The sequence below is a fragment of the Oryctolagus cuniculus genome, chromosome 11 (genome assembly GCF_051225735.1).
Source record: "Oryctolagus cuniculus isolate XC-2025 breed Fujian yellow rabbit chromosome 11, ASM5122573v1, whole genome shotgun sequence".
In the NCBI taxonomy this organism is placed as follows: Eukaryota; Metazoa; Chordata; class Mammalia; order Lagomorpha; family Leporidae; genus Oryctolagus; species Oryctolagus cuniculus.
This window is the reverse complement of record NC_142877.1, coordinates 50,697,360-50,841,538: the sequence shown is the minus strand read 5'-3', so window position 1 is coordinate 50,841,538 and position 144,179 is coordinate 50,697,360. Positions and strand designations below refer to the sequence as shown.

The following is a 144,179-nucleotide window of genomic DNA, read 5'->3' as shown; positions in this document are numbered from 1 at the left end:
TATTTATCCAATTCTTTTTAAAATTAATTTGTTATTATTTATGTGAAAATGTTAAGCCGGCGCCGCGGCTCACTAGGCTAATCCTCCGCCTTGCGGCGCCAGCACACCGGGTTCTAGTCCCGTTTGGGGTGCCGGATTCTGTCCCAGTTGCCCCTCTTCCAGGCCAGCTCTCTGCTGTGGCCAGGGAGTGCAGTGGAGGATGGCCCAAGTACTTGGGCCCTGCACCCCATGGGAGACCAGGATAAGTACCTGGCTCCTGCCATCAGATCAGCACGGTGTGCCAGCCGCAGCACGCTGGCCATGGCAGCCATTGAAGGGTGAACCAATGGCAAAGGAAGACCTTTCTCTCTGTCTCTCTCTCTCTCTCACTGTCCACTCTGCCTGTCAAAAAATTTAAAAAAAAGAAAGTGTTACAGAGTCGGGGGCTGAGAGTTGGGAGAGAAAGAGATATCTTCCATCTGCTGGATGGGGCCTGGGCAGCCAGTACAAATCCAGGAGGCAGAAGGCAGGATCCAGCAGCTTCATTTGTCGCACATCTCCCAGCTGGGTTCAGGGACTCAAGTAGTGGTGGCTTTCCAGGTGAATTAAGAAGCTGGATTGAAAATGGAGGAGGAGAGACTAGAAATAGACTTCATATTAGTGGATCACGGAGTCACAGCTGAGCCCCTTAAGATTTTTTTGTTTTGTTTTTAAAGATTGTACTGTATTGGGGCCAATTGAGCTCTCTGCTATGGCCTAGGAAAGCAGTAGAAGATGGTCCAAGTCCTTGGCCCCTGCACCTATGTGGGAGACCTGGACAACACTCCTGGCTCCATAGCTTCAGATCGGCGGCCAGCTACAGAGTGAACCAGGGGATGGAACACTCTGTCTCTCTCTGCCTCTCTGGGTAACTCTGCCTTTCAAATAAATAAATAAATAAATAAATAAATTTCCTCCCTCCCTCCTTCCCTCCTTTCCTTCCTTTCTTTCTTTCTTCCTTCTCTCTCTTTCTTTCTCTCTCTCTCTCTTTCTTTCTTTATTTCTTTCCTTCTTTCTTTCTAATAAATAGATCTTATAAAAGAAAACTCCTGAAGAGAAGCTCTTTAAAAGAAAAAAAGAACAACACCATTTGGGACAGCAGCATCTCATATCAGAGTGTGGCCTCTTCCTCCTTCTTGCTAAGATGCCTTGACCTGGTTCAGTCTCAGCTACTGTGGGGCACTTGTTTGTTAAGATGGCTTGATTTAGAACACAGAATTACAGAGAGGAAAGGTAGAAAAGGAAGTAAGTGTGTGTGTGTGTGTGTGAGAGAGAGAGAGAGAGAGAGAGAAAGATAGATATTCTATCCACTGGTTCCTTGCTCTCCCATCTATGTCATCTCTCTCCCTTCATCTGTGTAAAAAATAGAAGGTGCTCCTAGGATCTATTCACGAGATACTGTATGTTACGCAGAGCAGCCAAGCAGAACTCAAAGTGGCACTCCTCCATGGGGTGTAGGCATCCCAAGTGTAACTCACCAGGGCATAATGAACCTCCCAACTGCCCCACTCTGATATTTCAATTCTATGAAATATCCATAGCATTTGCAGGATTCCAAGGATCACTACAATTGAGTGAGCAAGCAGCTCTCTTTCCCCATGGCAGGCCCAGATTACAACCCGCCACCCAGTGTTCAACTTCTGCACCTACTGACCTTCCTTTTCAATTCAAAATGGCTCTTGAGGGGTTGGTGCTGTGGTGCAGTAAGTTAATCCTCTGCCTGCGGCACCGGCATCCCATATGGGCATTGGTTCTAGTCCTGGCTGCCCCTTTTCCAGTCCAGCTCTCTGCTATGGCCTGGAAAAGCAGTAGAAGATGACCCAAGTCCTTGGGCCCCTTCACCCATGTGGGAGATCAGGATGAAGTGCCTGGCTTCTGGCTTCGGATTGGCGCAGCTCTGGCCATTGTGGTCAATTGGAGAGTGAACCAACGGAAGGAAGACTTTTCTCTCAGTATCTCCCTCTCACTGTCTGTAACTCTACTTCTCAAATAAATAAATGGAATCTTCAAAATGGCTCTCGATACCCCAGTACTAAAGACTCCATTTTGAGTCCAAATGCCTTCTCCATCTCCCCCTCCCCTCCCCCCACATTGATGATGGCAAAGTATAATCATGAGGAGGATATCCACGATACCAACCTCAATTAAAAAAAAATGTAGTCCCATTCGGGATTGTCATAGTAGTGCTGCACACCACCCTTGACATAGGCATCCCATAGGAGCAAGCAGCGGTTTGAGTCCTGGCTGTGCTCCATGAGATCCAGCCCCCTGCTAATGTGTGTGGGATGGAAATATAGTACACTATGGCCCAGTGCAAATGTAAATCTGTCTGAAAGATTCATGAGTGGGTGTGGGATATTTCTGATGCTCTGCCTTGCAATCAACAATCACTTTTTAAAGATTTTGTTTTCATTTATTGTTTATTCGAGTGGCAGAGTTACAGAGAGAAAAGAAGGTCTTCCATCTTCCGGCTCACTCCCCAAATGGCTGGGCAGATCTGAAACCAGGAACTTTTTCCCAGTCTCCCATGTGAATGCAGGAGCAAAAGTGCCCATAAAAGATGCCTGCCTGCCTGTGCCTTAGGGAAAGGCTCAGCCTACTACTTCTCCTCTGAAAGACACTTGTGCATGCTCTATCTTAAGCATACACACCCCAAGTCATAAAGAAAGATGTCAGTCTTCTACACTCTCAGATTTGCAGATATCATCAAAAGGTATACTGACTATAGCCTGATGCTCACCATCCTCTGTGAAATGCATGTAGAGACTGTACTAGCTGCTTCTGCATACTCTACACACAGAATGCACCAAGCGAGCCTTTATGGGACTTTGGGGAAATGCATCAGATAGTGCTTATAATTCCTGTTTTAGAGGCAACACCAATCCCTTTCAATGAAGAATTTGGCTTTCTGTTTCCCCAATTCCCACAAGGAACAGTAAAGCTTTGGTGTGTTCATCAGTAGATACTGCAATCCAGCACCTTATCAAGGCAAATGAATGCAATTCAAACATTTAAGACAAGTAAACATTAGACATTTAAATAGAGGTTTAGAAGGCTCTGCTTCTCCAATCAGAAAAGAAATGTAAATAAATGTAATAATAATAATGTAAAAGAAGCATAAATAAATCACCCATGGAGGCATGAGCTACTCACCAGTGTTATCGCTCTGATTTCCTTCATAATGGTGCAATTAGGGGACTCTTGGCTTTTTCTCTTGGATGTGTTCATTCACTGTCTCTGGACAAGCTGAGGTATTTCTATGGTGATATTTTATGTGATCTGAAGTTACAACAGTTGCAACATTTAAAACTCTATTTATTAGGAAAGAGTTGCAGAAAATGAGAGACAAAGAGAGAGAGAGAGATCTTCCATCCACTAGTTCACTCCACAAAAGGCCACAACAGCGAGGACTGGGCCAGGCCAATGTCAGGAGGCAGGATCTTTATTCAGGACTCCTATGTGGGTGGCAGGGGCCCAAACATTTGGCCCATCTTCCACTGCTTTTCCCAGTGTTTAACTGGGAGCTAGATCAGAAGCAGAGAAGTCAGTACAGGAATCTGTACCTATATGGCATGCCAGTGCTGCAGGCAGTGGCTTTCCTGCTACACCACAGTGCTGACCCCAGTGAAACACAGAAAAGAAGCAAACTATGATGAGCAATGTAAGGTACTGCTGCCACTTTTTGGGTAAGAATTCACAGTTTAAGTTTGACTTTTTAACCTATTGTTGACAGAGTACCTCCAGAGGTGCATGGGAAGTATGTGCTCTGCTCCCCACATACCCTGGATCAAGCAGCTCTGTACTTCATCTTGGGCTTTCTATGGGACCTTGCATATTCCTCATAGACCGTAATAGGCGTGGAACAGGAGACTGTGCCAGGAGCTAGCTTGTCCTTTTTTGCACCTATAATCATGTGTTGTTGTAAGGGGCTCTGAATAAAAACCCTTGCCTTTTATGTAATCTGAAGTTAAAACAGAAGCCCAGGCACCCAAACTTGCCATGTGTCTCCTAGCTGAAGGCTCAAAGGTCCTGGAATAGCTTTGGAGAACCTGTGAGGTATGCATGCTCTCAGTAGTGACTCTGGGGACTTCAAGCGACTTTCCTTTGGTCCCACATCATTTTCCCACTCTATATACTGATTGCACTAGGCAAGAACAAGCCTACCTGGTCTCACATAAACATGTAGCCAGCAGCCAAATTCAAGGGACAGTAACCTGCCTCCATTACAGTCTTTGCAGCACTCAAATCTGACTCTCACAGCACAATGGTTAAGCCAACACCCCTACCCACAAGGTTCTGTGAAGACTTTTTTCCACTGTGGAAGGCTGGTGAAGAGGTCAGTCCCTGTATGGCAGTTTCTTCACATTGGGCAGGATCAGGGCAAGACCATGCTGTCCTAGAACTCATCATCTAAGAAGGTGTTAGAGTAATAGTGGCAATAACTTCCTAGGTTTTCTGTTTCTCTCTTTTTTTGTTTTAAAGATTTGTTTATTTATTTGAAAGTCGGAGTTACACAGAGAGAGGAGGAGAGGCAGAGAGAGAGAGAGAGAGAGAGGTTTTCCATCTGCTAGTTCACTCCCCAATTGGCTGCAATGGCCAGAGCTGAGCCGATCCAAAGCCAGGAGCAAGGAGCTTCTTCCATGTCTCCCAAGTGGGTGCAGGAGCCCAAGGACTTGGGCCATCTTCTAATGCTTTCTCAGGCCATAGCAGAGAGCTGTATTGGAAGTGGAGCAGCTGGGCCTCAAACCAGCACCCATATGGGATGCCGGCATTGCAGACAGCAGCTTAACCTGTTACGCCACAGTGCTGGCCCCTCTGTCTCTCTCTTTTAAAGATTTATTTATTCATTTGTGGGGAATAGTTACAGACAGAGAGATGGAAAGACAGAGAAAGAGGTCTTCTATCAGCTAGTTCACTCCTGAAATTGGCCACAATGGCTCGAGCTGAGCCAATCCAAAGCCAGGAACCAGAAGCTCCTTCTGGGTACTACCACATGGGTGCAGAGGCCTAAGCATGTGGGCCATCTTCCGATGCTTTCCCAGGCCATTATCTCAGAAGTGGAACAGCCAAGACTTGAACCAGCACTCATATGGGATGCTCGCATTGCAGGCAGAGGCTTAACCTATTATGCAAAAGCACTGGCCCCTTCTGTTTGTCTCTTAAAAATTCACAGATTCGATGACCTACAGAATGTGGGAACAGATCTGAATGTGTGTATGTGTGTATGTTTGTGTGTGGTATAACTTCTTGGTTCTGTCTCTGTCCTCCCTGTGAGAAGTTTCAGGACTTACACAAGGAACTCCAATGTTGAATGACAGCAGGAGCCAACAATAGCTTCAAGAAAAGTGAGGCCTCATTTCCTCAGACTCTAGTGGCCAGAAAATATTCAAGGAGACTGGATGATGGTATCTGGGCGCAAGGTTTGGAATGACTCTGGTGTGGTAACCCATTCCTTTGGAAGCGACAGCAATCCCAGAGAGAGAGAGAAAGAGAGAAAGAGAGATAGAGAGATAGAGAGATAGAGATAGAGAGAAGAGAGAGAGAGAGAGAGAGAGAGAGAGAGAGAGAGAGAGAGAGAATCTTCTATCTTCTGGTTTACAAATGGTTGTAACAGCTGGGGCTAGACCGTAATGATTTCATCAAGGTGTCCTACATGAATGGGAGGGATCCAAGTACCTGCGTGATCTTCCACTGCCTCCCAGGGATATTAGCAGGGAGCTGGACCAGAGGTGGAACATCCAAGATTCAAACTGCTACTGATATGGGATGCCAGCATCACAGGTGAAGTCTTAACCTGCTGCACCATAACCCAGTCCCAGCATACTATGTCTTAAGTTGGGATAATAGCTAGTAGTTTCACTCCACTATTGGGTAAGGGAAGACCATGAGGAATTCGAGGGTTCCATAGTATCAGGGAGAGAGTATCATTTACACTCTATATGTGTGTGTCCTGTGTCCAGATTAAGTCCCCACATCTCAAGGGACACAGATTTCCCAATTCAATAAAATGTTGGACTGTAATGGCATCAGCAGGTGCTCAGCATGGACACTGCCTGAGATCCCTCTAGTCCAGTGGGATGTGTCAGGGAGAAGTAGGGCCTCCCTTATAGGCTTATGTGTTGACTCCATGTTAAGTATGTGGGCCTTGTGACCCTAAAAAGGCATGCATGTGAGGTTGGTAGCTCATCAGACTTCTCTTTCCCTCTCCAGTTTATAAAAACATTCTCTCTTTCTCTGTCTCTTAATCTTTTTGTAACTCTGCCTCTCAAATTAATTAATCTTCAAAAAAATTGGGGAGGGGGTGAGAGTGGCCTTATGGCATAGTAGGTTAAACTTCCACCTGCAGTGCCTTGGGGTACAGTTCAAGTATGGGCAACAATTCAAGTCCCAGATGCTCCACTTCTGATCCCTGCTAATGGCTTGGGAAAGTGGTGGAAGATAGCCCAAATACTTGGATATTTGCACCCATGTGGAAGACCTGGAAGAAGCTCATGGTTCTTGGCTTCAGAATGGCACAAGAATGGCCTAGGCCCTGGCCTAAAAACAAGTAGGAAACACAAACACACTGTCAACCACTCTACACGTTCCATTCCCCTCTGCCTGGCTAAGTTCATCTCTCTGCTTTTCTTTGCCCTGATCAAAAGGAGCAAGTGGTGCTAGCTACAGCTCTTTTAGGTGGCAGAGTTTGCTAAAATATTTTCTCAGGATTCCCAGGAAGTATAAAAGAATACAAATTTACCTATTTTTTTGTACTTGACTGTTTTGTGTGCTCCAATACATCACCATTAATTTTCCTTATATAGAGAGTTCTCTAAAGGTGGGCCCTGGCTGAATATTCCCTAGCAGAATTAGCCTGGAAAACAAATTACATTTTGTTACCCTAACCAACCCTGATTTCTATTTTACTCACACAACTATGACTAAAGAAAAAGCATTAGCCCTTTGCAGATCAGACATGTAATACATACTAACCTGCATGCTTCTTGGGCTTCTACAATAACTATACAGAAGACACCAGGGCATAAACACACATCACAAAGTGAGAAGGAACACTGTATCATGTTAACCCCAGTTCAGTCTGCTGTGTTAAATGTTATTACCTCCACACTCCCTTATAGCAGCTCTTGGGACAACTATAACACATATATGAACTGACATACTGGCAGTCACTAAAGGGATACTCTCCAACTATCTTTTTTTAATGGGACAGGAAATTAACAGGACCCTTTAAAATGTATTTGGTGAGGTTGGTGTTGTGTTGTAACACATTAAGACACCAATTGTGACCATGGCATCCCATATCAGAGTGCCAGTTGAAGTCCCAGCTTCCCTGTTTCTGATCCACCTCCCTTCTAATGCACCTGGGAAGACAGTAGAAGATGGTCCAAGTACACTGACTCCAATCACCTTTATAGGAAAGTAGGATGGAGTTCCCAGATGCTGGGTTTGTCCTGGTCCAGAACTTTCTGTTGTGGCCATTTGGGGAGTGAATAAGTGAAGGGAATATCTTTCCCTCACTCTCCCTGTCAGTCACTCTGTCTTTCAAATAAATAATTTTTAGTAAAAAATATATTTGGTGTTTTAACACAATTCCCAAACATATGGATTCCAATGTATTAGAAATGATGACTCTGAAAATCCAGCATATCATTAAATAGCTTTGGTACAAGTAAAGAGAGCCACTGTGATCAAACAAAATATCATTTTCTGATATATACAGCAGATCTTACTTATCCCTGAAAACTTCACAGGATACTTTTTATGCACATTGATATCTGTGACTTGGTGGTAGAATGAGATAACCCACTTGTGGAATCCATGGTGGTAATAGGCTCAATGGAAACAATTTTCAAAAAGATTTATTTACTGTGGGTTATATGGAAATCAAAATGGAAACAAAAAATTCCTTGATACTAGTGAAGATGAAAATACAACATATCAAAACCCATGGGATACAGCCAAAGCAGTGTTAAGAGGAAAGGTTATAGTGATAAATGACTACATAAAAATATTGGAGGAGCTGGTATTGTGGCATAGTGGGTGAAGCCACAGGCTGAAATGCCAACATGCCATACAGGTGCAGGTTTAGCTGTTCCACTTCCAATTTAGCTCCCTGGTAAGGACCAGGGGAAAGGAGTGGAAGATGGCCATGTACTTGGGACTCTGCTACCCACATGGGAGATCCATATGAAGCTCCTGAATCCTGGCTTTGGCTTGGCCCAGTCCTGGCCATTGCAGCCATCTGGGGAGTGAATCAGTAGATGGAAGATTTCTCTGTCTCTCCCTTTTCTCTGTAACTCTGACTTCCAAATAATAATAAAATAAATAAATAAATATTTGAAAAAATAGAAAAGCTATCAAATAAATAATCTAACAATGTATGTCAAGGACCTAGAAATAGAAAAACAAGGGTCCAGTAGTTGGTTAAGCTGCTGCCTGTGATGCTGGCATGCCATATGGGTACTGATTTGAGTTCTGGCCTCTTCACTTCTGATCCAGCTCCCTGCACATTAGCCTAGGAAATCATCAGAAGATGGCCCAAGTACTTGGTCCCCTGTACCCAAGTGGGAGATCCAGATGTAGCTCATGGCTCCTAGCTTGGCCTGGCCCAGCCCAAGCCATTGCAGCCACTTGGGGAGTGAATCAGTGGATGGAAGATCTCTCTCCTTCTCTCTATATATTTCTGTCCTCCAAATAAATAAACAAATCTTTTTAAAAAGTGAAAAAAAGAAAAAGAAGTCATCACAACTGATGACACAGAAATGCAAAGGATCTCATAAAAAACTACTATCAGAAATTATATGCAAATATATTGGAATACCCCAAAGAAAAAAATAAAGTCCTGGATAAATAAAACCCACCAAGAATAAATCAAGAAGGTACAGAAAATCTAAACAGATGCATAACTAGCAACAAGACTGAAGCAATAATTAAGTCTTTCAAGAAAGAAAAGTACAGGGGGCTGGCATTGGGCAACAGAGTGTTAAGTTGATGCCTGTGTTGCTAGTATCCCATATGGGACCTTGTGTCTCAGCTGCTCCACTTCTGACCCAGCACTCTACTAATCTGCCTAGGAAAGCTACAGAAAATGGCCTAAGTGCTTAGACCGCTGCCTCCCATGTGGGAGACCTGAATAAAACTCCTGTTTCCTGGCTTTAGCCTGGCCCATTCCTGGCTGTTTTGGCCATATGGAGAGTAAACCAATGAATGGAAAATATCTCTGTAATTCTGCATTTCAAGTAATGAAATAAATTTATTTTTAATATTTATTTATTCATTTATTTGAAAAGTAGAGTTACAGATAGGGAAAAATAGAGGCAGAGGGAGAGAGAGAGAGAGAGAGAGAGAGAGAGAGAGAGAGAGAGAGATTGAGATCTTCCATCTGCTGGTTCATTCTCCAAATAGCTGTAACAGCTGTGATGGACTGGGCCAAAGTCAGGTGCCAGGAGCTTCATCCAGAGCTTCCACATGGGTGCAGGTCACCAGGTACTTGGGTCATCCTCTGCTTTTTCCTAGGTGCATTAGCAGAGAGGTGGATTGGAAGTAGAGCAGCTGGGACTTGAATGGTGAACATATGGGATGCTGGCACTGCAGGTGGTGGCTTACCCTACTGTGTCACAGCTCTGGCCCCAATAAAATGAATCTTTAAAAAGAGAAAAATCTGGGACCTGAAAATTTTAGTACTGAATCCTACAAAACATTTGAAGAAGCACTATCTCAAACACTTTTCAAACTATCTCAAAATAATGAACAGGCTGGAACTCTGCCAAACTTTTTAATGAGGTCAGCATCATTGAGACACCAAAACCAGACACAACACAAAAATACATCTACTGATTAAAATCCTTAATAAACATGCAAAATTCTCAACCATACAATAGCAAACCAAATCCAACATTACATTAAAAACGTCATACATCATGATCAAGTAGGATTTTTTGCAGATGTAAGTGTGGTTCAACATTTGTGAAATAATAAATGAGATAAATCACATCAACAGAATAAAGACCAGAAACAACATGATCACCTAAATAAGCATAGAGAAAGAATTTGATAAGCTTTAACATTCCATTAATGATAAAAGTCCTCCACAAATTAGATATCTATGGATAATACCTCCAAATTATAAAGGCTTTATGTGACAAACCAACAGCCAATATCATACTGAATGGGGAAAATCTGAAAGCATTTTTTTTCATATCTGAAACAACACAAGGATGTGCATTTTGACTATTATTATTCAGTATAGTACTGAGGTATTAGGATAAGCAATTAGGAAGAAGAAAGAAAGAAAAAGCATCATCTCTCTCTGTATCTACCTCTCTGTTACTCTTTCAAATAAGTGACTAAATCTTTAAAACAAAAACAAAATAAAAAAAATACAATAAATAAGGGCCAGCAACATGGTGTACCATAAAGCCACTGTTCCATGTATGATCCAGTTTCATGGTGATGGCCTAGGAAAGCAGCAGAAAATGGTCCAAATATTTGAGTCCTTGTCACCATGTGGGGTACCCATATGAAGTTCCTGGCTCCTGACTTTGCTCTGGTCCAGTTCTGGACAATTCAGCTATCTTTGAAGTATATCAGCAGATGGAAGGTCTATCTCTACTTTTCCCTCTCTCTGTCTGACACTGACTTTTAAATAAATGAATAAATCTTTAACAAAAAAAATAAAGGAAGAAAAAACAAAGAGAGAAAGAAAGAAAGAAAGAAAGAAAGAAAGAAAGAAAGAAAGAAAGAAAGAAAGAAAGAAAGAAAGAAAGAGCAATAAAACTGGAAAGGATGAAGTAAAAATATCCATGTTTGCAGATGACATAATGCACATAGTAAAACCCAAACACTACATCAAAAAGCTGTTAGACCTGATAAACCAATTGAGTAAAGTGTTGTTACAAAATTGATGTACACAAGGTGGCATGTACCAATGCCATCTCACTAGTCCAAGTGATCAATTTCAGTTCACAGTTGATCATAATGAAAGGACTAAAAGTCAAAGGGAGCACATAAACAAGTCTAGTACCTGCTAATACTAACCGATAGAATAAATAAAGGGGAGAGTGATCCAACATGGGAAGCCAGATACACAGCAGACTCATAGAATGGCAGATGTCCTAAACAGCACTCTGGCCTCAGAATCAGCCCTAAAGGCATTCGGATCCGGCTGAAAAGCCCATGAGAGTATTTCAGGCATGGAAAGCCAAAGATACTCTGGCAAAAAAAAAAAAAAACCCAAATGAAAGATCTCTGTGAGTGAGATCCCAGTGGAAAGAACAGGTCTTCAAAGAAGGAGGTACCTTTCTCTGAAGGGAGGAGAGAACCTCCACTTTGACTATGACCTTGTCTAAACAAGATAAGAGTCAGAGAACTCAAAAGGCTTCCATAGCCTTGGAAACTCATGACAAGAGCCTAGGGTGATTACTGATGCCATAAACAGGAGTGTCAGTTTGTAAAGTCAACAACAGAAGTCACTGTGCACTTACTCCTCATGTAGGATCTCTGTCCTTAATGTGCTGTACATTGAGATTTAATGCTATAACTAGTACTCAAACAGTATATTTCACTTTGTGTTTCTATGTGGGTGCAAACTGTTGAAATCTTTACTTAATGTATACTAAACTGATCTTCTGTATATATAGAAAATCGAAAATGAATCTTGATATGAATGGAAGGGGAGAGAGAGCGGGAAAGGGGAGGGCTGTGGGTGGGAGGGTAGTCATCGGGGGGGAGGGGGAAGCCAATGTAGTCCATAAGCTGTACTTTGGAAATCTATATTCATTAAACAAAAGTTTAAAAAATGAAATAAAAAAATTGATGTACAAAGAACAATAGCATCTTCATAAACCAAAAATTAATTTGTCAAATGAGGATTCAAAAAAGAAATCCCGGCTGGCGCCGTGGCTCATTAGGCTAATCCTCCACCTTGCGGCGCTGGCACACGGGTTCTAGTCCCGTTTGGGGTGCCGGATTCTGTCCCAGTTGCCCCTCTTCCAGGCCAGCTCTCTGCTGTGGCCAGGGAGTGCAGTGGAGGATGGCCCAAGTACTTGGGCCCTGCACCCCATGGGAGACCAGGATAAGTACCTGGCTCCTGCCATCGGATCAGCGTGGTGCACCGGCCGCAGTGCACTGGCCACGGTGGCCATTGGAGGGTGAACCAACGGCAAAAGGAAGACCTTTCTCTCTGTCTCTCTCTCTCACTGTCCACTCTGCCTGTCAAAAAAAAAAAAAAAGAAATCCCATTCACAATAACCACCAAAAAAAAAACCAAAACCAAAAACAAAAACCTATACATTGGATACAGTGCTGTGGGGTAGCAGGTAAAGCTACTGCTGCAGTTCTGGTATCCCATATGAGTACCAGTTCAAATCTTGGCTGCTCCATTTCAATACAGCTCCCTGCTAATGTACCAGGGAAGATGGGAGGAAGCACCCAGCTCCTGGCTTCAGATCAGCGCAGTGCCAGCCGTGGCGGCCATTAGGGGAGTGAACCAATGGAAGGAAGACCTTTTTCTCTGTCTCTCTCTCACTGTCTATAACTCTTCCTGTCAAATAAAAAAAAATTGAACTAATGTACCAGGGAAAGCAGTGGAAGATGGTCCAAGTCCTTGAGCCCCTGCATCCATGTGACCCAGAAGAAATTCCTAGTTTTGGATTGGCCCAGCTCCGGATGTTGCAGCCATTTAGGAGGTGAACCAGCGGATGGAATCTCTCTCTCTTTCTCTGCAACTTGGCCTTTCAAATAAATACATCATTTTAGAAAGTAAAAAAAGGGGCCAGAGCCATGGCTCACTTGGATAATCCTCCGCCTATGGCTCTGGCACCCCGGGTTCTAGTCCTAGTTGGGGCACCGGGTACTAGTCCCAGTGCTCCTCTTCCAGTCCAGCTCTCTGCTGTGACCTGGGAGGGCAGTGGAGGATGGCCCAAGTGCTTGGGTCCCTGCACCTGCATGGGATCGAGAGGAAGCACCCGGCTCCTGGCTTCAGATTGGCATAGCAAGGGCCATAGCGGCCATTAGGGGAGTGAACTAACAGAAGAAAGACCTTTATCTCTGTCTCTCTCTCACTCTCTCTCTCTCTGTCTAACTCTGCCTGTCTAAAAAAATAAAAATAAATCAAATATGTAGGAATGACTTTAACTAAAGAAGTGAACAGTCTTTACAATGAAAATTATAAAATACCAATGAAAGAAATGATGTAGGACACAAAAATGGGAAGATATTCCTTGTTTTTGATGGATGAACTAATATATTTAAAACATCTATACTGCTTAAAGCAATCTATACTATCACAATGCAATCTCTATTAAACTACCATGACATTCTTCTTAAAAATTTATTTATTTGCTTGAAAGTCAGAGTTACAAAAAGAGAAGGAGAGAGAAAGAGAGAGAGAGAGAGAGAGAGAGAGAGAGAGAGAGAGATTTATCTGCTGGTTCACTTTCCAAATGGCTACAAGTGCCAAGACTCCATTCAGGTCTAATACATGGTTATCAGGCTTCCAAGCACTTGAGCCATCTTTTGCTGCATTCCCAGTTACATAGGCAGAGAGCTGAATCAGAAGCAGAGCAGCCAGGACTTAAATTCATACTCATATGTGTTACAAGAATCATAGGCAGCAGCTTAATGTTTTATACCACAATGCTGGCCCCACCAATGACATTCTTTACAGAATTAAGGATAAAAAACACATTCACATGGAATCACAAAAGATAAAAAGGTGCCAATGGATTCCTGAATAAGAAAATCAAATTGGAGGCATCATAATACTTGATTTGAAAGCATACTACAAAACTATAGCAGTTAAAACAACATAATATTGGCATAAAAACTGGCAGATATCAATGAAACAGAATAGAGAGCAGGGAAGTTAATCCATTTATATACAGTCAACATATTTTAACTAAAGTTCCAAAAACATACATTGGAGAAAGGAGAGTCTTTTCAGTAAATGGTGCTGGCAAAAATAAATTTATGTTTGTAGAATGGAATTAGGTCTCTACTTTTCATATGCAAAAACATCTCAAGATGCATCAAAGGACTAAATTTAACACCTGGGACAATGAAATTGGTAGGAGAAAATCTAAGGAAAGTACTTAAAGACATAGGCATAGATGATACATTCTTGGCTAATATCCCCAAATTGCAGGCAACAAAAGCAAACCTAGACAAATGAAATTATAGCAAACAAAAAAGCTTGCGCACAGCAAAAAATTAGTCAGTAGAATGAAGAAGCATCCAAAAAACAGATTTACAAGCTACTTATCTGTTAATGGATTAATATCCAGAATATATCAGCAACTCAAAAAACTCAACAACAAAAAAGAACCAATCCAGTTAAGAAATTAGCAAAAAACCTGAAATAGACTTTTCAAAAGATAAAATGCAAATTGGCCACAAATATATTAAAAATGCTCAATATCAAAAGCCATCAGAGAACTGTAAGTCAACACCACAATCAGATGCCTCACTGATACTTTACCCCTGTGGGAATGGCTATTATCCAAAACACAGAGGGCAAAAAATGCTGGCAAGAATGTGGAGAAAAGGGAACTCTTGTACATTGTTGTTGGGAATTTAAATTGGTAGAGCCACTGTGCAAACAAAAGGGAAATAATTCTTTAAGACTGAAGTCAGAATCCAGGAGTCCCACTGTGGGTTCATGGACCAAGTCATTTAGGTGGTCTGCTGCTTTCCCAGGTGAATTAACAGGGAGCTGGATTAGAAAAGCAGGAGCCAGGACTTGAACTGGCACCCATCTGGGTTGCTGGCATTGCAGACATCAGCTTAGCTTGCTGTGCCACAATGCTGGACACAGAATTTTTTTTTTTTTTGTCAAAATGATTTGCTTACTTACTTAAAAGGCAAAGGTACAAAAAGAGAGATCTTCCAACTGCTGGTTCACTCTAAAAATGGCTATAATGGCCCGGGCTGGGCCAGGCTTAACCCAGGAGCCAGGAGTTTTACCTTAATCTCCCATGTGGGTGGAAGAGGCCCAAGTACTTTGGCCATCTTCCATTGCTTTCCAAGGCACATTGGCAGGGAGTTAGATTGGAAGTGGGCAACTGGGACTCAAATTGGCACTTATATGTGATGCTGGCACTGCAGGTATCAAAGTAACCTGCTATGCCACAATGCTGGCCCCTAGAAATTCCCTAAAAAACAGAAAAAGCCCTACCTTATGATCCAGAGATCTCACTATTGGGTATATACCTAAAAGCAAGGAACTCAATGTATCAAAGAGCTACCTGCTACACTATGTTTATAGTAGCACTGTACACACTGGCCAAAATACAGAATCAACCAACATGCCTATCATCAGATGAGTGGATACAGAAAATGTGGTTTATATAAAATAGAAACATTATTTGGCTATAAAAAATGAAATTTTGTCATTTGCAGGAAAATGGTTAGAGCTGGAGAACACATATTGAGTGAAATAAGTCCAGCACAAAAAGACAAATAATAGGTGTTCTTCTTTATATTTGGGAGCTACAATTAAAAGAAAGGGTGGTAGTGCTGTGTTATAACGGGTTAAGTTACTACCATTGACAGCATTCCAAACGAGGTCTTGTTTGAGCCACAGCTGTTCTACTTCTGATCTAGCTGTATGCTAATGTGTCTGGGAAAGCTGTGGAAGATGGCCTGAGTGGTTGTGCCTTTTGTCACCTATGTAGGAGATTTGGGTGGGGTTCCAGGCTCCTAGGTTCAACCTGGCCCAGTCCTGGCCATTGCAGCCATTTGTGGAGTAACCAGCAGGTATCTTCTCCCTCACACTCTGGTACTCTGCTTTTCAAACAAATCAATGTTTAAATTTTTTAAAAATCATGTTTTATGTTCAAATTCTTGTGTTGGATTTTTGGTGCAACAGCTATGTTGCTACCACAGATGCCTGCATTCCCTATTGGAGTAATTGATTCAATTATCAACTACTCTGTTTCTGATCCAGATTTCTACTAACATACATCCTGAGAGGCAAGAGGTGATGGCATAAGTACGAATCCTTGACAACCATGTAGGAGACCTAGATCAAGTCTTTCTTTCTCTCTCTTTCTCTCAATCTGCCTTTCAAATGTTCTAAAAAAACATGAAAAGCTGAGGGGCTGGTGCCATGGCTCACTAGGTTAATCCTCTGGCACTGGCATCCTATATGGGTGCTGGTTCTAGTACCGGCTGCTCCTCTTCCAATCCTGCTCTCTGCTGTGGCCTGGAAAAGCAGTGGAAGATGGCCCAAGTGCTTGGGCCCTTGCTCCCATGGGAGACTAGGAAGAAGCACCTGGCTCCTGGCTTTGGATTGGCGTAACTCCGATCGTTGTGGCCGTTTGGGGAGTGAACCAATGAGTGGAAAACCTTTCTCTCTGTTTCTCCTTCTCACTGTAATTCTACCTCTCAAAAAATTTTTTGAAAAGCTGAACTTTTAGGCACTTTATAAAGTCATCATGGTGTGTCAACACAACACATATTTCTCCTAGTTCTAATGTGATTTATGTAGTGAGGTGTATATTTGTTTTTAGTTAGCTCTTTCAGTATTGTTTGAAGGCAAAGCAATGCTTTGATTTCCTAGATTTCTGCTGTTTGTAACATTAAAGCAACAATATTTTCTAGAACCCCTATTCCTACTAAGAATAGTAGAGGTGTCTTGATGTGAATTCCAGATGCAGGAGGTAAATCAGTCACATTTGTAGTTTCATGTATTGTGTTGAGAATTTTCTACATCATGGTTGTATGCATATTGTGCATAACTGTTCCTTATTGAAAGTTACATTGACAGGGCTGGCATTATGGCATAGCAGGTTGGGCCTCTGTGTTGCCGGCATCCCATATGGGTGCCAGTTCATGTCCCAGCTCCTAGTTTCAGAGCAGCCCAGTCTGGCCATTGCGGACATTTGGGGTATGAACCAGCAGTTGGAAGACCTCTCTCTGTATCTCCCTCTCTGTGCCTGTGGCTCTGCCTCTCAAATAAATAAATATACATTTTTAAAGTTATATAGACTCTTATTTGTGCTTGGATTTTATATTATTCTAAGGAGATTCATTAAAATGCATTCAAATAAGTCTATTTTTAATATTTGTGGTGGTAAAACAGTGATTCTATGCTGTCCACTGTGGCCACCTTGTACAGATTTTATTACTCCGGCATTCTCTTTCTGTTACGTATGGAGCTGGAGTACTCTTTAATAGGAAGCAAAGATGCATCATCTGCAATAAGTATTGGTATATTGCTGTGTAGTTTGATTTTATATGACATCTTATTAAATATCTGGTTCTCAACCTGGTGTGGTATAGTTGCTACTAGTGTGGGAGTTCCAAATGTGACAGTATGTGTAGTAGGTAGTATTACTATTGACCAAATAATAATTATGAAGGTTATGATTATTATGAGTTTATGGAGTACATTTAAAGCCATGGCTTGTTTGTAGTTTTAGCAGTCCTTGTATTATTATTTCTTAAAAATAAAGATTTATTTATTTACTTGAGAGTCTGAGTTACAGCCAGAGAGGGGGAGGTAGAGATCTTCAATCTCCTAGTTCACTCCTCAAATGGTCACAATAGCCAGTGTTGGGCCAGGTCAAAGCGAGTAGCCTGGAAATCTGTGTGGATCCCCCACACAAGTGGGTCTCACACATAGGTGGCAGGGGCTCAAGTGCTTGGGCTTCCCCAGGCACACTAGCAAGAAGTAGATCAAAAGTGGAACATCTAGGACTCAAACCAGTGCCCATATGGGATACTGGTGTCACAAGCTGTGGGGAGCAACTGGGAGCAACTCGGACTAGACTAAGTTACTGGAATTAAGACTTATTCTATGCATCTGCTCTCCCACAATATGGCGCTGGGAGAGGAGGAAACAGCTTCTACACAGCTGCCTTTCACCAACTTGACAAGCTGCAGGACCTGCTCCTGATTGGAGGAGAGCAGCGTACTCGGTGTGTGGGTAGCAGAGCTGGGATTGGTGGAAGAGGACTATAAAGGAGGAGAGAGACAACATGCACCAGGAACATTTGAGGGAACACCTGAGCAGCCCCCGAGAGAGCCGGCCGGCGGTGTGCCGCTCCCCCGCGGAAGTGGGGAAAGCGGCAGGGAGAACCGCCCTTCCACGGAGGTGGAAGGGACGGTAGCCAACCCGGGAAGAACCAGCAGTAAACCCGGGGAGGGCCTAGCAGACAAAAGAACAATGCAGGGTTTAGTGTCGTTCCTCCACGAAGACGGGGAGCGACATAATGGTGCCGTGACTCGGATAGGAAACCTAGGCAGGGTTTAGTGTCGTTCCTCCACGAAGAGGGGGAGCGACAACAAGCAGCTCCACAACACCAGTCTCAGGATTAATATCAACAAAAAAACTACTGTTATGTAGCAGAAAAAGGTTTCCAGGGTCCTGGTGTGACATAGTGGGTTAAGTTACCACTTTCATCACTAGCATCCCATACCAGAGTTCTGGGGTTCAAATCATGGCTGTTACACTTCCAATTCAGTTATTAATATACCTGGGAAATCAGTGGAAGATGACCAAAATACTTGGAGCTCTGCTACTTATGTGAAATCCCTGAATAAAATACCAGGCTTCCAGCTCTGGACTGGCTAATGCAGTCATTTGAAGAGTGAACCAGTGGATAGAAGATCTCTCTCTCCATCTCTTTCTCTCTTACTCCTTCTACCCCTTTCCCCCCAAGTTTCTCTCCTTCTCTCTTGGTTAATCTGCTGTCAAATAAACAGATCTTTTGAAAAAGATGGTTAGGACTAATATTTTGTCTTGAGTAATTGATATGACTGATGTGATGGGCAGACAGCTATATCCTACTACTATTAGCATCGCTAGCCAATGCTAGGCTTTTTAGCATAATTTGTTGTCATATCTCCCAAAGTTTGTCCAGGGAATATTTATGAGATTTTATGAAACTTGATAAGCTCTTTGCTTCTTTGGCACAATGTGTTGTCTACTCTGTCAATAACATCTTGCAAAGTGATGGATTTCTTCTTACTTTTTAAAAGATTAATTTATATATTTGAAAGAATTACAGAGAGGCAGAAGGAGAGAGAAAGAGAGGTCTTCCATCCATCCACTGGTTCACTCCCCAATTGGCCACAATAGGCAGAGCTGTGCTGATCTGAAGCCAGGAGCCAGGAGCTTCTGGGTCTCCCATGCGGGTGCAGGGGCCCAAGGATTTGGGCCATTCTCCACTGCTTTTGCAGGCCATAGCAGAGAGCTGGATGGGAAGTGGAGCAGCTGGGACTTGAACTGGCACCCATATGGAATGCTGGCACTGCAAATAGTGGCTTTACCTGCTATGCCACAGTGAAGGCCTTTTAGTGCTGTCTTAATTTTCTGAAGGTGGGGCCAATATTGTGATTTAGTATGTTAAGCTGCCATCTGCATTGACAGCATCCCATATTGGTGCTGGTTTGAGTCCCAGCTGCCTCACTTCTAATCCAGCTCCCTGGTAATGCACCTGGAGTGTAGTAGAGGATAACCCCAGTACTATGTACTCATATGGGAAACTCAGAAGAAACTCCTCACTTTAGCCTGGCCAAACCCCAGCCATTGTGGCCATTTGGGGAGTAAACTAGCAAATGGAAGATCTCTCTCTCTTTCTTCTTTTCAAATAAATAAAACAAATTTTAAAAAAAAGAAAAAAAGATCACTTGAAAGAGTATGTTTTTAAAAATCTTGTTTGTATCTCCCTTATGGTAATTGAGATACTCGTGGTGCTTCCTATTCCTTATCTTTTCACTTTAGTGTAATTGGAGGTAAGAAATAACTCCATGGATTGCTTATGTTTCTTTTATTTTTTCTTTTTTTTTATTTTTTGACAGGCAGAGTGGACAGTGAGAGAGAGACAGAGAGAAAGGTCTTCCTTTTGCCGTTGGTTCACCCTCCAATGGCTGCCACGGCTGGCGCGCTGCGGCCAGCGCACTGCGCTGATCCAAAGCCAGGAGCCAGGTGCTTATCCTTGTCTCCCATGGGGTGCAGGGCCCAAGTGCTTGTGCCATCCTCCACTGCACTCCCGGGCCACAGCAGAGAGCTGGCCTGGAAGAGGGGCAACCGGGACAGAATCCGGCATCCCGACCAGGACTAGAACCCGGTGTGCCAGCGCCGCAAGGCGGAGGATTAGCCTAGTGAGCAGCGGTGCCGGCCTCTTTTCCTTTTTAAAGATTTATTTTATTTATTCAAAAGATAGAGTTACAGAGAGAGAGAGAGAGAGAGAGAGATCTTCCATCTGCTGGTTCACTCCCCAGATGGCCACAATGGCCGGAGATGCGCCAATCTGAAGCCAGGAGCCAGGAGCTTCTGCTGGGTCTCCCACATGGGTGCAGGGGCCCAAGGACTTGGGCCATCTTCTACTGCTTTCCCAGGCCATAGCAGACAGCTGGATCAGAAGTGAAGCAGCCGGGTCTTGAATTGGCGCCCATATGGGATGCCGGTGTTTCAGGCCAGGGCGTTAACCCGTTGTGCCACAGCGCTGGCCCCTGCTTAAAGAACCTTCATCCCTAAGACTTCAGAGAGCCTAGGAATTAGGTAATAATTACCCAAATCCTTGATTGTGCTTTGCAAAAATATCTACTTTCTTCTACTGTTGGCGGTTGGCTATCTGCATATCAGGTGAGTCAACTCAGATTTGGAGGTTCTACAGCAACACCTCCAGCTAGTTTGGGATGTTGTTCAGCAACAGAATGGTTACCACAGAGGCACTACAATCCTAAGGGGGCTTCTCAACTGTGGTACGCTGGCCCTATATGCCACAGTCACTATTGGGAGCTGTTGTCTTGAACATTTGATTGTATTAGAGACAACCTTAAGTAGCTGTTGACCAGGTGTTGTTGGTCTAAGGTGCTTGTTGAGTGGAAGAAAGAAGGCTGAAATTTGACTTGAAATCTAGAAATGTCTTTGATGAGTACCAATCTTATGTAGGAAAATGCAAGGCAGTAGCCCCTGTGCTATTTTGGTTCAGCTGTAACTGAATATTGAGTATAAGAGATTTCTCCCATTTGGAGCTAGAGAGACCACTGCTTGAAAAATAATTGTGCAACTTGGCCAACTTGTCATGTAATTTGTTTTTTTTATAGGTCCAGCCAAAATAGCAATGGGTGATCAGAGCTCTAGTCTTAAGGACCCTAGGGTATATTTTGCAACATCAAGAAATTTCAGGTTAAGTCTATGGAAGAAAAAAGGTGATATTCTACTATAACACTGCTTTTATTCACTAATCCCCAGAACTGAATGGGAAATAGCCACTTAATACATCTCTGGGTTAATCCAAATTCCTGCCAGTTCAAAAATTTAAGTAATTCTTTAGTAGCTAATCTGCCTCAAACATTTTTTAGAGATAAATATTTTGAAAATTGTTAGCATACTTTTGTGCCTGTGTTTATTGGTCAGAAATTGTTATACTTATCCTTGTAAGTTATTTGATATCATGAAAGTGTAGTTTCAAAATAGGAACAAGTAATTCAGATGAAGGTATGGTATTTGTTGTATTCTGTGTATTAAGTACAATGAGGCAGCCCTCTGACAGGAAAAGAATCTGAAATTATAACTATGCTTGTCTAATATCTCAGTGTAATAAGACAACTAGATATACCTGCTATGTATAAATTAGGTAAAGAGAAATGAGATAGATATTTCTAAATGTAAACTGCTGTACTCTTAGCATCTTAAGTTTCATAGAAAAATTGTATTCATTAACATATTTTCATAAATTGTGTATGTATGACAAATAATTCAAGACTGCTTGAAATTGTGTATGTTCTTTATTTTAGAAAATTTTGTTAAATTGGTGATCTTTAAAGATCACATAATTCACATTTCAAAATGTGAATTAGCAAAGAAAGTAGATGAAGAAAGAAAAAGAAAATTATTAAGCATATAGAAATTCCACCCTGACTATGACCTTGTCTAAATATGATCAGAGTCGGTGAACTCAAAAGGCTTCCATAGCCTTGGAAACTCATGACAAGAGCCTAGGGTGATTACTGATGCCATAAACAAGAGTGTCAATGTGTTAAGTCAACAACAGGAGTCATTGTGCACTTACTCTTCATGTAGGATCTCTGTCCTTAATGTGCTGTACATTGTGATTTAATGCTATAACTAGTACTCAAACAGTATTTTTCACTTTGTGTTTCTGTGTGGGTGCAAACTGTTGAAATCTTTACTTAATATATGCTAAACTGATCTTCTGTATATAAAGAGAATTGAAAATGAATCTTGATGTGAATGGAAGGGGAGAGGGAGCGGGAAAGGGGAGGGTTGCGGGTGGGAGGGAAGTTATGGTGGGGGAAAGCCATTGTAATCCATAAGCTGTACTTTGGAAATCTATATTCATTAAATAAAAGTTAAAAAAAAAAGAAAGAAAAGAGAATATTTTGGATAAAGACAGGGAATTATTTATTTATAAGAGTTTTTGTCCTAAGGTAGAATGGCTAGATTATTGTAGATTGTAAGGGGAAAGATAAGGCAGTAGCCGGCGCCGTGGCTCAATAGGCTAATCCTCCACCTTGCGGCGCCGGCACACCGGGTTCTAGTCCCGGTTGGGGCGCCGGATTCTGTCCCGGTTGCCCCTCTTCCAGGCCAGCTCTCTGCTATGGCCAGGGAGTGCAGTGGAGGATGGCCCAAGTGCTTGGGCCCTGCACCCCATGGGAGACCAGGAAAAGCACCTGGATCCTGGCTCCTGCCATCGGATCAGCGTGGTGCGCCGGCTGCAGCGGCGGCCATTGGAGGGTGAACCAACGGCAAAAGGAAGACCTTTCTCTCTCTGTCTCTCTCACTGTCCACTCTGCCTGTCAAAAAAAAAAAAAAAAGGGGGGAAAGATAAGGCAAAAAAACAAACGTTTATGTAAGTTGCAGAAGGTGTGGGAAATTCACAAGAAGTTTAAAAGAAATAAATCTTGTAAGAAAATTTGCGTGTTATTAAATTAACTGAACTTTTATAAAAATGTTGTTTACAGAATTTTCTAAAAATTGAGCATTAATATCAAATGTATGCTGACATAAAATCAGAATCTTAACCTCTGTTAAAACAAGGGTTCTTTCTTAAATTAATTAATTTATTTGAAAGAGTTACAGAGAGAGGAGTGACAGAGAGAGAGACAGAGAGAGAGAGAGGTCGTCCCACTGGTTCACTCCCTAATTGGCCACAATGGCCAGAGTTGCGCCGATCTGAAGCCAGGAGCCAGGAGCCAGGAGTTTGCTCTGGGTCCCCCACACGGGTGCAGGGGCCCAAGGACTTGGGCCATCTTCTACTGCTTCCCCAGGCCATAGCAGAGAGCTGGATGGGAAGTAGAAAAGCCGGGACTAGAACTGGCGAGGGCCCCAATATACATATATTTAAAATACATATATTTAAAAACCCTTGTTTGGGGGCCAGCGCTGTAATGCAGTGGGTTAACGCCCTGGCCTGAAGCACTGGCATCCCATATGGGCATCGGTTCTAGTCCTGGGTGCTCTACTTCCCATCCAGCTCTCTGCTATGGCCTGGGGAAGCAGTGGAAGATGGCCCAAGTGCTTGGGCCCCACGTGGGAGTCCTGGAAGAAGCTTCTGGCTCCTGGCTTCAGATCGGCACAGCTCCGGCCATTGAGGCCAACTAGAGAGTGAACCATCAGATGGAAGACCTCTCTCTCTCTCTCTGCCTCTCCTCTCTCTCAGTAACTGTCTTTCAAATAAATAAATGTCTTAAAAAAGAAAACTAAAATATATATATTAATATATTAGTAAATATCTTAAAACACTCTTGATATTTAATTCTGAAATTTGTTTTAAAAACTGCAGCATCTTCTTTTAATAGTTTGTGTTTAATTGGTGACTGTCAATTTTCTGGTCAGCTCCCTTAGGATCTTTTCTTCTTCTTGGTTCTGACTCTGTTAATTATTCCAAGTGATGGTATGATTTTATGTGCTAATTATTCTATTTAATGTTTTTATTTCCCTTTTTGGTGACTGGCCAAAGAAACATCAACTTTTGGTTGGTTTACCTCCTATGTTTTGTACTGTCTATACTGTTCTGATTAGGAAGAGCTGAGTTTGAAAAAAAGTTAAGATTGTTTCTGAACATGTACTTATTTTGAAATATTCAATTGATTACTTTATAACTATGACTAAAGCTGATCTATATCTGGCTAAGTTACCCTAGCTAAATAGATATGTATTATTTTGTGATTTTAAGTGTTCCTATTTTAATCTGTTATTTGAATCTCTTCTGGTGTTTTTGACAAGTTTTCTTTTTTTTTTCTGACAGGCAGAGTGGATAGTGAGAGAGGGAGAGAGAGAGAGAAAGGTCTTCCTTTTGCCGTTGGTTCACCCTCCAATGGCTGCCACGGCTGGCGTGCTGTGGCCGGCGCACCACGCTGATCCGAAGCCAGGAGCCAGGTGCTTATCCTTGTCTCCCATGGGGTGCAGGGCCCAAGCACTTGGGCCATCCTCCACTGCCTTCCCGGGCCACAGCAGAGAGCTGGCCTGGAAGAGGGGCAACTGGGACAGAATCCGGCACCCTGACCGGGACGAGAACCCTGTGTGCCGGTGCTGCTAGGTGGACAATTAGCCTATTGAGCCACGGTGCCAGCTGACAAGTTTTCTGAGAATCAAAGTTCTAAGTTTTTGACTTTGAGATATCCAGTTGGGTCCTTGGATATATCCAAAGGATCTATCTTTCATCCTATTGAGGCAACAACTAATTAGGCTATATAAATTTTATGAAAAGTATTGTCAAGATATAAAATGATGCTGAAGTTTAAGTTGTGCTCTTGAGATATGTCTTATGAATTACATAAAAGTTATAAAAGTCTGATGGGCCTGATGTGATATTTTCAGTAGTGATAGTTATCTGGATGGAAAATAGGCCCAGAGGTCAAAAAGGATGGAAGTTTTGTAAAACCCTTCATTTGCTTTCTAAAATGCTATAGAGAATAAACTTAAGTGATAATCAGTTTTTTATATATATTTAAAGAGTATTTATTTGAAAAGCAGAGTTACAGGGTGGGAGGTGCTGTGCCATAGAAGGTAAAGCAGATACCTGAAGCACCAACACCCCATATAGGCATTGGTTCAACTGCTCCACTTCTGATCCAGTTCCTTGCTAATGCTCCTGGGAAAGTAATGGAAGATGGCCCAAGTCCTTGGGCCTCTGCATCCACATGGGAGACATGAAGCTCCTGGCTCCTGGCTCCTGAATTCAGGCTGGTCCAACCCTGGCTATTACAGCCATTTGAAAAGTGAAACTGTGGATGCAGGAATTCTCTCTTTGTCTGTCTGTCTGTCTGTCTGTCTCTCTCTCTCTCTCTGCTTCTGTCTCTCCTTCTCTGTGATTCTGACTTTCAAATAAATAAATAAATCTTTATTAAAAAAATCAGAGAGGGACAGAGAGAGAGTGAGGTCTTCCATCCACTGGTTCACTTCCCGAATGGCTGTAATAGCTAGCGTTGGGCCAATCTGAAGCCAGGAACCAGGAGCTTCCTACATGTCTACATGAACCATGAGGGTTCAGGGGCCCAAGAACTTGGGCCATGTTTTGCTGCTTTTCCAGGTGCACTAGCAGGGAGCTGGATAGAAAGTGGAGCAACCAGGACTCTAGTTGGCACCCATATGTAATGCTGGTATCACAGACTGTGGCTTTACCTGCTATACCACAATGGTGGCCCAGTTTTATAATTTTAAGTCTGACCATTTAAAGTCTTTTGTCATCTGCACTGTTGTATTCTCCAAAACAATTGCAGATTCAAAGAGAAGATATAACAAATGTTTAGACAAGTGGTTCCAGAACTCTGAGGAAAAAAAATCCACAAAAATGTTAATGGGGATCGAACAAGTATTAGTTACATGAGATTGAATGAATTAATGAGATTTGTGGATTTCTGTGCATTTTATTTAAAATGCCATTGGCTTTTTATTTTCCTGTTCTCTCTTCAGGGTTCAGGAAAATTTTCCTGTGATCTCTATCATTTTCAATGTTTTGGTATAGTTTTTTAACAGTTGAAAGTGTTTAATGCCTCTAAAATGCAAGACGTTTTCTGAAGATTTTTGGTGTTTTGTGCAATGTGATGGTTTTCATGAGTTCAGTAAGGGTCTGTTCTCACCGTAACAGGATTGAATTGGCATATCTAATGCTTGTGTGGCACCAGCATTATGCTGTTGTGGCACTGCAGAATGATGACTCATGCCTATAGAACAGATACAAGTAAGTATAACAATAAACTTCACGTGAAGTTAACATAAAGACCACTCCTTCTAAAATCTCTTTGTTGCTAAAATGGGTTTTTGACACTGACTCCTGGTCAACAGATTCATCCCTCCCAACATGGGAGACTAGATCAACAACCAGGTCAAATCCAACCTAGCAATGAGGGACAAATGGAACATGACTGATGAAAGCTGTGATTTTGGAAATAAATCTTGATCACAAGGAGGGAACAAAAATTAATATATGGTAACTGGTGCCAATTCTACATGAAAGTAGTTAAAACTGAGAGGTTATAAAGGAAGCGTTCTTATGCATGGCTACATGATAGCAACTGTCAAAAAAGACTTGCTAAGAACTAGACCCTCCAGAGAGGGCCTCCATTTCAAAAGAAAGATGATAAGTAGATATTATATTTTGTGTTCTCACACCTAATGTTAGAATCTATTTACAGTAACCACCATGAAATGCTGAACAAATTCTTTGACCTCTTTGTGCCAGAGAAGCAAGGATTAGAACTGGGGATAGTGACTCAAAATTTGGGAGAAATAAAACAACCTAACTACAAAATCTGGACACTGCCACCCAAAACTTGCTGAAGTTTCTGGGACTAACAGCCACCTGTCATGTACTTACAGAAAGCCTGTCCTTTATCAAAAGGAACTCATTTGATTGAGGGAGTTCTACAGCTGGCCCTATAAGATTCTAATCATTGGACACAAGAAGATATTTGCTTCTCGATAAAAAAAAGTTGGTTGGCCAGTACTGTTCAAAGGGGTTGTTTAGGGGAATTTCAGGTCCAGGGAGGGAAATTCCAGGTCTGGTGCAGAAGGTAAGTACCACTTACATGTAACCACCCCAGATCAAATGAAGCTCACCTGACCATCAAATTCCTTAAGGAGCATGGCATCACTGACCAATCAAAGGAAGGTCATGAGCACTACTGACCAACCAGGAACTTTGACTTGAACCAATCACACACAACTCAGTACCAATTTCAATCTATGAGAACTTTCACCCCTAACTCTTCAAGGAGCCCAGGAATTAAGCAACAACTACCTGACTTCTTGTTTTGTGCTTTGCAATAAATACCTACCTTCTACCACCTTGATGTCAGTGATTGGCTTTCTGCACATCATGTGGGTAGATACAGATTTGGGGGTTCTCAGGAACACTTCTGGCTACTTTGAAGTAACATTTGGCAATAGTCTCTGTTGTGTTTCTGGTAAGCTACTGTAACTTTTAAAAAAATTATTTGAAAGACAAAGTTACAGAGGGGGGGAGACACACACCTACACACACACACACACACACACACACACACACAGAGGGAGAGAGAGATCTTGCATCTGCTGGTTCACTCCCCAAATGGCTGCAAGGGTTTGGGGTGGGACAAGCCAAAGCCTAGAATCTTGGACTCTATCTAGGCCTTACACATAGGTGGAAGGCACCCCAGCGCCTAGGGTATCTTCCACTGCCTTCCTAAGCACATTAGCAGAGAGCTGGATTGGATATGAAGCAAATAGGACTAAAACTGGTGTCCACAGGGATGCTTGTGTTACAGGCTAAATTCACTGTATCACAATGCCAGATCCAGACCCTGTAACTTTGAAAAATGTTCAAGTGTTTTTTCAGTGTGTCTAGGATTTTCTGCTGTTCTTGTGTCCAGATAAATGCTTATTCTTTCCTAGTAATTTCAAATACAGTTTTAAGTATTGCTTTTAAGAACAGGATATGTTGCCTCCAATACCCAAGGGATCTTATGAATCTTTATGCTTCTTGTTTATTTTTAGGTGTCTTTAATTGTTGATAGTATATCTGTTACTGGTATGAACATTACTATTATGAGGGCCACTGTATACAGAGGAATTCACATTCTGTATTTAGACCTGCAGTTTCTCCTTTGTTTATAGTCGAGTCTGGAATGCCTAAGTGTGCCTAAGTGTGTATTAGTCTACCATATTCTCATTCTTTTTTTTCAAGTTTTTATTTATTTATTTATTTATTTGAGAGGCAGAGTTGCAGATAGACAGAGGGAGAGTCAGAGAGAAAGGTCTTCCATTCCCTGGTTCACTCCTCAAATGGCCGCATGGAGGGGGAGGGGGCAGAGCTGGGCGATCTGAAGCCAGGAGCCAGGAGCTTCTTCCAGGTCTCCCACACAGGTGCAGGAGCCCAAGCACTTGGGCCATCTTCTACTGTTTTCCCAGGTCATAACAGAGAGCTGTATCAGAAGAGGAGCAGCTGAGACATGAACCAGAACCCATATGGGATGCTGGCGCCACAGGCAGAGGCTTAGCCAACTGTGCCACCCCCACAATTCTCATTCTAAAGCATAATTGTAGTTGTTTCCCATTATGATGGCATGCATAAATATTGTTAATGATGTGTATTCTTACTGAACTCTGTGATGACAGTATAGGAGTGTGACACTATGAATAACTTTGTGGGGTGAATATTTAGTGCAACATTTAAGCTGCCACTTGGATTAATCACATTCTGGAAGACAGAATATAATGGCTCAAATTCTTGGGTCCTTGTCACGCACCTGGGAGATACAGATGGTGTTCTCAGCTCCTAGCTGTAGCATGGCCTAACCCTAGCTGTTCCAGGCATTTGGGGAGCGAATCAATAGATTGATCATTTTGTCTGTTCCTCTGTGTCTCCCTGCCTTTCAAATAAGATGAAACTAAATGATAACTTGAAATGAACAAACTATACTTTTGGCAATATTTTGAATTGATATTGCTTTCCTTTTCATGTAAATATAGTGTATTCCTGGCTTTCTGTGATTATTGATATTCCCAAAAACATGGATGATATTTGTCTTGTAATGGTATTTTCCACTGCAGTTTATGATTCAGTTGATAACTTCCTGTCTATCTGGCAATGTTCCTGGTAGTATCCAAGATAGTTCCCCACAACAGAGCACTTAAATGTGGTCACTGAACTACCTGATAATGCAGATGACTTGGTTTCTGATTATGAGCCCCATGCAATATAAATAACTTTGGATAGAAGTTGCCAGAATCACAGAAAGTTCTGCTATGTTGCTTCTTTCAATACTGGTGAGAACAAAGTGATCCGAGAGCACTGGACAATGTATGAAGCAGCAGGACTAGACCAGAACTTATGCACTTTCCCCACTACTGAGTCAAAATGCTTATATTTAAAACTTAACTGGAAGGAGATCAGGTATTGCAAATATATATATGTGTGTGTGTGTGTGTGTGTGTATGTGTGTGTATACACACATATATACATAATGAATACATCTTCCCTTCACTTCTCACATTTTAACTAATAAAAACTAACCAGGAGTCCAGCAGTGAATCAGAAATGTTCAAATAGATGAATAGTGCTTGCTTGAGAAATTTAAGGAACCAACTGCAGAGAAGTGGCCAGCATGGCAGAACTCAGATACGGGAAGAGTTTATGATCACTAGCTCTACTAGCCAAACTACTTTTTTTAATAGAAAACTTTTATTTAATAAATATAAATTTCAAAAGTACAACTTTTGGATTATAGCGGTTCTTCCCCCCATAACCACCCTCCTACCCACAAACCATCCCATTTCCTACTCCCTCTCCCATCCCATTCTTCATTAAGATTCATTTAATTATCTTTATATACAGAAGATAAACTCTATACTGAGCAAAGATTTCAACAGTTTGCACCCACACAGACGCACAAAGTATAAAGTACTATTTAAAAATTAGTTTTACCATTAGTTTTCATAGTACAACATATCAAAGACAGAGGTCCTACATGGGGAGCAAGTGTAATCCTGTTGTTGATTTAACAACTGACATTCATTTATGTCGTCAGTAATCACCTGTGGCTCTTGTCATGGGCTGCCAACTCTATGGAAGCCTCTTGAGTTCACAAACTCTGACCTTATTTAGACAAAGTCATAATCAAAGTGGAAGTTCTCTCCTCCCTTCAGAGAAAGGTAGCTCCTTCTTTGATGGCCCGATCTTTCCACTGGGATCTCACTCACAGAAGTCTTTCATTTAGGTCATTTTTTGCCACAATGTCTTGGCTTTCCATGCCTGAGATACTCTCATGGGCTTTTTAGCCAGATCTGAAAGCCTTAAGGGCTGATTCTGAGACCAGAGTGATAACAGCCAAACTTCATACCAAAGAAACCTCCACCAGGTAATATTGGCACCAGGGGCTGTCATGGTGTCTTAGTGAGCAAAGCCATCACCTGCAGCATCAGCATTCCATATGGGTACTGGTTCAACTGCTGGCTGCTCCACTTCCAACCCAGCTCCCTGCTAATGCACCTGGGAAGGCAGCAGAAGATGGTCCAAGTGCTTAGGCCCTTGTACCCATGTGGGAGACCTGGAAGAAGCTCCTGGCTTTGGCCTGGCATTGCCCTGGCCATTGAGGCCATTTAGGGAGTGAACCAGTGGTTGGAAGATTTTCTCTTTCTCTCTCTCTCTCTGAGTGAACCAGTGGGTGGAAGATCTCTGCCCCCTGTAACTCTTTCAAATAAATAAAAATAAAACTTAAAAAAATTATTAGCACCAGGTTGAAAATCAGAATCAGCCCTGGGAATATGCCTCACCATAAATTAGATCTATTTTCTTCCTAACTTCTCCCAACTATCCTTTATGCTTTAAAGTCCTGCTAATTTGCATCCTGGAAAGAGCATATTTGAGATAAAAGAAAAATGCCTTCCCTTAAGAATGCTAACTTCTTGAATAAACCTGTCTCTGCCTTAATTCTCTTCTCTGGTGTACTGACTGTCTAGTGGTAAGCATCTGGGACCTAATTTTGACTGGTAACATATGCACAGTCTTCATTTACATTTATTTATTTGACATGCAGACTGTTGAGGTGAAGGAGACTCCCCCAATGGCTGTAATGCTGGAACTGGGCCAGGATGAAACCAGTAGCCAGTGACTTCATTCAGTTTTGCGAGGTGGGTGGCAGAGGCCCAAGTACTTGGGCCATCATCTGTTGTTTTCCTAAGATGCATTAGCTGGAGCCAGATTGGAATTCGACCAGACTAGGTTCTAACTGGCATGCTGATATGGCGTGCCACCATCACAAGTGGTGGCTTAACTTGCTGTGACACAATGTCAGCCTCACAGTCTTGTTAAATAGAGTTATGAACAATCAAATTTTCTTCGTACATTACTGAAAATTATCAAAAATGTCTAGTTAAAAGGGATTTTTAGATGTGGGTTTTCGGTCTAGCAGTTTAGATGGAGCCTGGGATGCTCATATTCCATATCAGGGTGCCTGTGTTCAAGTATCATCTCTGTACTTGAATCCAGGTTTTTGCTAATTACACACTGTAGCAGTGAGCAGCTCAAGAAGCTGGATCCTGCCACTGGCATAGGAGAACTGGACTAAGTTATTGGCTTCTGTATTGGGGCCAGACCCAGGCATTGTAGCCATTGAGGAATAACAAGTAGATGAGAGAGATTGCTCTTTTTTACCCAAATAAAAGGCTTTCTTGACCAAATGCCAAAAATACATTCTGAAATAATGTGTTATCTACGGGATCAGTGCTGTGAAGTAGTAGGTTAAGCATCCACCACTGGTGCCAGCATTCCATATGGGCACCAGTTTGAGTCATTTTTTTTAAATATTTATTTATTCACTTTAAAGTCAGTTACACAGAGAGAGGAGAGGCAGAAAGAGAGAGAGGCCTACCATCTGATGGTTCACTCCCCAGTTGGCCACAACGGCCGGAGCTGCGCCAATCCGAAGCCAGGCGCCTCCTCCGGGTCTCCCACATGGTTGCAGGGGCCCAAGGACTTGGGCCTTCCTCTACTACTTTCCCAGGCCACAGCAGATAGCTGGATCGAAAGAGGAGCAGCTGGGCCTCGAACCGGTACTCATATGGGATGCCAGCACTTCAGGACAGGGCATTAACCCGCTGGGCCACAGCACTGGCCCCAGCTGCTTCACTCCCTGTCCACCTCCCTGCTGATGGCCTGGGAAAGCAGAAGATGGCCCAAGTGCTTGGGCCTGTGCACACACATGGGGGACTCAGAAGAAGCTCCTGGCTCCTGGCTCCTGGCTCCTGGCTCCTGGCTTCAAATTGGCCCAGCTGCAGCTATTGTGGCCATCTGGGGAGTGAACCAGTGGATGGAAGACTTTTCTCTCTGTATCTTCCTCTCTGTCTATAATTATGCATCTCAAGTAAATAAATAAATCTCTTAAAAAGTGATATCTACAATAAAAATCTACCTTTGTTATACAATAAAAATGTTAAAGATGTTATTGTCATATACTCTAAATCTTTACCATGAAGATTGTATAAAATATCGTATTTCCATAAGCAAATCCAACTGATCCATTCAGGATTTCTCTCACCAAGATAAACCTCAGCATATGTAAAACTGTACTATTATTTTAGTAGTAAACAATGGGCCAAGCATTTGGCCTAGTGGTTAAGATACCACATGGGACACCTGCATCTCATTCAAGTAGTTGAGTCTGAGTCCAGGCTCTGTTCCCAATTCCAGCTGACTGCTGATGAAGATTTTGTATCAAGTGGTTGGGTTCCTGCAACCCACAACAGGGAACCCAAGTTGAGTTCCTTGCTTAGCCTCAGTGATTGTTCGGGGAGTGTTTGGGGAGTAATCCAGCAGATGGGAGCTCTCTCTTATTTTGTCTCTGCCTCTCAAATAAATACAATTTCATTCATTTTACAAAACAGGAAGCTATATTGGCAGATTCTGTTACACTTGCTTTGTGAAATGGCAATTACATTGTTAGGTTGGAAGATAGAGATTACCAGATTTACGCTACAAAGTCCTGCCCATTCCCCAATAACTTTACAGGTGGTCTAAACATTTCTCCCAAAGAAGGAACTCCAAGAAAATCCTCTCTGCCTGGGCTACCCTAATAACATTGGATTGTAAAGCCTTAGGAGGAATTTTACCTATTTTGCACCCAGCAAAGATTTTATACAAAAGAAGAGATTGGAGGAAGGAGAAATGGTGGAAAGAACTGGGCCCTCTTCCGTTATAAACTCCAGTCTGAATGCATACTGGGCTCCCAGCTCTCAGCTCTTGGTTCTGTGCTGACATGTCTGCCTGGATTGTCAAGTATATTCTCTTCATTAAACTTTATAACCATGCTTTACCCCAGTCTAAATGACTGGGACTGTCTTTCAGAACTGCCTGGAGAGATGTCCACCCATCCTGATGCACACCTATCCCCATTAAACTTGCTTCCTGGAATTCCACTTTGCTCTGTCACACATCAGAAGTTTTACTGGTGCAAAGACAAGAACATCTGTCTCCTGTTACAACATCACCCCACAAGTGTTCTCTCTGTTACAGGATTTCCACCCCAACTACTTGCTACAGAGACCCTCTTCATTATGAAAGGATTTTCAACTCTGGAATTCCCTCTCATAATTTTCTTGGTCTCTCTGAGAATGGGACTTACAATTGACACCTCTGACCTTCTGAAATTTAGGATCTAGCTTGTCTTTTAGAAACCAAGGAGGACTGAATTGTCAATAATTTTCTTCCAATTCTGAAATCAGAGCATTTAATTATGTATTAGTTCTTTTGATTCCTCTCTTAACAGTTGTAGGTCTTATCTAAATCAATGCCCTAGGTCCTCTATTTTCCACCTCTCAAACAACACTCAGAATTTCTTTGTTTTAATTAACTAGCTAAATAACATCTCTGCTCCCAAGATTCACATATGACAGTGTAGAAACAACTGGGGGTTAAAAAAAACACATTAGTTTAAAAAATATGTTGGCTACTTGATCATAATTGTATACTCTCTGGTCTCAGTTTAGCACCTAAAATAATGAGAGTAACAAATTATAGTTAAAAGACAGAATATGTACATGGAATCCTCTGTAGTTAACATATTGTAGGGATCCAAAATAAATACTTTTAGCTGAATGAATTTGCTTTTGGTTAGACTATTATTTTTTTCACTGAGGCCTAAAGAATGAGTTTCTAGTAGCAGATTGGAAGTAACAAACAATGACCTGTGTAGAAGGCATTTTTCATAGGCTGGAGGGCTCTACATCTTTCCCATTATGCCCAGGTTACAGGCGACATGCAGCTGCTTTGCATTCTGGGATGATCACAGTCCAGTCTGGCCGGAGTCTCCATATCCATCAAGTCCCTTTGGTGACTAGGAATCTTCTTGAGCATATACCTTTTGAAAGGCACAGTGAAGTGGGGAAATTCAAATTAATTGAATATTATAGCATTTAATGAAAATGAGCTGCATTCAATGACTGAGGTCATAATCAGATTATTTTTCTACAGTAATGTCATTTCACCACTGTGGGTGGTGGGGCACATAAGTAGAAGATATATGTATGTCTATAATTAGACATCATGGCTTAACTCCCTAGGACAAGGATGTGTATTTCTTCAGAATCACTCCTGAAATCAATAGAAGTTCAAAATACACACTCTTAGGGAAAAGCAAAGCTTTGCAAATGAAGTCTTGCTATCTATATTCCCCTTAAAAGAAATACAAAGCTTGTGACTGTGACAAAATGAAAAGCACAAAGATGCTTCAAAGCATGTTCATTGGATTATGCTTAACATACCTTTAGATTTTGAAACAGAGGCCCTTGTTGGTCCTGATCCATTATATAAAGCATGGAATTTGAGTCTTGTACAACATTCTCTCTGGCTTTAATGATATTACCCTATTGTGGTCTCCAAAATGATATCTATGTTACAATAGCTGCAGAATCTAAGATTCCCCTTTAGTGTGTAACACTTTCAGTTTTCCATTACACATGTACAAATGATATCCTGACTTTATTAATTTTTGTGGCACATATTAGTATAAAGAACAATATATTTGAACAATATATGTAGGGATAGTTTGTCTTGAAGTGTGTAATTCCAATTGAATTAGAATGTAAAGGGCAGTGAACTGGTTCACAACCTAGTGCTTTGTGCATCTGTTGGCTAAGACTATATGGAAAACCTCCCTGGTAATAACATTTGCCTGAGAAGTCCTCTTCCAGATTCAGATTCGCTTAATCTGTGATGGGTGGAAATTTCTTTTACAAAACACAGCTCTTCAGAGGTTCTTTCTGGCTACAGCTTCTGAAAATAACCACCTCAAGATATGACAAAGAAATATATTTTGGAGTAGTGCATTTGGTTCTATAATCATATTTTTGTGATGCTGTGTTCTGAGCTACAGCTTCAGGAATGGAAAGCTTAAAGTGTACATCTCTGTTGATTCCAAACTTTGCAGCTGGAACACAGGTAGCAGGAGATAGTCTGGGCCCCTGAAGAGGAGACATACAATGGCAGCTCCAGTTGCCTAATAGCGGAGGGATTACAAAGAAAATTTCACCAGGAGACTTTTGTGAGAAATGACCATGTGTGTTTTCATAAAATCTTAGCAGAGGCTTAGTGCAGCCTTGATAGTAGGCCTCAGTAGCATGGAGGATAGAGGGTTACAAAGCCAAAATTGGTCAACTGCTGGGTTTGTTTTGCAGGCCACTTGTTATCCTTGTAACTTCCAGCAATTCTGTCATTTGTACACAGTACTCTTGTGTCTCATTTTTGAAATGAATCTGTAAAAACATGGATGAGAAATTTGTTAACTGTAAGATGTATATCAGAACTAAAAAATAAATCTTCTTATGAATATCATCTAATCCCCCACTACTCTCACAGTGCCTCAGGGTGTGAATCATGGAGTTAATAAAGAACCAGAATCTCTCATCACTGTCATTTGAATAAAGACCCAGTAGGTCTCGGTCACCTGGTAACAAGATTTATTTCCTCCCTTGGTGTCTTGCTTGGAAGTATCCTTTAGGGGGCCGGCGCTGTGGCACAGCAGGTTAACGCCCTGGCTTGAAGTGCCAGCATCTCATATGACCTCCGGTTCGAGACCTGGCTGCTCCACCTCCTATCCAGCTCTATGCTGTGGCCTGGGAAAGCAGTACAAGATGGCCCAGAAGAAGCTCCTGGCTCCTGGTATTGGGTCAGCACAGTGCCGGCCGTTGTGGCCAATTGGGGAGTGAACCATCAGATGGAAGACCTCTGTCTCTCCTCTCTGTGTAACTCTGTCTTTCAAATAAATCAATAAACCTTTTTTTTTTTAAAAGAAAGTATCCTTTAGAACATAAAAGAGGTTCCTTTTTTCTCGCTTTGCTTTCAGTAGTTCCTTGTCACTGACTTTTGACATCTTTGCTATAAGTTTTCTGTAGATCTTTTTGTATTTACTGTATTTGAACTGCATTGAATTCCAAATACTAGTGAAACTTCACTGATTATATGCCATTGGGTCTATTTCTAATGACTTTAAGTGGTGGGTTTTTAAATAACTTGGGGATATTTTCTAATAGTTTTCAGGTACAGATAGACCTCTTGAGCTCTTCACATTGCCATTCTGTAAGGACCCTCCAGGAATCATGATTTTAAAGATTGCATCCTGAGTGATGGGTGTGAACCCTCCTTGAGAGGATAAGAGAAGCAAAGAAAACAGCAGAATGCTGTGCATCCACAATCTTGAATACTAAGTGGCTAGACACAAATGAACCCAGACAGAGATCAGTGGAGAAAGCCAAGTATAGATGGTGAGAAATATTTTCAAGCCCAGTTGAAACAGCCTGGCTGCTTTTTCCATTGGGATCTTGAAGCATTTGGTAGTCCTGTGGAGCCCTTGATTATCATAATCATTTCCACTTATTCATACTTAGCTCTCCGCCTCACACTACAAGGGGCACACTGCATTTATTAGCACACTTTGGGGTTGATCTTTCTCTCATGATCTCTTCTTCCCAGGATGCTAGTCAGTAAATTTCTGTGGCTGCATTTCTGTGAACCACTATTTCTGTCATTTCACCTCAGCACATTCCCCGTTCCTTTCTGTGTGGTCCAGAGAGCTGGGGCAATAAGACTCACCAGATTCAACTATGTTATTCAACATTTCAAAAATAATATCCTTCTATCAATGACTACACAGAAAAGATATTTAATAAATACTGACATTTTTATGCTTAATTTAGAAGTAATTCATTGACTAGTTCTCAGAATCAATCTAAGTGCACTGGAAGTTGGAAATGTGGGATGTTGAGAACCATGGTTTCAACATCTTTCATGGATCCACTCCATGACAGGAGATGTCAGTAATCCCAAAACAATATATCACTCAGTCCCAAGCCTATTAATAGATTCAAAAGAAGCTTCAGTGAAAAATAAATAAACCCAGATACTAGCTACTCAATAAGGACAGATTTTTAATTAATAAAATAGCACTGTACTAGGAAATATGATGACATGAGCAAAAGTATATATATAAATGAGTTGGGATTTTGAAAGAAAATGAAAACTAAAAGATGATCCAGGGTCTTAGTAGAATCAGGAATATGAAAAATTAAAAGTATGAAGGGTGTTTTTCTATATGAAACCAACTTGTGTTAACCACCTGCTGTTTGTAGAAATGAGACTTCTGTGCTCCCACGAAGGCTAGGAGCTTCTACAAGTTTCAGTTTGCTCAGTTTAATGGGTGACACTGTAACTGGGTATAAAACAAGATAAGCCAACAATTTTTACTACTTAAATTTAAAGCTGAGAAGATAATAATTCAGAATTAGACTGCTGGCTTCCACTTACCCATGTCCTTAGGCACAAATTTCCTCGCTACTAATCTCAACTTCTTTTCCAGAGCAGGGAAACCTGGTCAGGTTAGATCTAACTCACCACCTGTGGGCATCCAGGACCACCATGATGAAACAAAAGAAATACATTTTCATTGATCTAATGACAAGCCATGGCACCTGCACCAGAGATTTGGAGCACTTTCATGATTTTTCCACATCAACACCTTTTCCTTGTAGCTCCTTTATAACTTCCCCAAACACTCTTATCCCAAGAGCAGTAGTCCTTGAGACTCTGAAATCTGTTATACTCTCATCTGTCAACAGATTAAATGTTCTCTTTCCTTATCCCATAGTCTGGTGCTTATCATTTTGACTGACACCAGGGACAAGGACTGATCTTCAACTAACAAATTTTGGTGACCATAGCAGGGCTGCTCCCACCCTTGCTGATGTGCCCTCCACTACTGGCTTAGCTGTTGGAGTGGTGAACGACACCATGAAAAGCATTGCAGCCTCTTGTAGAGGTTCCATCTTCTGGGGAAAACAGATAGTCTCAGTACCCACTGGAGTCAATTTTCACTACAGGGAAACTGTGTTTTCTCTCCCTGCTAGGATGTGGTGCTCAGATTCAGAACCTGTTTGGGAAAAGGAAATGGATTCCAAAAAGGCAACCTCAGACTGACCAGCTGGTTATTTGGGAAGTCTTCAGTGTGGACACTGCAGCATTCAATTTCACACTGTTTGGGGAGGGTTGTGAACCTTCCAGCCCATTGTAGGAAATCTGTGGCACTGTTAGTGAGACAATCATGGTTGATAGGAAATAGGAGCTAGAGAGTTCGTTCCTCTCTCTAGTTTGGTGAAAAGCTGTTTTCAGAACCTAGAAAAAATCTGATTCTGAGACTCCTGTGTCAAAAATTTGGCCAACTGCTATCCAGTAAGGATTGCCTTTTAGGATATGTTTCCAGGGCCCTTTTGATGTTTTTATTGTTGTGCTGTTCTATCTTTGCCAGTAGGAGGTGCCATTTTTACAGCAGCTGAGAGTTCCCTAGGGGGAATTATGACCAGTTGAGCAATTTAACCTATAGACCTTTGACTACAAAAACTGGCAGTACTGCATGGCCCATAAATGTGTTAGATTAAAAAAAGTATCCTCTGTAAAAGTCCCTGATGCAATTGGTAGTGGGGAACAGGAGCCTATAAGAATGATACAACAAGCTGTTACAAATTGCTTTGTTTTACTCTTTCATAAGATGCACTGTATATATGTTATCTGTGTTTATATATTATATGTTGTTTCTATATGGTTAACTAGGCTGGTAACTCCACTGAGTAAAACAAAATTGTTTGTGCCTCGATTTGTTGGCCAGCCAGGGTTGCATTTATGTCTGTTAGATGTTTAAGATCATAAAGGTATTGATTTGACCTGGGATCAGGTGGTGATGCTGTACTTCATATTAAATGTAATAATTCAACTTTTTGAGAGAAAAGTCTTCCATCCACTTATTCACTCCCAAAATGGCTGCAACAGTTGGGGCTGGGTCAATCTGAAGCCAAGAGTCAGGAGCTTCTTCCAGGTCTTCCACATGGGTTTAGGGGCCCAAGTACTTGGATGATATTCTACTGCTTTTCCTGGCCATAAGCAGAGAGCTGGATCAGAAGAGGAGCAGCTAGGACAATAACCAGTGCCCAAATGGGATGCTGGTGCTGCAGACTGAGGCTTAGCCTACTACTCCACAGTGCTTGACCATAATATAACTTTTAATGATGACTACATTCATTGAATATTTTAGCAACATTGTGCCACAAGGTCAGTCATTCATTTTGAGTGTTTTTCTTTTTTAGACAATAGTTTGAGTCACAAGATTTATTTGAAAGGCAGAGTTAAACACACACACACACACACACACAGAGTGAGGGGGGGTGAGAGAAAGAGAGAGAGAGAGATTGAGAGAGTCTATAAGTAGTGCAGTAATGGCTAGGATGGGGTCAGGCTGAAGCAGGAGACTTGAACTCCATCTGGGTCTTCCATAAGGGTGCAGAGGCCCAAAGCCTTGGGTCATCTTTCATTGCATTCTCAAGCCTATTAGCAGGGAAATAGATCAGAAGTGCAGAAGGGGCTAGAGCTTTGGTGTAGCAGGCAAAACCACGGCCTGTAGTGCCAGCATCCCAAATGGATGCCAGTTTGAGTCCCAGCTGCTCCACTTCTGATCCAGCTCTCTGCTGTATTCTGGGAAAGCAGTAGATGGCTCAAGTCCCTGGGCCCCCACACCTGACTGGGAGATCCAGAGAAAGCTCCTGGCTCCTGGCTTCGGATCAGCTCAGCTCCAGCTGTTGTGGCCATTTGGGGAGTAAATCAGTGGGTTGAAGACCTCTTTCTCTGTCTCTGCTTCTCTGTAGCTCTGCCTTTCAAATAAATAAATAATCTTAAAAAAGAAGAAGTGCAGCAGTCAGTACATGAAGCAGTGCCCATATAGGATGTCACCATTGCAGGCAGTGGCCCCAAGATATACTTTTTTTTTGACAGGCAGAGTGGACAGTGTGAGAGAGACAGAGAGAGAGAGACAGACAGAGAGACAGAGAGACAGAGAGAAAGGTCTTCCTTTTTCTGTTAACTTTTATTTAATGAATATAGATTTCCAAAGTACAGCTTATGGATTACAATGGCTTCCCCTCCCCATAACTTCCCTCACACCCGCAACCCTCCCCTTTCCCTCTCCCTCCCCCCTTCCATTCACATCAAGATTCATTTTCGATTCTCTTTATATACAGAAGATCAGTTTAGCATATATTAAGTAAAGATTTCAACAGTTTGCTTCCACACAGAAACACAAAGTGAAAAATACTGTTTGAGTATTAGTTATAGCATTAGATCACAATGTACAGCACACTAAGGACAGAGATCCTACATGAGGAGTAAGTGCACAGTGACTCCTGTTGTTGACTTAACAAATTGACACTCTTGTTTATGGCCTCAGTAATCACCCTAGGCTCTTGTCATGAGTTGCCAAGGCTATGGAAGCCCCCTGAGTTCACCAACTCGGATCATATTAGACAAGGTCGTAGTCAAAGTGGAAGTTCTCTCCTCCCTTCAGAGAAAGGTACCTCCTTCTTTGATGACCTGTTCTTTTCACTGGGATCTCACTTGAAGAGATCTTTCATTTAGTTGTTTGTGTTTGTTTGTTTTTTTTTTTTTTTTTTTTTTTTTTTTTTTTTTTGCCAGAGTGTCTTGGCTTTCCATGCCTGAAATACTCTCATGGGCTTTTCAGCCAGATCCACGTGCCTTAAGGGCTGATTCTGAGGCCAGAGTGCTGTTTAGGACATCTGCCATTCTATGGGTCTGCTGTGTATCTCACTTCCCATGTTGGATCATTCTCTCCAATGGCCACTGTGGCCAGCGTGCTGTGGCCGATGCACCACAATGATTTGAAGCCAGGAGCCAGGTGCTTCTCCTGGTCTCTCATGTGGGTGTAATGCTTGATATATTAGGAATATTTGAATAGGTAAAAACACACATAAATGGTATGCATCCCAGGGTTCATCCTTACTTTTTGGGTAGGGGCTATACACCAATGACTCCTCAGCACTCCAACTCAGAACTACTCTCAGTGGGTTTATACATTACACTGATGAGTAAACTTTCTTTAAATGCTCCACAAAGAAAAATTACTGAAACATGTAAATTGGACTTTCTAGAGATCAATAGTGATGATGCAGTAAAACTCCAAATCCAGTGAATTATTAGCAACTGTCTGTTGGATCTTATGCCTAATCATATGGGTTAAGGGAGCCACAGGAAGGCTGAGGATACTGCAGCTGACAATCCTGTCACTTGGAGATTCAGAAAAGGGAGCAACAGCATTGTGGGGAGCAACTCGGACTAGACTAAGTTACTGGAATTAAGACTTATTCTGTGCATCTGCTCTCCCACAATATGGCGCTGGGAGAGGAGTAAACAACTTTTACACAGCTGCCTCCAGTTAGACCAATAACCTGCAGGAGCTGATCCTGCTCCTGATTGGAGGAGAGCAGCGTACTCGGTGTGTGGGTAGCAGAGTTGGGATTGGTGGAAGAGGACTATAAAGGAGGAGAGAGACAACATGCACCAGGAACATCTAAGGGGAACATCCGGATAACATCTGAGCAGCCCCTGAGAGAGCTGGCTGGCGGTGTGCCGCTCCCCCGCGGAAGTGGGGAAAGTGGCAGGGGGAGCCGCCCTTCCACAGAGGTGGAAGGATCAGCAGCCAACCCGGGAAGGACCAGCAGCAAACCCGGGGAGGGCTGAGCAGACAAAAGAACAGCACAGGGTCCAGTGTTGTTCCTCCGCAAAGAGGGGGAGCGACATAATGGTGCCGTGACTCGGATATGAAGCCTAGGAGGGATAGTGGTGCTGTGACTCGGATAGGAAACTTAGGAGGGAAGAAGCGGGAAAAATTGGGAAAATACCGGAGAGAGAGACTTGGGAAGAGCCTAGGGAAAAGCCGGACAGAAAAAGTGCCGGAAGAAGTTAGGATTGAGGGCAAAGGTGAAGGCTGGAGGAAACATAGACTCAGATGCGGACTATGGCGGGGAAGCTAGGAGATTAAAAGCGAAAGTGAAAGCTAGAACAAACAGACTTGGATACGGACTGTGGGGAGAAGCCAGGAGAAATGAGAGGGGAATATTGTTGGAAGAAAAGTTAGGAAACATACTGGGTAGAGAAAAATATGTTAGGGAAAGTAAAGCCGCGGGGGCTGGCCGAAGTGGAGACATAAGCTAGGTTGGGATTCGTCAAGTCAGCCCGGGGAACAAAAGGCAAAAAAATAAAACCAGAAGTGGGGACGTAAGCTAGGTTGGAATCCGTCCCATCAGATTAGCCTGGGGAGCAAAAGACAGGAAGCCAAACTGAAAAGCAGAGACGTAAGCTAGGTTGAATTTCATCAGGTTAGCCCGGGGAGCTTAGACTGAAAACCGGTGGTGGAAACGTGAGCTAGGCTGTGTGATTCGCGGAAGCCACCGTGTGCAGAGAAAGCGCGCGGGGCACTAGCGGAGAGAGCGCACGGGGTGCGAGTAGATAGGGAGCGCAGGGCTGGCGCAAAGACCATGGAGCGTGCGCAAAGCCAGGAAGCCGCGCAGATGAGAGAAGCGCGGGCTGAAGCCGCGTAGAGCCGGGAAGCCGCCGCGGGGCGAGGCGCCGAGAAGCTGCCTCGGGGCGGGTGCCAGGAAGCCACGGGGATAAGAGAAACAGAAGTATAGAAGTCAAATGAGAGAAATAGGAATTCTGGCAGATAGAAGTAAAATAGGAGAGATAGGAATGCCCGGAGATAGAGAAATAGAGAAAAATAAGGCCTCCCCACAACATGGCAATGAGAGGGCTTGGATTCGGTCTGCCTGATTAGTAAGACGATAAGCACCTGCAGGTGGCTAGCAGAATATCCACTGCAGGTCACCGAAGACAGGCACGTTATCAACACCAATAAGTCTCCCCACAAGACGGCAATGAGAGAGCTTGGATTCGGTCTGCCTGATTAGTAAGGTGATAAGCACTTGCAGGCAGCTCGAGCAGAGCATGCACTGCAGGGCACTGAACACAGGCACGCATCAGCGCCTAAAAACCTCCTCACAACATGGCGAAGAGAGGACCCGGATTCGGTTTGCCTGATTGGTAGGGCTTGTAAGCACCTGTGGGCAACTCCAGCAAGCAGAGCAGAGTGTGTGCCATGGGGCACCGAAGACAGGCGCGTATCAACGCCAAAAAATAAAAGGAAAGAGGGAACTGTGGGGAGCAACTCGGACTAGACTAAGTTACTGGAATTAAGACTTATTCTGTGCATCTGCTCTCCCACAATATGGCGCTGGGAGAGTAGTAAACAACTTTTACACAGCTGCCTCCAGTTCGACCAATAACCTGCAGGAGCTGATCCTGCTCCTGATTGGAGGAGAGCAGCGTACTCGGCATGTGGGTAGCAGAGTTGGGATTGGTGGAAGAGGACTATAAAGGAGGAGAGAGACAACATGCACCAGGAACATCTAAGGGGAACATCTGGATAACATCTGAGCAGCCCCCAAGAGAGCCAGCCGGCGGTGTGCCACTCCCCCGTGGAAGTGGGGAAAGTGGCAGGGGGAGCCACCCTTCCACGGAGGTGGAAGGATCAGCAGCCAACCCGGGAAGGACCAGCAGCAAACCCGGGGAGGGCCAAGCAGACAAAAGAACAGCGCAGGGTCCAGTGTCATTCCTCTGCGAAGAGGGGGAGCGACACAGCATATTTCTGTAATTTGAGGTCCCAGCAGAGAAATCTTGTGATGTCTCCTCCCAGTAGCACAGAGCTGCTTTCCTCCTCTGGGGCCAGGCCCTTGGCTCAAGGCCTTTACAAAAGTGTATGTTCTTTTGCACCTCCAGCCAGTGCTAAAGGCTTCTATGACTCCTTACCAGGTGACAGCTGCTGTCATCACAGCACCCATTGTGACCTGGAGGATAGATAGGCTCTTGTGGCAACAGTGTTCCTGTTCAGAAATTGAATCTCAGAGAAAACAGGTTTTGGGGAGTTGTGACTAGGTTTCAGATATGAGGAACACTGTAAACATATTGAGGTACTGTAGTGTCTGACATATACAACACCCCTTGACAAATACTTACTGTTCCAAGGGCATTCCTAACACTTCTGGGAAAGGACACTGTTGTGACATCATGGGTTAAGCCACTTCCTGTGATGCCAGCTTCACATGTGGGTGCCAGTTTGAGTCTTGGCTGCTCCATTTCTAATCCACCGCAATATTAGGGTTCCTTGGAAATCATCAGAAGATGGCCCAAGGAATTGGGCCCCTGCCAGCCATGTGGGAGACCTTGATGAAGCTCCTGGCTTCTGGATTCAGTTTGGCCCTTCCCTGGATATTGCAAGCATTTGTGGAGTGAACCAATGGAAGGAAGGTCTCTCTCTTTTCTCTCTCTCTTTGTAACTCTGTGTTTCAAATAAATAAATTTTTAAAAAGAACTTAATAAACCTGCCAAATATTCTACACGCTGGGCACAGGACCAGCTCCCCCGTCATTGTAGTGATGTTATCACACCATTACATTTGCTGGTGGCTAGATGATTTCAAAGACACAACTAGGAAGATACTTGCAGATTTATTTTTTTAAAAATATTTACTTATTTATTTGAAAGGCAGAAGGACTGGCATTGTGGAGTGATGGGTAAAGCCATTGCCTGTGATGCTGACTTATGTTTATGTTCTGGCTGCTTCATTTCCAATCCAGCTTCCTGCTAATGGCCTGGGAAAAGCAACAGAGGATGGTCCAAGTGTTTGAGCCCCAGCCACTCATATGAAAGACTGGAAGAAGTTCTTGACTCATGGCTTCAGCCTGATCCAGCACTGGCCATTGCAGCAATCTGGAAGGAATGAACAAGCAGATGGAAGAGTTCTCCCTCTGTCTCTGTCTCTCTCTGTGTATGTGTAACTCTGACTTTCAAAAGAAAAAAATAAATTTTTTTTAAAAAAAGGAAGGTTGAGTGACAGAGAGAGAGAGAGATAGTTGAAAAAGAGAGATATTTCCTCTGAGTCTACTCCTCAAATGGTCACAATATCTGAGGCTGAGTAAGGACAAATCCAGGAGCCTGGAACTCCATTCATGTCTCTCATGTGGGAGTTTTGGCTAGTTTGAAAAGAATAGGAATTAGTTCTTTTTCAAATGCCTGGTAGAACTCAGCAATGAAGCTATCTGTTCCTGGGCTTTTTTGGTTGGGAGGATCTTTATTACTGATTCAATATCCATCTCAGTTATTGGTCTGTTTAGGTTTTCTGTGTCTTCATTACACAATTCTGGTAGATTGGCTGTGTCAGGAATCTACCCATTTCTTCAAGGTTTCCCAGTTTGTTGGTGTATAGCTCTTTATAGTAATTCCTAATGATTTTTATTTTTGTGGTATCAGTTGTTACAGTTATTTCTTCACCTCTGATTTTATTGATTTAGGTCTTCTCCCTCTTTTTGTTTATTGGGCCAATGTTGTATCAATTTTGTTTTGTTCTTTTTTTTTTTTTTTTCAAGAAACCAACTCTTCACATCACTGGTATTTTGTATTTTCTTGTTTTCAATTTTGTTTATTTCTTCTCTAGTTTTAATTAGTTCTTTCCTCCTACTAATTTTAACAAGCATTTTTCAAAAGAGGATATTCAATTGGCCAACAGACATAGGAAAAAATTCCCAGGATCACTAGCTATCAGGGACATGTGAATCAAACTACAATGAGGTTTCACCTCACCCATTTTGAATGGATCTCATACAGAAAAATATAAACAACAAATGTCAGTGAAGATGTGGAAAGATAGGTACCCTAATCCACTGTTGGGAATGAAAATTGGTCTAGCCACTATATAAGAGAATATGGAGATACTCCAGAAATCTCAATATAGATCTAACATTTGACCCAGCAATCTCACTCCTGGAAATCTACCCAAATGAATAATAATCAACATATGAAAGAGTGATCTGTACCCCTGTGTTCATTGCAGCTCAGTTCACAATAGCTAAGATTTAGAATCAACCCAAATGTCATATACTGAATACTGGATAAAGAAATTATGGAATATATAAGATATAGAATACTAGACAGTGTTAAAAAAATGAAATCCTGCCATTTGGAACAAAATGGATGCAACTGGAAACCATTATACCTAGTGAAATAAGCCAGTCCCCAAAAGACAAATACTGTATTTCTTTCTGTGGTAACTAATAGCATACCTAAAATATAATCTATAGGTGAGAAACTGGCACTTTGAGATTTGATGATTTTGAACAGCTACTATCTCAACTGTGGAAGGACAGTGTTTTTTCCCTTCATACAATTTGTGTAACTATTTAGTGTAAGGTGAATGCTATGAGTATGAATTTAACTGAAACTAGATCTTTGTAAAAACCAAGAATGAGAATAGGAGAGGGAGGAGGAAGAAGGGTAGGAGTGTGGACTAGTAGGAGCATAGGGTGTGAAGGATCACCATGTTCCTAAATTTGTATATTTGAAATGTATGAAGTTTGTATACCTTAAATAAAATTTAAATAAAAGAACGTGCAGCAGAAGCTACAACATGGATCAAGTGCCTGTATTCTTCAAGACACTGGAACCAGGTGGCTATGTCTAAAAAAAAAAAAAAAAAACAAGATTTATATCAGGCATCTGTTTAACTCATTCTGCTGTGTTTTTAATTCAGTAAATGACACTGGGTCCTAGAATATGCAATGTATTAAGCAGTAGAATGTTTGTGCATTTTTCCTTTTTCATCTGTTTATGTTTAAATTATCACACAGCTGGCATACCTCATTTGTGTGAATTTTGTGTGACACATACTAGTTGTAGTAAGTTTATTTTCCACTCTTAACCCCATCAGGGGAGAAAAATATCTGGAATTTAACTTTCACTGAAATTTAAGCAAACTTTATTAAGTGGATTGTGACAAGATTATAAATGATGCAAAAACATTTTAACATTTGGTCATCAACTTAAGAAAATGATTTTCTTATCCAAATATATTTACTTAGTTTTTAAAAAGGGATATATTCTGTTCTCATAAAGTCCTCAGAATTAAAGCATACTGAACAGGAAGAAAAAAACGGAATACAACTAAATGCTAAGGCAAAAAATCTTGCCAAAAGTAATGAAAACAGAGTATACACTACATATGAAATGTAAAAATTCATAGGGCCAGTAAGATGACAGTTTATTACCAGTTGTGTTAAATGTACCACATAAAGAATTGTTTTTCATATTAGAGCATTTCACTGGGATAGCAGTACATTCCATTTATGTATTTCACTTTAGCTGATGTGCCTCTTGGATTCTTACAACTACTACTTATCTCATTATCACAAACACTGGTGAGCCTCTTGAGTGACTGGGACCTTTCATTGTATTTGGTTATGTTTATACTTTTAGTTAGAAAAGGTGGTGTTGTTAAATTGGAATGACTGCATTTTTGTTTGGTTTCTAATATAGCTCACCTTTTATACTGCAAAGGCACTCTTTGATATGCATTGAATCAGAGGTTTTCAACAAGTTCTATAGTTGCTTGGTTCTTTTGAGATGTATGTACAGTAGAACCCTAACAAACATGTAAACCTTGAATAGAAACACATTTTTGGTGCATTTGAGAGCCTTATAATACTTTGCTTGAAAAAATGTGTATTTTTCTGCTAATTTAATTTGAAAGCTACTAATTTATATTGTCTTGATAGTTGAAATGGGTAGTTTCAGGTCCTCTGATGTAATTTCTGCTACTTCTTTTTCACCAGATTGTTTAAAATGTTATTTAAAAGTCTCAAGACTACAGCTTAAATCTCTTTGGTCATAGTCAGTGCTTGTCAGGATGTGATGATCTGATGGCATTAAGCCATGTTTCCTACAATTTATCACAATTAGAAAATGTAGCTTTTAGTTTGGCACTATTGTGCATAAAGTGTTAGCAATTTCTGCCTTTATTTAATAATTCTATATCCCATCAAAAGGTTAAAGTTATCAAAATAATGAATGTGAAGTTGTAATTTTTGCCTCCATTTCTTATAAAAAACATTGAATGGCATGTTATAGCAACTTCCACTTTATAGTTTCATGGTACTTACCATAAATGGAATTGATGTTAAATGTCATGATAGCTTTCTAATTTCTGATGTTTTGTTCTTTCACTATTGACAATTCAACTTCTTGCAGACTTGGTGGCAGACAGCCTTTAGGACTTGATTCCTTGAAAAGCAGCAGTTTTCCTTTATGTGTTTGCTTCAACAAAGACATCCTGATTTGTGCACATGCGCATAAGCACAGAACTGGCTCACTTAGAGAATGAGAGGCTTTGTGTACATGATTGACATTAAATTTTTTGCTGCTGTCAGGATTATTGTCATTTTAATCTAGAGATGAGGCTGTGAAAACCAGCAAGATTGATTTAATTAACAAGGAAAATCTTATTGCCAAGGAGTAAATAAAAAAATAAATGGAGATTTTGGTCACTTGATTAGAGATAATTATTTTATTGTGTTTATTTTCCTCCTATTAAGCTGTTGTTAATATTTAGTGGATTCTGTATAAAAATGATATTGGTAATTTTTAAAGATGATAGTTTAGAGTGAATTCACTTCCTGTGATGATAGCTTTAAAATTTTGAGCTTGCTCTGAGGAAATAGGCTTAGATCAGTTTGTTTCGTATAATTGTTTCTTAGTATGCTAATGGCAAGGGAAAGCAAGCTCATACTGAAAAGAAAGCAACTGATGAAGTAACAAGATTGATTATCATCTTTCTTTCTCTTATTTTCTATTTCATTAAAATCAATAGTGAGACTAGAAATGTGAAACAATTTCAGCTACTGTCAAGACCTTTTATTTGCAAAAGGAAACAAAGTAATGTCACCATTATTTAACTTGTAGGATGATGCTTTGAGTGATTCACTTTAAAAATCCCTAAAAGATAGTGTTCAAAGGGCTGAAATTTTCTAAATGAGGCTAAAGCAAATTTAATTGACAAGGAAAATGTGATTGCCAAGGACTAAATGGTTTACATTATGCTGTGATTTGAGGAGTTTATTTTTCTTTTTTTTTTTTAAGGGTCTTAGAGTGTTGAGTTATATGTATGATGTATCATAAAATAACAGTAGTATGGCATTCATCATAGTCTAATCTTACTTCATAGTGTCTATATTAACCTTTGGAGATCTTTCTAGTATTTCATTTAACCAATATGGAGAAAATCTTTATGTTGTAAGATGCAAAGAGGTGGTTGAAGAGGAAGATATGGGAGCCACTAACACATTGACAGGCCTGCTTTGTGCTGCACATGGGACTTTACAGGAGTTACTGTATCCAATGCTCACAAAAAATGGGAGGTTTCATGAGGCAGATGGGAGTGCTGTAGCATAGCAAGGAGATGGCATTTTTGACAGTGTCTTTTAGAAAAGACTACTTGGATCTAAGTTATTGCTTTGAAGACCTAGAGAGTTAGTTCTCAAGAAAATCAGACCTTGAGAGACTGACATGAAAGCTGAGAGGAAAAGGGGACATCAGAATACACATGTATAATTGTGTCTGGTTAGACATAGGTCAGAACTTGGAGATGGATTTAATTATACATTTAATATCAGACTAGATCAACATTTGTCACTTGTGTGGTTTTTGAGAACCTATTGTTTATTTGGGGGAAAAAGGCTCTTCTACTGCGATTTTTAAAAGATTTATTTATTTATTTGAAAGAGTTACACAGAGAGAGGAGAGGCAGAGACAGAGGCAGAGAGAGAGGTCTTCCATCCACTGGTTCACTCCCCAAATGGCCACAATGGCCGGAGCTGCACTGATCCGGTCAGGAGCCAGGAGCTTCCTCTGGGTCTCCCACATGTGTGCAGGGGCCCAAGGACTTGGGCCATCTTCTAATGCTTTCCCAGGCCATAGCAGAGAGCTGGACAGGAAGTGGAGTGGCTGGGTCTTGAACCAGCGCCCATATGGGATGCCAGCACTTCAGGCCATGGTGTTAACCCACTGCACCACAGTGCCGGCCCCTTCCACTGCTCTGTGGAGCTGTCAGCCTGTGGAGCTGAAACCAGCTCTGGAAGGTGCTTTAGCACCAAGTCTGGAGCTTTGCCCAGTGCCAGCTCAGGATAGAGTTGTCCTTCTCCTCCCTATAATGATATTTCTATAATTTTTATTCTTTCCTATTATTTGGTGTTTTATTTCTTCTTTTATTTATTACATTGAGTGAACTGCAATTTTGTAGTCATTTGAAATTTCGCAGTTGAGGGGCACTAAGTGCATTCTTGATCCTGGCACCCTGGAACACTGTGGGCTGCATAGTGTTTTCATCATGGAGCAGAGACTGGGCCCAGGATATAGGGAAAGATCAGGAATGGGCAAGTTCAATCCTTCAGCAACTACAGAGCTGGAGTGGCTTTGCACTTAAATCTGGGCCTCCTCCATGATAAGTCCAGCAGCAGCTTTAGAGCTGAGCCAGCTCTGAAAGATCCCAGAACAAGACCTGCACAGGCTGTAGAGGGGCAGCTACTCTATAGCAGTTGTCGCTCCAAGGCAGAGCCAGAGCCCAGGCACCTGCAATGCTTCTTATGGCACCATAATGGCTCATCTCCAATGCAAAATCAGGACACACTCTAAACTACACTTAACAGAACCTTTCAGAGTAAGGTAGCTCCATTCCCAGGGCTAGCAACACCTCCACGCTTAGGTCTGATCACAGTGGCAGAGCTCCACCCTGCTGTGACACCACATCCAGAGAGCACCAGTGTGAGCTTCAGAGCTCAAACTAGCTTCACTCCATGTCCTAACAGAAGCAATTCTGGTACCACTCCTGTGCTAGGACCAGACTCACAGTCAAAATCCATTATGGTGCCAGCTCCAGATAATGCCAGTACCAGTGCCCACACCAGAGACTTCCTGACACCTTTATTTAAGGGGATCCTTTATGGTGATTTTCTCTTTTCATGTTTTTAATGTAATCTATATTTTTATAACAATATAAAATAGTTTACATTCATAAAACTTGAAATCACACAATTCCTTGACATCAACTGCATTCATATACTGCAAACATCCCCACTGTCCAGTTCCAAACATTTTTTCCTATCTGCAATAGAAATCCTGTGCTCATAAAGCAGTCATTCCCCATTTCCCACTCCCTCAACTCCCTGAAAGCCATCATATGAGAGCTACATCTATTCACTTATCTGTCTTCAATTTTGCATACATGTCAGGGACCATGCAGCATGTGGCCTCTTAGTGGAAAACTACTGAGGCAGGGCTAGACAGCCCAGGCTGGAGAGTACTGATAACGCAACCTTGTGTGACCTTGTGCCTTAAGACCTTGTAACCTTTCCCCTACTTGCACAAGCATTGCAGCTACAAGATAAGCTCCCCCTCCTTCCCCCACCTGACGTCCTGCCCTCCTAAACACCCCTCCTTCCCCCGCCTGAAACCTTGCCTTTATGATATATAAGTGTGTGGTTGAAAAATAAAATTTGCAGCTTGATCAGGACCCTTGTCTTGCTGCCATCTTTGTGTCTCCTGTCCCTCCATTTCTCCTTCTAGGTGCTCGGCCCTAGTTGACATCCCTCGGGATGGGACACATACAAGTGGACTGGTGTAATCTGTGCTGATTTGCAAATAGCTTTTTTTCCTCATACCATCACATGTTCATGGTTCATCTCCATTGGAGCATGTATCAAATCCTTATTTTATATTGGCTGAATCACAATCCATTGTAGGAATTCACATGTCATTCACACATGCACTACTGATAAACATATATGCGTTTTTCCAACATCTTGCTAGATTCTGCAAGTTATATGTCTTGGAGGGTTTTCTTACCTATGCCCATTATGGATCTATCCTATACATTCTTGTCTTAGGAAGTCCTTGTGCATTTTGGAAAAAGGATAGATATGTCTGTCCTTTTACTATGATGAAGAAGTGTTCCCTCTTCGTAACACTCACATGCTTTGAAGAATTCATCAATGCTTGATATTCCATCATCTGTAGATGTTTGTATCCTCTTTTGGAATATTTTGTGAATAATGCTGCCATGAATATTGACAGATATCTGTTTAAACATCTGCATTTGAATCTTGGGGGGTATGAATAGAGGATGGAATACCAGGTGCAAGTGGTAACCCTGTGCTTGACTTTCTGAGAGCCAATACATTGCCTCCCCATGTGACTGCACCATATTGCTTCTCACCCCAAACAGTCCATAGCTTCCAATTTCTCATCATCTTTCCCCTGTGGTATTATGTTCTGTTTTTATTTTTCCAGATTAATAACTTGTTGTTGTCTGGTCTGCCTTCATGTCATACCAAGCACTCTGGATCACATCTTCACAGGATTCTTGGCCATTTCTTGGTCTTTCTTAGCGAAGTTTCTGCTCAGTTCCTTTGCCCACTTTTGGAAAGGTGGTTGCTGTTTTGATGCTATGTGCTAAGAGGTCTTTATATATTTTGAGTATAAGACTCTCATCAGATCTCTCAATTGCAAGTATTTTCTGCCATTCTTGGATTTTATTTTTAACTCCCTCAAGGGTGTTCTTTTAGGAAAAAAAATTCTTAATTTTTCATGAGGTACAAATTAGCTATTTTTCTTCTGTTGCTGTATCTGTGGAGTCATTGAAGGAACCATGGCAAATCATAGATCATGAGGAATTTCCCCTATGTTTCATTATAAAGCTGTCATAATTTGAATGAATAAGTTTCTATCTTTGATTAATTGGAATCTACTTTTTGAGGGTGTTCTAGCTTCAGGCTTTTGTCTGTGAATGTGTATTTAAATCCACTGCCTTATTTTTGAGAATTTATTTTTAGGGTAGACCTAGATTCACAACAAAATTGAAGGAATACAGATTTCCCATATACCTCATGACCCCACACATGCAAAACCTTTCCCATTGTCACAATTCCCAACCAGAGCAATAAATTTGTATAAAATTGGATCTACATGGACACATCCAATGTCCATGGCTTACACTAAGGTTCACCTTTGGCGTTGGCTGCTCTATCTGGACAAATATAAAATGACATGTGCACACTACTGTAGTATCACAGAATCACTTCACTGCCCTAAAATCTTCTGAGCTCTACTTGTTAATCATTACCTGCTTTTGAACTCCTGGCAACTGTGGACCTTTTCACTGCCTCCATCATTTGCCTTTCCAAGAATGTCACTGACTTTGAATATACACTATGACGCCTTCTCAGACTGTCTTCAGTTTGTCACATGCATCCAGGTTCCTCTAGGGAGGTTGCCATTTAGCAAAGCAGATTGGTTACCACTTGGGACATCCATATCCCATGTTACAGTACCCTATTCAAGTTCCTGTTAGTTTCATTTTGAGCCAGTTTCCTGCTATTGTGCAATCAAGAAAGGTAATGGCTGAAATACTTGGGTCCCTATCACCCATGTGGCAAACCTATATGGAATTCTTGGCTTTAGTCTAGCCCAGACCTGGCTGAGGCTTACATTTGGGGGAAGAATGAATAAATGAATAATCTCCCACTGTTTCTCTCTGTCTTTCAAATAAAATGAAATAAATAAAACAGGTGTTTTTTTTGACAGGTAGAGTTACAGACAGTGAGAGAGAGAGACAGAGAGAAAGATCTTCCTTCTGTTGGTTCACTCCCCAAATGGCCGTTATGGCTGGCGCTGTGCCAATCCAAAGCTAGGAGCCAGGAGCCAGGTGCCTCTTCCTGGTCTCCCATGTAGGTGCAGAGGCCCAAGCACTTGGGCCATACCAAGCATTGCCCTCTCAGGCAACAGCAGAGAGCTGGACTGGAAGAAGTGCAACCGGAACTAGAACCCAGCACCCATATGGGATGCTGGCACCACAGGCGGAGGATTAACCAAGTGAGCCACGGTGCTGGCCCCTAAATAAAACAGTTTAAAAAGGTCATTATCCTCTGGCCCAACAGTGTGGTTGCCTTGTGTTAGCTTAGCTTTGAGCTTGGCTGGGACACAACTATCTAACTAGTGTGTGCAGTTCTCATGAAGACTTTTTGAACTGTATATTGTTGCTGTTTTGGTAGGTGAATGAAATCTGTGGTTTCCTATTCTATCTTGCTTGCTTTGGTAGGCCCCTGCCCTCTTTTTAAAATTATCCAATTTTTTTCAAAATTTTTATTTGTTTGAGGGGAAGAAAATGGGGAGAAGAGAGGAATATACAGAGATATCTTTCATCTGCTCATTCACTCCCTTAATGCCTGCAATGGCCTGGGCTCAGCCAAGTTAGTGTCAGGAGCCAGAAACTATATTCTGGTGTCCATGTGTGTGGCAGGAAGCCAAGTGCTTGAATGATTGTTGCTTTCCATGGTACAGATTAGCAGGAAGTGGAATATTTTTATTTAAAAAATATAAATTTTGAAAGTACAACTTTTGGGGGCCGGCACTGTGGTGCAGCAGGTTAACATCCTGGTCTGAAGAGCTGGCATCCCATATGGGTGCTGGTTCAAGACCTAGCTGCTCCACTTCTGATCCAGCTCTCCAGTATGGCCTGGGAAAGCAGGTACATGGACTCATTGGGGCCCTGCACCCATGGGAGACCCAGAAGAAGCTCCTGGCTCCAGGCTTAGGATCGGAGCAGCTCTGGCCATTGCGGCCAACTGGGGAGTGCACCATCAGATGGAAGACCCCTCTCTCTGTCTCTCCTCTCTCTGTGTAACTCTTTTAAATAAATATAATCTTTTAAAAAAAGAAAGTACTAGTTTTGGATTATAGCGGTTTTCCTCCCTATAACCACCCTTCCACCCACATATCAGCCCATCTCCTACTCCCTTTCCCATCTCATTCTTTATTAAGATTCATATTTAATTATTTTTATATACAGATCAATTTATTACATACTAAGTAAAGATTTCAACAGATTATAACCACACAAAGTACAAAGTACTGAAGACTAGGTTTATTGTTAATTCTCATAGTACAACACATTAAAAACAGAGATCCTACATGGGTAGTAAGTGCACAGTGACTCCCGCTGTTGATTTAACAATTGACACATTTATTTATGAAGTTAATAACCACTCGAGGCTCTTGTCATGAGCTGCCAAGGCTATGGAAGCCACTTGAGTTCACAAACTCCGACTTTATTTAGACAAGGCCATAATCAAAGTGGAAGTCCTCTCCTCCCTTCAAAGAAAGGTACCTCCTGCTTTGATGGCCCGTTCTTTCCACTGGGAACTCACTCACAGACATCTTTTATTTAGGTCATTTTTTGGCACAGTGTCTAGGCTTTCCATGCCTGAGAAACTCTCATGGGATTTTTAGCCAGATCCAAATGACTTAAGGGCTGATTCTGCAGCCAGAGTGTTGTTTAGGACATCTGCCATTCTATGAATCTGCTGTGTATCCCACTTCCCATGTTGGATTGTTCTCTCCATTTTGATTCTAATAGTACTAGCAGACACTGGTCTTATTTATGTAATCCTTTTGACATTTAATCCTATCTTTATGATCAATTATGAACTTAAACTTATCACTTTAACTAGTAAGATGGCATTGGTACCTTGCAACATAATGGGATTTGGAGTCCCATGGCACATTTCTGGCTCTACCATTAGGGGTAAGTCTGAGTGGGCATGTGCCGAACTGTATGTCTCCTCCTTCTCTTATTCCCACTCTTATTTTTAACAGGGATCAATTTTCAGTCAATTTTAAACACCTAAGAATAATTGTGTGTTAATTAAAGAGTTCAACCAATGGTATTAAGTAGAAAAAGAAAATACTGAAAAGAATAAAATGGTAAGCTGTTCCTCAACAGTCAGGACAATGGCTGATCAAGTCATTCTTTCTCATCATGTCAGTTTCACTTCTACAGGTTTCCTTTTTGGTGCTTGGTTAGTTGTCACAAATCAGGGAGAACATATGAAATTTGTCCCTTTGAGACTGGCTTATTTCACTCAACATGTTTTCTAAATTCCTCCATTTTGTTGCAAATGACCAGATTTCATTTAACGTTTTACCACTACGCAGTATTCTATAGAGTACATATTCCTTAATTTCTTTATCCAGACTTATGTTGATGGGCATTTAAGTTGATTCCATGTCTTAGCTATTGTGAATTGAGCTGCAACAAATATGGAGGTGCAGAAAGCTATTTTATCTGCCAATTTAATTTCCCTTGGGTAAATTCCAAGGAGTGGGATGGCTGGGTCATGTGGTAGGTCTATATCCAGGTTTCTGAGGAAACTCAAAACTGTCTTCCATAGTGGCTTTACCAGTTTGCATTCTCACCAACAGTGGATTAGTGTGCCTTTTTCCCCACGTCCTCGTCAGCCTCTGTTGTTAGTTGATTTCTCTATATAAGGCATTCTAACCAGCGTGAGGTGAAACCTCATTGTGGTTTTGATTTGCATTTCCCTGATGGGCAGTGGTCTTGAACATTTTTTCATGTATCTGTTGGTCATTTGGATTTCCTCTTTTGAGAAAATGTCTATTTAGGTCTTTGGCCCATCTCTTAAGTGGTTTTTTTGTTTTGATATTGTGGAGTTTCTTGATCCCTTTGTAGATTCTGGTTATTAATCCTTTATCAGTTGCATAACTTGCAAATATTTTTTCCCATTCTGTTGGTTGCCTCTTCACTTTCCTGTTTCTTTTGCAGTACAGAAACTTTTCAATTTGATGTAATCCCAATTGTTAATTCTGTCTTTGACTGCTCCTGCCTCTGGGGTCTTTTCCAAGAAGTCTTTGCCTGTGCCTATATCATGCAAGGTTTCTCCAATGTTCTCTAATAATTTGATGGTGTCAGGTTGTTGAGTGGATTTTTGTGTAAGGTGTAAGGTAGGGGTCTTACTTCATGCTTCTACACGTGGAGATCCAGTTTTCCCAGCACCATTTATTGAATAGACTGTCCTTGCTCCAGGAGTTGATTTTAGCTCCTTGATCAATTATAAGTTGGCTGCAGATGATTGTAATGATTTCTGGTGTTTCTATTCTGTTCCATTGGTCTATCCATCTGTTTCTGTAATGTTTTTTGGATTCAATTTTATTGATTTCTTCTCTAATTTTAATTATTTCTCTTCTCCTAATAGTTTTGGGTTTGGTTTGCTGTAGTTTTTCTAGATCCTTGAGATGCATTGATAGCTCATTTATTTGGTGCCTTTCCAATTTCTTGATGTAGGCACCAATTGCTCTAAACTTTCGTCTTAACACTGCTTTTGCTGTATCCCGTAAGTTTTGATATGTTGTATTGTTATCTTCGCTTTCTTCCAGAAAGTTTTTGATTTCTCTTTTGATTTCTTCTATGACCCACCGTTCATTCAGGAGCATGTTCAGTCTCCATGTGTTTGCATATGCATATGCTGTAGGGATTCCTGCGTTGCTAATTTCCCGCTTCATTCCATTGTGGTCTGTGAAAATGGCTACTCTACTTTCAATCCAGCTCTCTGCCATAATCTGGAAAAGCAGTAGAAGATGGCCCAAGTCCTTGGGGCCCTGCACCCACATGGGAATTCTGGAAGAAGCTTCTGGCTCGTGGCTCTTGGCTTCTGATTTGCCCCGCTTTGGCTGTTGCAGCCATTTGGGGAATGAACCAGAAGATGAATGATCTCCCTCTGCCTCTACCTTTCTATAACTCCACCTTTCAAATAAGGAAATCTTAAAAAAAAAGAAAAGCACACATTACAGCCTCACAATATAAGGGCATCTTGCTAATAACCATCTTTTCCAGGTGCTATCTAAATTTCTTGGTATCCCTTCTTTACAATACATGTTTTTTCATCTTTAATTTTTTTTTTAAAAAAGTGCAGTTTACCTTAGAGTATTCAGAAGAATTGGTATGCATTTTTCAAGTCTACACAAGAAAATGAATGTAAATTAAAGTTAAAAGGATGATAAAATGCCTGAATATAATTATTTGTAAAACTTTCAGTACAAATCTAAAAAAAAAAGCAGCTAATACTTCAAAGTAATCAAATTAGTGAGAATTCCATTCTTGAGGCCCTCTAGACATATACAGCCATTCAATTCCAAATATCAGTATTATAAAAAGGATAGTTGCAGATATTTTAATAATTACATCATAATCTTTAAAGAGCAAAAAATAGAAGCCATTTTTTTTTAATAAATTAAGGGTTTAGTACAAAATGCAAAACATTAGTTTCTCATTGTCAGTAACTGAAGAAATGGCTGTGTGCTCTGCATGGAGCTGGGGACAGATGCTGGCGAGGCAGTAAGTCGAGGCCAGCAGCCAGGCTCAGGAGCAAGCTGACAAGCACTGATTCACACCTCCAGCAGGTCCGTGTTCTCCAGCGCAACCACTACCCACTCCTTATCCGCAAGCTGCTTGTTCACTGCGTGCTCAAAGGCATGGGTCCCTGAAGTAATGTGCACATCCATCTTGAAAAGCTGGGGAAGGGACCGCAGAAGCTTGACCATGATGGACAGGCCAATAAGGGTGGCCATGCTGCAGTGCAGAATAGTGGGGTTGAAGGCCACAGCCACTGTGCTCTACAGGTCACTAACCTGAACCTGGACTTTCTCTACTACGTTCAACTCAAGGGTCAGCAGATGCTCTGGATCATTGATGGAGCAAATAAGATCGAAGAGCTCTCGTGTGTGTCAACGCTATCCGGAACCTGCTCATCCTCCTCCACCACCCTCACTGGCTGCTCCCCGGAGAGCTCATGGATGATGTCCAGGAGGCCGCCCCCCATGTTGCCACCCACCACCATCGCGGCACTACTGAGCCAAACCCCAATCAGCGAGCACTTTCCTTCCGACCTGCGCACTTCTGGGGAACAGAAAGGGGCTGTGGCGCGGCAACGGGGTCGCACCTCGCTGCAGGTACTCGACCTGGTGTTTGAGAGAATGTGGATTCAGAGTGCCGGGTTGCTGGACCTGGGAAAATGCTGATCGCTCCCGCAGTGACGACCCGAAGGGAGCCTGGCGGTGCTGGCCATCGAGCCCTACAGAGCTGGAATGCAGAGGTCAAAGACAGTTCTAGGGGAAACTAAAAACGGTCCAAGGTGGAGCCTGGTGCCACCTTCTCGGGGCTGTCACACTGGGCACTCGCTCTCGTAGCCAGGCTGGGCTGCCCCTGCCTTGGCAGGGTTCTTGCTGTTTCTGAAACCCAGGAGATGCACCTCCTTCCCTGCTGCATCATAAAACCAGGAGTGCTTGGAGTTCCGTACAAAGGTTTGCAAAGTAAATAAACGAGGGGAACGCTATCTGGTGGGAGAGGGGGACATGGACTACCCCCGGGATGGGTCCTTTGGAAGTGCCACGGCCACATGTGTGTTTCACACTTGATCTTAGCCAAAAGGCCAAGAAGCAATCACATGTGAGTTACAAAAGGAGAGCCCTGGCAAAGCAGGGCACGCGTCGCAGAAACCTCAGACTGTGGGCAGCAAGGGCGGGGAGATCCAGTCGGCCGAAGCCATAATTTTTGATTACTTATTGAAGAATGCTAATTTTATAAAAATAGCACAAACACATCTTATTGTGTCTTATGACCTAGACTTTGGTTAACTTACAAACTCAAAATTGAGAAATAATACTTTTACAAGTGTCAGTGATAGCTTTATTCTAAAGGTGAGAAAGGATAACTATTTTTGTCAGACATTCCAGTTATAATATGAAAAAAATTTGCTACTGTGAGTACTCTATAGGAAGAAAATATCACTTTTCTTTTCAAAATGTGTACATAGGTGTTTCCTGATGTCCATTTTCCAGACTTATAATGAGCAAGAACCTTGAATTAAGGTTCTTGGAAAATGAAGGTGAAGTTATTTCATTCGCAGCAACACAACTGCATGGCATAAGATTAAAAGTATCATAAAGACCAAAGTTCACAAGAAAAAGTTCATGAAATTTGTAAGTTTCCTGGGAAAATGAGTTTAAATCATCTTTTCCTGACAGACTGAAATGCCTAGCACAATACTGATTAAAAGTGAGAGTAGATATCCTTACTTTTTAAATATTTATTTATTTATTTGAAAGAGCTACACAGAGAGAGGAGAGGAAGAGAAGTCTTCCATCTAATGGTTCACTCCCCAATTAGCTGCAACAGCTGGAGCTGTGCTGATCTGAAGCCAGGAGCCAGGAGCTTCTTCTGGGTCTCCCACATGGGTGCAGGGGCCAAGAATTTGGGCCATCTTGTACTGCTTTCCCAGGCCATAGCAGAGAGCTTGATCAGAAGTGGAGCAGCCAGGTCTCGAGCTGGCACCCATGTGGGATGCCAGTACTTCAGGCCAGGGTGTTAACCCGCTGTGCCACAGCACAGGTCCTCCTTACTTTATATGCTTATAAATATATGGAGAGTTTTGTACTCTGGGATATAACACTTTTGATAAATGTTATATGCCTTAAAGACAACACTGAAATCTTTTTAACAATGATTTTGTCAAATGGGTGTTTCCTTGCAGTTCTATCACTATTTTCTTCAAGTATTTTGAAGTTTTGCTATCAGGAGCATTGACATTGGGGCAAGGTTGGGGCAGAGTGGATGATGGCACCATCCCATATTTGTTCTGTTCCAGTTGCTGTTTATCACCCAACTCCCTGCAACAAGGGAAGGAAACATAATGTGTCCCAAGTACATGGACCCTGCCATCCCTGCAGGAGACCCAGATGGAGTTATGGGTCTGGATTCAGCTTGGCTTAGCCTGACCCATCAAGGCCATTTATGCAGTGAACCAGCAAATAGAAGATCTTTTTCTCGCTGCCTTTCCCACCAGAAACATAGCCTTTCAAATAAAATAAAAATCTTTTTAAAAATGTTATGCTCTCCTGCTTGATTCTCCCCATTATAACTGGCAATTTAAACTCATTTAATGGGAATTAAATTGTTTTGAAACTGACATTGCCCTATGCTAATAAAGGACACTTTAGTGTTAAGAGGGACTTTTACTTTTAATGTATTTATATTTAACATGTATTTATTCTGAGTAGCATATATTTATGTCTCACATTTGTGCATATTCTGTTAAAAATGAAATTTAAGTTGGTTATAATATGATTGCACTTAATCAGATTACTTATGTGGAAGGATGTAAGTCTTATATTGTATTATTTCTTTGGTATTTCATCAAAGACAATTTTTGGCACACACTTTTCTGCTTTTCTGTTGATACTTAATGATTCTATTTTTACTTTTTTGGAAAATTTGAATAACTTTTCTTCTGGCTATTTTCTGGTGGGTAAATTATGATTAGCAGCTTAATTTTTCATAATATACCTTGAAATGATTTCTAAGCATTCAGATTCTTATTTGTAAGTTTAGTATAGGGAAGGAACATATGTGATGAATTAAAAGCACCTGAAAACAGTTAAAAGGTACACTCTTTGGTCTTATTAAAATGCGCTCAAGCAAAAAATTATTTTGGTTTTTGGACAGAGAGAGAAGAGAGGCCTTTCATCCACTGGTTCACTCCTCAAATGGCTGCAACAGCTGGGGCTGGGCCACACTGAAGGCAGGAGCCAGGAGCTTCTTCCAGGTTTCCAAAAAGAATGCAGGGGCGCAAACAATTGGGCCATTTTCTGCTGCTTTTCTAGGACCATTAGCAGGAACTGGATCAGAAGTACAGTAGCTGAAACTCTAACCAGCACCCATAAGGGATGCCAACATTGCAGGCAGTGGTTTTAATTCCTATGCAATAATGTTGGCCCCAAAATCAATGGTCATTTTTGAACAAGAAAATGACAGCCAACTTTTGCTTTAGAAGACTTGTGAGTATAACAATCCAAAGGAAACATAAAAACATGGTACAAATACAAACTTTTGAACAAAAATATATTTTTCTTAAAATGCAAAGCTGTCATGATAGTATAAACCAGGAAGATGTAAACAAATCACTGAGAATCATAAGTAAATAGAACTGTCTAGTTTAGTTATTTGAAGTGTTAAGAGAAATCCTTTATTTTTCCTTCAGAAAAGATATCAAATTCATTCTAAGTTTAGATACACCATGGGCAAGTCATTTGCTCTAATGAAAATAAAATGAATACAAATCTTTATATACAAATCTTTGATGGTGGAAAATGAGGTTTAGGAAATTCCAAAATGGTTGATTAAGGAAGAACATATTGCACTAGGCGAGGAATGCAATCTCAGTGGAGAGTTAGAGAAAGCCACACTGGAAACTACAAAAGGAAGAGGACTACTGTAGACCTGTGCAGAAGATGTGGATATGCAGTGCAAACAAGGACACAACACACAACTGCGGGAGTCAAGAGCCAGAGAAGGTGGCAGCTTGGAGACAAAGGTGAGACCAGACAGCAGCAACCTGTGGTGATATGGCTGGAGGGAGAGCATGCTGTGAGTCCAGGCTAGAGCTGGACCAACTAGGGGCTAGTTGGTACCAGCAACTACTTACAAACCCAGTATAAATTAAAGGGGTATGTTTATCATCCTGTCTCCCCACAACAGCACCTGCTGTCTGGCTGAGAAAGGGTGGGTGCCATTTGGGGTTTAGGTGGCAGCTGCCAAAGTCTTTGTGCATGCACAGCAACTGGATGAAGCAGGATGCCATATGCTCAGTAGTACTGGCAGCAGTGGCAGGGAGAATGCAGTATGTAGACAGTGGCTCTTATGAACGTGTACGATGCAGAGATTCTAATGGAAAGAAATAGCTGTAGTCCCCACTTTGAGTCAGACTGAAAGGATTGACAGGTGGCAAGGCACCCATGTAGAACTGTGAAGCACCCCCAGTAAGATATGAAACAGGCTCTGGGGCTCAAGCTGCTTCAGTGGAGCTGTCTGGAAATATGCTTCTCTGTTCACTGGACAGGCTGGCAAGTTATAGCAGAAACTATGCACACAGTGAATGTGGGAGCCTCATGTGCTGAGACCATGTGGATTCCATGGTTACATGAAAGCATGTGGAGTGTAGCTGTGTCTCTGGGTTAACCACTGGGTGTGGATCCACATACTCAGAGCTCCTTAGTTGCCTGGGGCTGGTCACTGGAGTGGGAACTGTGCTCACAGTGAGGGCTGTATAGATCATCTGTGTGGTTCAAATGCTAATACTGATGAGTGTTGAACCTACTTGGGGGCTAATACGTGGGCATTGTTCAGCTTGGAAGAAGAGGTGAGGGGGTGATCACATCAACTGAGGTGAAAATTGTTCCCTTCTGTTAAGAAGAGGAGATCTACCATAACCAACTTTGTTGTACTGGATACTCACCACATGCTGGAGCACTGAACAGAGCTCCCTGACTACATCCAGCATACAACACTTGGTATTCACTGAAAGTGCATATATTCTGAAAGCCACAGAGGCCTAGCTGAAAGATAAAGGTCATCAGAGGAAAAAGCCAACAACTAACTCCACAAATGCCTAAAAATAAACACAGAAATTCAAGAAACAAGAATAAGAAACACATTATGACCATCCCAAAGGAACAAAATATTTCAATGTAAAAATGAAAGATGAAGAGATTTAAAAAATTCTGGAAATGGAATTCAAAAAATTAATCATAGCATTACTCAAAAGCAATCAAAAGCAATTCCACAAAATAAAGAAAACCATACATTACATGAATGAAAATTATCACCATGAGATTGAGATTTTAAAGAGAAACAAAAATAAAATATTAGAAATAAAGAATTAAATAGATCAAATGAAAAATGCAATGGAACGTTTTGACAACAGACTTGGTAAGGCAGAAGAAAGAGTATCTGAGTTTTAAGACAGATCTTTGGAAATCTTCCATTTGAACCAAAAAAAAAAAAAAAAGGAAGAAGAAGAAGAGGAAGAAGAAGAGGAAGAAGAGGAGGAAGAAGAGGAGGAAGAAGAGGAGGAAGAAGAGGAAGAAGAAGAGGAGGAAGAGGAAGAAGAGGAAGAAGAAGAGGAAGAGGAGGAAGAAGAAGAGGAGGAGGAGGAGGGGGAGGGGGAAGAAGAAGAAGGAGAAGGAGAAGGAGAAGGAGAAGGAGAAGAAGAAGAAATTAGAAAACTTAAAAACAACATTGGAGATTTACAGGATAATATCAATGGACCCAATGTACAGGTCCTAGGAGTTCTTGAAGACATGGAAGGAGAGAATGGACTAGAGGGCTGGCGCCGTTGCTCACTTGGTTAACCCTCTGCCTGCAGTGCCGCATCCTATATGGGTGCCGGGTTCTAGTCCCGGTTGCTCCTCTTCCAGTCCAGCTCTCTGCTGTGGCCTGGGAGGGCAGTGGAGGATGGCCCAAGTACTTGAGCCCCTGCACCCACACGGGAGACCAGGAGGAAGCACCTGCCTCCTGGCTTTGGATCAGCACAGGTCTGGCCATAGCGGCCATTTTTGGGGGGGAAACCAATGGAAGGAAGACCCTTCTGTCTCTCTCTCTCACTGTCTATAACTCTCAAATAAATTAAATTAAATTAAAAAAGATATGACCAGAAAAGATCCTTACAATGACACATTGTAGTGAAACTTTCCACAGTAAAACATAAAGACATAGACCAAGGATTAAGAGGAAAAAACTGTCAACCCAGAATATTGTACTCTGCAAAGCTCTCATTTATGAATGAAATAAAGACCATTCATAATAGAAATGGGAAGAATTTGTCACCACTCATCCAGCATTACAAAAGCTGTTTAATGAGGTGCTACAGATAGCCTTCATTATAAAAAATGTGAGGGGCTAGCATTATGGCACATGAGGTAAAGCTGCCACCTGCAGCACTGGCATCACATATGGGTGCCAGTTCAATACCTGGGTGCTCCACTTTTGATCTAGCTCACTGCTAATGGGCCTGGGAAAGCAACTGAAGATGGTCCAAGTCCTTGGGCCCCTGCACCCACCTGGGAGACCTGGAAGAAGCTCAAGGCTCCTGGCTTCAGATCAGACCAGCTCTGGCTGTTGTGGCCATTGGGGGAGTGAATGAGCATATCTCTCTCTGAACCAGACCTCTCTCTCTCTCTGGCCTCTTCCTATGCCTCTCTGTAACTCTGCCTTTCAAATAAATAAATAAACTAAAAAAAAAAAAAATATGAAAGCAGAAAATCCTCCAGCAAAATACAAAAGAAATCCAAAGCAAATAATGGGAATATTTATGAAAAAATGGCAGAGCAAAGTCATTACTTATCAATATTCATTTTGAATGTAAATGGCCTCAACTCTCCAGTTAAAAGTTACAGACTGAACGGATTAAAAAACAAGACCCATCTATTTGCTGCCTACAAGAAACACATTTCGCCAATAAAGATACAGTAGACTGAAAGTGAAAGAATGAAAAAAGGTATTCCATTTTAAAGTGATCATCTTAAGTGTGTAACTGATCATACAGATAGGATTAAATGTCTAAGGGATCACATAAATAAGACCAAGTGTCTGGTAATAACAATAGATAGAATTAAAAAAGAGAGAATGGTCCAACATGAGAAGCAGGCCACACAGCAGAATGCCCTAAATAGCATTCTGACCTCAGAATCAGCCCATTCGGATCTGGCTGAAATGCCTACAAGAGCATTTTAGGGAAGGAGAGAACTTCCACTTTGCATATAACCCTATCTAAATATCAACAGAGTTTGTTGACTCAAAAAGCTTCCATAGCTTTGGCAGCTCATGTCAAAGCCTCAAGAGGTCACTGACATCAAAATAAGAGTGCTAACTGTTAAATCAACACCAGGAGTCACTGTGCACTTACTCCCCATGTTGGACCTCTGTACTTAAAAACAAATCTTAATAAAAAATGGAATGGAAGAGGGAGTAGGAGATGGGATGGGAGGGTGGGAATGGGGGAAGAAAGACTATGTTCTAAAAACTGTACATATGAAATTTGTATTCATTAAATAAAAACCTTAAAAATAAATTAAAAAAAAGAAAAAAGAAAAATGGTATTCCATGCTACTGGAAAGCAAAAAAGGGCAGGTGTAGCAATTCTAATATCAAAGAATAAAGACTTTAAACAAAAATTATTAAGAGAGACAAAGTGGCACTCTATAATGATTAAAAGATCAATTCAACAGGAAGATTTGAATATAAATAAATGTATACGCACAGAATGCTTAGGATTCTGGCTATTTAAAAGAAATGTTAATGCATTCAAAGGGAGACATAGACTCCAATACAATAGTAACAAGGGACTTTAACAACCCACTTCATCAATGACTAGATCAACTAGACAGAAAATCAATAAGAACAAAACTAGTTCACACTTTGGACCAAGTGGATCTAACTGCTATCTACAAAATTTTTCAACCCACAGTTGCAGAATACACATTCTTTTTATCAGTGCATGGAACGTTTTCTAGAATAGACTATATGCTAGGCCATAAAGCACATCTCAGCAAATTAAAAAAAAATCAAAATCAAACCATTCATCTTCTCTGATCACAATGGAATCAAGCTGGAAATCAACAACTCAAGAATCTCTAGATCATATGAAAACACATAGAGATTGAACAACATGCTCCTGAATGAACAGAGAATCATAGAAGAAATCAAAAGAGAAATAAAAGAATTGTGGAAATGAATATGACAATAAATCATACCAAAACTTATGGGATATAACAAAAGCAGGGTTAAGAGGGAAGTTTAGAGTAATTGGTGCGTACTGAAAAAACTGGAAAGGTTCCAAACAAATGAGCTATCAGTGCATCTCAAGGACCTAGAAAAAAAGAAAACAAACTGTAAATTAGTAGGAGGAAAGAAATCATTAAAATTAGTGGATAAACAAAGTTGAAACAAACCAAAAAAATAACCATAAGACAGCAGTTGAATGAAGAGCTGGTTTTTTGAAAAAATAAAATTGAGGTACAACTAATCAATAAAAAAAAGAAGAAGACCCAAATCAATAAAATCAGAGATGAAAAAGGAAATGTAACAACAGACACCACAGAAATAAAAAGAATCATCAGGGATTACTACAAAATTCTGTATACCAATAAATTGAAAAATCCAGAAGAAACGGATAGATTCCTGTACACAATCTACCAAAATTGAGTCATTAAGACATAGAAAATCTAAACAGACAAGTAACTAAGAAATTATATTGAATTAGTAATAAAAACCCTCCCAATAAAGAAAAGCCCAGGACTGCATGGCTTCCCTGCTAAATTCTAACAGACTTGTAAAGAACAAATTCCATTTTTTAACAAGCTATTCAAAATAACTGAAAGGGAGGGTGATATAACAAAGACATAAATCTCTGATAGATAAAATCAAAATTTATCTCTTCCTTAAAAAATAAATTTTTTTTAAAAACTGAAACCCAATTCAGTTTCACACTCTATTATTTACTCCATTCTCTGCTTTCATCCACAACCTGGGAGACAAACTTGAAGAACTTATATGAAGGAATTTACCTCCAACTTCTACCAGCCCCCCACTTCTAGCCCATGTAAAATATAGAAAAAAGAGGGAATGCTCCCAAAATCCTTCTATGAAGATAGCATCACCTTAGTTCCTGAACCAGAAAAAGATACAACAAAGAAAGAGAATAACAGACAAATATCTCTGATGAACACAGATGCAGATATCCTAAACAAATCACTAGCTAATTGAATCTCCAACAATGCATCAGAAAGATCATTCACCTGGACCAAGTGGCATTTATCATTGCTATGCAGAGATGGCTCAACATTCAAAAATTAATAAATGTAATTCATCCCTTTACAAACTAAGGAACAAAAAACATGTGATTATTTCAATTTATTAGAGAAAGCATTTGATAAAATACACCACCCTTTCATGATAAAAAACTTAAGCAAACTGAATATAGATAGAGCATTTCTTAACACAATCAAGATAATTTATGATAAACCTATGGACAACATCTTACTGAATAAAGAAAAGTTGGGAGCATTCCCACTAAGATCCAGAACAAAACTGCTATTCAATATAGTCCTTAAAGTTTTATCCAGAACCACAATGCAAGGAAAGGAAATCAAAAGGATGAAAATTGGAAAGGAGGAAGTGAATCTATCCCTATTTGCAGGTGATATGATTCCATACATACAGGATAAAAAGACTCCACTGAGATTTCTGGAACTCATAAAACAGTTTGGTAAAGTAGCAGGATATAAAATTAACACATAAAAATCAACAGTCTTTCTACTCACAGACAATGGGATGGCTGAGAAAGAACTTTTAAGATAATTCTCATTCAAAATAGTTTAAAAATTAAATATTTTGGAATAAATATAACCAAGGATGTCAAAGATCTATACAATGAAAATTACAAATTGTCAAACAAATAGAAAAAACAGAAAAGAAATCTTCCATGTTCATGAATTAAAAGAATCAGTATCATCAAAATGTCCGTATTCCCATGAGAAATTCATTGATTCAATGGGACACCAATAAAAATACCAGAGCATTCTTCTAAGGTCTAGAAGAATTGATACTGTAATTCATATGGAATCAAAAGAGACTCTAAATAACTAAAGCAATCTCATCTAGCAACAACAAAAAAATGCTAGAGGCATCACGATACCTGATTTCAAGATAGACTACAGGGGCTGGCACTGTGGCACAGTGGGTTAACGCCCTGGCCTGAAGTGCCGGCATCCCATATGGACCAGTTCGAGACCCAGCTGCTCCACTTCCTGTCCAGCTCTCTGCTATGGCCTGGGAAAGCAGTAGAAGATGGCCCAAGTTCTTGGGCCCCTGCACCCAAGTGGGAGACCCAGAGAAAGCTCTTGGTTCCTGACTTTGGATCAGTGCAGCTCCAGCCATTGCAGCCATTTGGGGAGTGAACCATCCCATGAAGACCTCTTTCTGTCTCTCTCTCTCTGCTTCTCCTTCTCTCTGTAACTCTTTCAAATAAATAAACTAAAATCCAAAAAGTAAAAAAAGACATACTACAGGTTAATTATAATCAAAACAGCCTGGTACTGGTACAGAAACAGATGGGTAGACCAATAGAATAGAATAGAAACACCAGAAATCAATCCATGCACCTACAACCAATTTACCTTTGACAAAAGAGCTAAAATCAATCTCTGAAGGAAGAAAATTCTCTTCAACAAATTGTGTTAGGACAACAGGATCTCCACAAATAGAAGTCTGAAGTAAGACCTCTACCTTACATCTTACACAAAAATCCACTTAATACCATCAAATTATTAGAGAGAATTGGGAAAACCCTACAAGACATTAGCATAGGCAAATACTTCTTGGAAAAGATCCCAGAAGCACAGGCAATCAAAGCCAAAATTGAAAAACGGGATTACATCAAGCTGAGAACCCTCTGCATAGTAAAAGAAACACTCAGCAAAGTGTAGAGGCAACCAACCGAATGGGATAAAATATTTGCAAACTACTCAAGGATTGATATAAAGAATCTACAAAGAGCTCAAGAAACTCAATTACAACAAAACAAACAACCCAGTTAAGAAATGGGTAAAGGACTTGAACAGGAATTTTTCAGGGGAAGAATTACAAATGGCCAACAGACACTTGAAATAATGCTCAGGATCACTAGTCATTAGGGAAATGCAGATCAAAATTATAATGAAATTTCACATCAACCCATTTAGAATGGCTCACATACAGAAATCAATGAATAACAAATGCTGGTGAGAATGTGGAGTAAAAACATATCCTAATCCATTGTTGATGGGAATGCAAAGTGGTCCAGCCACTATGGAAGACAACAAGGAGATACTTTAAAGATAGAAAAATAAACCTAGCATATAATACAATCACCCCATTCCTGGTGATTTACCCGAGTTAAGAGAAACCAGCATCTAAAAGAGTTATCTGTAGATAACTGATCACTGCCACTCACTTCAAAATAGCTAAGATATGCAATCAAACCAGATGTCCATCAACTGATGACTGGATAAAAAAATTCTGGTATATATACATTCTGGAGTATTAGTCAGCTGTAAGAAAAAAAAAGTCCTGTCTTTTGCAACAAAATGGATGCAACTGGAAAACACTAAACTTAAATAAGCCAGTCCCAAAATGATGGATATCATATGTTTTCCCAAATCTAGGTAGGTAATAGAATACTTACAATATAATATACTGGAATGAAATGAACATTTTGAGATTTGATGATTGCTTAAGCCCTGGTCTCTTCTGTTTAGAAAGTGTTTTTTTTTTTCTTTTTTCCTTCATATTATTTTTTGAATTCTTTACTTAATGTAGGATTAACCTTATATGTATAAAGTAAACTCAAAAAAGAGCTCTGTAAAAATTAAGAGTGGGAATAGGAAAGGAAACATTTTTATATATTATATATTTTATGTATATTTTAAATATAAAATATATAGGTTTATATATAACACATATTTATGTATTTTTATATATGCATTTATATATATTTAATACATAAAACTCAAATAACTTAAATAAAAGTTTAGATAGTAGTAAAATAAAAAGTGTTGGAAATTTATGAGATATAATCAAATGGCCCAAAACACAATTCCAGGTGTAGAAAGAAAGAATGGTTTAGAAAGCTTATTTAGCTAAATAATTACAAAAAAAACTTTCCCAATTTTTAGAAGGGATGTCCAAATATAGAATTCCTAATAGCATTGATCAGAAAGATCTTCCACGAGATATTGCAGTTAAATTTTCAACAGCAAAACATAAAGAAAAGATTCTAAAATGTTCATGACAGAAATGCCAGATAACTTTCAGAGGATTTCTAACTAGACTCACAGGTGACTTCTCATCAGAATCTCTATGGGCTAGCAGAGAATGGGGACTAAGTCTTAAATGAAAAAAAAAAAAGCTGTCAACTGAGAATACTATTCCCTGAAAAGCTCTCATTTATGAATTATGAATGAATGTGAAATAAAGACCTTCCATAACAAAAAGAAACTGAAAGAACTTGTTGCCACTCACTCAGCGTTACAAAAGATGCTCTTGTGTGTTATGAGTTGTGATTTACAGCAAAGGGCTTTCCCACAGGCATTACACTGATGAGGTTTCTCCCCTGTGTAAATTCTCTCATATTTGATGAGCCATTACTTGCACAGAAAGGCTTTTCCACAGCCATTACATCCATAAGGCTTATTTCCCATGTGAATTCTCTGATGTATTACAAAATCTGACCTCTTGCCAAAGGCTTTTCTACATTCATTAAATTCATGAAGTGTCTTCCCTGTGAATTCTCTGATGCATTTTAAATAGTGACTTATGGCCAAAGGCTTTTCCACAGTCATTACATTCATAAGGTTTCTCCCCCGTGTGAATTCTCTGATGTTTGATGAGGCATGATTTATGGCCATAAGCTTTTCCACAGTCATTACATTTATAAGGTTTCTCCCCTGTGTGAATTCTCTGATGTTTGATGAGGTCTGACTTCTGGCAAAAGGCTTTTTCACAGTCATTACATTCATAAGGTTTCTCCCCTGTGTGAATTCTCTGATGCATTTTGAGTTGTGATTTCTGGCCAAAGGATTTTCCACAGTCATTACATTCATAAGGTTTTTCCCCTGTGTGAATTCTCTGATGTTTCATGAGGGATGACTTATAGCCAAAGGCTTTCCCACAGTCATTACATTCATGAGGTTTCTCCCCCATGTGTATTCCCTGATGCATTATGAGTTGTGACTTCTGGCTAAATGATTTTCCACAGTCATTACATTCATAAGGTTTTTCCCCTGTGTGAATTCTTTGATGTGTGATGAGGACTGACTTATAACCAAAGGCTTTTCCACAGGCATTACACTGATGAGGTTTCTCCCCTGTGTGAATTCTCTGATGTTTGATGAGCCGTGACTTGCACAGAAAGGCTTTTCCACAGCCATTACATTCATAAGGTTTCTCTCCTGTGTGAATTCTCTGATGAATTACAAGATGTGACTTCTTACCAAAGGCTTTTCCACATTCATTACATTCATGAGGTTTCTCCCTCTTGTGAATCCTCTGATGCATTTTGAGTTTTGACTTCTGGCCAAAGGCTTTTCCACAGTCATTACACTCATAGGATTTTTCCTCTGTGTGAATTCTCTGATGTTTCATGAAGGATGACTTATAGCCAAAGGCTTTTCCACAGTCATTACATTCATAAGGTTTCTCCCCTGTGTGAATTCTCTGATGCGTTTTGATTTGTGACTTTTGGCCAAAGGTTTTTCCACAGTCATTACATTCATAAGGTTTTTCCCCTGTGTGAATTCTTTGATGTTTGATGAGGGCTGACTTATAGCCAAAGGCTTTTCCACAGTCATTACACTGATGCGGTTTCTCCCCTGTGTGAATTCTCTGATGTGTTACAAGGTATGATTTTTGGACAGTGGCTTTTTCATGCTCATTACCTTCATGAGGTTTCTTCTTTGTGTTAATTTTCTGATGTTTAATGAGATCTGACTTCTTGTAAGTAGTTTCTCCACAATCACTACACACATGGGGGTTTTCTAGTATGTGAATACAGTGATGGATTCTATGGCAGGCCTTACAACTGAATGATTTCCCACACGGTTTACACGTATAGGGTTTTTTTCCTATATTTGGTCTCTGATTTATTGCAAGATCTGATTTGTAAATGAGAGGTTCTACATACCCAATATCTTCATAAAGCTTCTCTCCTGTGTTGATTTGTTGATGCTTGCTGAGGTTAGTATTTTCATGAAAATTTTTTTCCATTTGAGCTATCTTTCCAACAGTTCCAGTTGACTTATTACAGGTCTCTCCCATATGGCATGTCTCAAACCTAAAGAATATCTTCTTTCTCTTTAAGTCTTTCCCTTCTCCACTATGTTTAAATGACTGCTTCACAGTCTGAATCTTGTGACACTCATTGAGAGGCTCACAGCACTGGAGGGAGTTCCCAGATACCTTAGAAGAATCAAGTTTCTCTCCAGCTTGCAGCTCATCAGGCCCACTGTGGGGATATACATTGTGACACACATTGCATTCCTCAGGTTTCAATGCTGAATAATTTCCCTTTCTGATAATCAGTTTTGAAATATGACTTGAACTTAAATTAAGTCTCTTTCTTAATTCAACTCTCTTGGGAGTTGCTGTCTTGTTATCTGTTGTACCATTCTGATTCAAATTTTCTTGAATTTCTTGGTTGGTCCTAATTATGTCATCATTTTTCATGGCGACTGAAATGAGAAAAAAAATCACTGAATCATATATAAATGCTTTATCCTGGAATACTGATGTATGGGGAATAAAATTACTTGTTATCTAATGGGTGTAAGATTTTAACATAATCAGTAAAAGATATTTATGACCATGTTTTTTCCCTTAATACAATGATAAATCAAGCTGTACCAATAGATTTCCCAATGTTCAATCATGATTCTGTTTACCACCTGAATTTTTTTCAAGTATGGCAGAATTTTTTTTTAGTTAGATGTGTTAATTCACTGCTTGTGGTGCTTTGCATCCCAACATAGTGCCTGTTTGAGCTCTGGCTTCTCTGATTCCAATACAGCTCTCTTCTTATGTAAACTAGAAGACAGCAGATAATGGTTAATGTGCTTGGGACCCTGTGATACATCAGAGAAGACTAGATGAAATTCCAACCTTTTTGCTTCAGACTAGTGACACCTAACGGTTGCAGGCATTGGGGGAGTGAGCTAATACAAGATCTCTTTCTCTTTCTCCTCTCATTGTCATTCTGCCTTTCACAATGATGAGATAACTATATAAGATTTTAAAGAATGGACAAATATTTAGCAAAAATATTAACCCATAGCCTAGCAACCATTTTTTCCCTGTCCTTTTTCTCCAGTTTATTTTTATAAAATTTATGCTTTGTGCTTCTCTGATATTTCAACCATAAATATAATTTTTACTGGATCATTTACTTGCAGGTGAAGAGAGTGAAATGTGTCTGTACTCTAAGCAGGACGACATCTAAGGACAAGATTTGAATCTATGATTGATTCAACAGCATTTGTGGGATTTTTCAAATGAAAAACTCTGCTTTTATCTGTACTCTATGAAAGCTTCCCCATATTCCTAAGGACATCTAACATCTTCAGCTTCTCAGAACTACAACAGATACAAAAAAGTCCCAATATAACACCTTAGGTATACACTCTCTAACAGTATAAACAATTTGCTTCTGCAACCCAAGGTATTTTTACCTTCTTTGAAAAGTGTTTTCTAGCTCATTTGCAAATCACCAGTCCTAGTTATCTCCCCTCAATTCATTCTACATACACTACTCTGTGATAATTTGAGTTTCTGAAAGCTTTTGATCAGTTTTCTCTTATTTTCAAAGAAATTTTCATTTCCTATGCCTTTCTTATCTTTTTTGTTTGAGACAGAATTCATACTTCAAACTCCACTCCTAAACAAATCTGAGACATTCAACATGAAACTATTAGGTTATTTGACCTTGGGATTCAGAATCTCAACTTTCTTGTTTAGTTTAGGATTACTTATTTTCATGTTTCTATACAAGTTCATGCTTAGCTTCAGAATTTCTGATGTCACAGCAGGGAGATTCACTTCTAACCATCTCTTAGCATTTACTTATTTATTTACTTACTTGAGAGTCAGAGACATGAAGAATGAAACAGAGGGTTGCCAGCCACAGGCTCAGTCCTCAAATGTTTCAAACAACCTATCATTTTCTTATTTATTTGAGAGGCACAAAGAGAATAAGAGAAAAGAGAAAGGCACAGAGAGAGTTCACATTTATTTGTTTACTCATGAGATGCTTAAAATAGCAAGTTCTATACCTGGCCAAAACCATGAGTGGAAACTCAATCTGAGACAAATTTCTATAAGTTGCCCAATTAACAAGCACTGAGGAAATAAAATGCATGAAGGAAAAAAATATTAAAATATAGAGGACAAGTTAGAATTCGAGGAATGTATCAAACATAGAAAAAAAGCCTTTGTAACATCAGAAGAACCAGCATTGGAAGTTTTTTCCAATCAAAGAACATCTTCACCAAGAGATACTGATATCCCAAGATACTGCAGAATGCCTGTGTCTGATGCATAAAACCAGTTGTCATTAAGAGTAATGCATAGAAAAAATTCATGGGAAGAGCACCAGTCAACATCTGCTGCATTCTTTCTGCCTTGGCCTCCCTGTCCATTATGTGCAGTCTGACCTGGAAGGCTCTGATATAGGCATTCTTCCACCATCCATGGCTCTGCTCCTTGCTCCAACTTGAAGATCAAATCAGGTTTGGTAATGTAGTGCCCTATTAAAGGAAATAATGTAAGTCTTTATGGAATCACTAACTTTAGGTTATTTAAAGGACTACAGCTTAGTCCAAGAGCTATGCCACAATGTTCCAATTTGAATCCTTTCTTAGATGGTAGACATTCAGATTATTCATGGAATTCTATACCTGTACATCATTAAACTTAGTGTTCATTTATTTCTCAAGTAGCAGGAAATTGTTATCACTGGGCACGTGATGGCTGTCACTCACCTAAGGAAAGCAGGCTGCTGTAGGTCTCTAGCATCACATCCCTGTACAGGATTTTCTGAGCTTTGTTCATGTTCTTCCATTCCTCCCAGGAAAAATACACAGCCAGGTCTTCAAATGCTATCATCGTCTGTGATAGAACACTTCTAGTTAACATATAAACTCTGTTATAAAACAAACACTGGCAGTTTTCAATCTTACATATGGGTATGAAGGAAGAAGGAAAGATGTGGTTTCATTTTAGACTTGTTGAGCATTTGGACAGCCACACAGAAGCATTCAAAGGGAGTCAACCCTATGGTCTAAAGGCTGTGAAAAATGCCCAAACTAGTGGGAAACAGGAGTTTTAGATGACAAAGGAACCACATCTGTCAAGGAGAATTGCATAGCAGGCTGAAAGGTGGACAATATTGATTTTTGAATGAACAACATTAAAGGGAAGAATGTGGAGTATTCAGGTAAAAAGACAAGAAACCATCAGTGAAGCTATCATGGGAATAAATAGAGAAGAATTCCCAGAAAAGCAGAGTCCAAGGTGCTCCACTTCCAATCCAGCTCTCTGCTAAAGTTTCTGAAAGAGCAGTGAAAGATGGCTTGAGTATTTGGGCACCTTCCACCAATATGGGAGACCTAGATGGAATTCCAGGCCACTGGCTTTGGGCTGGCCCAGTCCCAGCCACTGCAGTCATTTGGAGAATGAACAAGTAGATGTAAGGTATTTCTTTCTCTTTCCCCACCTCTCTCAATCTCTGAAGATCTGCCTTTCAAATAAATAAATGAATACTAAAAAATAAAAAAAAATCTGCAGTAGATTCTTTTTCCCACACATTCCTGATGCTATCCCTGAATCAAGTTCAGGTCCTCAAAACTATTAAGAACTGTATTACTCTAATAATTCAAAAACAAGGTTAACTGATTTATGTTTTAGTACTAGATAACTGTTACTCTTGCAGAATGCAAACACTGCCCACTACATCATCTATGTAACAACAAAGACTTTCAGACATCATGACCCAAAAGATTTAGCATGTTTTACTATAAGTTCCAACTCAAAACATATAACAAGTGTATATTTTGCTTTGGCAGCAGAAAGAACAGAAACCAAACTGCCTTATCTTAGATGACTGTAATGTTTCAAAATTATGTAAAATATCATTCATCTTATTTATGTACAATCCTGAGAATAAAATTTGTTTATTTTTCCATTTTAATTAATAAACTATTATTAATCTCCTAAAATGAAAACTGACAAGAAGCTGAGAAACAATTAAGAAAACTACTTACAGGTGATGTATTAATTTTCTTTGCTCTTGAAAATATGTGGAGGTTCCTAGAATCATATCTGGAAGAGAAGGCAAATCGAAGGATTTCCATCAAACTGGGAAAAAAAAAGAATATGACAGAATGAAAAAAGAGTCATAAATACATTAACTGAGAAAACATCAGCTGTAGAGGATAAACAATTAAGCATGGAAATATATAGGAATATATATATATAAGCAGCAGAGATTAAAAATAAGTTATTTTTGATTTAATGAAATCATTGTCTACAAATTTTGTAAAATAATAATGTAATATTAAAACAGTAAAATATAAGGATGATTGTTCAAATAAATGAGGTTATCAATGAGATAAACATTATGTTTCACTAAATTTTTTACTAAAGAAAGTTATTTGGAATTTACCATTTTTTTACTAATGCAAAAGTACCACACTGTTGCAGTGGATTCATTTCTAAGAGGAAGAGTGTGGTGGGGACAAGAGGCATGGAATCACCACACAAATCCCGGGAGTTGGGTGAAAGCAGGCCTGAGGCAAGCAGGAATTTAATTGTGGTCCAGGGAACACCAAGGACCAGCATGGCTGATATAACCACCTTTATCGCATTACTAGCCTTTTCTCCGGATTGGGCTGTTGCAAATACAGCCTTTGAATAAGTATCTACCACTACATGGATAAACTTAAGTTTACCAAAGGAGTTAATGTGGGTGACGTCCACTTGCCAGAGCTTATTATGAGCAAGGCCTCGCGGGTTCACTCCTGCTTGTTGCAGTGGGGCTAATGGGGCGAGGGGTGCACAATTCTTGCAAGAGTGCACTAGGTGTTTGCATTGGCTCATTGTTAGCTCCAGGAAAAGCAATTTTATGTTGCTTGCTGACATATGAAATTTTTTGTGTAGAATACGGGCTTGTTCTAGGTGTCCAATGGAAGCCGTGCTGCAGGAGATAAGACGATCAACCTTTTTGTTGCCTTGGAAAATAAAGCCAGGTGATCTTACATGCGAGATATACTCTGGGTGTTTTCTGTTCTCAGTTAGCTCTTTAAGTGTTGTGGACATCTGGTCAATTGGCTTATTGGTCGGGTTAAAGACTGCAAAAGGGATCGTCTTTGCTACCTGTACTGAGTATTTGCTGCTAAAAATATATTTACCAGCCCATCCTGGCTAAGGAGTAGAACCTTGATTATTGCCCTTATTTCTCCCAATTGTACTGATCCCCCATGGGGTTCTACATGGATCTTACCTTTTTTTGTTGAGGATTTGATCACTATTCCAAACAGTAACTTGTTGGCATCCGTGAACGCACATGGTCCCATGGGTAGAGGTTGATTAGCAGGGAAAGCATGTGTTTGGATAGTCTATTTCTAAGGTTTGTAACATCTTGAGTAGCCTGTCTGCTGGCAGGTGATTGTCAACCTGTCCTGGGAAATTTATCATTTCACCACACCACACAGGATTCTGTATTTATGGGTACATTAGAACACTTCTTGTTTTTTTTAGAACTGAAATTCTATAGAAAGCATGCAACTTAGAGCTTCACATTTTTTGGCCAAAATTGTATTGGAACAAATATACACAACTGCAGGAGATTACATTCAGAGACTGACTGTTAACACAAGAGAAGGTCCAGTAAAGGACTCGGCATAAGGCCCTGAGTCCAACAGTCATCAAGGACATTTACCTCTGTAGCAGCAGACCTCCATCTGTTTGGGTCGCAAGACAAGGCAGCTGGGCCTTGACTGATAAATCCCATAGGGATAGACCCTACTAGTAAGCATGAAGGACTTAGACTTTGCTTGTTTCCTTAATCTGCTGGCTATGCTGTTTTGCACTATAATAGGCATGCTGAAAAATAAAGCTTTTGGCAGTCTAAGAGTTGTCCATGTCCCGTGTTTTCCAGAGAAGAGTCTCACAGGTTCCGGGGGCCCAGAGCTCCCCCCCACAATGTATATTTAATGCAATACACTTTACCAGTAATGGTTCCAAATAGCATCATTCCCTGTATCCATCCCTTCACAAGATTTCACTTTTTCAGTTGCTTAACCCCATGATATATCTATCAGTAAATGTGACAGAAACAGATAGTTTGTATCACACATCAGCATACATTTAAATGAAGCCATCTCTAAGGCACCAGTGTCAATCAGTTCCTCAGATAACTAGATCCTCATTTTTTCCCCCAGGCTGATCACAGGAACTGTCCAGCTGAGCTCATCTCAAAATACTGAATTGGAATTATAAATCAAATGGTTATTTTGTGTTTTCTGATTTGTCCTACATCAAATGCTGGCACATGTTGGTGAGCAGGGGAGAAAGTTCAATTACATGCAAAATACAATTAATACAACTTCACAATGTCATGTAGAAGTTTCTATAAACATAGATTGGCATTGTCATGTAGCAAATAAAGCTGCCACCTGCAATGCAAGCCCCCTGTATGGACATTGATTCATATCTGGCTTCTCTGCTTTGGATCCAGCTGCCCGCTAGTGGCCTGAGAAAGCAGTGGAAATGGCCCAAGTACTTGGCTAAATGCTACTAATGTAGGAGAACCAGATGAAGCTCCTGGGTCCTAGCCTCAGCCTATCCCAGCCTTGCCCATTGAAACCTTCTGGGAAGTGAATCAGCAGATGAAAGATTTGTATCTCTCCCTCTCTCTGTACAGAACAGTTTCAAATAAATTTTTAAATTCTTAGAAAAAAAGCTTCTATAAACATGATCTATGCTTATCAATTGGATCTTAGCAAAGCTATTGACACTAAAAAAGTCTTGGGGATCATACAAATGAATTATTTGTAGATCATAATGTTATGCTTCACATTTCTGCTTATATGTGGTCATATTATTTTTATTTATATTTTAAGACACTGATTAGCACATGAAGTCTAATTTAGTGTAATTTTACTATTCAGAAAATAGGAAAAAGCTCACAGTAATTTTCTGAAGCTGCATGTGTACTAAATATTGCTCAAGGTTTTCAAGAAGAAATTACTGGGGCCGGTGCTGTGACACAGTGGGTGGGGCTGCCACCTGCGGCGGTGCTGGCATCCCATGTGGGTGCCGGTTCGAGACCTGGCTGCTCCACTTCTGATCTGGCTCTCTGCTATGGCCTGGGAAAGCAGCAGAAGATGGCCCAACTCCATGGGACTGTACACCTGCATTGGATACTCAGAGGAAGCTGCTGGCTCCTGCCTTCAGATTGGCGCAACTCGAGCCATTGCGGTCTATTGGGGAGTGAAGCAGTAGATGGTGGACCTCTCTCTCTCTCTGCCTCTCCTTCTCTCTATGTGTAACTCTGACTTTTAAGTAAATAAATAAATCCTTAAAAAAAAGAGAAATTACTGATAGTAAATGGGAAAATTTTATGATATGCTTTTTGAAGTCATACAATCTGTACATAACAGAATCAAAAGGAAATCCATGGGGGCAGTGCCATGGCACAGGTTAATCCTTCACCTGCAGTGCCAGCATCCCATATGGGCATCGGTTCTAGTCCCAGCTGCTCCTCTTCCAATCCAGCTCTCTGCTGTGGCCTGGGAAAACAGTAGAAGATGGCCCAAGTACTTGGGCCCCTGCACCCGCATGGGAGACCAGGAAGAAAACCTGGCTCCTGGCTTTGGATCGGCCCAGCTCTGGCCATTGCAGCCATTTGGGGAGTGAACCAATGGAAGGAAGACCTTTCTCTTTGTCTCTCCCTCTCATTGTCTGTAATTCTACCTATCAAATAAATAAATAAAAATTAAAAAAAAAAAAAAAAGGAAAGTCATGCTCAGGGCAGTCTTCTAAAGCAATACTATTTCAAACTGGTGACAGCTTCTGAAATTGATCTGAAAATAAATGGGTTTTTTAATTAAGTGTGGCGAAATAGACAATATTAGCCAAAATTTAGGGTACCAGGCATCTACAAATCATGTGACAATACTCAAACCATTTATCTCCTGAAACACAATTTACTTCACCTTATTTTTACATGCAGGGACCCTGGCAAACTCTTGTTGAGCTACGAGGGAGAATTATTAGGATACAGGGGGCAGCAGTATAGTTCTAGATACCAAGTGTAAGGCACATTAGGTTTCAAAGACCTCCATTTCTGTAAATCATGATACTATAATAAAGTAATGGACATGTGGTAGGAAACAATGTAGACAGTGACTCTCAAACATGAGAGGTTATCCCTCTACCCCAGGCCACAGCCTCAAGACTACTTAAATAAGTAACATTTGCTAGGCTCTTGCCTTTCTTTCTAATCCATTCACAATTATCTTCTGAAGGCTGGTCCAAACTTCCAATATCACTCAGTCTTTCATAACTATGGATGAGGTAAGGTAATATCAACTATATTTTGTTTACTCTGGCCAGTATGATCAATAACTGCTTGAACCTTTGCATTTCTTTTTTCTCAGCTCTGAAGCCTAAAGGTACTGAGGTACTGTCTCAGAGAGCATCCAGTGGTATTCTGTCAGAAATGATTTCTATTTTTGGAGCTTCTTTTTTCAAATATCATAAAACTACTCACTTCCAAATGAAATGGGACTGTCACCTCATGCCCAAATTTCCATGTTTTTGGAAACTAGGTCTTGTATAAACCTCTGTAACCTCAAATGTGTAGTGCTGGGCAGACTACACAGTTCAGGAAACCAGAAACTTCACTTAAAGAAGATATATATGAAACACTGGTGCAGAGCCAAGATGGTGGAAGCAGGGATGGAGCCAAGATGGCGGTATAGCAACAGGATGTTCTGCGTCAATGGGAGAAAAATAGATATCTAATAAGAAAAGAGAATACAGGCTGGCAACAGAGCTACGAGAGTTTCACACAAAGAAGCCCAGGAGTCCAGCAGACTGAGCAGGTCTACACATAGGTAACAAAGAGTCACAGAGACACAACAGAGGTGTGTTGGAGAAGCCAAATGGTGTGACTGACACCACGCCCTCCTTCTCCCTGAGTGGACCAGGTAAGACTCGAGGTTGCAAGTCCATGGAGCTGTGGTTAGCAGTGGGGGAGAGAGCCAGGTGAACTGTGTTTGAAGTTCCAAGCAGAAAGAACATGGGAATAGATGGAGAATTCAGGCACACCCCTGCCCATCCATGTATCCCCCTCCCTCCAACTTGACCTGCAGTTGACTGGGAGAAGTCATATTGTCTGTTCACATCTCGGAATGTACACAGAGTGCTACCACATTTGCCTCCCGTACACACACCTATCAATTGTGGGGGCCACTTTACCACACCTCCCCCACCTGGGAATGAGGATTACAACATTTTAGAGTAACTTCACAGCATTACCACACAAGCTGTACAATGGTGAAAAGTTCTAAACATTGAAATCCCTAGCTTGTTTCACACACCAGAGCCTGGCCCAAGTTGGCAGGTCTTAGTGAACCACAGCTCTCCTATCTGCTCCCATCACCATCCAGAAGTGAGCAGGACTTCCAGAAGCAGGGCTGTGTGTTTCCACTGGCAATGCACAGACACATGGCAGCTCATAGCAGAAGGAAATCTCACTACAAGCACCAAGACACATATTAAAGATAAAAGGAAGCAGAAATTCTGAAAAACAAGGGGAAAAGTTTTAATAAGAGTAAGGAAGATGATATGATCCCCAGAAAGGAACATTACCTCTCCTCTTCAATACTAGAAGTGGAAGAAGAAGAGATTGAGGATATGCCAGAAATGGAATTCAGAAAATTAATCATCAGATTACTTAGAAGCAATCAGAAACAAATTTACTATCTAAATGAAAAGTATTCCCAAGAAATTGAGATATTGAAGAGAAGTCAGAATGAAATACTAGATACAAAGAATAGAGCAAATAAAAAAACAGTGGAAAGTCTCAATAATAGAACAAATGAAACAGAAGAAAGAATATCAGACCTTGAAGACACATTTCTGGAAATAACACAGACCAAACACAAGAAAAAGAAGAAATCAGTAAATTGAGAAACAGGGTTGGAGATCTGCAAGATTCTATCAAATGATCCAACATACAGATCCTAAGAATTCCAGAAGGCATCAAAACAAAGAAAGGATTAGAAGGCTTTCTTAGTGAAATTATAGCAGAGAACTCCCTTCTGTAGAAAGAAAGAGACATCCAAGTTTAGGAAGTACACAGAACTCTCAATAGACATGAACAGAAAATATCTTCACCTCAACACATAGTGGCAAAGCTCTCCTCAGTAACACATAAAGAAAAGATCCTAAAATATGTACAAGAGTAATAACAAATCACATTCAGAGGAAACCCAATTAAACTCACTCCAGGCTTCTCATCACAAACCCTACAGGCAAGGAGAGAATGGTGAGACATACTCCAAGTCCTAAGAGAAAAAAACTATCAACCCAGAATACTGAACTCTGCAAAATTCTCATTTATAAGTAAAGAAAAAATAATGATTTTGCACAACAAACAAAAATTGAAAGAATTTGTAACCACTTGCCCAGCCCTATGAAACACACTCAAAGATGTGTTATACACAGAAACAGAAACATTACTACAAAACTAGATAATTACCCAGCAAATAAACAAATGAAATCCAAAATACATAAACAGAACTACAGAATCATGCCATGGCAAAGTCGGTACTCAACAGAAACCAAAAAAGAGCTGGTGTGGGCATCCTAATATCAGACAAAATAAACTTTAACACAAAAACATTCAAGACAAACAAGGACACTATGTAATGGCCAAAGGATCAATTCAACAGAAAGATGTGACTATTATAAATATATATGCATGAACAATAAATACTCTTGGAAGATGGCGGAATAGGGAGGGAGCACACCGATGGTCTGGGAAGGGAAGGTTCAAAGAGGGGTGAGACTTTGTAGTTTCAGGGAAAGGGAAGCTCTTCTGAAACTGGGGAAACAGGGTGTGTCGCTCCCCCTCTTCATGGAGGAACGACACTAAACCCTGCCTAGGCTTCATATCCAAGTCACGGCACCATTATGCCTCCTAGGCTTCCTATCCGAGTCACGGCACCATTATGTCGCTCCCCCTCTTCGTGGAGGAACGACACAGGACCCTGCGCTGTTCTTTTGTCTGCTCGGCCCTCCCCGGGTTTGCTGCTGGTTCTTCCCGGGTTGGCTACCATCCCTTCCACCTCCGTGGAAGGGCGGTTCCCTCTGCTACTTTCCCCACTTCCGCGGGGGAGCGGCACACCGCCGGCCGGCTCTCTCGGGGGCTGCACAGGTGTTCCTTCAGATAGATGTTCCCGGTGCATGTTGTCTCTCTCCTCCTTTATAGTCCTCTTCCACCAATCCCAACTCTGCTACCCACATGCCGAGTACGCTGCTCTCCTCCAATCAGGAGCAGGTCCTGCTGTTTATTGGTTGAACTGGAGGCAGCTGAGTAGAAGCTGTTTCCTCCTCTCCCAGCGCCATATTGTGGGACAGCAGATGCATAGAATAAGTCTTAATTCCAGTAACAGTCTAGTCCAAGTTGCTCCCCACAAGGGTGGACCTGCGAGGAGGACACGGACACCTGAAGTGCAGGACACCAGCAGGAGTGTGTACGCACGAGCGCTGGAAGCCGAGGTGAGACAGGGCGCTCGCCCAGCACTGCTGCAACAGCAGCCGCCGCCCCTCCCCCAACCCACCCTGGGACGGACACTGAGACACACATGACTGAGGGGAGGAAATAGAAAACGAAACAGAGTGAGTAGCGCCTGCAGAAAGAGTGCGTGATTCAGGGGGACTGATTGAAGGAGTAAACAAGCTAGGAACCCTTGCTGCCTCTACCCTCCCCCAAATCGGAGCTGCAGTGGGTAGGAAGCAGCCATCTTGTTTGCTTACATTCAGGCTTAAAGGAGAACTGCCTCTGCCTCCGCATTAACCTTCAGAGGCGGAGCCCAAAGGTGGAGTGGAGCAACATGACACTCCTCGCGCAGGGGTGGGCAGCGAGGGAGGGTTGCCAAAAAATGGAATGCCAAAAAACAAAACAAAAACCCACAATAAGAATATGGAAGAACATATAAACTCGCCAATGGAGCAGGCTAAACCAACCATAACAGAGGCTGAAGAAGAAGAAGAATTTGAAACCATGCCAGAGAAAGAATTCCGAAAATTAATAATCAGATTACTTAGAAATAATGAGAAACAGTGTTGAGAGCTGAACGAAAAACAAGCCCAAGGATTAGAGATCCTAAAGAGAAGCCAGAATGAAATACTGGAAATGAAAAACTCAATTGACCATATAAAAAACACCGTGGAATCCCTCGGAAATCGAACAGATGAAATAGAAGACTGAATATCAGAATTCGAAGACAAACTTCCAGAAACAATACAGTCAGTTCAAACACAGGAAGAAGAAATTAAAAAATATGGTCAGAAACCTACAGGATTCATCAAACAGTGTAATAGGAGTCCCTGAGGAGGTGGAAAGAGAGATTGGATTGGAAGGCGTTTTCAATGAAATAATATCAGAAAACTTCAAACAAAGGCAGCTGGATAACAACAGGCAAATTCAGCAGATAGCCAGGACTCCGAACAGGGTAAACCAGAAGAGAAATTCACCGCGACACATTGTGGCAACACTCAGCCCAAATAGACCTAATAGATATCTTCAGAACCTTCCACCCCACAGCCACAAAGTTCACAAATTTCTCCCCAGTACATGGAACATTCTCTAGGATTGACCATATGCTAGGCCATAAAGAGAGCCTCAACAAATTCAAAAAAAATTGAAACTATACCATGCAGCTTCTCAGACCATAGTGCAGTGAAACTCGAAATCAACAACCCAAGAATTTCTACACCATATGCAAACATATGGAGAATAGACAACATGATCCTAAACGAACAGTGGGTCATCGAAGAAATTAAAAGAGAAATCAAAAGATTTCTAGAAACAAATGAAAATGATAACACAACCTATCAAAACCTGTGGCACACAGCAAAAGCAGTGCTAAGAGGAAAGTTTATAGCAATTGGTGCCTACATCAAGAAGCTGGAAAGGAACCAAACACAAAAACTCTCCACACACCTCAAGGATTTAGAAAAACAGCAGCAAATCATGCCCAAATCCAGAAGGAGTAAAGAAATACTAAAGATCAGAGAAGAAATAAACAGAATCAAAACCAAAAAATACAATACAAAATATCAACAAAACCAGGAGCTGGTTCTTTGAAAAAATAAACAAAATCAACACACCATTGGCTCAACTAACCAAAAAAAGGAGAGAGAAGACCCAAATCTGTAAAATCAAAGATAGTAATGGAAATGTAACAACAGACACAACAGAAATAAAGAAAAAATCATCAGAAACCACTACAAAGATGGGGAACCTGAAAGAAATGGATAGATTCTTGGACACATACAACCTTCCTAAACTGAGCCGTGAAGATATAGAAAATCTAAACAGACCCATAACCATGGAAGAAATGGAATCAGTAATAAACGCACTACCGAAAAAGAAAAGCCCAGGACCGGATGGTTTCACCGCCGAATTTTACCAGACATTTAGAGAACAACTAACCCCAGTTCTTCTCAAATTATTCAAAACGATTGAAAGGGAGGGAATCCTCCCAAATTCTTTCTATGAAGCCAATATCACCTTAATTCCTAAGCCTGGAAAAGACACAACAGAGAAAGAAAACTACAGACCTATCTCCCTGATGAACAAAGATGCAAAAATACTCAACAAAATTCTGGCAAACCAAATCCAACTGCACATCAGAAAGATCATTCACCCGGACCGAGTGGGATTTATCCCTGGTATGCAGGGATGGTTCAATATTCGAAATTCAATCAATGTAATACATCACATTAATAAATTGAGAAACAAAAATCATATGGTTATCTCAATAGATGCAGAGAAAGCATTTGACAAAATACAACACCCTTTCATGATGAAAACCCTAAGCAAATTGGGGTTAGAAGGAACATTCCTCAACAGTTAACGCAGTCTATGGTAAACCAATGGCCAGCATCATATTGAATGGGGAAAAGTTGGAGACATTTCCATTGAAAACTGACACCAGACAGGGATGCCCACTCTCACCATTGCTATTCAATATAGTCCTAGAAGTGTTAGCCAGGGCCATCAGGCAAGAAAAAGAAATTAAAGGGATACAAATGGGAAAGGAGGAAGTTAAACTATCCCTATTTGCAGATGACATGACACTATATATAGGGGACCTGATAACTCCTATAAGAGACTATTGGAACTCAGAAAAGTTTGGTAAAGTAGCAGGATACAAAGTCAACGCTCAGAAAACAACAGCCTTTGTATACACAGATAATGCCAGGGCCGAGGAAGAACTTCTAAGATCAATCCCATTCATGATAGCCACAAAAACAATAAAGTACCTTGGAATAAATTTAACCAAGGAGGTCAAAGACCTCTATGATGAAAATTACAAAACACTAAAAGCAATTTACAAGTTCAATGCAATACCAATCAAAATACCAAAGTCATTCTTCAAAGACCTAGAAAAAATGATGCTGAAATTCATATGGAGAAACAGGAGACCGAGAATAGCCAAAGCAATCCTTTACAATAAAAACAAAGCCAGAGGCATCACAATTCCAGACTTCAAGACATACTACAGGGCAGTTATAATCAAAACAGCCTGGTACTGGTACAAAAACAGATGGATAGACCAATGGAACAGAATAGAAACACCGGAGATCAATCCAAACATCTATAACCAACTCATATTCAACAAAGGACCTAAAACCAACCCCTGGAACAAGGACAGCCTCTTCAACAAATGGTGCTGGGAAAACTGGATGTCCACATGTCGAAGTATGAAGCAAGACCCCTACCTTACACCTTATACAAAAATCCACTCAACATGGATCAAGGAACTAGAGATGCACCACGACACCATGAAACTAATTGAGAGCATAGGGGAAACCCTTCAAGATACTGGAACAGGCGAAGAATTCCTGGAGAAGACCCCAGAGGCACGAGTAATCAAAGATAAAATAAACAAATGGGATTACCTCAAATTGAAGAGTTTCTTTACAGCAAAGGAAACAGTCAGGAAAGTGAAGAAGCAACCAACAGAATAGGAGACGTTATTCGCAAACTACACAACAGATAAAGGATTAACAACTAGAATCTATAAAATGATCAAAAAACACCACAAAATCAAAACCAACAATCCAATACAAAAATGGGCCAAGGACCTTAACAGACATTTTTCAAAAGAGGAAATCCAAATGGCCAACAGACACATGACAAAATGCTCAGGATCCCTAGCCATCAGGGAAATGCAGATCAAAACCACAATGAGGTTTCACCTCACTCCGGTTAGATTGGCTTACATACAGAAATCAACCAACAACAGATGTTGGCGAGCATGTGGGGGAAAAGGGACACTAATCCACTGTTGGTGAGAATGCAAACTGGTAAAGCCACTATGGAAGACAGTTTGGAGAGTCCTCAGAAACCTGAATATAGCACTACCACAGGACCCAGCCATCCCACTCCTTGGAATTTACCCAAATGGAATTAAAGGGGAGAAAAAAAGAGCCATTTGCACCTCCATATTTGTTGCAGCTCAATTCACAATAGCTAAGATATGGAAGCAACCTAAATGTCCATCAACGGATGACTGGATAAAGAAACTATGGGATATGTACTCTATGAAACACTATATAGCAGTAAAAAACAATGAAATCTGGGCATTTACAACAAAATGGAAGAAGCTGGAAAAAATCATGCTGAGCGAAATAAGCCAGTCCAAAAGGGACAAATATCATATGTTCTCCCTGATCGATGGCAACTAAACGAGCATCTAAAATGATACCCATTGATGTGAAATGGACACTATGAGAGACAATGACATGATCAGCCCAGCCCTTGTCTAGACTGTTGAGGAACATACTATTTTATTCCTTTTAATACTTTTGCTGCTGTTGTTGTTGTTGTTGTTGCTCTGTTCTACATAAGACCACTGGTTGAACTCTGTAATCAATGCACAATCATTCTTAGGTGTTTAAAAATTAACAGAAAAGTGATCTCTGTTAAACATAGGAGTGGGAATAAGAGAGGGAGGAGATATACAGGTTGGCACATGCTCACTCAGACTTACCTCCAATATTGGAAATAGACATGTGCCAGGGGATTTCAACTCAATCTTACCAAGGAGGCAGGTACCAATGCCACCGCACTTGGTAAAGTGATAAGTATAAATACACAACCAATCAAAAAGATAGGGTATGTGTCGATGAGATTTCACAAATAAGACCAGTGTAAGCAACTAATGAAGGATAGAATTAAAAGGGAGAGAATGATCCTGCGGGGGAAACAGGACACACAGCAGACTCATTGAATGGCAGCACTCCTGCCTCAGAATCAACCCTTGGGACATTCGGATCTGGCTAAAAGGTCCATGAGAGTCTCACAGGCATGGAAAGCCATGACACGGTGGCAAAAAACAATCTAAATGAAAGATCCTGGTGAACAAGACCCCAGCAGAAGGAACAGGCCATCAAAGAGAGAGGCGCCTTTCTCTAAAGGGAGGAAGGAACCTCCACTGTGATACGGCCTTGACTAAACAAGCTCAGAGTTGGTGAACTCAAGGGGCTTCCATAGCCTAGACAGCTCATAGCAAGAGTCTCGGGTGATTGCTGACATCATAAATAAGAGTGGCAATTGTTAAATCAACAACGGGATTCACTGGGTACATGCTCCCCACGTAGGATCTCTGTCCTTAATGTGTTTTACTATGAAACTTAAAAACAACACTACTAGTCGAACAATACTCTATACCTTGTGTGGTTGTGTTAGTGCAGCCTGTTGAAATCCTTGCTTAGTATATACTGAGTTGATCTTCAGTATATGAAGGTAATTGAAAATGAACCTCGATGAAGGGCGGGATGGGAGAGGGAGTGGGAGAGGGGAGGGCCACAGGAGGGAGGGAGGTTGTGGGGGGAAGCCACAATACAAAAGTTGCACTTTGTAAATTCACATTTATTAAATAAATAAAAATAAATTAAAAAATATATGTATATGTATATATATGCACCCAACTACATGGCACCTGGATATTTAAAAGAAATGTTATAGGATTTAAAAGGAGATATAGACTCAAATACAATAGAAATGGGGGACTTTAATACCCCACTTTCAGCAATGGACATTTCAATGAAACAGAAAATCAGCAAGGAAACTACAGAATTAATTCACACCACAGACCAAATAGACCTAGCAGATATCTACAGAACCTTCCACTCTACAGTGAAAGAATTCATGTATTTCTCTTTGGTACATGGAACTTTCTCTAGGATTGAACACATGCTAGGCCATAAGGCAAATCTCAGCAAATTCAAAATAATCGAAGTCATACTATACATCTTCTCAAACTACAATGCAATGAAGCTGGAAATCAACAACTCAAGAATCTCTACATCATATGCAAACAGATGGAGACTGAATAATCTGTTACTGAAAGAACAATGAGTCATAGAAAAAAAATCAAAAGAGAAATAAAAAAATTTCTGGAAACAAATGAAGGTGAAAATACAAAATACCAAAATTTATGGGATACAGCAAAAGCAGTGTTAAGGGGAAAGATTATAGCAGTTGGTGCCTACATCAAGAAACTGGAAAGGCACCAAATAAATGAACTATCTATGCACCTCAAGGATCTAGAAAAAAAATTAGCAAACCAAACCCCAAAACAGGAGAAAGAAAGAAAGAATTAAAATTAGAGAAGAAGTCAACAAAACTGAAACCAAAAAAAAAAAGTACAAAAGATCAGCAAAACAAATGGCTGATTTTTTGAAAAAAATAAACAATACTGACACATCATTGGCCCAACTAACCAATAAAAGGAGAGAGAAGACCCAAATCAATAAAATTAGAGATGAAAAAGGAAATAAAAGAATCATCAGAAATCACTATGAAGAGTTGTATGCCAACAAACTGGGAAATCTAGAAGAAATGTACAGTTTCCTGGAGACATACAACCTATCTAAATTGAACTATGAAGACACAGAAAACCTAAACAGACCTATAACCAAGACAGAAATTGAATCAGTAATAAAGGCCCTCCCAAAAAAGAAAAACACAGGACCTGATGGATTCACTGCCAATTCTACCAGACATTTAAAGAAAAACTAACTCCAATTCTTCTCAAGCTATTAGAAACAATTAAAGGAAAGGAAACCTCCCAAATCCCTTCTATGAAACCAGTATCACCTTAATTACTAAATCCAGAAAAGATACAACAGAGGGAAAACCACAGACCAATTTTCCTGATGAACATAGATGCAAAAATCCTCAACAAAATTCTGGTCAATCGAATTCAACAACACATCAGAAAGATCATTCACACAGACCAAGTGAGATTTATCCCTGGTTTGCAGGGATGGTTCACACTCACAAATCAATCAATGTGATATATCACATTAACAAACTGAAGGACAAAAACCATATGATTATCTCAATAGATGCAGAGAAATCATTTGCTAACATACTACTCCTTTTCATGATGAAAACTCTAAGCCAATTGGGTCTAGAAGAACATTCCTCAACATAATCAAGGTAATTTATGACAAACCCATGGTCAGTGTCCTATTGCATGTAGAAAAGCTGGAAGTATTCCCACTGAAATCTGGAACCAGACAGGGATGCCCACTTTCACCACTGCTATTCAATATAGCCCTGGAAGTTTTAGCCAGAGCCATCAGGAGAGAAAAAGAAATCAAAGGGATACAAATTGGTAAGGATGAAGTCAAACTATCATTATTTGCAGAATATATAAAATATATAATATGTGTATTATATATAACACATTATATATAATACATAATATATATAGTATCATCTGCAAATAAAGATATACACACACACATATATATACATGTATATATATACTCTATGGAATACTAAACAGTGAAAAAATGAACTCTTGTCATTTGCAACAAAATGGATAAATCTGGAAAACATTATACTTAGTGAAATAAGCCAGTCCCAAAGGGACAAATACCATAGGTTCTTTCTGATCTGTGACAACTAACAGAGCACCTAAAAGGTATCCTGTAGAAGTGAAACTGACACTATGAGAAGCAATTACTTGAATAGCCCTTGTCTTGACTGTCAAAGAACAGTTTATTATTTCATTTTATCTTTTTATTTATTCATTTTTTTCTACTTAATACCATTGGTTGAACTCTTAACATAGAATTAATTATTCATAGGTATATTAAGTCAGCTGAAAATTGATCCCAGTTAAAAATAAGAGTGGGAATAAGAGAGCGAGGAGCTGTATGGTTTGGCACACATTCCCATGAACTTACCCCTAAGGATGAAGCTAAAAACTTGCCAAGGACTCCAAATCCCATTAAGCTGGGTGACACTATACCCCTCTTATGTGATAAAGTGATCATATTAAGTGTGAAATTGATCATATAGATAGGATTAAATGTCAAAGGGATCATATAAGACCAAGTGTCTGGTAATAACAATAAATAGAACTAAAAAGGAGAGAAAGTTCCAACATGGGAAGCAGTCCACACAACACAGTCATAGAATGACAAACACCTTAAACATTACTCTGACCTCATAATCAGCCTCTAAGGCATTCAGATCTGGCTGAAAATCCCATGAAAGCATTTCAGGAATGGAAAGCCAAGACATAGTGGCAAAAACTGTTCTGCATGAAGGATCTCCGTGAGACCCCAGTGGAAAGAAGAGGCCATCAAAGGATGTACTTTTCTCTGAAAAGAGGAGAGAATTTCCACTTTGCATATCGTCCTGTCTAAATACTGATGGAGTCTGTGGACTCAAAAGGCTTCCATAGCCTTGGCAGCTCATGTCAAGTGCCTTGGATGGTCACTGACATAAAAAATAAGATTGTTAATTTTTAAATCAACAGCAAGTGTCACTGTGCACTTATTCCCCATGTTGGAACTCTGTCTTTAATGAAATGTACTATGTGAATTAACAGTAAAACTTATCTTCAAACTGTCCTTTATACTTTGTGTGCCTGTGTGGGTGTACACTGTTGAAATCTCTACTTAGTATAGAACTGGACTTCTGTATATAACATCAATGAAAAACAAATGTTAATGCAGAATGAAATGGGAGAGGGAGTAGGAGATGGGATGGGAGGAGGGATGGGAGGGCTGGAAAATGAGGAAGAACCACTATATTCCTAAATGCTGTATATATGAAATATGTATTCATTAAATAAAAACCTTCTTAAAAAAAAAAAAAAAAACATAATGCAGACTCAGGCAAGCAGGCCTGGAGCTCATTTCTTTATCCCTACACTGTACCATAGAAAAGAAAAAGAAACCCCACAAATTTAACTGCTACATAGTGTAAGTCAGCCTGCACACACCTCAAAAGTGGTTTCTCAGAGAATGTAGGAACATTTTATTAGTACTGCTAACATATTCATCTTACAGGTGGCTAAACAATAGCAGAGGTGCAACCTATATTTACTCCATATACATTTCAGCTGAAACAGCCTGAAAACCTATCTCCATGCTATGGCCATCTTGGATGAGGCATACTGTCTATAGGACTTTTGGAACTACTTTTTCTACGCCTGGAGGCACACTGGTCTTCCGTCTGTGCATCATTTGGCAAAAAAACCTTGAAATCTCAACCTTATTCACCCTTTTTCCAGCTCTGGAACTGAGGAACTACCACTGATGTCCCTCCTGGACCAGCAAAAATCTACAGGGTGCACCTAAATGACAGATCCAAACACCTCAGATCCATGACTGTCACTCATGCCAGCAAGAGACAGATACCTGTACTGCTCTCCAAGGTTCCTTCTATCCCCACAACAACATTCACAAACAGAGAAACCAACCACACACTTCTTGAGTAATATGATGAAAGCCCCAGGGCCAGGAACTCTGTAAAGATGGTGGGGGTTGGCCGGCGCCACGGCTCAATAGGCTAATCCTCCACCTTGTGGCACAGGCACACCAGGTTCTAGTCCCGGTCGGGGCGCCGGATTCTGTCCAGGCTGCTCCTCTTCCAGGCCAGCTCTCTGCTGTGGCCTGGGAGTACAGTGGAGGATGGCCCAAGTCCTTGGGCCCTGCACCCCATGGGAGACCAGGAGAAGTACCTGGCTCCTGCTGTTGGATCGGCGTGGTGCGCTGGCCGCAGTGCACCAGCTGCGGCAGCCATTGGAGGGTGAACCAACGGCAAGGGAAGACCTTTCTCTCTGTCTCTCTCTCTGTCCACTCTGCCTGTTAAAAAAAAAAAAAAAGAAAGAAAAAAGAAAAAGATGGTGGGGGTGGTTGGAATGGCATATGCTGAGAAGGAAGACAGGAGAATTTCCATGGTTCTGCCCTGCTGACATAGTGGGCAGAAGAGGCTACACTTACCACAAACCAATGCACAACTCCATTAGGAAGCAATAAGGATAATCTATATGCTAGAAAATCAGCCTCCTGGGACACAGAGGGGATACACTGGAACTTGTCTAGGGGCTGGTGCTGTGGTATAGCAGGTGAAGCTTCTGCCTGCAGTGCTGGCAGCAGAAGATGGCCCAAGTCCTTAGGCCCCTCCACCCACGTGGGAGACCTGGAAGCAGCTCTGGCTCCTGGCTTTGGATTGGCACAGCTCTGGCTGTTGCACCCAATTGGGGAGTGAACTAGCAGATGGGAAGACCTTGCTCTCTCTCTGTGTAACTCTGCCTTTCAAAAAATAAATAAATCTTTAAAAAAAAGAGCTTGTCTAGCAACATGAGATAACCACATAATACTTCAATTCCTCATTAATTCTTGATTTGGCAAATTTACATTTGAAAGAAACATACTATAAATGGAGAAATTCAAATGTTGATATAATTTTTGGAAATTGTCATTAAATTTATTGCTTTAATTATCATAATTTGACTGTGGTTCTAGAGCCCTTCTTACAGATACTTAGGGGAAAAAAACCCCAATGACACTGAAGAAACTACTATTCCTGAAAAATTCATTTTTAACTATTTAAAATGATACTTGATCTTACTAAAACAATTTGTGGGTAATTAATGGATCATATTTCACAGTGATGAAAATTATTCTAATACATTAAATGGATTAATATGGCTGGAAAACAGAGTGAGTGCCTTGTAAAATCTTTGTGAATATTTAAAATTGCACTACCTGGTAATTTTTTACCCCAAAATTCCTGAAATTCATCTATTCATCACTCCATCATCTATATATATTTAGCAAAATTTTATTTTTTGAGATCTGCACTTAATTTGCAGTATCCCCCACAAATTAGGCAAGTATACCAAACATAAGGGTGTCAATGAGCTCCTGCTTTTACTCCTTTTCTTGTCTAAATCAGATGGACATGAAATTATGATCATGTTCTGGAGAATTTGAGTGGTATGTCATAGGCCATTGACTCTTGGCCCACAGCTATTGGTCATTTTTTTCTATGTATAATAATGTATTAATTGTGCTGTTCAAATTCCTGTATCATCTCTAATCTGATAATTCTTTTCATTGACTTTATTCTGCAAACTGAAGGTCAGTCCTTTTTTTTGTTGTTGTTTAATACTTCCAGATTTTTAAAAAATTTATTTATTTACTTGAGAGGCAGAGCTATAGATAGAGAGAGACAGAAAGAGGCCTTCCAACCACTGGTTCATTGCCCAAATGGCCACAATGGCTGGAGCTGGGCCAATCTGAAGCCAGGAACCAGACAGAAAGAGGGAGGCCTTCCAACCACTGGTTCACTGCCCAAATGACCATAATGGCTGAACCTGGGCCAATCTGAAGCCAGCTTCCTCTGGGTTTTTCACACAGGTGCAGGGGCCCAAGGACATGGACCATCTTCTACTACTTTCCCAGGTCACAGCAGAGAGCTGGTTCAGAAGAGGAGAAGCCAGGACATGAACTGGTACCCATATGGGGTATGCTGGCACTGCAGGAAGATGCTTAACCTATTAAGTCACAGTACCAGCCCCGGGACCTCAGTCTTGAGCTTCCATCTTAAATAACTTCACCTCAGACCTTTAATCAAATTATTGCTTAGTTCCCAGCATCATACAACTACAATGTTGTTATGAAATAGTGGATTACCTTGTCCTTTCCAAGAATTACTGCTCTCTATAATGGTAGCCACATACCTCTGACAGTAGGAATTGCTGATTTTGGAATTGGAGATGAAGGTTCTGTGGGGATTCCAGAGAAGAAAGAAAGTAGGAAGGCCACACTCAATTGTTTTTGATTAGTCTTTTACAACTCACTTCCTCTCCCTGGGTCTTAGTTATACCTTCCGAGTATTAGAGAAGAGCTTTAATACTTGATTAGTACTTAATGAAGAACGAAAAATGTAGTCCCTGCCATATAAACAAAGTAATGACCAGAGAATGAAACTAATTCAGGATCCCACATGGACTAAACTTTGAGGTCAATTTTGAGCTATTCATCATTAATGAAAATATACAGTAATGTACCAACCAGTGTTGTCTGATCGTATTTTACTTTCTAATAATTTGATTCATTAGCATATTCTGTAAGAATATGTAATGTAAGAGAGATAACATTGAATGCCACCTTTCTCCACATGCATGCTCCCTGAATTAACCATATTGGGTGGGGCTGGCCCAGTGGTGTAGTGGGTTAAGCCGCCACTTGCGGTGCAGCATCCCATATGGACACCAGATCGAGACCCGGCTGCTCCACTTCTGATCCAGTTCTCTGCTATTGCCTAGGAAAGCAGTAGAAGACAGCTCAAGCCATTGGGCCCCTGCACTTGCATGGGAGACCCAGAAGCAGCTCCTGGCTCCTGGCTTCAGATCGGTGCAGCTTCAGCCATTGCGGCCAGTTAGGAAGTGAACCAGTGGATGGAAGACCTCTCTCTCTGCCTCTCCTTCTCTCTCTGTGTAACTCTTTCAAATAAATAAATAAATCTTAAAATAAATAACCATATTAGGTCAGTAAACATGCTAATACATTTTCTCAGGAATTAATAGCCATATTCACAAATAAGTACAGAATGCATCATGCAAAACAGAAGTCACATTTTATGTGGAAATGAATTTGGAATATTTCTGTACCCTTATGTAGATCAATCTGTGTTACTGTTAGTGTGAAAGTTTTTGTTATATCCCTCATAGTGATTTACTTAAAAAAATATGTATAGTGGATATCATATATATTGTAATGGAGCTCATATTGTTATCATTTTTCTACTTCTCGTTGGTTTTAATTTCAAATATTCTATCTTATGGACTGCTATATTGATTTTACATGTACACTACTATCAGTTATCTATATTCTAGTTTGTATAATTGTATAGATAATTTGTTGTGTACACGCAGGCATCCAGGTTAGTCAGAGATAGTATTAAAACAGCAACAAAAGGAATCTTAAGACTCACTTTACACAGTAAGTCCTGCTTAGAGTTGGCTGCCTATGAGGCCAAGACTTTGGCCATTGATCTAGAACAGTAAAAACAGAGCATGACTACTGAGGCCTCCTTACCATAGGATGGATCCAAACTTGGCATACTCCACTTGGCGAAGGGGATGTCCTTCAATGTCTACTGTCAGCGTCCAGATGTCAGGTTACTGAAGGAGATCACTCCTCTAGCAAACAAGAAAAGCCATTTAAGTTCACCTGGACACCATTCAGCTGACTGTTGATCTCACTACTGTTGGTCTGGACACTTTCACTGGTTGCAATCCAGAGGCTCAAAGTTGCCATAGACATTATCATTGAATAACATGAAACTCTGCTACAAAAGCTTAAACCAAGAGTTATAGCTTGGGGCTGGCGCTGTGGCACAGCGGGTTAACACCCTGGCCTGAAGCGCCGGCATCCCATACGGGCGCTGGTTCTAGTCCTGGCTCTCCTCTTCCAATCCAGCTTTTTGCTACGGCCTGGGAAAGCAGTAGAAAATGGCCCAAGTGCTTGGGCCCCTGCACCCGCGTGGGAGACCCAGAAGAAGCTCTTGGCTCCTGGTTTCGGATCGGCGCAGCTCCGGATGTTGCGGACATCTGGAGAGTGAACCATCGGATGGAAGACATCTCTCTCTCTCTCTGCCTCTCCTCTCTCTGTGTAACTCTGACTTTCAGATAAATAAATAAATCTTAAAAAAAAAAAGAGTTATTATAGCTTAATGTTTATTTTAACACAATTGCCCAGAAACCATCTAGCCCAAACCTGGAGAGTTGAAATCTTGGCCCACCCATAAATGGGTCTTTGTGCTAGATGGGTTTTATGCCCTTGAACTGCAAGGGGAGTATCATAGACATTAATGCTCCAAACTGTTGCAGCTCCCTGCTTATATATCTGGAAAAACAACACAGGATGGCTCAAATGCTTGGGCCCTTGCACCCATGTGAGCGACCTAGAAGAAGCTCCTGGCTCCTGACATCAGTCTGGACTAGCCACAATCATTGCAGCTCAGAATGAAGATTCTTCTTTTCTCTTTCTCTTTCTCTTTCTCTTTCTCTTTCTCTCTCTCTCTCTTTCTCTCTCTCTCTCTCTCTCTCTTTCTCCCCCTCCCCCTCCCCTCCCCCTCTCTGGACTAGCCACAATCATTGCAGCTCAGAATGAAGATTCTTCTTCTTCTTCTCTCTCTCTCTCTCTCTCTCTCTCTCTCTGTCTCTAACACTGCCTTTCAAATATAAAAATATATCTTTTAAAAAGATCACTTCAATAGATTTCTCATTGCTCAGTGATGATGACATTTACTACCTTAAGGTGTTTTTCAATTCTTTTTTTAAACATTCACTTATTTGAAAGGCAGAGAGGGAAGCTGGTATTGTGGTTCAGTGGGCAAAGCTGCCACCTGTTAAGTTGAAATCCTGTATGGGCACCATTTCAAGTCCCATCTATTCCACTTCTTATCCAGCGCCTTGCCAATGGCCTCAGAAAATCAGTGGAAGATGGCACAAGTACTAGGGCTCCTGCCACCCCCATGGGAGACTCAGAAGAAGCCACTGGCTTCAACTTGGCCACCTCTTGGTCACTGAAGCCATCTCAGGAATGAACCAGCTGATGGAAGATCTCTGTCTCTCCTTCTCTCTGTAACTCTGACTTTCAAATAAATAAATAAATAGGTTTTAAAGTGATTTAAAAAGGCAGAGAGAGAGACACACACAAACACAGAAAGAAAGAGAAAGCGAGAGAGAGAGGGAGAGAGAAGCAGAGAGATCTTCCATCTGCTGGTTCACTCTCTAAATGTCTGCAATAGCTGTGGCTGGACCAGGCTCTAAAGTCCTCCACTTAGGTGGCAGGAACTAAAGAATGTGAGCCATCATCCACTGTTTCCAGGAATATTAGTATGAAAATGGTTTGGAAGTACAGTACTCAAAACAGATTATCACTTCAATTTAGACTGTGAGAATTTGATGCAATAGCTAACAAAAAGTAAAACCCAAAAGAAATTAAGATTCCTGAACACATACAATATACCAAAATTGAGTCATGAAGAGACAAAGAAAACCTAAGCAAAATAATAATAATAATAATAATAATAAGAGGTTGAATCAGTAATAAAGATCCTCTCAACAAAGAAAAGCCCAGGACCAGACAGCTTCACTTTTGAGTTCTACAAGACTTTTAAAGAAGAACTAATTCAAATTCTTAAGCTATTAAAAACAACTGAAAGGGAGGTAATCCCCAAATTCCTTCTATTAGGCCAGCATCACTTTAATTCCTAAATCAGAAAAACATATACAACAAAGAGAACTACAGAACAATACAACTGATGAATATACATGCAAAAATCCTCATTGAAATACCAGCTAATCAAATCCAACAATACATTAGAAAGATCATTCACATGGATCAAGAGGGATGTATCCCTAGCATGCAGGAGTGATTCAACATAAGAAAATCAATAAATGTGATACATCACATTAATAAATGGAATAAAAACCACATGATGATCTCAATTGATGCAGAGAAAGTATTTGATAAAATACAATTCATTACAAAAACCTTAAGCAAACTGGGTATAAAAGGAATATTTCTTAACATATTCAAGGCAACATATGATAAATCTTCAGAGTTGGAAGCATTTCCACTAAGATCTGGAACCAGATGAAGTTGCTCATTCTCACCACTGCTATTCAATACAGTTTTAAGAGATTTAGCCAGAGCAATAATGCAGGAAAAAGAAATCAAAGGGATACAAATTAGAAAGGAGAGAACTGACTTATCTTTGTTTGTAAATTACATGATTCTATATATAATGAAATAAAAAGACTCCACTAAGAGACTATTGGAACTCATAAGAGAATTTGGTAAAGTTGCAAGATGTAAAATTAACACACAAAAATCAGAAGCCTTTATATGAAAAAACAATGTCATGGCTGATAAAGAACTTATCATATCAGTACTATTCACAATAGCTAAAAAAACTCTTAATACCTTGGAACACATTTAATCAAGAATGTAAAAGAACTCCACAATGAAAATTACAAAATATTAAAGAAATAAAAGAAAACACAAAAAGGAAAAATATTCCATATTCATAAATTGGAAGAATTAATATCAAAAAGCCCATACTACCAAAAGCAATATTTAAATTGTTTTATTTTATTTTTAAGGATCTACTCACTTATTTGAAAGGCAGAGTTGCACTATGGTGCAGCAGCTTAACACCCTGGCCTGAAGCACTGGCATCCCATATGGTTCACTCCCCAGATGGCCGCAATGGCTAGAACTGTGCTGACCCAAAGTCAGGAGCCAGGAGCTTCCTCCGGGTTTCCCACATGGGTGCAGGGGCCCAAGGACTCGGGCCACCCTCCACTGCTTACCCAGGCCATAGCAGAGAGCTGGTTTACTTTCCAAATGGCCACAATAGCTGGAGCTGGGCTGATATGAAGCCAGGAGCAAGGTTCCCCATGTGATGCAGGGGCCCAAGCACTTGAACCATTTTCCACTGCCTTCCCAGGCAATTAGCAGAAGAGGAGCAGCCAGGAACTGAACCAATGCCCATGAGATGACAGTGATGCAGGTAAAGGCTCAACCCAGTACACCACAGCACTGGCCCACCAAAAGCAATTACAGAGTCAATGTAATCCCAATCTTCTTTCATCTAGAAAAAATTATGCTAAAAACTTATATGAAAATGTAAGAGATCCCAATTAGTTAAACCAATCTTAAACAATAAAACCAAAGCTGGAGGCATCACAATACCAGAATTCAAGACCACAGTTATTAATAATTATTATTAAATTACTAATTATGTTTATAATTGCCACATACTAATGACAAATTAGCTAACACAAAACTCATTCAAATGCCAGTCTCTTAACTATCATGTTATTATTTAAATCCTGTAATAGGCAACTGCATCAGAAGTGGAGCAGGCAGTCCATCCCACTCCTGAGAATTTAAAATCCGACCTTGATCTTGAATTTTCAATCTCCACAGCTCTGAAAAGTAAAATTCCATGATTTAAATCATATTACCTGTAGTATTTTGTTAGCAAATTAACACATCCTCATTTCTTCCATCATTTCCTACAGTCATCTAGAAGGTCCCCACGATTATAAGGGAAAAATAGAAACTAAAATCTATTACTTCATCTACAAACACAAGAAATATCAGTTAAGAAACCTACTACTCTTCTCAAGGACTCAGAAAAAAACAGTAAGAGTCAAACCAAAGGACAGTAGAAAAAAGTGAATAATAAAGATCATAGCAGAAATAAATAAGGAAGGGGCCAATGCTATGGTACAGTGGGTTAAAGCCCTGGCCTGCAGTATCAGCATCTCACATGAGGGCTGGCTCGAGACCCAACTGCTTCACTTCTGAACCATCTCCCTGCTAATGAACCTGGGAAAGCAGCAGAGAATGGCCAAAGTCCTTGGGCCCTTGCACCCACATGGGAAACCCAGAAGCTCCTGTCTCCTGGCTTCAGATTAGCTCAGCTCTTGCCATTGTGGCATTTGGGGAGTGAACCAGTAGATGGAAGATCTCTCTCTCTCTCTCTCTCTCTATATATATATATATATATGTGTGTGTGTGTGTGTGTGTGTCTCTACCTCTCTGTGTAACTTTACCTTTCAAATAAATAAATCTTAGAAAAAAATAAAGAAGGAAGAACCTTAAACAATATTAAAATTAATAAAAGTAAGAGTTGATTCTTTGAAAAAAAAAAAACAATTCTCTTGCTCAATGAAGAAAACAGGAAATTAAAGAGAAGAAATAATATCTATTCAAAGAGGAAAGTAAGAATTCAAATTTATATTTCTGTTTGCAGATAGCATGGTTCTATACAGAGAGAAACCTAAGAACATCATCAAGAGAATTCTGGAGCTGATAAATGAGTTCAGCAAAATTGACAATACAATGTAAAAATAAAATCAGTGGCACTTCTGTATATAATAGTGAACTCACAGGGAAAAAATTATAAGAATATATTTATAATTGTGACAAGAAAATAAAATACCTTTCAGTAAGTTTTACTGAGGATATGAAATATCTCTTCAATAAAATCACAAAACAATGATGAAAATCAAGTCCCATGTTCCTAGATTGAAGCAATTTGTATAATTGAGATTTTTATCTTGTCCCAGGTAATGTGCACATTTGATGCAGTTTGCATCAAAACACTAATGAAATTCTTCAGAGGGGATAGCACTGTGGCACAATGGGTTAAGTTGCCACTTGCAATGCCAGTTTCCCATATCAAAACAGTTGTTCAAGTACTGACAGCTCTACTGACAGCTCTACTGGTTAATTTGCTTGAAAAAGCAGCAGATGATCCAAGTTCCTGGGTCCCTGCCACAAATGTGGGATATCTAGATGGAGACTAGACTCTGGATTTGACCTGGCTCAGCCCCAGTCATTATTGCCATTTAAGAGGTGAACAAGCAGATGGAAGAATTCTCTCTCTCTTCCTTTCAAATAAATAAATCATTTAAAAAAAATTCACAGAACTAGAAAAAAGCCAACCTAAAATTAATTTGAAATCAGATAACCGCAAAATAATCAAAGCAATCTTGAACAACATAATAAATCTGAAAGAATCACAGTATCTGATTTTAAGACATAGTATAATGGAGACAGGGCATGATGGTGGTATAGCAGTGGGATGTTCCAAGTCATGCAGGGAAAAATGGATAGTTAATGAGTAGAGAGGATACAAGCAGAAGGCAGAATTGTGAGAAGTCCATGCAGAGTGGCCAGGACACCACTAGAGACTGCTCAGGTCCACACTGGGGGAAGCAGAGAGGAGGAAGTGGCCGAGGTATAGCAAAGGAATGGCAGAAAGACTGAGCAAGGAAGCAGGTGCCACTCCCCAAAAACCAGGGGAGAGATTGGGAGGCCATGGAGCTGCAGACTGAGGCAGGTGGGGAAACTTGGCAAATTGTGCTTGAAGCTCTAAACAGGAAAAAAGAGAAATTGTAGGGGAATGGTCAGAGAGGTTGGGCACACCACAATCTATCTGTGTCTCTCCCACCCCCTAACTGGATCTACAGCAGATGGGAAAGAGCCAAATTGATTGTTTACATTTTCTAGTGTAAGCAGTGGGCTCCTGTGTTCACCTCCCATGCACACAACCATAAATTGTGGGGGCCATCTCACAACATGCCCCACCCAACAAAAAGGATCACAACATTTCAGAGTGATTTCCTTCCCATTACTCAAGTTGTACAATAATGAGTAATCCTAAACAACAAAAATCCAAGCTCATTTTATGAACCAGTGAGCAGGCAGCCCAGCCCCAGTAGGCTGGGCTTAGTGAACCGAAGCCCTGGTACAAGCCTCCTTGGTACAAGCCTGGTATTGGTACAAAAATAGACTGATATACCAATGGAACAAAATAGAAATCCCACAATAGAAACTCCCAGGAAATCAATCCAAACATCAAACAACTTGAATTTGACCAAGGATCTAAAGCCATTCCTTGGAGTAAGGACAGTCTCTTCAACAAATGGTGCTGGGAAAACTGGATGTCCATAGGCAGAAGTATGAAGCAACACCTCTCTCTTACACCTTATATAAAAATCCACTCAATATGGTTTAAAGATCTAAATCTATGATCCAACACCATCAAATTAATCAAAAACATTAGGGAAACCCTGAAAGACGTTGGCACAGGCAAATAATTTTTGGAAAAGACTCCAGAGGCATAGGCAGTCAAAGCCAAAATTAACAAAAGAGATTACTTCAAATTGAGACGCTTCTGTATGGCAAAAGAAACAGCCAGGAAAATGAATAAGCAACTGACAGAATGGGAGAAATTATTTGCAAACTATGCAACTGATAAAGGATTAACAGCCAGAATTACAAAGAGATCAAGAAATTCCACAACGATAAAACAAACAACTCAGTTAAGATATGGGCAAAGGACTTAGACATTTTCCAAAAGAGAAAATCCGAACAGCCAACAGATACATGAAAAAAATGTTCAGGATCACTAGCAATCAGGGAAATGCAAATCAAAACCACAATGAGGTTTCACCTCACCACAGTTAGAAAGGCCCTCATAGAGAAATCAACAAACAACAAATGCTGGAGAGGATGTGGGGAAAAGGGCACCCTAACCCACTACTGGTGGGAATGTAAACTGTTAAAGCCACTATGGAAGACAGTATGGAGACATCTCAAAAATCTGAATATAGACCTACCATATGACCTAGCCATCCCACTCCTGGGAATTTACACAAGGGAAATGAAATCAGTAAAAAAAAAGAGCTATCTGCACCTCCATGTTTATTGCAGCTCAATTCACAATAGCCAAGACATGGCATCAACCTAAATGTCCATCACCTGAAGATTTGATAAAGAAATTATGGGATATGTACACTATGCAGTACTACACAGCAGTAACACAAAATTAAATCCATTCATTTGCAACAAAATGGATCAATAAGGAAAATTTCATACTTAGTGAAATAAGCCAGTCCCAAAGGGACAAATACCATATGTTCTCCCTGATCTGTGAGAATTAATAGCATGCTTAAAACAAAAGCTGTGGAAGTGAAATTGACACTTTGAGAAACAATAACTTTTTTTAAAAAAGATTTTATTTTTTATTTGAGAGGTAGAGTTACAGACAGTGAGAGGGAGAGCCAAAGAGAAAGGTCTTCCTTCCATTGGTTCACTCCCCAATGGCCACGACGGCTGGAGCCACGCTGATCCAAAGCCAGGAACCAGGTACTTCTTCCCAGTCTCCCATGTGGGTGCAGGGGCCTAAGGATTTGGGCATTTCTAGTGCTTTCCCAGGCCATAGCAGAGAGCTGGTTCAGAAGAGGAGCAGCCAGCACTAGAATAGGTGTCCATATGGGATGCTGGCACCACAGGTGGAGGATTAACTTACTGTGCCATGGCACTGGTCCCTAAGAAACAGTAACTTGAATAGCCCTCAGCTTGACTGTCTAAGAACAGTTTTTTATTTTTATTTTATTTTTTCTTTTCTTTCTTTTTTCTTTTCTCTTCTTCATACTACATGTTGGACGCTTTACTTAACATAGAATTAATCATATGTATATAAAATCAATTGAAAATAGATCCCAGTAAAAAATAAGAGGGGGGATAAGAGAAGGAGGAGGAAGTTTGTAACTATAAAGCTGTATAGTTCTGCATACAATTCTACAGACTTATTTCTAAAGGTACAGTTTAAAAACTTGTCACAGGACCCCAATCCCATTAAAACTGGTGGTAAAAATGCCACCTTAATTCTTAAAGTGAACATGTAGATAGGATTAAGTGTTAAAGAGATCATATAAATAACATCCAATGCCTGGTAATAATAATAGACACAATTAAAAAGGAGGGAATATCCAACATGGAAAGCAGTTCACACAGCAAATCCTAGAATGACAATCACTGTAAGCAACACTCTAACCTCAGAATCAACCCTTAAGTTTTCCCGGTCAGGCTGAAAGGCCTTTGAGAGCATTTCAGGCATGGAAAGTCAAGAAACTGTGGCAAAAAAAGATCCTACATGAAGGATTTCTGTGAGTGAGACACCAGTGGAAAGAAGAGGCCATCAAAGAAGCATGTACTTTTCTCTGAAGAGAGGAGGGAACTTTCACATTGCTTGTGGCCTAGTCCAAATACTGATGTAGTCTATGGTGACAAAATGCTTCCATAGCCTTGGCAGCTCATGGCAAGAGCTTGGGTGATCACTGACATCATAAATAAGAGTCTTAATTGTTAAATGAATAACAGAAGTCACTGTGCACTTACTCCCCATGTAGGACCTCTGTCCTATATTAGTTGTACTATGAGAATTAACTTCAAAACTTGTTCTCAGACTGTACTTTATATGTTGTTTGTGTGTATAAGTGCCAACTGTTGCAATCTTTACTTAGCATAGAGTTGGCCCTCTGTATATAAAGTTAAACTAAAAATGAACCATAATGAAGAATGTGATGGGAAAGGGAGAAGGAGATTAGACAGGAGGAGGGTGGAAGAGTGTGTATGGGGGAAAAAACACTATATTCCTAAAGTTTTACCTATGAAGTATACAATCATTAAATAAAAGCTTTAAAAAAAAAAGACATAGTACAGAAGCAGTACAAGCACTGGCATAAAAACAGACACATAGTTCAGTGGGAAAGAATAGACAGCCCAAAAATAAACCTACATTTCCACAGGGAATTCATCTTTCACAAAGAAACCAAAATGCATTGGAGAAAAAGGAATCTCATTAGCAAATGGCCCAGAGGAAACTGATTATCCATATGTAGAAGGTTGAAAATATACCCCAACACTTCTTATGCTATGTAAAAGTCAGCTAATGGTGTATGAAAATCTAAGACCAAAAACTAAGTAAACATAGGGGAAACTATAAAACACTGGCATAGACAACAGCATTTGGGTAAGATTCCAAAAGTGCAGATAACAAAAATAAAAGTAGATTTGATTATATCCAACTAAGATACTTCTTCACAACTAAGTAATCATCAGAGTGAAGATCCAAGGAACAGAACAGCAGAAGACATTGAAAATTCTGAATATGACAAAAGACTGATATCTAGAACATATACAGAACTGGAAAAACTCCAAAACAATAAATAAAAATGCAGTTAAGAAATGGGCAAGAATTTGAATAGATATTTCTCAGAAGAATATAAATGGTCAAAACATATATGAATATGCTCAATGTCACTAGCCATTAGGTACATGTCCATCAAAATATCAGGCTCCAACACCTGTGACAGAATGAAATGCTCAGGTTTTCGTTTATGCAATAAGTGGGTTTAGAGGATCCTGTTCATCTTCAGAGAGCATAGTCTATCTGGAGGTAAAAAAAATCTTACTCTTTTCCTAAAGGACTTGTTAGAATCTTGACCAGTGCCTACTAGCCTTGTCACAAACTTTCCAGCTTCACTACTTTTCTTCTTCTAAACTCCTATTTAGTCTCTTCTCTGTGACTTGCAAAAATAGTGTGCCTTCTATATACTGAGGATATTTTTTGTTTTGTTTTCATTCCTTCCATCTCTTATTAAGTTCCTAGAAGGAATCATGACCCTCAAAAGATTCATTCATTTATGTAGTCTGCAGGTTCACAAACTATTACATGCCAAATAATATGTTAAAGGCAAGGCAGAGGCCAGAAACTGCACAAAATTCACAATGATTAAAGCAGAGTTGGGATCAGGGGCCACTGACAAAGATGAAGACGGAGAAGTAGGTAGAAATAAGATGAAAAAATCATGTGGCTTAGGTGAAAGTATGAAAGTAAAATAAGGTGACATCTATTTGTGTTTTACTTTCTTCTTGGGGAATGGATTGGAGTTGACAGCAAGAATGGGAGCCATGTTAGATAATTACTGCCATCTGTGTAGGAGACTGCAGATATAAGGAAGTTGGGACCAGGGGGGTGGCAGGTGGAATAAAGACATTTGAAAAAACAACTAAGGAGGGGCTGGCACTGTGGCATAGCAGGTAAGGCTGCCACCTGCAGTGCTGGCATCCCATATGGGTACCAGTTCAAGTTCCTGCTGCTCTATTTCCTATCCAGCTCTCTGCTATGGCCTGGGAAAGCAGTGGAGGGTGGCCCAAGTCCTTGGGTCCCTGCACCCATGTGGGAGACCCGGAAGAAGCTCCTGGCTCCTGGCACAGCTCCAGCCATCATGGCCAATTGGGGAGTGAACCAGTGGATAGAAGACCTCTCCCTCTGCCTCTCCTTCTCTCTCTATGTAACTCTTTCAAAAAATAAATATTTTTTTAAAAAAAGATAAAACAACTAAGAAATAGAATCAGCTAGCCATGGGTAAGTGAATGACAAAAAAGGGAAGAATTAAGAGTTCCCACATATTTGCCTTTTATAGGAGGTTGAATGTTGGTGACATGTTCTGAGATGAAGTTTTCCAAAGGGAAAGCAAATTTTACTTTTAACTTTGCCCATATTGATTTTGAGGAACCTCTGAAAGTCATAATTACATAGAGGAATTCTATGCTCAGGAGAAATGTAAATTTCTTCAGTATAATATAAAATATGAAGTCATAAGGAATAAATGAGATTATCTAGGCATTATATATATCGGTAAAGAATGAAGACAAGCATGCAATGGTAAACATCTGAGCAATATCAATATTTAATTTTAGGCAGAAGAGACTGTAAATGAACTGAAAAGGATTAATCAGATGTCTAGAGGAAAGCCAGGGAGATGAGATATGATGCATGCTGAGGGAGGCAGTGTTTGAGGAGGGAGCTAGGACATGTGTCAGGTGCTGCCTTCTAATCCCCTGCATTCTCATTAGTTATCCAATGTATCACTTTCATAACACAATTTATTCTTAATGAAATTGTATTTTATAGTTTCTTATTAGTATGTTATCATATAATCACTAAGAGAAAAGGAACCTATATTCTTCCCTAGAAGTGTGTTTGGCATATAACTTTAATGAAGTGCTACCTTAATGACATAAACTCAGTAGATGAGAAATTTAAAGCATAAACTGCATTTAACCAACACAATAATTACTAATGACCTTGGGAAGAGCAATTTGAGAGGAATAGTTGGAATAAAAATAAGGCTGCATTAAACTGAATGATAACAACAACAAAAAAGAAATGAGGTAGAAACTAACATTAATCATGTTTTTTTTTTTTTTTTTTTTGAGGAATTTAAATTGATAGAGAGAGGGGCTGGAATTGTGGCACAGTGGGTTAAGCTGCCTCCTATGAAGCCAGTATCCCATGTGAGTGCCAGTTTGAGACCAGGCTACTCCATTTCCAATTCAGCTCCCTGCTAATGAACTTAGGAAAGCAGCAGAAGATGGCCCAAGTCCTTGGGCCCTACTTCTCATGTGCAAGACATAGATAAAGCTCCTGACTTCAGCCTGGCCCAGCCCCAGCTGTTGTGGCTTTTTGGGGAGTGAGCCAGCAGATGAAAGATCTCTGTCTTTCCCTCTCTCTCTGTAACTCTGCATTTCAAATAAACAAATATTTAATAAAGTAATAAACCGACAGGAAGAAAAAATCCCCACAATATTATATCATCATACCCCAAAAATATAAAAAAGAACAAGTGCTAGTGGGGATGTGGGAAAAGATAACCCTCAAATACTATGGGTGAAAATGCAAATTAGTACAGGTGTTATGGAGAACAGCATGGTCATTAATCAAAAAAGATAAAAATTGATCTATCATGACATAGTTATCTTACTACTGGCTATATATCAGAAGGAAAGGAAATCTGCATGTCAAAGAGACAGCAATTCTCCCATAGTCACTATAAAACAGTTCAGAGCAGCCATGAATTGAAACCAATCTAGCTAGCTATCAATGAAAAAGTGGACAAGGGAACATCATTTAGACATGAAGAATAAAATATTGTTATATCCTGCAAAATGTATAAAAAGAGATCATTAAATTAACTGAAATAAGCCAGATACAGAAATACAAATGTCCCATGTTCCTTGTCGAATATGGAAGTGAAAAAAATGGATCAGAACATAGAATTGTGGTTAGAGGCTGAGAAGTGTAGAGCCTAGGGATACAGAGGGAATGGATAACAGGTATCAAAATACAAGGAGGCACTAGTAACAGCTGGTGTTCCACCATACAGTTAAAAAATTACAATGTACCATATTAAGTATTGTGTAAAGTGCTGGAGGAGAGGAGATTGTAAACTCAAAACATAAAGCTAGTTGCTTAGCATGATCAGTTTCTATGGTGTATATGTGTTGAAATATTGCACTATACCCTATAAGAGTAGTACACATTAATCAAAACTGTTTCAATGTTTTTAAAAATGAGAGTAATTTGTACATACTAATAATGAACTATTTGAAAACAAAATTAGGAAAACACTTCCATGTATAACAGCATAAGAAACAGTTAGGAGACAATACCCTCCAGCAGTGTCATTGGTTAATGAAATATACAGCCCAAAAATCAACAAGTCAATGTGGCCTTTCCACCTGAACTTTCTGATCAACCTTTACATGATGTATAGCCAGATAAACCGATGTTCTGAGAATGTCACTGTTGGGAAACTAAACGTCAACTCAAATGGAAGGATCCTTATACTGGTCTATTTGTTAATATTGCTATCAAATTACACACAGGGTCATCAACCTTGTATCTATGTCTCATAGTTAAAATATAGAGTGGCATCCTTCGTTAGGGCTGTCATGCAGGCAGTGGCTGCAGGAGCCAGGCTCGGGCATCAAGTACTACAAGTTTAGTGGCTTCCCGCAAAAGTTGGCAAGAGCATGGGCTTTGGACATGTATTTCCCACATGGATTAAAGCCTGTGGTTCCATAGAAGTACCACCTATCATATTTGTTAGCCCATCTCAATTGGCCTCCAAGTCTCCCACATAGGACTATCCTAGGAAAAACAAAGTTACAGAGTTGCAGAAGTTTTTCCAGAAATCTGATAATGTGCCCATCCACCTGAACCGAGGCCTGCCTGACCAAATGTTTTACCTGACCACCATGGTGCTAACTGTGGCTTCACAGCCCAAAAACAAATGACTTAAGACTTCAGAGGACTGCCTTGCTTTTTGGCATTAAACCCTTTGAGTTTTCATTTTTCACTGTTTCCGTTAAATCTTTTATTTTTTAAACTTGGGTGGATGGTCTATTTAACATTTTTGCAAAAAAAATATGAAGAGAATATTTTGGTTTGTTCATGACACACATATGGCTTGCCATATGTCAGAGCTTATTTGACAGTTAAATCTATTGTTTAAGAAAATGATGCTGTGTTCTCTGTTTGGATTTCTGATTTACCTTGAGGTTTTGGATGAAGGTTTCATACAGGCAGATTAACAGCAGCCTCTGCTGAGGTCTCCAGAGACTCGGGGTTATGTTTCTGAGCATGGGATGCAGAAGTCTTTCTGGATTTGGATGTGACTGAGGAAGGAAGACAGAAGCCAAAGCCACACACCTTGGGGATTTTTCCCTCTTGCAGCAAAATATAAATCATTTGCAACCTGCCTCTGTTCATTGATCACCTTGTTTCAAAGGGTTATTTAGCTCATCTTGGCTTTTTAGTAAATTTTTAGGTGTCATTGTTGTGTATTTATTCCACACTGGAAACAGAGAAAACCTGCTTAGTATTGCCTTTTAGACTGGTGTCTGGTTTTTTTGTTTGTTTGTTTGTTTGTTTTTAAAAAAAAAGAAGGGCAATCATCATGGTGTAGTGAATAAAGTCATCATATGCAATGGCAGCATCCCATACGGGTGCTGATTTGTGCCCCAACTTCTCTACTTCCAATCTACATCCCTGATAATGGCCTGAGAAAAGCAAAAAAAGTCCCAATTGTTGGGGACCCTGTCACTCCCATGGGAGACCCAGACAAAGCTCTTGACTCCTGACTTCAGTCTATCTCATCCCCAACTTTTGTAGCTATCTAGGGAGTGAACTAGCAGATGGAAGATCTCTCTCTCTCTCTCTCTCTCTCTCTCTCTCTTTCCCCCTCTCCCTCTCTCTCTCTCTCTGTGTGTGTGTGTGTATGTCTCCCCATCTTAACTCTTTCAAATAAAAATATGTTTTAAAAAAATTATAGAGGCTAGCGCTGCAGCATAGCAGGTAAAGCCATCGCCTGCAGTGCCAGCATCCCATATGGGTGTTGGTTCAAGTCCTGGATGCTCCACTTCCTATCCAGCTCTCTACTATAGCCTGGGAAAGCAATAGAAGATGACCCAAATCCTTGGGCCTCTGGGCCCATGTGGGAGACACAGAAGAAGCTGATGGCTCAAGGCTTCGGATTGGCACAGCTCTGGCCATTGCAGTCAACTGGGGATTGAACCAGCAGATAGAAGTCCTCTCTCTCTCTCTTTCTTTTTTTTAAAAAGATTTATTTATTTATTTGAAAGAGTTACACAGAGAGAGGAGAGGCAGAGAGAGAGAGAGAGAGAGAAAATCTTCCATCCAGTGGTTCACTCTCCAATTGGCTGCAATGGCAGGAGCTGTGCCGATCGAAAGCCAGGAGCCAGGAGCTCCTTTTAGGTCTCCCACACAGGCACAAGGGCCCAAGGACTTGGGACATCTTCTACTGCGTTCCCAGGTTATAGCAAAGAACTAGACCAGAAGTCAAGCAGCTGGGACTGGAATGGGTGCCCATATGGGATGCTGGCACTGCAGGCAGCAGCCTTACCTGCTGTGCCACAGAGCCAGCCCCCATCTCTGATTTTCAAATAAATAAATAAATCTTTTAAAAAAAGAAATTATAAAAGTATAATTTGAGTTCCCAATAGTGTACTGCTAATTAAAAGTGCATTTATCAGTTGTAAATATGTATTATAAGTTCTAGGAAAATTATCAAAATTTTACAAACACTTCTCCTTTACATATCTTAATAGAGTAGACATAATGAAATCCTATCAAAATGAGATTTGGATATTTTGAAGAGTAGGTAACAGGTTACACATCATGTGTAGGAGTACCTGTGTTCAAGTCCTGAAGAACGAGACAATAATGGTAAAAAAAAAAAAAAAAAAAAAAAGGCAGGGAAGATTCCCAGGATCCCAGGATGAAATGGATGTACCCTATACTACCAAGGATCTCCCTCCTTAAGCTAGTTGCCAACACCAGCTGGTAACAGGGTCTGGAGATTCTTCCTATACTACACAGAATGGCAATATGAAGGCGAACCTCCTCTGATGAGAGTACAAAGTCATTCAAAAAGGGTCAATTTCTTACATTCGGTCTTAGCCAAAGGCAAAAAGAAAGATTAGCATATATCATATTGAGTCAATGGTAAATCTCTGTTCCTCAATCTTAATCCTGCAAAGAACTCAGACGATGGCTACAATCAGGTCCAATGTTGCATGAAAAGCAAAGTGATATAATGTGGAAGGTGGCTAGGAATAGAGTCTCCTAGCCTGGCTCCTATGATGTCATCTTGAAGGAAAAGTCATCATAGAAATGACCATGCGCAGATCTGGTTAAATGAAATTATACTGACAACTCACAACTACTCTTTGTGCACTGCATTTTGTTCACTTAACAAAAACAGTAAGCATTTGATCACTTTTAAGACTCTTTATTAAAAAAAAAACTTTATTTATTCACTCATTCATTTGTTTCAAAGACTGAAGAAAAGAGAGGGAACTGTTTATTCAAAATGACAGATAGACCTTCCATCTATTGGTTTTCTTCCCAAATGAAACTGAGCCATGCTGACCCAGGAGCTAGGGTCTCTCATGTTGCTGGACAGAACCTAAGCATTTGGACCATTGTATGTTGCTTCACATTCTTGAGCATTAGCAAGAAACTAGACTGCAGTGGCGACAAGACAAGATTCCATGTATTCTATTATGGGATAAGGACATCCCAAGTGGTAGCTTAACTCACTGCAATTTAACATCCAGCTGAAGGCTTTTTTTTTTTTTTTTTTTTTTTTTTTAAGATTTATTTATTTATTTGAAAGGCAGAGTTACACAGAGAGAGAAGAGGCAGAGAGAAAGTTCTTCCATCTGCTGGTTTACTCCCCAACTGGCCACAATGGCCAGAACCGTGCTGATCTAAAGCCAGGAGCCAGAAGTTTCCTTCCAGGTCTCCCACACGGGGACAGGGGCCCAGGACTTGGGCCATCTACTACTGCTTTCCCAGGCCATAGCAGAGCTGGATTGGAAGTGGAGCAGCAGGGACTCGAACCAGTGTCCATATGGGATGCCGGTAATGCAGGCAGAGGCTTTACTCGCTACGCCACAGCACCAGCCCCAGATTTTTATTTTTAAACTCTCTTCACCATGCAGCATGAAATGAGTCTGCAATTTTTGGACAGTGACATTTAAATAACCATCAATTAATTTAAAAAAAATCCATAAAACTGATTTTGTATACAATATCAAACACTTTTCCAACAACTATAACTGTATTCCCATCCATTTTACCATTCAAAGGAAGCATAGCCAATTGGTAATTTGTTCTAGATCCAGGGGAATCATTTTTCTGCATTAATTCATCTTTTCAATTTTCAACTTTTAAATGCCAGGTTGTGGTGCTTTTCCCATAATATAGACTTCTGAGTTATCTTTTCAAAGTAATGTTATTTTAAGAATATTTTGGGGCTGGTGCAGTGGCGTAGCAGGTAAAGCTACTGCCTGCAGTGCCAGCATCCCTTATAGGCACAGGTTTGAGTCCCAGCTGTTCCAATTCTGATCCAACTCTCTGCTATGGCCTGGGAAAGCAGTAGAAGGTGGCTCGAGTTTTTAAGCCCCTGCACCCATGTGGAAATCTGGAGGAAGCTCCTGGCTTTGGATCAGCATAGCTCCAGACATTGTGGCTAACTAGGGAGTGAACCAGCAGATGGAAGATCTCTCTCTCTTTGTCTCTGCCTCTCCTCTCTCTGTGTAACTCTTTCAAGTAAATAAATCTTTTAAAAAAAAAAAAAGAATATTTTTCAAATTTACAGAAAAAATTATAAAGATAAAAGTGTTTACAGATACTCCAAGCCCCAATTCCCATTATTACTAACATCTCATATTAGACATGGTACACTTGTGGCATAGCAGGAAAAGCTGGCATCCCATATGGGTGCCGGTTAGAGTCCCAGCTGCTCCACTTCGAATCCAGCTCTCTGCCTACTGGTTTGGATTGGATCAGTACTGGCTGTTGCGGTCATCTGGGGAGTGAACCAGTAGATGGAAGACCTTTCTCTGCCTCTTTGTAACTCTGGCTTTCAAATAATTAAATAAATCTTAAAAAAAAAAAATGGTACACTTACCACAACTAATGTGGTACTATATATACTACCTTCGTTTTTAGATAGTTATTTTCACTTGAAATGCAGATTTATGGAGAGAGAGAGAGGGAGAGGTCTCCTATTTACTAGTTCACTCCCCCAAATGGCTGCAATAATGGGCTGAGACAAGCTATAAGGAAAAGGGGCAGAAATAGAGAGGAGATAACCAGACTACATTTATTCAAAGCAAATAAATTTGCAGAGGTTGACCAACTGCCAGTGTGCACAGACCAAACACATGACAGAGGGCAAAGATCCCAGCAGGCTGGGTCTTTTTATATCTTCGGTGGGCTAGGGATGGGAGTAAGGGGGTGAGCAGCAGGTGGAGATGAGCTTCTCCATGCAGGTTTTTCAAGTTTTTTTGTGGGCTGTCAATCCTGAAGAAGAATGCAGGATGTGGAGTAGGAAACAATCAGGAAGTGAGACCAAACTGGTCTCTTGAAAGAAAGCAGGGGTTATAAGAACCTAAAATGACTGATATATAGGAACACTATGATTATGAGGCTAAAAGGAGAAATTAGAAACACTGGCGCTGGTGGAAAAGATGGCCAAAATGAGGAAGACAAAGAAGGATATAGGAAAGCAAGAGTCCTGTCCATAGTATGAAGACAGGTGTATACCAGAATGTTCCTGTTTAGTGTGTACATGCAGGCAAGAAGCTATAGGATGGAGTTAGTCGGGCCTGCATCTAGTCCTGGGTCCCCTCATTTCCATTCTCTGCTTATAGAAACCTTGGCTGCTATCAGAAGTTAAGGTGAGGACAGCTGAATAGGGGTGACGTAGGGACCCTTGGTCAAGACAGGGTTCCAGCAGAAGGTGGCTTCTCAAGGTGCTGCAGCATCAGCTCACAGAAACTCTCTCCACTGAAGGTTTCATGTGCATGGCCATTTAGAATTTCACTGCTTCATGACTGGAGGAAACAAATCTAACATTCCGTTTAGATTAGGGCCCAAAACTAAGGACCGAGTCATTCATTATTAGAGGATCTAAGAAAGGTGCTGCCCAAACCAGGAGGGAGTTTTCCCATTGAGAGGCAAACTGAAACAAACAAGAGGGGCTTGATAATAACCAGGTAGGCATTAAGGCCTGGACAGGTATATGCTAGGCCCAGACATATCTATGTCTTCACATGGCGTATCAGAAGAGACATCATAAGGGAGGTATGAACCTCCTTAGGGAATACACCCTGTGAACTAGCTTGGCCTGGGAAGAGAGCTGGCTTGAATAGGTTAGTTTTGAATAGGTGGCTCCTATAAAAGGAAATTAGTGCTCTGCCTACTTTGTTACTAACCCTAGGCCATCCTCCCAACAGCAGTGGTTACTTTGGAAGCTAGTCAGAGTAAAGGACTTTTTCAGTTTAGGGAGGGCCAGCAGAGTCTGCAGCTCTGACCCAGAAATCCTTCAACTCCTAGGGCAATTCTGATTCCAGTGGCCTTGCTCTTGGAAGAGCTGATAGGGCTCTTCAGGAGCCAGTTTCTGTCATGACAGCTATTTGCCCAATGCCCTCACTGCTCATATTGAAAACATGTGCCACTTGGGGGTGGACTGGCCTTGTTGCATCTCTTGATAGCAGATCACCATATAAAGCAGCCTTAATTGGCCTGCCACCTATCCTTACATTGCTCCTGCTGCCTAGCTCACTCCTCTTCCTCCTGGTTTCTGTTAAAGTAGACCACAGCAGCAGTCTTTAGGAATGTCAGCCAAGGGGATGCTCAATCCCACCCCCACTCTTTGGTGGCCTAAGCTAGAAATCTGTAGTCACAGGCATGTTATGACAGTGTTTTTCCTGTGAGATAAGATGATGCCCATAGGAAAGCTAGGTCCTTCTAGGTAAGATCAAACATTAAGACCACGTTATCCAAACTGCCTTATAAATTTTGAAGTAATTAATAGGACTTTCTCTCCCTTAGTTTGGCTTGAAAGGGAGTGCTTTGCCTATTTACTGTACCCATGGCAAAATAAATCTAGCTTTAAAATCATAATTTCTTCTATATGTGCCTAGGCTATTATTACAGAAAATTGTTAGTCATTCCTTTTATAAGGCCTAAAGATCAAACTGTACATCCTGATGGTGAGTCCTTCAGAACAGAATCAGTTTCCCATCATCAAGAGGATAGAGAAATGTGGGAACAAGTCAGGCTTCCCAGGTTGCTTACTCTTAGTAACTTAATATCAAGTGAAAACTTGGCAAAAAATTTTAACCGTCAAATAGCTTACAAAAACATTTACCAAAAGGTCCAATACCTTCCATAAATTATAAAAGTACATGTAGTTGGAAATATTTCTTGACTATATAAATGTAAACCAATTAATACAGACATACAATATGTACACAAGTATAACACATAACATACATTACAGGAGAGAACAACAAAACAGTTTCAGTAATAGCATTTTTTTTTGACAGAGTTAGTGAGAGAGAGAGACAGAGAGAAAGGTACCCTCTCCACTGGTTTACCCCCCAAATGGCCACTACAGCCGGAGCTCTGAAGCCAGGAGCCAGGTGTCTCTTCCTGGTCTCCCATGTGGGTGCAGGGCTCAAGCACTTGGGCCATCCTCCACTGCCCTCCCAGGCCACAGTAGAGAGCTGGACTGGAAGAGGAGCAACTGGAACTAGAACCTGGCCCCTATATGGGATGCCGGCACCACAGGCGGAGGACCAACCAAATGAGCCACGGTGCCGGCCCCTCAGTAATAGCTTTTTAAAAGCTTTAACTGCATTTTGAAAAATTACCACCAATCAATTAAAATTACTTTCCACTATTAGTAATCTGAATTAACCATATTTTTTCTTAGTTGGAACCTGTAGGCCATTATTGGCTTTATGTACTTACAGATCCATCAAAAAGCATTGAACACAATAAAAGTCAGGGGAAAAGTCTTTCAGAACCTTGAAGAAGACACATTTTAAGCATAGAACCAATGACATTTCAATTTCCATGAGCAGCAAATCTGAATTTTAGTGTTTGGAGGAGAATACAAAACTGTGGATAACAAGACTTTAATCCTTTTTCTGTTCCAGTAACAAGGAATTATCATTTTAAAATCAGAATGTAGATCTTCAAATTATAAAAATAATACATAGGGGCAGCATTGTGATTCTGCAGGTTAAGCTGCTGCTTGGAATGCAGGCATCCCATAACAGAAAACCTGATATGCGTCCTGACTGCTCTCTGTTCTAGGTCCCTTGTAACCCAGCTTCCTGGTCATGATCCTGGAAAGGCAGAGGAAAATGGCCCAAGTACTTGGATCCCCACCACCTATGTGGGAAACCCAGAGGGGTTCCTGGTCCTTGGCTTCATCCTGGTCCACCCTAGATATTGCAGCCATTTAGGGAGTGAACCAGTAATGGGAGATCTCTCTCTCTCTCCTTCTCTTTCTCAGACTCTACCTTTAAAAATACATCTTTAGAAATAATGCACATATTAACTATTAAATACTGCAGAAGAGCATAAGACAAAATTTCTCCCTTCTTTCTATACTAGTCATATTTCCCAAAACAAACTATAATTTTTTAAAAAAGACTTATTTATTTGAAAGTCAGAGCTCCGTTTCTTGCGACACACAGTTTGCCATGGCGCCGGTAAGGCCGGCGGCGAGGTGGCAGTTTGATGGTGTTGGAACGCGTGGCAAAGGGGTTTCTCCAGTTGGTTTCAGGAAAAAGAACGGGAAACAGAGAACCTGGTGGCCTAGTCATACGCAGGGCTTCGCGGGGAGCATTCGCCAGGGGCAAGGCTTTGCATTTCGAAGAAAACTGAAGATTCAGCAAAATTACAAGAAGTTGCAACGGAGGGAAAAGAAGGCTCAGACATCGCAAGAATCCCAGTTCACAGATTGATACCCAGATCATTTGAAACATCTCTATTTAGCTGAAGAGGAAAGGCTAAAGAAGCAACTAAGAAAAGCTGACCGACCGCTGTCAGAAAAGCAAGCTGATCAGCCTTTGCCTGAAGAACAGTATAGCACTGACCAGGCCTTGTCTGAAGATCAGCATACTCTCCACCTGCCTGAGCCGGAAAAACAGCATACCAGAACAGTAAACTCCATTACTGTTCCAAAGAAAAATAAAAAGAAAACATCAAATCAGAAAGCACAAGAAGAATATGAACAGATACAAGCTGTGCGTGCCGCTAAGAAACAAGAATTTGAGAGGAGAAAACAAGAGAGAGAAGCAGCTCAAAGGCTCTACAAAAAGAAGAAAACGGAAGTCTTCAAAATATTGAGCAAAAAGACTAAAAAGGGCCAACCAAACTTGAATTTGCAAATGGAATATCTTCTTCAAAAAATACAAGAAAAAAATTAAATCACACCTTCGTCCTTAGGGATTAAAATATTTACTGACTGTCCATTCGATTATTTTGCGTAACAAGTGCCTCCTGACAATGAACTAAATTTGTTCATAAACTGGATTGCTGACATAGACTATGTATAAAGTATATGTTTTATATATTTTGTTTATGTTCCACATAACAGGACTTGTATCTTATTTATTTGCCTCTAAAGGCAGGTAAACTGAAGAACTGATAAAACCCATTTTGGAGACAAGATTCAAGCACATATCTACTTTTATACATGTGAAATAAATTGCCTTAGGAAATGAAATGTTTCAACTTAGTGATTAGCTCTGTATTTTTACAATTTAATCGTGAAATAAATGCTCCCCTTGAACTTTTTAATTATTTTAAACTAAGTACATGTGACAGGCAAATGGATTTTGCACATTGCTGAGAATATAGCTGCTTGCTGAAGTAATCTGTTCCCACTGTATAACAAGGGGGGCCTTCATTAAGCCATGTGGTGCAAAAATTCCCAGAGTTTTGTGCTTGCTCTGTGACATGGTAGGTTAAACCACTGCCTGCAGCACCGGCAACTGATATGCGCGCCAGTTCATGTCCTGGCCGCTCCACTTCTGATCCAGCTCCCTGCTAACATACCTGGAAGAATATTGGAAGATGGTTCAAGTTTATGGGCTCCTGCACTGACATTGGAGACCCAGGTGAAGCTCCTAGCTTTGGCCTAGCCCAGCCACAGCTGATGCGGGTATTTAGGGGAGTTAACCAGCAGGAGGAAGCTAACTATCTATCTGTCTCTCCCTCTGTAATTCTGACTTTCAAATAAATAAATAATATCTTTTAAAAATAATAATTCCCAGAGTCTAATACTTAAAAACAATCTCTTAAATGGAACTACTTACTACTATAAGACTTTGAAAGGGTAATGATGATGGAAACCCGAACAATGTCTAGCATTAAGCTTTCTAGATCTCATGGGAGAGACCCTGTTCTGTAAAAAAACATTGTTGCCTCTTAAATCCTTGTGGGCTGAGGGAAACTACTGGGATAACTGCTTTTCCTGCCTCAAAATTTTAATGAAATGAGGAGGACTTACAATCACTGTTAAAAAAAAAGGGGGGGGGGGCTGTACAAGATTTATAAGACATTGCATAATAGCTTTATAAATGGTAAATATTTGAGGTTTGAGGGAGCCCCATGCTCTACTACTGATTAATTCTTAAGTTAAAAATGTAGTAAGATATGCTTAGCAAACACCAAATTTGTTATTTGTTAAGAAGTAGTGCTTAGACATTTGCAGTAAACTATTGTTTTTACAATAGGCATCTCAGGAAGCCTAAATTTGTGTTGGTGAAGACTGTATACTGTGATTCAAAATAAAATAGTTTGTAATGATTTCAAAAAAAAAAAAGAAAGAAAGAAAGAGCTACACAGAGAGAGAGAAGCGGGGAGGGGGGGGGGTCTTCCATCCACTCCTCAGATGACTGCAACAGTCAGAGCTGAGCTGATCCTAAGCCAGGAGCCAGGAGCTTCTTTCAGGTTTCCCACATAGGTGCAGGGGCCCAAGGACTTAGGCCATCTTCTACTGCTTTACCAGGTCATAGCAGAGAGCTGGATAGGAAGAGGAGCAGCCAGGTCTCAAACCATCACCCATATAGGATGCCAGCACTGCAGGCAGTAGCTTTATCTGCTATGCCACAGAGCCAGCCCCACAAACTACTCTTAAAGGTTTCTTACATTCCTGTTTGAGACTTCTATATGCATATATAGAAGGGTACTTTAAAGCATCATAAAAAAATGAAATTAAATTATGTTTTACTGTAATAAATTTTGAACTCCATGCATACAAGAAGGTTTCAAAAACATTTGGGTTGTATCTATTATGGAAAAAAATTGAATGAATTTCAGTTTTTGCATCAAAATGATGTCATCTTTTAACTCAATTTTCACGAACCTTCTGGAGTACCTTCATAAAAATATACATGCACAGGGCAAGCATTGTGATGTAATGGGTTAAGTTACTGGCATCCCATATGGGCACCAGTTTGTGTCCTTTCTGCTCCACTTCTGATCCAACACCCTGCTAACGTGCCTGGGAAAGCACTGAAAGATAACCAAAGTCCTTGGCTTAGGGACCCATGCTGGGTACCCTGGGTACCCATGCTGGGAGCTCCTGGCTTCAACCTGGCCCAGTCCCAGCAACTGCAGGATTTGGGCAGTGAATCAGCAGATGGAAAATCTCTTCCTGCCTGTCTCTCTTGTCTTATGAATAAAGTGAAAATAAGTAAATAAAATTTTTAAAAGACACATATGCATGCCTTTTTTACTCTGCATGGGGATATTTTTTCTGTATCTTGTTTAACATACAAGAACTCTGTCCCTAAATCATTTTTCAGATAATTACATACTTAGTATTTCATTGTACAGATATACCATGATGTATTTTACCAATTCTCTATATATTTAGGTTGTTTCTGTTTTATTCATCTACTGTATTATACTCACACCAATATGAGTACAAGAGCCTGTTTCCCCACACCTTCAGCAAGAGTGTGTGATCAGAGTCAGAATTCCCTCAGATGCTTCCAATTTCCCATTTCTTCTGATCTCTATCTTCAAATTTTCTTTCCTTCTTTTTAGCTTAGTTTTCTTATTTTTTAAAGACTATTTATTTGAAGGTCAGAGTTACACACAGAGAGAAGGAGAGGCAGAGAGAGAGGTCTTCCATCCACTGGTTCACTCTTCAATTGGCTGCAACGACCGGAGCTGCGCCAATCTGAAGCCAGGAGCCAGGAGATTTTTCTGAGTCTCCCACAGGGGTGCAGGGGCCCAAGGATTTGGGCCATCTTCCACCGCTTTCCCAGGCCACAGTAGAGAGCTGGGTCGGAAGTGGAGCAGCCAGGACTCGAACTGGCACCCACATAGGATGCCGGCACTGCAGGGGGTGGCCCTACCTGCTACACCATAGCGTTGGCCCCACACACTTAGTTTTCTTACCAAACTTCTCTGTGAATATGGTTCTGCACTTATTTCCTCTATATTTACCCTCTACATTGCCTTCTCTCATACCTCAAACCTTACTTTTCCTGTTCACCTACTTCCCTTATAGCTTCCATGCTGTCAGCACTACTGAACAGAAAACAGATGTTCTTTCCCTGGTCTCCCAATCTGCCAGCCTCCTGAATCAGTAGAGAATGTTAATCAGGAAACATGAAAATAATTAACTGGGTCACATTATAAGCAAAAATAAATTCTTATTGGTGTAGCCACAGGGAAAACTCATCTAGAAGAATTCTGTATTATCTTTTATTAAAATGGAATCCGGGGCTGGTGCTGTGGCAAAGTGACAATAAAGCTGCCACTTGCAATGCTGGCGTTCCATATGGGTGCCAGTTTGAATCCTGGCTGCTCTACTTCTGATCCAGCTTCTGCCAATAAGCCTGAGAAAGTAGCAGATGATGACCCAGGTGCTTGGGCCCCTGTTCCCCATGTGGGAGACTTGCATGAAGCCTCTGGCTCCTGGTTTCAGTCTAGACCTGCCTTGACCATTGTGGTCATCTGGGGAGTGAATGAGCAGACAGATCTCTCCCTGACTCTGCCTCTCCCTCTCTGTATCTCTGCCTTTCAAATGAATAAATAAACTTTAAAAAAAAGAAAAAGAAAATTCAGGTAACATGAAAAATAATGGAATTTTTTTTCTATATTCCATACTAGATAGGATTTCTGTCTTTGGATCAATAGCTCATGATTTTTATTCATTATTCCTTCTTTGGAACTGAGGTGGGAGTAGGCAAAAATACAGATGAAAGGAGGGGAACAAATAAAAACCTAAAAGTACCAGATTGTAAAGTAGGAACAAATGGACAGGAAGACTGGAGATGAGGGAGTGAAGATAAGGTTAAGAAAAAATCCAACTTCTTAAATCCTTAAAAACAGAAATGAAAGGAGGGGGAAATATGTAAAGAAGTACGGTTATATTCTCCTAATTGTACCCATTAAATACATGGAATCTGTTCCCTTTATACTAATAAATATAAATGTTTAAAAATTATTTTTTTTTCTTTTATTGCATCACTACTGCCTCACTCCAGTACCCTAAAAAAACAATCCAAAGGCAAGCATGGGTTGCAGGATGGGACACAGTGGAATGGGCAGTGACAGCCCTATTTCTCTAACAGCAATCTCTGCACCCCAACTTCTGACCAATCAGCTAGAATCAGCTTCATAAAATAAACTACTTGGGGGGAAAGCTCAGAGAAAATCAATCACCCCACTATCTCTTTGCCTATGAAGCATCTTAGAAATAAGCATGCTGCTAAAGAAAGTGAGATTATGGCCAAGCTATGTATAAAGAACACAAGGATATAATGTTGGGAGGCAGTTTGATGATTTATGAGTACCCACAATAAACTGCAGATGATAGAAAGATATTGATCCCAGAATGGGAGCTGAAGTAGGCAGCCCAGAGAGCAGTGATCAACCAGCCTTTAAGTTGAGATTTATGAGTATTTGCAAAGTGTACAAATGAGTCCTCATATAGCAACAGTAATTTTTTTTTCCTTAGGACACAAGGTAAAACATGTATTTTCCCAAATTTTATCTATTTTTCATTTCATTTGAAAAGCAGGGAGATGGGAAAGGAAGAGAGATTTCTTGTATTTGTTGGTATCTCCCCAAATGCCCACAACAGCTAGGAATGTGCCAGCCTAAAGCCAGGATCTTGGGACTCCATCCAGACCCGTGTGAGTTCAGCTGATCATGAGGACACAGAATCCCCAGTGATACCAGCCTTTATAAAGACACATCTCAGTACAAAATAACACCCCCTATTGAAGGCTTTTGGGATCTGAAAGAATGAAACATTAATCCAGAGGCTGCTGTGAGCCAACAAGTTTCCTGCCTACCTCAGAATCAGACTAGTCACCAGGAAAACAGAGGAAAGAGGGCCAAAGGTACTTGGGACTTGTGCCTACAGTCCATCTCTGGAGTGAACAAGAAGGCAGAGCCAGTCATGGGCAGTTCTGGGGCCCCATGACTGTGGAGTGGTTACAAAAACTAGCCAACTTCAAATTTAGGCTGAGTGAGCAGATCAGCAGGCTGGCCAATGATTGTGTCAAGGGGCTAATGCTATGGTGTAGCAGATAAAGCTGCCACCTGCAGTGCCAGAATCCCATAAGGGCACTGGTTCGAGTTCTGGCTGCTCCACTACTGATCCAGCTCTTGGCTATGGCCTGGGGAAGCAGCATAAAATGGCCCAAGTCCTTGGGCCCGTGAACCTGTGGGAATCAGAGAGGAGGCTCCTGGATCCTGGCCTTGAATCAGCTCAGCTCCTGCCATTGTGGCCATTTGGGGAGTGAAACAGTGGATGGAAGAATTCTCTCTGCTTCTGCCTCTCTGTAACTTTGCCTTTCAAATAAATACATCTTTAGCCAAACGAAAAAAAAAAAAAAAGATTGTGTCATCTATTTGGGAATCTGAATAGAGGAGTGGACTAAAAAGAGCCATCAAAAGATGCACAGAGCTAGCACTGTGGTGTAGCCAGTAAAACTGCTGCCCGCAGTGCCAGCATGCCATATGGGTGCCAGTTGAAGTCCCAGCTGTTTCACTTCCAATCCTGCTCCCTGCTATGGTTTGGGAAAACAGTGGAAGATGGCACAAATCCCCAGGCCCCTGCACCCATATGGGAAGACCTGGAGGAAGCTTCTGCCTCCTGGGTTCGGATCAGCCCAGTTCCAGCCACTGCAGCCATTTGAAGAGTGAATCAGTGCATGGAAGCCCTCTCTCTGCCTCTCCTTTTCTCTCTGTGTAACTCTTTCAAATAAATAAATCTTAAAAAGTAAAATAAAAAAAGAAGAGAGAGATGAACACAACAGGAGCCAGGGTACCAAGTGGGTAATAAATGCACAGATTCTAGCCCAAGACAGCAGATAATGCCAACCTTCTCTTCTGTTGTCAAGTTTCCTTTAAAGGCCTTGGGGAACATATCTGTAGACATTTCATATGTAAGAAACACATGGGCTATTCATAATTGGTCTATAAATATTAGAATTATTTCCCTGAGCAATGAGTTACCACAGGGAGAGACAATTAAAGGGAATTACTTCAGTCCTCCTCCTAGGGAATGATACATCCTAGATGAAGCTCTTCTTTCAAACCACTTCTCTGATTTTCCATTTAAAAACAATAAAATCTTTTTTTCTATATTCCATATTGGATAGGATTACTGTCTCTGAATCAATAGTTCATGATTTTATTATTTTCATTATTTTTCCAGGGGAAATAATTTATCTGTAAAGAGGCCTCTTTTTTCCGTAAGCCCAACAACTGCCTTGGGAATCACTTGTGGATGGACAAACAAGCCAATGGGGTCATCTACTAGGAGACAGCATCATTGACCCAAATTGCTATAGTTCACTCTACAGAAAAATGCAACCCAAAACAAAGAATTCCAGTCCATCAGTCTCCTGGTTTAAGCAAAGGGTACACATACATTATTCCAGGTCTGCACCCTTTTCATTGTGCTCACATGTGGACACAGAATGTGAGCCAGGAATAACTGCAGCAGTAGAAGCAGTCAGTGTTTCCAATATAAAATTGATTTTAATGACCTCAAATTCAGTCATAAAACTTCTGCTCTTAGCAAGGGACACACACAGCCATATTCATCTCTCTATTAAAATTCTGTGAACTGATTATATAAGAATGTCTTTTTGCATTTAATTACATCAGTTCTCTACTGCTTATAAAAATCTGAAAAAAAAAAAACTGAAAAGTGAGTCAACTATATCAGAAACTCACTGTAAAAAACTAATTCTAAATTAAAAAAATAAAATACCCTAAAAGATAAAAGGATAATTTTGGTAATCTGCACAAATGACCTGTGTCCAATTGTGTTTTTGAATCCTTCTCAACCTCTCTTCTGGCCTGGGAAAGCAGCAGAAGGTAGCCCAAGTCCTTGGGCCTCTGTACCCATATGCAAGACCTGGAAGAAGCTTCTGGCTCCTGGCTTCAGACTGGTGCAATTCCAGCCATTGCGGCCAATTGGGAAGTGAATCAGCAGATGAAAGGCAGCAAAAGATGGCCCAACACTTGGGTTGCTGCCACCCACATGGGATTCCCGAATGGTATTTCAGGCTTCTTCTGGCTTCAGTCTGGCCACTGCAGCTATTTGGGGGCTGAAAGAGTTCTTTCTCTCACTCTCTTTCTGTCACTCTGCCTTTCAAATACACAAAATAAATATATTTTTAAAATTGTTTTGAGAGATAAGAAAAAGTTTATTTTATCAAAATGAGGATAATATAAGATAAATACTAGGACTCATTAACTTCAAAAATACACACTAAAAAAATTTAATGAAACTCAAAATATAACCAAAATCATCATCTATTACACGTTACAATTTTTATATTGAGCTATATCAAAAAAATTTAGCCCCCTCTTTGAAAACAATCCCCTTGGGGCTGGCATAGTGGGTTAAGCAGTCACTTTCAATTCTGGCATCCACATGGACACTGGTTCAAGTCTGTCTGGACCATTTCCAATCCAGCTTCCTGCTAATGCACCTGGGAAAGCAGTGGAGGATGGCCCAAATACCTGGGCCCCTGTACCCAAATGGGAGACCCAGAAGAAGCTCCTACTACCTTGCTTCAGCCTGGCCCAGCCCAAGCCGTTGTGGCCATTTGAGGAGTGAGCCAATGGATGGAAGACCTCTCTCTATCTCTCCCTCTCTCTGTGTAACTCTGCCTTTCAAACCTATACAATGCACTATTATGACTATTCTCTCATATAAAGAAATCTCATATAAACTGTAGATGAATCCTCCTGACTTGATGTAATTCAGAAAGAGTATTGCCTTCTGCCATCCTATGGTAGGCATCAATGAAGGTCATTAATGGGAAGATGAATGGACACCATCAGACTGCTTCCTCACATGGCACCCTTCCTTAAAGACATCACTGCTACATTACCAGATCATGTACCTCACAGTAAAACATTTCTCTATTAAAAATGGTAAAGAATGAGACCAGCACCGTGGCATAGCAGGTAAAGCCGTTGCCTGCAGTGCCAGCATCCCCTATGGGCACTGGTTCGAGTCCCAGCTGCTCCACTTCTGATCCAGCTCTATGGTATGGCCTGGGAGAGCAATAGAAGATGGCCCAAGTCCTTGGCACCTGCACCCACATGGGAGATCTGGAAGAAAGCTCCTGGCTTCAGATCAGCTCTGTTATGGAAGCAAGTACAGCCAGAGAGAGAGGTCTTCCATTCCATCAGTTCACTCTCCAAATGACCCCAACAGCCAGAGCTGAGCTGATCCGAAGCCAGGAGCCAGAAGCCTCCTCCAGGTCTCCCATGCAGCTGCAGAGCCCAAGGATTTGGGCCATCTTCCACTGCCTTCCCAGGCCTCACCCAGTTCTTGGAATTCCCCTCTGCCTGCTGCCCCCTCCCCCTCCCCCAGCCCTAGCCCTCTTAAAAAGACCCTGCCCCTGGGGGTAGAGGCTTTCTGCCACACGCTCTATCTTGTACACGCAGGCAGTTCATCACCTTCCTCTGTGGATTTATTTTCTCTGAATAAATTCAGTCTGGCTGTAAATTCATGCACTGCCTCCTCTCTATTCTATGACTCTTTTCCTAACATTTTAGTGCCCCGTGGAGGAGGCACCAATCTGCAACTCTTCCTAACACTGACTTACAAATAAATAAATAAATCTTAAAAAAAAAAAAAAAAAGAACTGGGCAGAGAAAAACTATTACTTTTCTGTATTTATCACAGCTTTCTACTTTATGTAAATCCAGATTAAAAGAATTCATTATTGACTCACACAGTAGACGTCTTGATTGCAGTTCACTTCTCACTTTGCAAAAGGATCAGTGGCAGGAAATAACAGTTGACATCCTTGCTAACAAGAAAGAGGAGCTGAAGACAGAAATTGAAAAGCAGAAAAATAAGTCAACAGCTACGTTTCCATGGCTTCATGCTCCAAATTGAAATACGGCTGTTAATTAAACACTGTTGATTAGCCACATACTCCCGGCCCCAGATGCCAGATGTGTCTGCGGGGACCCCACCGGGCCAAAGAGGTACAGGATGGGAGGCCTGAAGCAGATCCTAGTCTGGGCCTTCTTCCTCACCCCTCTGCCACCTCCAGCTTCCCGCTGAAGGCCACTGAGCCCCTCCCCGCCTGAACCACCGTGGGATACAGTGGGAAGCCTGGTCGGACGGCATTCTGCGGCCCACCAGAAGTGGGAACCGGGCTTATTTAAATAAAGAGAACGGAGTCTCACTGCCTTCCTTCACTGTGCTCCCACCTGCCCTGCTTGTGCAGTTCCCCATTCCGGTGCACTTTAAGTTTGAGCCAGGTAGCCCGCAGGACTGGCCGAGCGCTGTGAGGCTGGGAAGCGGCGGTGGTAGACACAACACCCCAGGTCCCTTCCCTGACTGCCAGGATCACTGAGAAGCAAGTGATCCACGCCTGGGAGCCGCCAACCACCCTCGCACCGACCCCCTTCTCACACACAAGGTGCCTCTTCCTGTTCTCCGTACTTGCCGTGGAAAGTCCAGGGAGCACGTCCCCTTTTTCAGGCCACACAGGGAGCAAAGTGGAGCGCGTGGGACAGGAAAAGTCCACGGCACGTGGGACACACAGGCGGCAGATGCAGGGGCACAGAAGCAGCAGGTGGCAAGCTCCGGGTGTGCGCTCACAAACTGCCTGGGTTGCACTTGCCGAGCAAGATATTCGGTGAAGGTGTGAGAAGCAGCAGCGCGGCCTCTCACGTCCCACTCTAATCAGCAAGCGAACTTCCTGTTTCCAACTCTGAACGACCTGGGCAGGCATGCGCATACGCATGCGCACGCACACATTCGCCCACATTCACACGCACACACATTCTGAGCGCGGAAAACGTCAGAGCACCTGGTGACTCTGGGAAATGGAGTCCGGGCCAGAGTATTCCTAGCTAGACCTGGCTATCTCCAAGTGTTTCAGTGTGGGGTGGATGGAAACAGACTGGGAACCAGAGGGCATCTGCTTTTGTTTACACCCCTTCATCCCTTCCTTCCCACCCCCAAATCTTAAGGATCACTTGATGTTCTTCGTCCTGTCTTGGGCCAAAATCTTAAAAAGCGACACCCATTGCTGCTAACTGACCCCCAAATCATGGTTCTTTTATAAATTCTGTCTTCTTTCAGAAAAATCTTACTGACTTCTTTGTTCCTGGAAAGCTTCTCTCAAATAATAAATGACTATGAGTTCAATGTAACTTTTAGCAGAGGTGTAGACAGCATAGTTTAACATCCAGATTTGAGAATACAATTTTTATTTGTGTTTTAGTGATATTTATTGTTCTTTTCAAATCATTTTACACCATCCTCTAATTCACCAAGTACAGAAACAAACAGGGGAACTGGATACAGAACTAACATTGTCAAGTATCTTCTAGGAGCTAGGATAAGGGACTAAATGTTTTACATCATATCATTTATACGTTTGATTAAGTTTTAAGACAACATTATCAATTTACAAAGAGGAAACAGATGAAAGAGTTTGGAGTTGAATTTGCCAATGGAAATATGGTTAAAAAGTCTAGGTTAAAGGCTAACCAAAATGAAATACTGGATTAAGAAATCTTTTGGGGCCAGCACTGTGACATATTAGGCTAAGCCCCTGCCTTAGGTCTGACATCCCATATGGGCCCTGGTTCAAGTGCCTGCTGCTCCACTTCCAATCTAGCTCTCTGCTATAAGCTGGGAAAGCAGTAGAAGATAGCCCAAGTGCCTGGGCCCCTGTATTCAAATTGGAGACCTGAAAGAAGCTCCTAGCTCTGGATAATGTTAGTTCTGTCTGATGCACCCATTTGGGGAGTGAATCAGCAGGTGGAAGTCTTCTCTCTCTTGCCTCTGCGTATCTGTAACTCTGCCTTTCAAATAGATAGATAGATAGATAGATAGATAGATAGATATTTTTAAAAGGATATCTTTCTTTTGTCTTGAGGCTCAGTTTCTAAAACCCCAGATTTCTCATCTGTCAAATAAAAAGTGAGAGGGAAGTAGAGTATCTACAATGATAATCTACACTATAGAGAAACACATAGGATTATAAATTGATTAAAAAAAGAAAAGAGATTCAAAGTTGCTATTACACTATTTTCATTTTATCTCATGTTTAATATCAAGATAGCATATAAATATTATGCATTCTTAGGTATATGTGTGGTGTTTCGTTTTTAAGTAGAAATGCAAATGGATAGCTGGATGACATGGAATTTTATGTTTATCAATTATAATTCATAGGATTAGAGTTGCTGGATTAGGAATACTTAAATCTATTCATTTCACACTAATGTTTACTATTTCAGGCAATATTCTTTGTGTAGACTGCTCCTTCTTGACAGACTGAAAACCTCAGGAGGACAAGAAACATGTTTGCTTTGACATTAAAACTCAGCATCTTGACAGAGTCAGTCTCTTGGTTGAATGAATAAATGAGGCTATAAAAATAAACAAATGCTATTTCTGATTCTCAAGAACTATCTAATAGAAAGGACAATGAAGTAAATATCTATTTGATAACTGCCACAATTAGGTGAATGTATAATTTGTTGTTCTAAGATAAATTTGATAATAAAAGGGACATATTAATAACTACACAGGGTTGAAATGTATAAACAGGAACCATCCAGGGCCAAGCAGGTCAAATGTTCACCCTAGCTATTGAAGGCATTCCATTTATTATTTAGTTAGCATTTATTGAGCATTCTTTTGTATGATGTGTTGAAAGAACTACCATCCACTTGATTTCCCTAGAAATTGTAGAAAGAGATACTGAGCAATCAGAAAGTGGCAAAGAAAACGGGATGAACTAAAAGGCTTTGGACACAAAGGTAAGAAAAACAAAAAAGCAGGGAGGTCAATTAAAAAATATATTAAAGATAATTTAGAAGGACCTGAATCAAGGTATGGTGGTAGTGGGAATAGAGAAGAGGCAATAGATTACAGTGAGATCTAAAAGGCAGAACCAACAGGATTTCAATGCTTTACTATGGTAGATGAAGACAAAAGGGAACTCACGTATGAATCTTCATTCGGATTTTATTATTTAAAGGGCAAGGTGTTCTCAGTACATTAATGTCCATCAGTAATAAAAAGCTACCTCCAATCAGCTTATAAAGTTCTCCTAAATCCAGGACAAAATCTTATGGGTAGATACTATCTATAAGCCCTAAGTTAATCATCAAGCCAAATATTTTTAACTGCCATCATATACAATGGTCTTTGTTATGATGCAGTGACTTAGAACCTACAAGATGTAATCTATACCTATAAGAACAATCCAAATGAAAAATTAAAATAAAAACCCACAAAATTATATAATTCAAAGCTAAATTTGGAATACCTCCCTAATTCACAGTTCATGTATCCACCTTAGATACCCAAAGCACAATGAAGCAGGAAAGAAGTAAAAATAATTTCCCAGAATATCCAAAATACACATTATAAAGCCCAAGTAAGCGATCTAGCTACTGGCTCAGTATCATGACTCTTTTTTTATTTTATTTTTTTTTATTTTTTATTTTTTGACAGGCAGAGTCGACAGTGAGAGATAGAGAGAGAAAAAGGTCTTCCTTTTCCATTGGTTCACCCCCCAATGGCCACCGCGGCTGGCATGCTGTGGCTTGCACACAGTGCTGATCCGAAGCATGGAGCCAGGTGCTTCTCCTGGTCTTCCATGTGGGTGCAGGGCCCAAGGACTTGGGCCATCCTCCACTGCACTCCCAGGCCACAGCAGAGAGCTGGACTGGAAGAGGAGCAACCGGAAGCTCTCCACATTTGAGGCCAGAATCTTTTTAACTCTGAGGTTTCCTCTTCCATATGAAGGCTCTTAGCATTATCTTCTAAGTATAAACTTTTCCTGACACCAGACCTCCCATAGACCCACATCAGAGGACAGATGATAATGAATTGCTGAATGAACAGAATCTTGAGGTTTCATGAAAATGGAAGACCCATGAATCTATTCTCACCTCTGAGTGTACTATCTTGACAGTGTAGAAAGCATTTGGGGAGGAACACACCTGCCCAACTAGAGCCCATTGGTCAAAGGATCCAGCAGAAGACTCAAAGACTTGCCACATCACAATCTGCCCACAGAGTAGGATGATAACAGAAAGCCTGAAGATGTGCTTGAGCTGTGGCCTCATGGTACTGGTTTCAGCTGCTGACACACCAGAAGAGAGCGATGGGAAGCAGTTTAAGCTAGCCCTGCCTCTGCCTGGCCAGCACTACAGTATGCATGGGGCAAGTCTGCTCCTGGAGTACCTGATAAGGCCAAGGGATGTGTGGAGACCTACAGTCAGAGGAATTCTGAAGCACTGGCCTCAAGTTTGGAGAGTTGCCATATAACAATATTTTTAGGAAGTGATGTGTCAGGGGCAGCCCTGGAAAGGCCTCCTAACCACATAGCCTTCCCCTTATGCGCCTCTGAACTTAGATGAGCCTGAATGGAGAGCAACAACCTGGGTGGGTGATGCTGAGAGGCCACCAGATGAGATTCTGGTTAATGTATGCAGGTTGTGGGTCATAATGCAACAGTATGTGCAACATTGGATGCTGGCCCATGTGTCCACCCACACACCTGATATGAGTGAGGGTCTGACAGAGGGAGAGTGGGCCATGGGATTTTCAAGACAAATCTGTGAATGAGTAAAGCATGCTGACTTCTTACCTGGGACTACTAGAGAAGGGGAGGAGAGGTCTGTAGGCTAGAAACTAAGTGAAGAGATAGGAAATATTACATCCCATTTACCCCTTCCCTAAGGTACACACCCAAGGTTAGTAGTTGACTTCCTCTTAAATTTGAATTGGTGGCAGTAATGATGTTGGAACTTGTGAATAAAGGACCTAATATGGTGAACATTCTGCTTGTCTTTCCTACAAATGGTCTAACAAATGATATTTTCTTTTTTAAAAAAAGATGTATTTATTTGAAAGTCAGAGTTACACAGAGAGAGGAGAGGCAGAGAGAGAGGCCTTCCATCCGATGGTTCACTCCCCAATTGGCCACAATGGCCAGAGCTGTGCCAGGAGCCAGGAACTTCTTCCAGTTCTCCCACACAGGTGTAGGGGCCCAAGGACTTGGGCCATCTTCTACTGCTTTCTCAGGCCATAGCAGAGAGCTGCATAGGATGTGAAGCAGCCGGGACTCAAACTGGCACCCATATAGGATGCCAGCACTTCAGGCCAGGGCGTTAACCTGCTGTGCCACAGCGCCAACCCCACAAATTTTATATATATATATATATATACACACACATATATACATATATCTTTATATATAAAAATATATAAAGATATATATTTAAATTATATATATTATATTTAAAGATATATATATTTTAAAGATTTTATTTATTCATTTGAGAGGTAGACAGTGAAAGGGAGAGACAGAGAGAAAGGTCTTCTCCCCGTTGGTCCACTCTCCAAATGGCCACAATGGCTGGAGTTGCACTGATCTGAAACCAGGAGCCAGGAGCTTCTTTCAGGTCTTTCGTGTGGGTGGAGGGGCCCAAGCACTTGGGCCATCTTTTACTGCTTTCCCAGGCCATAGCAGAGAGCTGGATTGGAAGAGGGGCAGCCAGTACTAGAATCGGCACCCATATGGGATGCCAGCACCACAGGTGGAACATTAACCTACTGCAACACAGTGCCAGCCCCATATTTTCTTAAAACAAAAATAGGTATGTACATAGCTTGAGATTTGACTGAGAATTCTTGCAAAAATATTTACTCCTTGTTGACTTGAAAGATGCTAAATGTGTGGCTCCTCTTTGGTGATTTGGAGTTCTATTATTAGAGCTGCTTTTTGCCATTGGTGGTGCACATCACTTTCACTACTAGAGTCTCTAACAACTCTTGTGGCATTTACTCTTGTTAGACATTTTCCCAGGTTTCCAGCTGAAAGGCAGCCAAACATGAATCCCATTATCTAAAGACTGAAATCTACATGAACTGCAATAGTTTGTGATTGGCTAAATTTTTATTATAAAATTTATATGAGAAATATGCCATCGATGTTTGCTTTATACTGACTTTATCATACACAGTGATGGAGAAAGGACAAAAAGCCTTATATCCGTGTTAACCTCTCACCTACACAATAAGCAGGCCCCTTTTTCCTGTCTTGCAAATATACCCTCCCCTCCCCATGCTTTGACCAGCCCTGCCCTGCCTCAACTTTTGGACACAACACTATCTGAAGACTCCTTCTATCAGCCTGAGATCTCCCCCACTCCTCCCAAGCTGTCTCCCTCTATCAGAAGCTCAGCCTCACCGTCCAGCCTCAGCCCAAACCCTTCCCAACTCACACTGTTATCTCAAAGGACCTTTAAATGTGGCCCAAACACTCGCTCTTTCTCAGCATCCCTGCTGTAGTTCAGACCTCCAAGCCTCTTCCCACCACTTTGTACTATATAAAGCACTAGTCTGTAAGGGAGGAGCTTCTCTCTGCCAGGGGTGTGCTGGCAACGCTCTGCCAAGAATTCACCTTGGAGTGAATAAACCTTCTGAATAAACCTGTTCTACCTGTGGCTTCATGTTTGGTCTCCTCTTTTCTGACACACAGTGTGTCTTGTGGGCTTCGACTTGGAATATGGCTCCACTAATGTGTCTGTGATCTTAGAAATCCTCTTGGCTGCTTTTATTGGGAGATGGCTGTCAGGAATTGAACTGCTGGAAAGGAATTGATGAGGTTTCCTTTATGAATCATGTGGTGCTTCACTGACACTTGAAACATTTTGGTGATTTAGGCCCTTCAGATAAAAAACTCATTAACAATTCTTGCTCAAAGATGCTAAAAATAATCAGCTATCTAGATCATAGAACTTGGATAAATGTTCTCTCCAACTTGAAATTTCTAAAGATGATTTCATTTAAAGGATTTTTATTTTATTCATTTTTATTTTTTAAATAAAGAATTATACACTTTTGAATAGATTCATATTTACAAAGTGGATGCAAATCTATTGAGAGAGTATTCAGATTCCCCACATTCAGGTACTTATTATTGTTAACCTCTAATATTAATGTGGCACATTTGTTAAAGCTAATTTTTTTAGATAAATTTTTTTCTTTTCTTTTTTTTATTTTTTATTTAGTAAATATAAATTTCCAAAGTACAGTTAATGGATTGCAATGGCTTCCCCCCCATGATTTCCCTCCCACTCACACCCCTCCCATCTCCCACTCCCTCTCCCATTCCATTCACATCAAGATTCATTTTCAATTATCTTATATACAGAAGATGAATTTAGTATATATTAAGTAAAGATTTCATCAGTTTGCACCCACACGGAAACACAAAGTGTAAAATACTGTTTCATACTAGTTATAGCATTACTTCACATTGGACAACACACTAAGGACAGATCCCACATGAGAAGTAAGTACACAATGACTCCTGTTGTTGACTTAACAATTTGAAACTCTTGTTTATGGCGTCAGTAATCTCCCTAGGCTCTAGTCATGAGTTGCCAAGGCTATGGAAGCCTTTTGAGTTCGCCGACTTCGATCTTATTCCGACAGGGTCATGGTCAAAGTGGAAGATCTCTCCTCCCTTCAGAGAAAGGTACCTCCTTCTTTGATGGTCCCATTCTTTCCACTGGGATCTTACTCATGGAGATCTTCCATTTAGGTCTTCTTTTTTTTTTTCCAGGGTGTCTTGGCTTTCCATGCCTAAAATACTCTCATGGGCTCTTCAGCCAGATCCGAATGCCTTAAGGGCTGATTCTGAGGCCAGAGTGCTATTTAGGACATCTGCTATTCTATGAGTCTGCTGTGTATCCCGCTTCCCATGATGGATCGTTCTCTCCCTTTTTGATTCTATCAGCTAGTACTAGCAGACTCTAGTTTTGTTTGTGTGATCCCTTTGACTCTTAGACCTAGCAGTGTGATCAATTGTGAACTGAAGTTGATCACTTGGACTAGTGAGATGGTATTTGTACATGCCACCTTGATGGGATTGTATTGGGATCCCCTGGCATGATTCTAACTCCACCTTTTGGGGCAAGTCCGATTGAGCATGTCCCAAATTGTACATCTCCTCCCTCACTTATTCCCACTCTTATATTTAACAGGGATCACTTTTCAGTTAAAATTTAAACACCTAAGAATAATTGTGTGTTAATCACAGAGTTCAACCAATAGTACGAGAACAAAACAGAGAAAATACTAAAATGGATAGAGTATTACATTGTACATCAACCGTCAGGACAAGAGCTGATCAAGTCACTGTTTCTCATAGTGTCCATCTCACTTCAACAGGTTTTCCCTTTGGTGCTCAGTTAGTTGTCGCTGATCAGGGAGAACCTATGATATTTGTCCCTTTGGAACTGGCTTAATTCACTCAGCATGATGTTTTCCAGATTCCTCCATCTTGTTGCAAATGACTGGATTTCGTTGTTTTTGACTGCTGTATAGTATTCTATAGAGAACCTGTCCCATAATTTCTTTATCCAGTCTACTGTTGATGGGCATTTGGGTTGGTTCCAGGTCTTAGCTATTGTGAATTGAGCTTCAATTAACATTAATGTGCAGACAGCTTGTTTGTTTGCCAATTTAAATTCCTTTGGGTAAATTCCAAGGAGTGGGATGGCTGGGTTGAATGGTAGGGTTATATTCAGGTTTCTGAGGAATCTCCAGACTGACTTCCATAGTGGCTTAACCAGTTTGCATTCTCACCAACAGTGGGTTAGTGTCCCTTTTTCCCCACATCCTCTCCAGCATCTGTTGTTGGTAGATTTCTGAATGTGAGCCATTCTAACCGGAATGAGGTGAAACCTCATTGCATTTCCCTGATTGCTAGTGATCTTGAACATTTTTTCATGTGTCTGTTGGCCATTTGGATTTCCTCTTTTGAAAAATGTCTATTGAGGTCCTTGGCCCATCTCTTAAGTGGGTTGTTTGTTTTGATGTTGTGGAGTTTCTTGATCTCTTTGTAGATTCTGGTTATCAACCCCTTATCTGTTGCATAGTTTGCAAATATTTTTCCCATTCTGTCGGTTGCCTCTTCACTTTCCTGACTGTTTCTTTTGCAGCACAGAAACTTCTCAATTTGTTGCAATGTTAATTTTGGCTTTGACTGCCTGTGTTTCTGGGGTATTTTCCAAGAAGTCTTTGCCAGTACCTATATCCTGCAGAGTTTCTCCAATGCTCTCTAATAATTTGATGGTGTCGGGTCATAGATTTAAGTCTTTAATCCATGTTGAGTGAATTTTTGTGTAAGGTGAAAGGTAGGGGTCTTGCTTCATGATTCTGCATGTGGAAATCCAATTTTCCCAGGACCATTTATTGAATAGACTGTCCTTACTTGAGGGATTGGTTTTGGATCCTTGATCAAATACAACTTGGCTGTAGAAGTTTGGATTGATTTCTGGTGTTTCTATTCTGTATCCATCTGTTTCTGTACCAGTACCATGCTGTTTGATAACAATTGCCCTGTAGTATGTCCTGAAATCTGGTATTGTGATGCCTCCACCTTTGTTTTTGTTGTACAAGATTGCTTTAGCTATTCGAGGTCTCCTGTGTCTCTATATGAAATTCAGCATCATTTTTTCCGGATCTGAGAAGAAGGTCTTCGGTATCTTGATTGGTATTGCATTGAATCTATAAATTGCTTTTGGGAGAATGGACATTTTGATGATATTGATTCTTCCAATCCATGAGCATGGAAGATTTTTCCATTTCTTGGTATCCTCTTCTATTTCTTTCTTTAAGATTTTGTAATTCTCATCGTAGAGATCTTTAACATCCTTGGTTAAGTTTATTCCAAGGTATTTGATTGTTTTTGTAGCTATTGTGAATGGGGTTGATCCTAGAAGGTCTTCCTCAGCCGTGGCATTGCCTGTGTATACAAAGACTGTTGATTTTTGTGCATTGATTTTATACCCTGCTACTTTGCCAAACTCCTCTATGAGTTCCAATAGTCTCTTAGTAGAGTTCTTTGGGTCCCCTAAATAAAGAATCATATCATCTGCAAAGAGGGATAGTTTGAGTTCTTCCTTCCCAATTTGTATCCCTTTAATTTCTTTTTCTTGCCTAATAGCTCTGGCAAAATTTCCAGAACTATATTCATTAGCAGGGTGAGAGTGGGCATCCCTGTCTGGTACCAGATCTCAGTGGAAATGCTTCCAAATTTTTCCCATTCAATAGGATGTTGGCCGTGGGTTTTTCATAAATTGCTTTGATTGTATTGAGGAATGTTCCTTCCAAACCCAGTTTGCTTAGAGTTTTCATCATAAAAGGGTGTTGTATTTTATCAAATGCTTTTTCTGCATCTATGGAGATAATCATATTGTTTTTCTTCTGCAGTCTGTTAATGTGGTGTATCACATTGATTGATTTGAGTACATTGAACCATACCTGCATACCAGGGAAAAATCCTATTTGGTCTGGGTGGATGATCTTTCTGATGTGTTGTTGCATTCTATTGGAGAGAATTTAATTGAGGATTTTTGCGTCTATGTTCATCAGGGATATTGGTCTGTAATTCTCTTTCAGTGCTGCATCTTTCTCTGGCTTAGGGATTAAGGTGATGCTGGCTTCATTATAAGGATTTTGGAGGATTCCCTATTTTTTGATTGTTCTGAATAGTTTGAGAAGAAATGGGATTAGTTCTTCTTTAAATGTCTGGTAGAATTCAGCAGTGAATCCATCTGGTTCTGGGCTTTTCTTTGTTGGGAAGGCCTTTATTACTGTTTCAATTTCTGTCTCAGTTATGGGTCTTTTTAGGTTTTCTATGTATTTCTGGTTCAATTACGTAGGTTGCATGTGTCTAGGAATCTATCCATTTCTGATAGGCTTCCCTGTTTGCTGGCATACAAGTCCTTTTAGTAATTTCTGATGATTCTTTTTATTTCTGTGGTGTCTGTTGTTACATTTCCTTTTTTATCTCTGATTTTATTGATTTGGGTTTTTCTTTTTCTAGTTAGTTGGGCCAGTGGGGTGTCAATTTTGTTTATGTTTTCAAAAAAGCAGCTCCTTGTTTGGCTGATCGTTTGTAATTTTTTTGATTGAATCCTGTTTATTTCTTCTCTGATTTTAATTATTTCTCTTCTCCTACTAGTTTTGGGACTAGTTTCTCTTCTCCTACTAGTTTTTGGAACTACTAGCTTTATATCCTTGAGATGAATTGAAAGCTCATTTATTTTGTGCCTTTTCAATTTCTTGATGTAGGCACCTATTGCTATAAACTTTCCTATTAACACTGCTTTCTCTGTATCCCATAAGTTTTGATATCCTGTGTTGTTATCCTCATTTACTTCCAGAAAGTTTTTGATTTCTCTTTTGATTTCTTCTATGACCCAGAGTTCGTTCAGGAGCATGTTTTCAGTCTCCATATGTTTGCATATGCTCTAGGGATTCCTGAGTTGCTAATTTCCAACTTCATTCCACTGTGGTTTGAGAAGCTGCGTGGTATGATTCTAATTCTTTTGAATTTGTTGAGACTTGCTTTATGGCCTAGTATGTGGTCAGTCCTAGAGAAGGTTCCATGCATTGCTGAGAAGAATGTAAATTCTTTAAATGTAGGATTGAAAGTTTGATTACAATGTGTCGTGGTGAGGATCTCTTTTGGTCATGTTTACTAGGGGTTCTATGAGCTTCATGTACTAGGATGTCTCTGTCCTCCAAACCTGAGAAATTTTCTGCTAGTATCTCACTAAAAAGGCCTTCTAATCCTTTTTTCTCTCCATGCCTTCAGGAACTCCTAGAACCCGAATGCTTGGTTTTTTAATAGTATCTTGTAGATTCCCAAGAATATTTTTTTAGATTTCTCATTTCCTCTTCTTATCTTTGGTTTGACTGTATACTTTCTTGTTCTCTGTCTTCTAAGTCTGATATTCTCTCTTCTTCTTCACTGATTCTGTTTTTGAGGCTCTGGAATGCGTTTGTCATTTGATCTATTGAATTCTTCATTTCATTTTGATTTCTCTTCAATATCACCATTTCATATTCTACTACTTTCTTAATTTCATTCTGATTCCGCCTTAAGAGTTCATTTTCATGAGAGAGATTTTCTACACTGTCCAGTAAGGATTTCTGTAGTTCAAGAATTTATTTTTGAGAACTTCTAAATGTTCTTATCATACGTTTTTTGAAATCCGTATCTTGCATTTCTTCTATCTTATCATCTTCGTAATCTTGAATTGGAGTGTCTTGTTCATTTGGGGCATCAAAATGTCTTCCTTGTTCTTATTTCTTTGGTTTCTATGTTTGCTGCTTGGCATTGTGGAGCTATTCTTTGGTTTCTTCTTTTTTTTTTTTTTTTCCTCGCTCTGGTGGTTTTTCTCATTATACTATGACTCTAGATTAAGTGGACTGTCTGCTTTTTTGGATCCTTAGAGGCTTGTGATGGGTGTGGCCTGTTCAGTTCTTCAGGGTTAAGAGTGTACCAAAGGTGACACACCCAGGTTAGGCATGGTAAATCTCTCTCTCTCTCTCTTTCTCTCTCTCTCTCTCTTTCATTCAGAAGGGAAGTAATTCTACACAGCTGAGCAGAATTGAAGGCAGTCAGTGTCTGAGCTCTGGCCCATGTGGGCATAATATCCATCTTCTCTGTTCCAAGGAGCACACAAAGGAGCTGTGCAGTCCTCAGTGTAATCTCAGATTCCCCTGCAGTCCCCCACCGGGTTGCCAAGGTTACCAAGTTTGTGATGTCTCCCTAGAGTACTCATGTCTCAGGCACTCTGTGAGTTCTCTCACACACCCTCAGTTTTTTTTCACAGTCTCATTTCATAAGCTCGACACATTCACTAGGTCTTAATCTCCTGTTATTTCTCCCCACCAGAGTCAGGTTTGTCTGCTTGGCTGAGGGTGGGCACAGCCCTGAAGTGGCGCAGCTTTTACATATGTCCAAAATGGTGCCTGCTCTTTGTCTTGCTTGCCTTTGTAAGGTGAGTGGAGAGAGAGAATTATGTCCATACCGGTCCCTTTTATTTTTTTATTTTTTATTTTTTTCTCTCCTCTAGTTAGCCTGGTGAACTTTCTCCCACGGGGCTTCAAGCCTTGTTCCCTCTAGACTATTCCTGCCACCTCCTCACCAGTGTCTCAGGCTACTGCGGTTTCACCGCACCTCCCTTTCCAGCACTAGTGCGTACACTCAGTGGCTCAGGTCCCGAGCTGTGGGCGCCCATGCCCTCCACGTAGGTCCACCATGTCCCACTAGTTCTGGAAGAGTTTCCTCTGCTGTTTTTTCCCTAACTCTTCCCTGAAACTACAGTATCTCCACTTTCATTAAACTATCTTTTCCCAGACTATAAGTGTGCTGCCTCCCTATTCTGCCATCTTGGAGGACTCTTATATGCTATTTTTCTATTCAAGGTTTTTACCTCCACTTTGGTGACTGACCAAAAACCACAAATGTTGTGCCTTAGCAAGCAATCAGAATTGTTTGGAAAAAGCTGAGTCTTAAGAATTAAAAGAGTTGTATAAATACTTATTTCATGAAATCACTAGATTTATGAGTAAATCTGGTTTATAACTGGCTGAATCACACTAAGCAGATGGATGCTATTTCAAAATTATAAAAGAGTCTATTTTGACCAAATATTTTAAGTCCTTTTGGCATCCTTGACAGGCTTTCTCAGAATCAAGGTTCTAAATTTTTTCACTTTGAGATTTCCAGTTGGAACCCTTGATATGTCAAAAGATATATATCTTATCTTTTAGAGGTAATAGCTTATTATGCAATTTGCATTGTAGGAAAGTATTCTCATGAAATTATGCTCAACTTTAAATTATATTTATATATAAATGCCATTGATTAAATGCCCTAGAAGTTATATAAGTTTTAAAATCTGATAGTCCTGTTGTGTTTTTACCAGTCATGATGATTATCTTGATAAAAGGAGACCCAGAGTCCTAAAAGGGACAATAGATGTGCAAAATCCTTCAGTTTCTTTCTTTCCTTTTTAAAGATTTATCCATTTATTTGAAAGGAAGAATTACAGAGAGAAGAGTGAGAGAGATCATTTGTTGGTTCACACCCCAAAGGGCCACAGAGGGGTAGGCCAGGCTGAAGCCAGGAACTAGGATCTTAATTAAGGTTGTCACAAATGGGTACAGGAGTGCAGACACTTGGCCATTTTCTGCTGCTTTCCCAGGTGCATTAGCAGGGAGCTGGATGAGAGTGGAGCAACCAGGACTCGAAGTGTAACCCATATGGGATGCCGCATCATAGGTGGTAGCTTAACCTGCAATGCCACAATGCTGGCCCCCTCTTTAGCTGCTTTGTAACATGCTGTATAGAATGAACATGGCCGGCGCCGTGGCTCAATAGGCTAATCCTCTGCCTTGCGGTGCTGGCACACCAGGTTCTAGTCCCGGTCAGGGCTCCGGATTCTGCCCCTCTTCCAGGCCAGCTCTCTGCTGTGGCCCGGGAGTGCAGTGGAGGATGGCCCAAGTGCTTGAGCCCTGCACCCACAAGGGAGACCAGGAAAAGCACCTGGCTCCTGGCTTCAGATCAGCGCAATGCACCGGCTGCAGTACGCCAGCCACCCCGGCCATTGGAGGGTGAACCAATAGCAAAAGGAAGACCTTTCTCTCTGTCTCTCTCTCTCTCTCACTGTCCACTCTGCCTGTCCAAAAAAAAAAAAGAATGAATACAAGTGGCTCATGTCGATTGATTAGTTTCATAATTTTAACCATGTTTATTTAAAGAGTTGTGTCATCCATAGTTATGTACTCTTCTTTAAAAACACTTCTAATCAATTTCACAGAAAATGTTCTTAAATACAGATTTTTGGCTACTTTAGGCAAGAATTTCCAGAACTATGAGGGAAAGAAAAAAACTAAAAACACCATTAAACTGCTGATGGATGGGGCTAGTGCTATGGCACAGTGGGTTAAAGCCCCAGTAAAAAACATAAAGGGACTGATACTGTAAGATCTGAACATAGTCACCCAAGGCTGGCTGATATGTCTAAGAATTACAGCCACTTGTTCACTTAGACACATTAGTTCACTTTGGGCAGTTTTTTACTGCATAGCTCACTGTGTGTGCTGTCACTTCTGGGAAAAGGAAGGTGACTGGCTCATTTCTGGCTATTTGGGAGATTCTAACCCATACTATTTGATAACTGAAATATTACTAAAAGAAAAAAAGCAGGGGCTGATGTTGTGGCGCAGCAGGCAAAGCCTGGCCTGAAATGCTGGCATCCTATATGGGCTCTGGTTCCAGTCCCGGCTGCTCCTCTTCTGATACAGCTCTCTGCTATGGCCTGGGAAAGCAGAAAATGGCCCAAGTCCTTGGGCCCCTGCACCCACGTGGGAGACCCAGAAGAAGCTCTTGGCTCCTGGCTTCAGATGGGCACAGCTCCGGCCATTGCAGTCATCTGGGGAGTGAACCAGCAGATGGAAGACCTCTCTATCTGTCTCTACCTCTCTCTGTAACTCTGTCTTTCAAATGAATAAAATAAATCTTTTTTTAAAAAAAAACTTCTTCTGAGAAAAGTACATTCTTTGACAGCCCCTTCTTTCCACTGGGGTCTCATTCATGAAGATCCTTCATGCAGGAAATTTTTTTTGCCACAATGTCTTAGAATTCCATGCCTGAAATGCTCTCATGGGCATTTCAGCCATACCAGAATGCTTTAAGAACTCATTCTGAGGTCAGTATGCTATTTAAATCAATTGTCATTCTGCGAGTCTGTGGTGTGGACTGCTTCCCAACTCAACATGTCTAAAAATGCAATGTCTGACCTCACTCTAAGTCTTGCTTTTTTTAAAAAAAAGTATTCATTTATTTGAAAGACAGAGTTACAAAGAGAGAGAAGAGACAGAGAGATCTTCCATCTGCTGGTTCACTCCCAAAATGGCTGCAACAGCCAGAGCTGGGGCCACCCAATGTCAAGAGCCAGGAGCTTCTTCCAGGTCTCCCAAGTAGTTCCAGAGGCCCAGTAGTTGGGCCATCCTCTGCTTATTTCCCAGGTACATCAGCAGGAAGATTGATCAGAAGTGGAGCAGCTGGGACTCAACCCCATGTCTATATAGGATCCTGGCAAGGCAAATAATGGCTTTACACCAGAGTGCTGGCCCCAT

At 40.7% G+C, this 144,179-nt stretch overlaps 1 protein-coding gene and 3 pseudogenes across 13 annotated transcripts; 2 read left to right on the top strand and 2 right to left on the bottom strand.

Moving 5' to 3' along the window:
* Positions 1 to 58,394: 58,394 nt before the first annotated feature.
* LOC138844346 (cytosolic iron-sulfur assembly component 2B pseudogene) lies at positions 58,395 to 59,059 on the bottom strand (annotated as a pseudogene).
* Positions 59,060 to 70,229: 11,170 nt separating this feature from the next.
* On the bottom strand, positions 70,230 to 128,934 carry LOC100350870 (uncharacterized). Of its 13 annotated transcripts, none has more exons than XM_089308240.1 (8): positions 128,641 to 128,918; positions 127,915 to 128,009; positions 97,162 to 97,265; positions 76,764 to 76,857; positions 75,483 to 75,609; positions 75,156 to 75,248; positions 74,582 to 74,666; positions 70,230 to 73,181 (listed from the first exon to the last, which is right to left on the bottom strand). In XM_089308240.1, exon 8 carries the CDS (start codon positions 73,174 to 73,176, stop codon positions 71,218 to 71,220), a length of 1,959 nt encoding a protein of 652 aa, XP_089164366.1. In that variant the 5' UTR covers positions 73,177 to 73,181; positions 74,582 to 74,666; positions 75,156 to 75,248; positions 75,483 to 75,609; positions 76,764 to 76,857; positions 97,162 to 97,265; positions 127,915 to 128,009; positions 128,641 to 128,918; the 3' UTR covers positions 70,230 to 71,217. The 13 variants fall into 13 exon arrangements, with proteins under 13 accessions (XP_089164366.1, XP_089164367.1, XP_089164368.1 ...); XM_089308241.1 differs by having other exon boundaries at positions 128,637 to 128,908; XM_089308242.1 differs by having other exon boundaries at positions 76,764 to 76,821; positions 128,637 to 128,908.
* LOC108175943 (cytochrome c oxidase subunit 7A2-like, mitochondrial pseudogene) lies at positions 110,207 to 110,618 on the top strand (annotated as a pseudogene).
* Positions 118,333 to 119,247, top strand: LOC100350373 (thyroid transcription factor 1-associated protein 26 pseudogene; annotated as a pseudogene).
* Positions 128,935 to 144,179: the final 15,245 nt, after the last annotated feature.

Excerpts from the sequence above, each read along its gene's own strand:
- LOC100350870 (XM_089308237.1), bottom strand. The coding sequence starts at position 78,066 with ATGTGCGTTCACGGATGCCAACAAGTTACTGTTTGGAATAGTGATCAA. Across the intron at positions 76,858-78,001 it reads CAAATCCTCAACAAAAAAAG|TTTGATGGAAATCCTTCGAT; the intron begins GTAAGATCCATG and ends TTTTTTTCCCAG. Across the intron at positions 75,249-75,482 it reads CAGCAGCCTGCTTTCCTTAG|GGCACTACATTACCAAACCT; the intron begins GTGAGTGACAGC and ends TTCCTTTAATAG.